Here is a 142,349-nt window from a genome sequence, read left to right on the forward strand (position 1 = left end):
TGGCTATTTCAAAGCAAAGTCTGAACTTACAAGCAAGTTCTTTCTCCTGGTTGCTGCAGATGGTTTGATCAAATGGAAGCACACACCACAGTGCATACATTAGAGCCGAAAGAGTCATAACTTTGATGCTTGCCTCAATATTTTAGTTCTGCCAGAGTGCTCTTTTAGATTATTAGGTGCTGCAGATAAAGGTACAGTAAAATACAGGGTATTTATTTCCTGAGGTTTTGTGTATGTCTGAAGCTCAAAGCCAATATCACAAGGGATTGAGACAATGTCACAGAGATGTTACCTGTGAAGAAGTTACCTGCTTGTCAGATGTGTGTGGTTTGAAGCCATAGACCATGAATTGTCCAACTGAAACTCTGCCAGAGATGACCACACAAAATTTCTTGATTTGCTTTTTGTTTAGTCATCCCCTTACAGACACACCACTAGTCTCAATCTCTTACCTGAAATTCCATCTTTTCCCTGGGAACACACTTTTTCTCTGGGTGTATCACTTTCTGTCAGAAGCTGCCTGGTGCATATTGTAACTTGGGAATGAGTAGACTCTGCCAAGATTTTGTAAACTACTTAGCTTCAGCTTCACATTGGTCCCACTGTGTAAGCAGTTCACTCTAATATTAGTCTCTTCTGAAAATTTCACCTCTGGAGCCAGGGACCCCTAGATGGATAAATGAAAGGGCAGTGTGACAGTGATCAAAATCTGTCTGGTCCAGACAGAAAAATATCAGGCTAGCTTGAAGGTTTTCACCTCCTTGCTGCTGCTGGGAGTTATATTTTTTTTCATGGCAGAGCACTGTGGGCTAATTTCATAGCTGGTGTAAATCAATGTTGCACAATCTACTGTGGTGGAACGATGCTGATTTATGCCAGCTAGGAATCTGTCTGCTCATACTCCTACTAGTACAGCACTGACTTATAAATCTTTTTTCTAAAAACCTGTGGATGAGCCAGAGGAACTGTTGCTAAGTGTGGCATGTTTCAAAATTTGCCTCGAGAAAATAGAAGAGCCCCAGTTTCAAACCAGGATTAAAATCTTCAATGCTGAAGTGGGCTTTTTCCTAGAGGCACTAGTTTTACCTCTGTGGAGACCAGAATCCCCTGGCACCTGTGGAAACTCAGTTTGGAATCAGGAATTCAGCTGTCCAGATGCACTTGTATTCCCTTTGAGTTTCTGAGATCATGTATTCCTTTTGAGATTTTTAATGATCCACCTTCTTCCCCGTTAAAAAGATATTTTTTTTAAAATGTCCTTATCCTGAACTACTGCTCCTTCTTTCTTTACTTTCTTTCTTCTCTTTTATTTTTTTTTTTCTAAATGCATGTAGGTATACCCGACTCCTTGGAGATCACTTTGTCTCTGTGATTGCAGGAGTCAGCCAGCAACACGACAGGACTTGCTTGTTTACATAGCTCTGAGGGTTATGACAACACATCAGAATGTACAGGTGCCGTGTAGAGATGCAGCTTGCAATTAAGGTCAGCAAGGCTGACTATTTAATAAAGAATTCCTTCATTTTATAACAGCCCGATCTCATTATGATACACGCAACAAATCAGCTCCATAAAGCTCTGCAAAAATTTGTTCTGCCTTGGTATTAAATATTTGTGCTGAAGATTAACAGTTGCAAAACAATTGCATTAATTTAACAGAAATTATGCTCATAAATGCTTAAATGCAATTTCCTTGTAATTGCAGTGAATGTGCTGCCAAAATAATTACAAAACAATTGTTAATATTTTTTTTTAGTCCGGTTGGTGGCATTTCACCCCTGCGATAGAGCAGTCAGAGGTAAGAAAATCAGGGGAGCACTCTCTAGATGACAGAATGGTTTGGCCTTCAGTTAAAGTGTGGCTTCAAGGTTGAACCAGTGCTGAGGTTGCTTACTCAGCACAGTAGAGGAGGCTTCTTGCAAAAAACTCTCCTCAGAGTTGAGCATTAAGGAGGGGAAATTTCTGGAATAACCTGCTCATTTCAGTCATAAAAAGCTTGTCAGAGCAGCTCTTCATAGGAAAATTCAGTCCTGTCAAGTTGCTTTTGAACAATAGCCTGAGAAGGTCTATTTTTCCTTTTCAATATAGCTCAGAATACCTGCTACTTCCTACTGGCCTGGGATCTGAGTGATCTGATGGCTGTCTATATTTTTCCTTTTTTTTCTTTTCTGGTGGGATTTCCTCCTCAGCTTATAATAGTCAACAAGTGGCTGCCATCTTTAAAAAAAGGCTCTAAAATCACTGTTTCTCTAAAATATGCAATCAGATACTCTGTTTTTAGCTACAATCAGGTGCAATGTGTGGTCCCTGCAGGTATCAGTCCTTTGCTAGGGGACGGAGATTCCTGACATGTGGTGTGCCCTTTATCCCAGAGGAAGGCAACAACACGTTAACATGACACATCCCTCCATTTCAGAGAATTGCAAAGTACACTGATGACACATCAGATACACGCTTCTCTTTTGGGCTTATTCTTTTGGAATCAGCTTTTCCTTTTCCCTTGAGTTTTTTACTTTCTACTGTTTGCCTGCGCTGCCTCTTCTACAGAACAATTAAAATTATTTTCTCTGGAGCTGTTCCTTTCATATATCAGCGAATTCATTCACGCTGGATGAATTTCCTATTCCCTGGAAGAAGACTGAGCTTACTGACATAAAATAATCCTTGGCTCAAGTGACTGAGCGTGGACAGGCAGGCTGGGAATCTGGACAGAGATCCTGCTCTGAGAAGGTCTTGGATCACACTGTGATTCTGAGCCCAGTATTTTCTCATGTCGTCTCTGCCAAACTATCCTTCTTTTTGCTGTAAAAATCCCCTGCTATCAGCAAAGGTTCACATCTTCCTTACTTGGAGCAGGCCTCACTGACATCTCATCTTATTTATGCTTATAACATAAACTCTGTAGAGAGTTCTGTACAAAGGTGATAGGAGACTTTTAGAATTATGGACACATTTTTTTCTCCTCTGCCAGCAGTGTTTTTACTGATGTCCTGTTCTCAGCCAGTTTATTTCCATGATTTTTAAATTTTTCTGTCATTTTGACTAGTATTCGTCCATGTTGATTTTTATTCGATATGTTTTTTGGTAATTTATTATTGGTTTTTCTCACACTGCTGATCAACCGCTGTGAACATAGTCACAGACACAATTTACTAGACATCTTCTTGTTTCAAATGTTTATTCCATTTACACTGGCCAAATTAAGTTGTGACTCTGCAAGGTTTGTGACTCTGTTTAAATTTGAATCTGAAAGTGTTGGAGTTTGAAGCCCCACACAGATTGAAAGCTTTATTTAAATGCCTTTAAGAGCACTGAGTCTTACATGAAGTAGATTTACATCAATGCAGTGATGCCATTACCTTGAATATGCGTGACAGTGGGCTGTATGCCTGAATTCCCATTTTACTTGTCCAATCTCTTCCTAGCTACAGGCTGCTCCTTGTGCTACACTGGAACACAGTTCTCACCTACATCCCTTGGATTATCACAGACAGCTTGGATCCAAGGAGCCACCACATTGCTTTCTAGCCATCTAGTATCTACAAGCTTGCAGGATCTAGAGCTTTTCAGAAATAAAAGTGGTATTTTTGATCTCCTTCTCCTATGGCCCTATGGCTTATCTGTCCCACAGAGGGAGACTGATCAGTAAGACATTTAAAAACACACCCGGAATGGAGAGGAACTGGGAATGGGAAAGGAGGGCAAAAGGATGGCAGGGAGGTAAAAGTCAAGAAGAATTTGGGTTTGATGTGGAGAGATCCAGTATGCTGTGGCCTGCCTGGTGAGGAAAGGAAAGGAGTGTGCCTGGAAGGCTGCTGAGTGACAGGCTAACAGGAAACCACTGCAATAACCCTGCCTCTCCCCTGCCCACCATCTACCTGTAGGCACCACATTCCTCTCCCTGGAGAAGTGCTCAGTGATCCATTTCCTTCAGTGACTGCCAGGGAGAGCAAGGAGCTTCTGGGACAGGAGGAGCTGGGTTGCTGAAGGGCTCTCCTACACACACAGCTCCTGACTGCACATGAAGGAGGAAGGGAGAGAGACAGGTGTGTGTTTGCTTGCGTGGGGATCAGTCACACAAACAAACAAATAAACAGAACTACATCCAGAAGGGATTTTTCTTTCTGGCTTAAGTGCCTCTGCCATTGGTTTTGCAAGGAATTGTGCTGGATTGTACAGCTCCTGGTGTGCGGCAGCTGCTGATGAAAACAATTCACTCGTGCACTTCTGTCCTTTGAGCCTGTGTTTTCAAAGCTTCCTCTGTTTTCCTGTCTATTACTCATATCACCAAGGGCTGGGACTGGAAAAATGCATGCAGGTCAGTGCCTGCTTCTGAGTCTTCCAGGTAGTGCCGAGCTTGAGCAATAAGGTGTAGCATAAATTTGGCTTCTTCCATTTCCCCCCCACCTCTCAATGATAGTGAGGAGTTGATCTTGTTTTTAAGTACCTTCAATTTCCTGTCCAAATTAGTAATTTTCTTTAAACTCCATCCACACCACCTCCTGTTTGCAGTGGGAGTCTCTAACCATTTCAAAAGCAGGCAGCTAGGAAAACAGATATCCATGTGCTATCCCAGAATGATGGGTTTGGCATCTCTTGACTATTCTGATATCAAAAGAGTTCCTTTGTCTGTTTCTGTGTTTTCTGGCAGCTTTGAGAGGTTCTTCACTTAAAGATTCATCAAATCTTAAGGATTTTGCTTTGCAAAAGCTTCCACTGCTTCCAGTGTGTCCTTTTGCCCTTGTTTTATAGTCATGGATCTGAGCACAGAATGCCCTTGTGGTGTGGCTGTGGTCTCTGCTGAGCCTGCATTGAGAGCTGGGCTCGGCTGCTGCAGGGTGGGTGAGCAGCGTGGAGACACACAGCCCCAAACTCTGGGCCCTTTCTTTGTCATGCCAGGGGGGTGACAGTGTCCTGTGGGACACAAGGAGCCCTTTGCTCAGCACAGGAGCTGTGCAGAGCAGAGCCACTGGCAGGGCCCTGCTGCAGGTGCTCCCGGGTCACAGCTGTGCCACAGGCAGGGTCTGGCTGTGCCTTCCCGGGGCAGGGGGCCTTTCTGACCACCAGAAGGTGAGAGGGACCCCGGAGCAAACCTTGGCGTGCTGTGAGGTGGCAATATGGATGCACACTGAGAACAATGGGGCACATCTATCCCAAAAGCAGAAGGACTTGGACACCTAACATCAATGGGAATCCAAGGAAACCAAACACTCAGAGTTTTCAAGTGGCAGCTGAAGTGAGGTTGACATTTTTCCTTCAACCCATGAGCAGAGTCAGACAGATGTGAGTCAGCCTCAAATATTGTCTTTTCTCTGGTTTACAGCAGACACATACTTTAAAGTTCTGCCATATCATCCTCGTCATGAAATCTCCTGATTCAGAGACTTCTCTAAACCACCTAAGATTTTTGTGTGTGCTCTCCCTCCCCAATTGCTTGGAGTCCTGAAAACCACAGCATTTGCTGGCAGACAATAAGTATTCAACAAGAAAAAAAAAAAAAAAGAAAAAAAAAAGAACGGCTGTTGAGGAGGCTTAGAACATGTCCCAACATTTTCTGCAGGTTTTTTCCTTTCTTGAGGCGATCAGAGCAATGCCTGAGTTTTGCACCTGCCATGGGCAAGTGCCTCTGTCTTTTAGTGAAATAACTTTATGCATTTTTAGTGCAAGCCCTGGCCTGCTTTGTATCCTGCTTTACCTGAATGATTATATCTTTTTTACTTCGTTAACTTTTCAATAGGCTATGAAAACAAAAGCTGTCACTCTGATACCTGCCATTTGATATTCAGCAATGCCTTCAGTACAACAAAAGACCCCCTCCATCTCTCAGTCCCCGCCTCCAAGCATCACTTGGCATGATCCTGCTTGTAGCTGTTCACTATATCAATATGTAAAACCTTCCCCTGTCAATGTTTCTTTCAGCAGCAACCCTAACATCTGCAAGTATAAGCTTTGCTACAGTAATATGACTGAGTTTGATAGAGAAATCAAAATTACTGTCCAGTGAAATATCTACAAGGCCCAAGACAGCTTCTCTGTGTATGTACACAAATGAAAATGTTATAAGTTGGTATGGCTGGACTTAAGAACTCTGGGAATTCCCAGAACTATGTTTCAGATTCACAGAAATCATAAAAATTAGTTCTGCGGTTAGCTCATGTTCTGTGGCAAGAAAAGAAGTCTTCTAAAGTCTGTTTTTCTAAGATATCTTGGTTTTATTTGACTGTATATCTAAATTATTACTTCGAAAGCCTCTACATCTATTCATGCTAATAAAGGAATCCCTCTAGACTTCTGCAGTCCAAAGACAGACTCTTGGCTCTTTGTAAGGGCCAGATCTCAGAAGACAGATAGGGGGCTTAGAGTGGGTGGGCTATAACATCCTCATTTATTCAAATAACCTTCACTTGAGAGATTCCTCAGATGAGGAAAATCTGCCTGGGAAACACAGAGACCACATAATAGAGCAGTGTACAGCTCAACAGGCAGGAGGGTAGGTAAAAGTAAACAAAAGGATGTGTGTTTTGGGGGAGGAATATTTTTTTGGATGGATTCAAGCTGGAGGTGTAAAGGTACACAGAAAGCCACAAATTGCTGAGGACAGAGCAGTTTGCAGATCAAATGAATCTAACATTGCTTTGGGATGTAATGGCCTGATGAACTGATTTGCCAGCACTTTCTCCTGAGAAGAGATGGGAGAAAAACTCTGAATGTGTTTCTGGTGGCCTCAGGTCTGGTGATTCAGGGAGCAGATTTTTCAGTCACTGACTTTTTTTCTATGTTCACAGATGGGTCCAGAGACTAGGGAACTGAAAGTCTGGGTTTCAAATGAAATGAATGCTTCTGGGTATCCCTGTTTAGAGTGAGCAGCTCTAACCCTGGACATTAAGAGAACTGTGGTTTGGGGGAGTGTTGAGCCTGTGTCCTCTGAACACGAGTTTTTTTATGTCCTCTCAGGTTGGGCAATACAACAGAAGGTTTTGATAACCTATCTTCTGATGCCAAGGTAAGACAGCTATGAAAATGTAAATCAAATGTTTTTAGCATATCAAATCTCCAGTGATGTGAATGGGAACTAACAGGACCTTGAGTTCTCAACAATTACCAAAATCAGGCCATTTCTACTTACGGGTTTAACCATGTGTCTACCTTGCTATATTCTTGCTTCTCTGTTTCTCATCCTTCTTTCTAAAATCCATTTTTTTTGCATCTGTCAAAGATGGTTGCAGACTGTACAATGAAACAGAAGATGAACAAACTCACTGTTTTAATAAAAAAAATTCTCATAGTTTGCTCACTTTTTGGAAGAATTAAAGCGTCTCTCTGGAAAAATTTGTCATTTCCCATGGGATTCTGAAGTATCTAGAACACTGTAAGGATCTTATGGATAAATGTCAGTGCACCTCTCTACAAATCAAACACTATTTTGAGACTGTGAATTGTGATTTCATTGGATTTTAGGAAGAAGCCTGTACAGCTAAATGCTCCAGGAAAGACAGAGAACTCTGAGAATGGACTTTTCAAAGCTTTTATTTGTTCCTTGCAAAAGTATCTCTTAAAATGTTCAAATTCTTTTCCATCTTATATCACTGGGGTTTAGCACGTTGTAAATGGTTTAGACATGAATCAAACATCTCCCTTTCCCCTTGGCTTTGAAACTCTTTTCCTGAGATTTGACTGGGTCTGTATAACCAGTGTCATTAATTCCCAGTGTAATTTTATGTAGTGAATTTGTGCAAAGAACCTGGCAGTTTGCCAGTAAATAATGATTCCAGGTCAAGAAATATGCTCTTAATTATTTCATGATCTCAGTGTCTTAAGGGAAGGCATTGAACAGGCCCCGGAGCAAGGAAATCAAATGTTTCTTAATTCCAAAAAACCTCCCCCTGAATTAATTTCTGGGCTTTAGATAGATAGCAGCTATTCTGTTATTTAAGGTGTCAAACCTGTATTTCTTTGGCTGATTCCGAACTCAAGCACACAAAGTAATCCAAAGAAATGTTTAATTTTCTAGAAATATGTGGCCATATAAGGAATCTTCTTGTTAAAATGGGGAAAATAGGGCATATTTTGGGTGCTTGCACTTGAGTTTGGAATACCAGATTGCAGCACGTTTTTGAAAATATGACTAACATTTCAGGGGAATGTGATTCCAGTTTTCAAGTTCCATTGTTAGAACCTGTTGCAAGCTGGTGGTAAAACTCCTCTTTTGGCCTCCCAAATAGTGGCCCTACCTACAGTACAAAACATTCCTAGTTCTATCATCTTGGCATTAATTATCCTAATCTCTTTTCTAATGTTCAAGCTGTTAATTTAACCACGTTGTCTAAACTTGCATTGGAAATGGGGCTGGATTTGTTGCCTTGCATGTGCAGACAGAAAAGCTGAAGGTAGCTTATCAAAATAAGTATAAGATAACAGAACTCTGGGTTGGTAGAAAAAAAAAAAAAGAAAAAAAGAAGAAATAAGATAATTGCGAGCTTTTTTAAAAAAAAAATTGCAGAATTCTGAGTTTATCTGAAGCTGGCTTTAAAAACAGGTGGAGCTTGAAAAAAATCCACCTTCCTGAATACTTTCTCAAATAAAGAAAAAGGTAATTTCTTAGCTCTGTCTGTGGGGATTTAAACACAGACCACAGAGCTATGAGCAGGAGTTATGAATGTCAGATTCACAAATATCTTACTCTTCCTTTTATGGACCATGAAAATTGTTCCTGTCCATACCGAATTTTCATACAAATGCCAGTTTGCACACAGAAGTTCTGTAGGCATCGGTGAGTTAAATTAATCTGTTAATTGGCTAGCTAATTTCTCCAATGCAATGCAGACAGAGTGCCTTAATCCACACAAAAATGGTAAAGCTCCACAAAAATCCTGGCGAACAGGTGTTTGTCACTAGATTCATTATAAGAAATCTTGTGGGCCAGGCCAGCTCAGCAGATGTGGCAGTGGCTGTGTGAGGTGTTGAGTGACCTGTCCCCTCCTTTCAGAAAGTAATGTGTTACCTCTGACACAACTGTCTTCAAACCACATAAGTGACTTCAGATTTTATGTTGACAATTCAACACTTTGCCCAAGCTTTAATCTAGAAAACTGTAGGGTTTTTGGTGGGGGGACTTGTGAGTTGTAACTGCACAACTGAGGAAATTAGTGTGTGAGAGTGCAAGGGGTCAGACTGGATGGGTGCAATGGTCTGTTCTGGCCCCAGATGGTGTAAACTGGGAGGAGAATGTGGCATCCCCTCTGCTTGTTTGACAATAAAAGAGTAGCACCATATAAATAATAGTTGGTTCTAGTAATTGCACATAAAATATATGAAATGTGCACCTACAGCGCAGTGTAAATAGTGGCTTGTATCAGCAATTTTACATAAAATATGAATTCACATGGAACGGCCTTTTGTTGTTTGTTATACAAAACTTATGCTTTCTGCCAAAAACATTGAGCAAAAATACATGAGGATAGGAAGGAGCTTTAAATGTTGAAAACTCTTGTGTCATCCCTTTCTCCTGGCTGCATTTTCTCTGTTTGGGAGCAAGGGCTCAGGACCTGCTGTAACGGTCCACGTCCTAGCAGGTAGGACTTTTCAAACATGGGTTTTTGCTCCTTCTGTGCACTCCTCGCTTGGCTGCCATTCCATCTGACTCCAAAAGGAGCGAGTACAAATTAAAGAAAGAATGCAGCCCTAACGCCTACACCCAGAAGCTTTCAAAACAGAAGGCTGCTACACCTGTGGGGATAGAACAAGTGTATCAGTGTCCTGGGCTCTGCCCCGGCTCGTCTGCCTTTGTTAGCTGGAATGTGCCGATGAAACAATCAGGTGCAGTAGGCGCGTGGCAGCCTGCTTAAAAAACGATTCTTTGGAGACAGGGAGTGGGCTGTGAATCATGCATGCACATAATCTGATGATAACAATTTTAAATGTGGTGATTAGTGTATAATGGAAAGTATTGTGCTATTTGGTATGATTTGTCTGCCACTGCACTACCCAGTGTTTAAAACGTCCCATCTTCTATGTAAAACCAGATTAATTCTGTAGCAAAAGAATAAGGCAACTTTAGGAGTGTTTAGGTACTTGCATCTTCCTCACACACCATGTGCATGTGTGTATATATACAGACCTTTAGGCTCACTGTCCCAGCCTAAAAGCATGGATGTACTCCTGGGCAGCTCACAAATCAGGACACCTCACTGTGGAGCTTAAAGGCTCAGTTGTGAACCCCTAGTACAGGCAAAATCAGCCTTCAGGTGCTATGCAGGCATCTAGAAGTGCAGAAATGCCATTGAGAATACCAGCCCAGAAATCAAGATGCATCAAGCTGTTCAGCTTGACAAACGTGGCCAGCAGGATGCAGCTTTATGACTGGTCCTTTGTTTCAGGTACCTTTTGTGAGACTACAGCTCCCAATATACCCCTTTGAATGCTGGGGGAACACGAGTAATCATCCATGCAATTGAGGGGTATTGGTGTTAAAAACATTAAAAATAGAGTGGAAATCTTTGGGGTTTGGCAGGAAAATTGTGAGGGTGAGGCAGAAATGCTGTGTTTCAATTGTGCCAGTGATTGAAATGCACAATTAAATTTTTTCACTTTGGGACTAGACATATGTCATGTTTACTTTTGGTGAGATTCATTTTGGTGGTATCTTGTAGCATCAACTTTCCATTTCAGGTTTTAGCTCACTGGGCATTTATAATCCAAATAGATTCAGGGCAAATACCTGTTGACAGGGAAAAAAAAAACAAAGGAAGCAAACAAAAATAGAGAAGAAAAGCCATGGCGAGGCCAGGTGCCTTCATGAAGTCCTCTGACAAGATGAATCATGATTTGGGAGAATTAATAACTGTAGACAGCATTGTAAGTTTTTCCTTTTCTAAATCACTGAACCTGTGTGTGTCCTTCCCATGAATACATAACAAATGTGATCAGGAAGTGAATTAATAGATCATTTGGCTTCTATGTACTCATATACAGGAGTTCATAAAGAATACCTATTTTTCACATAGCTTTAGGGCCAGATGTAGTTCTTGCTTTGGCCAGCTAAGGCGTCAATCATGTGTGAATGACATGCATAGGAAACCCAAAAGTGCAATTATTTTGGATATAATGAAAAGTTACATAAAATATGTGAGTGCAATTTGTGCTTATAACTTTCATCTCAGTTTTAATCTTGAACAATGCAAGCTAAGGTGGAGGCTTTCCATCCAGCATTGGCACCCTGCTTCTGTTTGACTGAAGGACGTAGCCAGAAAGATATTGCCATAATGAGGCTTTGGATACCCCACTGAAGTGAATACTCATGTGAATCTGATTTGAAACACCAATGGCCAACTCTTATACAAGTCAATTGGATTGTAGACAGAAGTATTCAGAAGTATTACTTTCCTGGAAGCATTTGCAATGAACCAAATCTTCAGTGTATGCACACACACCACACAAACACACAAAAAAACATAAAAAGGAAAAAAAAGGGGGAAAAAGGTGGAGACTGTGTAGAAAGGGCAGCTATTGTTGGCAATGGAAAAGCTTCTAGACTCCACCTGCCTTGCTCGTGCCAGTATCTTTAAGTACCACCTTCCCTGACATGTTGAATTCACATTGCTGTCAAACCTGAGTATTAAGTGGATAGATATGCAAGCCCACACTAGCAGCCAGAACATTTAGGGGAAGTGTCAACAATTTTCTGCAAACACTGTATGTGGTATCTTGCTGGGAGTTTGCTCAGGAGCACATGCACAGTGTGAAGCAATGTGCTTGTATTTTACAAGCTGCACGTTGTGTGCCAGTCAACTGCACTGCCCAGCAATGGAAAAAATTACATTGATGGGGGATCTCTGACAGCTGAGGATCAGACAGCCGAGCCTGATGCCAAACAATAATAAATGTACATGTTGGGAAATCTCCCTGGATAACCGAGGTTACACTCTGACCTAATGATAGAAAAGTAAGAGAATAAATTCTCCTGCACACTAGTCTCTAAATCCCCAGACCTCACTGCACTGTGATAAACCTGACCTGATATTACCCACAGTGCTGGAGATCCTGTTACCTACTCAATGCAAGGCTGCAGATGCACAGGCATTTCAAGCAAGTGCAAGTCTGCTGCTGCAAGGAGCAAAGTTGCAACACCTGAGCAGCATCCTAGAGCAGGATCTAGGGCATGGTTGCTCGGTTTTGGAGGAGCCATGAAACTGGTAGACAAGGCTCTTTAATAAAACTCAATCCTGCTTTGTTCATTGGGCTGCGGGCCTGGGAGGGGGAAGGTTATGTGTCAGGAGGTGCATTTGATGAAAAACTTTGCTGGTGAGGGCTTGTGAGTGGGACAGAGCACAAAGAGGTGTGTTGTGAAGTGAGGTGGGAGTTAACCTCTATTTGGGACTTAGCAGGAAAGGTAAGGTGGGGCAAAATTGTGATGGGCTTTGAAGATAAGGCCAAGAAATTTGTGCTGCATATGACGAAAAAGGGGAAGGGCTTACACCAAAGGTAGCACATAGCCATCAGGAGGAAAGAAAAGGTTAGCAGCAGCATTTTGATAATCTCAAGGGGGACCCTTTTATGGCTGTTAGAGCAGAGCAGAGAGGATTACAAAATCTGACGTAAATTGTCCAGGACTTGGACGAGAGCTCTGCCCTTAGAGTTGGGTCTGGAAATCCTTGTCAGTTATGCTTAGCAGGCATTGTAAACATGCAAGGATAGACTTGTTTCTTAGCCTGGGGAACTTAAACAGATACACAAAAACCCTGACAGCTTTTAAGTGTGGCTCTCCTGTTTGTACTAATCACTGCAGCCCACTCTTACTGTTTCAAGCCCAATAAAATGAGGAAATGAAAATGAAAACTAGCTCTGCTCTATGACTATCTTATCTCATTGTCAACTACAAGGGTAATCTAGCATTTTAAACCAATAGCTACTTGCTAACAAAGCCCCTTTTAATTAATGGAACTGGAGAATCTGTCTCAGAGCACAGATGTTAACCCCTTCGAAGTAATGTGAGTGAAGTCAGCTGCTTGTGATGATGCACAGCTCTCCCAGTTGGACAAAACCATACATCCTAATTCCAGGGTTCAGTTAAGCCCAAAGAATGGAAATAAATGTACACATGTTTCAAAAATCTTCTCTGACCACTCTGCTTCTTTGTTGTTCTCCAGGGCAAAAAACCATCCATAGAACAGGGGCATTTTTTTCCATTCAATAACAGTGATACTAGTAATAATACTTCTCTTCTATTATATAAAATAGCCATCACAAGGGAAATTAAGACAATATTGTTTTTCCATTTTGAAACAATGGATTTTAATACCATTAAAAGAACTGAGACAATCACAGTCTTCTCCCTACAGATATTCATGTTGAAAATGAGGTGGAATACATTATGTTGCAGTCTTAATGCATTCTTTTGATGAAGCCACAGAAATGCCACTAGCAACCTATGTAAAAAATCTTACATACAGATTTTTCAGTAAAATTTTCTCAGAGAAATGAGTTATCTAATATTTGTAGCAGTATACAGGGTATGTAATGAATTAATAATGTCTAGTATGCTATGAAGAAACATATTTATATTGATCCAACTTATTTTTTATGGTAAAACCTCCATTGAATTTTGTACTACCACCATACCATGCCAACTAGCACCAACAGGTATGTAAGCTAAGGTAGGAAAATGAATTCTTTTTTTGTGGGCCATCACAGCTTGCACTGAGGTAACTGGAATGCAAAGATCATACTGAGAAATCCTGTCATAAACAAGCTTGAAAAGAGGCATGGTACTTAAGTATAGCAAGAAAATTCTCAATAAATTCAGACCTTAGGGAAATTTTTGAATAATAAGCCCAACTTTACTGAGTCTGTGGTGATGGGATGAGGAATACAAAAATGTCTACACATGATAGAGTACAGTGTCTAATTTGTGCAGGCCTGGCCTACTCCCAGGTAAAACCTGCCTCCGTAAGTTGCTGAGGCTCGAGAAATAAAAAAGATACTTGGTGGGCAGATCAGTATTGGCCATGACAGAGTCAAAGAAACAGTCTGGGTGAACAGGGGTTCTGATTAGACCCCCTGTTTTCCAGATTTACCTGTGGTGTCATGTAAGACACCCACCAGTCTGGAGATGACTGCAGCTCTGAGATGATCCCCTTCCCTGACCTCCCTCTTAGCCACTGCAGCAGGTCCCTGGTGAGGTGGTGGCTGAGGTGGCTGAGCTGGCTCTCATCCAGAGCCAGCTGCAGACCCACAGCTCTGCCCCCTTTCCCTCTCAGCTGGAGGCAGAGCTGCTCCTATGGAGGAAAGTGGCAGCTCAAGTGTGAGGCACCAAGGGCTGGGGGACTTGAAGGCACCTCCTGAACTACCTGCTGGCAAACACCCCTTCCTCACATCAGAAATAAAGTAGATTGAATTACTTTCCTGTCTTTTGAGTTCAAGAATGTTGTTTTGAACAATATAATGTCAGAAAACTACTTTATCTGCCTCAACAGAAATATTATTTACAGGTGTCTGTATAAACCAAGACACCATGGAAGAACTTCAGCATTGTAGCTGAAGACAGACTTGTGGCCCACTAAAAAAAAATAGAAAACTGAAATACATTCTCCTCTTCCCTCATGCCAGCCTATTGTTAGAGCAGTGTGACAGTAAGTCAGGAAAGGCACTCTTGAATCACTTAATGCTGGTATATGACTACACTGTATGGTATTTCTTTTGTTTGCCATGCTGTGTTTGAATGCCGTATTTTCCTCTTGAAATGCTTTTATGATTTTTTTTTCTCTTTTTGTTTTGGTTATTTTCCTCTGGGCTTTTATATCCACCCTCCCACCTCCTCCCAAAAATGCAAGAATTAAAGAAAAGCCCAAAACCCAGCAAGCTGCAAATGCTAAATGTAATATTTTGTTACATAGGTTCACAAGCAAAGCCCTTTCTTTGGCTTATCTGTGTATTCATTCCACATATGTGGTGTCCAAAATTTTGATTTCCCTCACATTTGCTCAAAAAAAAAGATGTTCAATGTGTTGTGTTCAAGCAAGAGCTGTTTAATTTTGGGTTTGGCGTTTTGCTGATTTAGTGCCCTTAGGAAGTATGATACATATCCATTCATGCATCATCTGTAAAAACTTGTGGATGTACATCCTAGCCCTTCATTAACGTTAATGGTGCCCAACCCCTGAATGTACAGTGTGTCTTAGCGCTCGACAAGTTAACTGAGTTCATGCCATAAACATCTTGTTCCCATTTTTGTAGCACAGGGTGACTTTTTTGGTGAGGAGAACTGGAGGAGTTAAGATCTGCAATCTGACTGTGCACCTGAGAAGTTATTTCCTGCTCTTAAGCTGAAGAGTTTTCAGTGGATGCAGGCATCTGAAGAAAAATGCAACACTGTTTGCTTCCATTCCAACTATCTCCTTGCAATCTTGTTAATTAAGCTGGTAGCAGTTGTATTCGGTGTGTTATTTTATATACAATGTTGTAGTAATGAGATGAATGTTTAGCACCTTCTGCAGAGTGATGCTTGTACAAGGGCAGGGTTATATTTCCAATTGAAATAGTATATTTAAATAATATGTGGAGAATGCACTGCTAAATAGTTAGAGCTGATGAAACCTTGAGAAGTTTTGAGTCATGTGAAGCATTTAGAAAGTGAAATATGAAGATATATTGGGCTTTTTTTTTTCCTTAGAAGAAACCCCAACTACCAAACTGTTATCAAGCTTATAGAATCTCCCCTGGGATTCACCCAAAAATCAACTATAGAGTCAGTTCAGTGCAGGTGTAACCAGCTGCAGGATCCCCTAATATAGTGGGAAAGAATCTGGTGTGAACGTGCCACTGAAATCTTTTTTGGCACAGTGCATGTTTGTGTAATTCAGAACTTCAGCACAGGGTTTCTTTAATAAAATACTGATTCTACAGAGACAACTTCCTTGGTTAGCACTGGCCTGATGAGAAATTGAAATACATTTTTCCTAATCCTCCTTCATCTCTGCAGAAATCACTTTTTGATTAAGGTCGAACTTTAGCTTTGGCAAGTCATGCAGGCTCTCGTTAGGCTCTGATTGCATGCATATGATTGTCCAAAATGCACAGTAGGCAAAGGGTCAAGGATACAAAGGCTGCTGTTGTTTTTTTTTTCTTTTCCCCAATGCACCCAACATTGTGGAAAATATTTATCTGCCTTTGGTCTGCGTCCCTGAAGCTTCCCCCTTGATGCGCATTTTCAGTGCTCCCCAAGGAATCCTGTTAAATTTGGATCCACTCATCCATGAAGTGGTGCGTGACTCTTATTATTTGTAAAATGAAATGAGTGGCAAGATGACAGTGGCTCAGAAAAGTTAAATCTCTTCATAGTCCAGTACGTTTTTGTTATGGGGTAACCACAGCACATGTGCATATCTGAAATACATTTAATTGCTGCAAACAGAGATGCTCTTTAGACACAGGCTCTTGTTACTGAGAAGCAGTGTTGACAGTCCCAGAGGGTGTTTTGGGACTAAAGCCTCTTCAGATGAGGGTAAGGAAAGAAATTAAGACTCTGTTAGTATGTGGATCCATGGCATCCACATTGTTACAAGCACATCAAGGGTTGTGACTCACTAAATATGTGATGAAGCCACAAGATGAGGCAGTAAAAGCCAGCAAGGTGTGTTTGGCTTGGCTTGGCCTGGTCCCACGAGCTACTGGGAGGAGAAGGAGCTTCCATATGGGAAGAAACAATGGAGATATTTCTTGGTCTGAGAAATTTAAAACTCTACATCTACAGATGCATGCTATACAAATTGTTAACATCAAATACATGAAATGCAATCCTCCTCTAACTCAGGCTGAGCAAAGAGCTACATTTTGACTTATTCAAATAAGTGCAATTGTTACCAGATCATTTTTATCTGTTAAATGAAGTCTATTAATTATCTAAATGGCAACTGATCTCTTTTTTACTAAATTAGCTTTTTTTTACCTTTTTTTTTTGGTTTTTTTTTTTTTTTTTTTTTTTTTGGTTTTTGTTTTGGCAAGGAAATAATGCACTGAAGAGCAATGCTCTTGAGAACTGATGAACTCAATACAGGGCATGGCTGGTGGGGAAAAAAGCTCTGATGTGTCAGTGAAAAAAACGAAGTTATAGCAGTATTGCTTCCTTTTGGGAGCTCTTTTTGGGAACTGTATCAAAAACAGAGGGAAACTATTAAATAGCAAAAATATGAGTATTTCACACTGAACAGAAATACTTTCAAAGCACTTTTTTGAGGGTCTGTGTTCTCCTTATAGTTCCTGAAAATTGTATTTTACTAAGATGGCTCCAAAGGGAAATCTAAACCTCCATTCTTCCATAAAGAAAATACTTAATCCCAGTTGGCTATTCTTCCACTGATGCCATTTTTCTTTGTCTTTCTCCTTTATTTTCATTCTTTCTGCTTTCTTTTGCTTCTTTAATTTTTTTAATGGAATTTTTTGTTTTATCTTAAAAACTCAAGATATTGGCAACAAAAATAATAATACTTCCCTCATTTAGAAGGACATTTTAAATATTTTGTTTTGGTTGAATTCCTGTCCCACCCTTATAATTCTGTGTAGCATGGATGTGCTCAAACTTCTGAAAGTAATGCAGCTTCTCTGTTCCTTTTGCAAGTTGAAGACTCCAGCAGCAGCTCAATGATAGTGTAATCCAAGAGGTGTTGTACTTGTAGCCAAGACATTCTATAATTTCAAGTGAAAATACAACCCTGCAGATTTTCTTCACCATTTCTTCCCACAAAATGATTTTGAGGGAAATTAGAGTGGTAAAAAAATACACAGTGTCAGTGAGTTAGTCCTGACATAGCACATGGAATGCCAGCTATCATACATATGTGGTATAAAGTAACCTTGGTAGCAGGAGACCAACGGGAGGACAGTTCTGCAGTTTGCAATTATTCACTCAGCATTGCTTTCATATGGAGGCCTGCATCAAATAAATAAATAGGTTCTGGGGGTTTTTTTAATTGATTTAGGCTATTTTTAAAAATAAGATGATCTGAAGCCCAAATTTTACTCCCAGAAGGAAAACATTTGCTGCTTCAACACAGTTCTTTGTTAAAGCATCACTTTGACTTACAGCTAGGAATCCTCAAGTGCCCTTAACTTTGACAGCTATTGACAGGAATGGAGAGCACTCAAGGTGTCAGCCTCCCTTAGACTGACAGAAAGGCTTTGAATGGAGCTATAAAGCATAAGCTGCCATAAAGCTGAAGCCAAAGCCTTTAGCTGGCTGTTTTAAAACCTCATAACCTTGGTGGATCAGGCTCTTGAGACTGGGAAGGTTTGTAACACACACGTAACTAGAGGGTTACATACTGCAGGGCAACGTATCCAAATATGTGGGACCACAGCAGCATTCCCTGAGTCTGGGAATGGTCCCAGTTTATGTGTCAGCTGCCCTCTCATTTGACATACCAGGTCAGGGACCCAAAGTGCACAGCTCAAGTTTTAGTGCCTGAGTTAAGAGCCAGGGCTCTGCAGCTGGGTGCTTTAGCAACATATATCCAAGTTGGAATGACAAAAGCATAGCATTTGTAATATATGCTTACTGGTGGCTACCTGAGAACCCTGAAGAAGTCCACAATTAGAAAACAAGACTGTAAATATGTAGAGGAATTTTAAGTTATTAGTATTTTCAAATAAACCAATTTGTTAATAACAGAAAACCTTTTTCTTCATGGTTCAGATTCAGAAAAACAGTTATGCTCACACTTAGTGCTAAGTATAGTGCCACTTGATGGAGAAAGTGAATGGCGCTTGAATATGGCATTTGGTGGCCATTAAAGAATTTCTTTTAATCAAAGCCTTTAACTGAATGAGATTATCAAGATGTATTATGTTAGATCTTTTTTCTCTTGAACAATCTGCAAGGGTTTTCATGCGGTAATATAGCTGGATGGTGACTATGTTTTCCTCTATGTTAGAAAAAAAGCGTCTAAAAAGAATCACAAGTATCTGACACAAACAGCTAAATCCATGCTCATGTATGCTTGATTCTTCCCTCCCCTTCTAAATATCATGAGCAAGAGCCTTTAATACTGAAATTGATAAACTATGTGCCATGTTTTCATTTTGTTAAACTTGAAAATAAAATAAGTGCCATTGTGTGTGTTTAACTCGTGTGGGCAATAATGTGGTTTTTATCCACAGAATACTCGTTTTTAAAATTATTTTCTCAATCTACATATATGCAAACTCAAATTGTCAGGTATACTAGCTGTGATTCATTTTTACAGGCCTGCCCTTTGAAATAAATCTGAATATTTGGTCCTTGAAGTAATTTGTTTATTTCCATTGGATGTTATATTATGATTTATGAGATTAGTTCTACTCAAATGGGATTTTGCGCCTTCTTTTGGGAGAGTGAAGCACTCCATTTCAGAGAAATCTTAGTAATTCAAACCAAATATCCATTACTTAGTGTACATTACTTTTATTCTCTCTTGGGTCACCTGAAGCAATCCTGGACTAAAGGAGGCAAATTCCTAAAAACACAGGCCATCAGATAGCTTCTCCTGGGGAAACAGTTGTGGAATTGTCTGAATTGTATCAATGTCACATCTTGGTTTTGTAAAAACATTACTAAAGTAGGAGGGCACAGAGATGTTTTCCACCTGCACATTTTGGAATACAGGCCCACAAACAGGAAGGCAGCCTCAGCTTTTCTGTATATGACCGGATTGCTGGACTTCATTTGGCTATCTGCTTTAATTTATCTGTAACAAGGTAGAACCAGAGTAAATATATTCCTGAGCATTTCTGTTGTTCAGCTGCTTCTGAGAGTGTTCTCTCATGTTTCATATCTAGATGTTGTGGTGACAAGTTTGAGAAAAGTACCTTTCCACATGGATATTTCTCCTTGGTTGATCTTCCTTTCTTTGTGATCCTTGAATACAAACTTTTTTAGACGTGAATTTCAGTGCTAGGGACCTTCTCCTTAATATAAGGATTAAACTGTTCAGCTGAAATCAGACTTATGGCACTATTCAGAGTCAATTCACCTTCCTTGGGGTTAATACAAGATGTATTTACTTTCTGTGTTGGAAATCTTTCTCTCTGTGTGCATCTCTTAATTTCTGTGTTATATATAAGAGTGCGACTTTGTTGAAACGTTGACACAATTCTATTGCTCTGGATTACTCCACGTTCAACTAGATACAACATTCCTGTGTTTCAAGCTTAATATATATTCTAAATACAGTCTGTAATGATATGCATATCTGCATATCATAATGCAGATCTTGAACAACTGATCTATTCTCATATGGACAGCACCTTTAAAAGCTGACAAGAACGATTGGAGAGAGCAGAGGAAATAGAGGAATATTGAACTTCTTCTTTTTATAGTTGTTTAACTTGAAAAAGTGTTCAATAACTGTCCTAAGAAACAATCATAGTCAAATGCAAGAAGTTAGTTTTATTGAATTGAGATAACTTCTACTGTTCATTTGCTCTAAGTCAACAATTAATTTATTCTCTGTGCCAACCAGCAGCATGACTGCTTCTTCTTCAGACTGCATTTAGGATATGCTATTATTCTCTTGCTGGTTGGCATTTCCCCCCCCCCATTTTTTCTTTCTATTTTTTTTAAAGGGGTATCTGTCTCCCAGAAGAGACACTCTTTAAACATGAATTGCTGCTTTTTGGGTGAAATATAAAGGTTTGTTTCCAAGATGCCACATATAGTTTTTGTGTGCAGTATGCATATTTGCCTGTGTGCATGCATACTTGTCAGTCTGTACAGACACACATGCAGTCACACACGTGTCCTCTGCAACCTGAGTATCCTGGTATGAGATTCAGGCCCATTTAATGGTTTGGGGATTTTTTTTTCTGTTCTACTTTCTTGGGAGAGACACATCATTTAGCTCTGCAATGACTGAAGCAGAGTTCAGACTGGAGGAACAGAGACTTTCTGCCAGAATATACAGGGAATGTGTCACCTATGGTCACCTAGAAATCAGGTAGCTGCCATATCTATACACAGAATAACCCTCCTCTTTGGGGATCCTCTCACCCTTTCTGTGGCAGTGCTAAAAATAGTTCCTCAGGACTTTTTCAAACTATGTGTTGGAGAAACCTCAGGCTTGATTTAAAGTGTGAGTTTGAAAATTCTGAGCAGCGAGCATAGTGTGACAAAAAAATTATGTCCCAAATATAAAGGTATCCAGACTTCAGCAGGCAGCAGACCACCTATGTGGCAGACTTGAGGTTCCTCCACAGCCACTAGTTGAATTTTCTGTGTTTGTGCCAAGGGGAAAACACTGAAAGGGCATTTTCTCTAACTGCACATTAAGGTCTTCTGGTCACTGCCCAAAGTGGAGGAATGATGCCTAGCAAACAACATTAATTACATATGCTGGTGATGCTCGGGAAAATGCTATTTAGCAACAGTTTGCCACCAGGAATGCTCCTCTGAATGGTTATGAATTCATGCATGATTAACACTTCATGATATTCTTCCAGCACTTGTAATGTACTTCAACCAGATCTCTAAAATGACAAGTGATGTTTTTCCACTTCTCTGTGTTTCTCTATTTGTGATCCAAGTGCATTATTGGCAAATGCAAAAGGCATCTAAAAGGGCAAACCAAAACAGTAGGCTGTCACCTCCAAGTACCTGGTATCCTTGTGGAATTTGAAACACATTTTGAGCTTTGGCATTAGCAGAAATGAAAGCATAACTTTTTACACATGCTAAATATTTCCCCAGACTCTAAAATATATTTTACAATCCATGCCAGCTTACCTCTAGGCGAAGGGTTCCACAGGCCTTTGGAACTTTCCTAATTTTGATAAAAACTTGTGTGTACTCCTTTCACTTTTCAGCATGTGGATATTACAATAATATCTTGACCATCACAGTATAAATTATGTTAGGATGAAACATCTGTAATAATTTGTAATGATACTAATCTACAAAAGGAAGACAATTTTATGTATACATCTGAATTGCAGACTATATGAAAAAGCCAATAAACTTGGCTTATATTATAAAAAAGAAAAATGTATGCAGTATGCTAGATTTCTTCTTATTTGATATTTACAAATCACATACCTTAAGATTATTGTAATTATAAACATGTGAATTGATCCAATTAAAATAGGAACTAACTTGGAAAATAAGTATTTTTCTTGAACCAAAATTAATATTTGTTAGGTTAAAAAATGCTTTGAACCACACAATCTGTTTCCTCAAGTCTTTGACTTGGCTTTCCTGACCCCAGGCATTCACTCTTCCACTGCCTTTCAGAAGTGCACTGACTTCCCCCTCCTTTGTATGATATCTAATGCATTTTCCTCAGTTTCCTACACACTGAAAACTTCTGCAGTTTTTTCCAGATGACTGGAAAATTTCTGCAGTTCTCCTCTCCCACTTCAGTGACTCTGTTGCCTCTGGAGGACCTCATGGCTGATGGATCCATCGGGATAACTACTGAAAGCATGCCACTCTCTCCCCCGTCTACAGCTAATGGGCCCTTTGCATTCCCTGACCAGCCACATACGACAATGCCCCGTTGGTTTTGGATGGGGTAGAGTGGCTGGTATGGGGACACATTTTGGATTGGTGCTGAACACAGAGCTGATACAGAGATGCTTTTGTTATTGTTGAGCAGGCCCTGAACAGAGCCAACGCTTTTTCTGCTTTAGGACATAAAGCTGTGGAGAAGAAGGAGGAGGAAGAGATGCTTCAGGTTCCAGAGCAGAGATTCCCCTGCAGCCCATGGTGAAGAAGACTCTCACTCTGCAGCACATGGAGGTCCACAACGGAGCAAATATCCACCTGCGGCTCATGGAGGAGCCCACACTGAAGGAAGAGGATGCCCAAAGGAGGCTGTGGCCTTGTGGGAAGTCTGTGAAAGAGCAGGTTCTGGCAGAACCCGAGGCCCTGTGAAGAGCCCACACTGGAGCAGGTTTGCTGGCAGGACTTGTGACGCCATGGGAGCCCCATGCTGAAGCAGTCTGCTCCTGAAGGGCTGCACCCTATGGAAGGGACCTGTGCTGGAACATGGGAAGAGTACAGGATGTCCTCCCCCTGAGGAGGAAGAATAAGCAGACACAATGTGTGATGAATAGACTGTACAGGATTTTAGATGAGTTTCTTTAATTTTTGAGTAAATCTGTCATTGATAGTGTTAAATCAGGACAGACTGAAGATGAACCATGATCAGTATACAAAGTCTCTCTGTCTGTGCATATATATGCACCACAGTGTTGCAGTGGTTCTCAAAAATGAAATTTTACTGGTAAACCCTGAGTAATGTATCCATGTGTCCTACGGACCACAGCTGAGGTTCTCACCCAAAAGCTCCTGCCTCAGTGTGGGAGGTGATATAAAGCTGACTCTGTTTCCTGTGGTGACTATTTTCTAGGCCAGTTCCCCAATTTAAGTTAGAAGACCATGAGTAAACAGAGGCACAGTGTATTTGGCAGAGACCTGGTGGTAGGGGTGAAATAGGAATACCTGCCTGGTGCCCCCATCAAATCCTGCTCCAACCATCTTCCATTTCCACAGCCTTGAGTGCTGGGCTGCGCCAGCGCATGGGCCTTGGGGCATTTGCATGGTTCCATGTCCAGAGGCACATCCACATAGGCTGGGTTGTGTGTTGCTGCTGGCTAGAGTTGCAGCCTTGACTGCAGAGAAAAGAACAGGGTGTACATGGTTACAAATGCGCCACTAAGCTCTATTTATGTGTCTTCTGATTAGGACGGCAGCAACTCATAATCTTTAATTAATGTTTTATCATATGACCCCAGAGAGATAGGGAAGTATGAACTAGGAAGAGAGAGATGAGTTAACATTAGCCATCTAGAAGTTAGCTATCAAGTCCAAACCATCCATCTGGGCTCACTATTTAGGCAGGACAAAGAAAGAAATATATGGAGTAACTCTTAAGACAAATGGAATAAATGAAGATAAGGTGAATCAGCATTTGGTTAAATCTATAGGAAGCCTGGTTGTCAATTGTGGCATCTACTTTTTAGATGGCTGGAACAAGAGGAATTCCTTTACAAATGGTTTAATAAGATATCTCAGGAGGCATTGAAATTAGGCTAGGCTTCCCAATGCTAAGACTAGTCCTAACTCTCTGTCTTATCCATGCTCGCATGGCCTTGCTTTGGCCATTTTAAGGGCTACCCTGTGCTGGTGATGCAGCACAAAGCAGCTGCACGAGAGCACTCTCTGGTATCAATATCAACCTCAGATTTCGAGTGTAGAAATTGTGTACTCACACAAACGCTGATGCACATATGCTTTGGAGGCACAAAAGGAAAAGGATTTTAACTCTTTGCAGTTTTCAAGAAATGATGAATTGACAGAAAAGATACTAAGGGAGCAGACTGAAAAACCCTAACCGTCTGTGCTAAATGTGGTTGGTGGATGTTTCATTTATTGGTAACTCATTCTGAGTTGTTAATCTATTCATATCTTGCTCTGGTGCCCTGCTCTCTGTAACTGCAGCATGCAGGACTAATATCCTCACTAACTCCTATGCATTTGGCAATATGCTCTTGCCCAATTTTTACTGCCCCCCTAAGGAAATAAGAGCACTGTGTATTCTAGGAAAAAACACACTTTTAAAATATTCATATTTCCATGGTGGTGTGTGTGTCTGTTGTGTAAGTTTTCCTTGGTGGCAGTGAACAAAGTGCTCTTCTGTGGAGCAGGCTCTCCTGTCTCCTCTAGCAGACTCAGTGTCTGTACAGGGAATTCCTGTTCCTGGCCCAAACCCACAGGCCCTCGGCACTGGAGGACAAGGTCGGCCATCTCACACTCTCTCTTTCTCCTGGCCTGATAGCTGATCTCCGTGCTGGAGAAATGTGCTCTGAAGGAGAAAAAGAGGGAGGCTGAGGTGAAGGAGAGAGAGAGCACGAGTATGCACTTCTAACTTGTCCTAGGAACTTTGGCAAACATTTCCTCCCTAAAGAAAGTTTGTTCAACTTTTGCAGAAGCCTGGATAGTCTCTGATTTACTTGACTCTTCATTTAGATGAATTAGTGGTACCTGGCTGCGTCATTTTACCAGCACTGTGACAGGCATCATCCAAGCCTTATTTCACACCTCACATCTTCCATTCTGCCTGTGAAGGGTTTTCTTTCCCTTGTTGTAGCAGTGACTGAGCAACAGCATCCATAGCTAGGCAAAAATCTGCCTACAGAGAACTTCCTCTGTTTAGACTTCAGTCAGAGGACCAATGAAGCATTCTTTGTGGCTACTTATGGTCAGGGCGGTATGCATAGTTTTTTATAAGCTGCACACTGTCAAGACAGGTAATTGTGTAACCTTAGCTGCACTCTTTTTTCTCCCCCCCTTCCCCTGAGGCTGGAGTGGCATCTTGCATTCCAGCTGGTGCCGAGAGCAGGGCTAGCTGTGCTGTTCTACAATCTGGCTCGTGTTCTGTCCTTTACTGAGGAGGATGGTATCAACCCTTTAAGGCTCTTCCCTGGTGCATGTTCCTGGCTGATTGCTCTCCCTTTCATGTACAGTACAGGAAACTACGGGGCACAGTGTATGAGGCACCTTTTTTATCCTCTGCAGCTATGCTTTCCATTGAGAGAAAGGGTAATTATCCAATTTCTGTTTCAGTGTCAGGTACCACATGGTTTATGCATTTGTCTCTTCGAAAACATGTTTTGCTTTGATGTTTGCTTTTCTAATGGGGCTAGTTTGCATAATACCTTCTGCTGCAAAAGAATGCTGAATTTACAGATGAGCTATCACTTCTCAAAATACTGATTGCTATCAGCTGGCTTGCCGAAGGCCTTGGCTGTGGTTCTGCATGCGTGTGTCTGTGCGTGTGTGCACAGTAGGGGGAGGGAGAGAGGGAGGGAGGGAGAGACGGAGGGAGAAGGTTAATTTCCTTTCTTTGACCAGTTTTGACATAATGCCTGAAATGAAGGAAGTAGATCCATCAGAACATTAACATTTACCTGCTTTCCCAGAGCTCCATAGCAAGCTCTCTACCTGTAAGGGTGAGGTTATACATGGGTAAGGAGTGAGATGACAGGAAAAGGGAAATGCTGTATTTTTGATACTGGTTTCTACAGTATTTCTGTCACAGTCTTTTTAGCTGAATTTACACCTGTGAATTTTCCCCAGTGTTGACCTTTAGCAGCGAGGATGTCTAAAGTCACATAGATAAAGCATACAGATGCAAAAGTCAGGTCAGGGGACATGAAGCAGAATAGTTTTAGGGAGTGTTAGGGGATATACATACATATATAAATAATATTTATATGTACACAGATACATGCATACATGTGAGTGAATATGTGTGTGATATTTGCAGTGTGCTCCTTCCTTTTCTCAAATGATAGATCATTACTCACCCATGCAGACATCTCTCCAGTGAAATTCCCTATCTGCTGCCGACTGGCCTGACCTCATTGCTTTTCTGTGCCTGGCCCTGATGCCTGATTAACTCATAGCAGGCAATAGGGATGTGGGGAAGGAAAGAACTCATTTCCTTCTCTGGAAAAAGAACCTGAACCAGAGACTGCCCTTCCTGAGAAAATGCTCTGACAAAGCAGAGAGCAGAGCTTAAAGAATTCCCACCAGCAGCAAGCCTTGAGAGTCAAATTTGAACATTTTGAACTCAGCTTGTTGCTTGCTGGACTAAAGCTCTAGGATGTTTTTTTCCCATGAAATTCAGGAACTCTCCTTCCTAGAGCATTTCCCATTCCTCTGCCTTCAGGATTCATGCAAAACCCTCAAGGATTCAGAGCCCTATTTCAATAAATATTCCTGCATTCCAATACCATCTGAATATATCTGTTTCTATCCCTCAGAAATGGGGTCCAATTTTTAGAGAAGAAACTTTCTCACAAGATTTTTGGAACTCCTTGGCTTTAGTGAGACAATTGGAAATACCCTGAGAATGATAATTAATAAAAATTTGTGCTGACATAATGCCTTCCATCTGTAGATCTGAAAAAGCTTTATGAACATTAATAAATTCATCCCCTTACTACCCTGTGAGACCAGGACATTATTGTCCCTGCTTTGCAGGGGGGTAATGAGGGGACTGTTAGGAGTCTAAGGGCCTGGTCTAGCACTCACTGGAGCTTATGGGAAAATTCCCAGTCACTTTACTGGGAGCTGGATTGGCCTCTTGGCGGCTTCCTCAAGGCCACACAGTGAGTGAGCGATAGCTTTGGGAACGGGACCCAGAGCCACAGGACTGCTTTGTTCCTTTCCAACCCTCGACTTTCTTCAGGTCTTTCATTACTTTTCTGTCTGGATGAGGTGCCTGAAGTCGAAAGCATAAGGCAACAATATAGAAGGTTCATTTATAGCATTTCAAACCTCAAGAGAAAGCTTGGCTCTGATCTAGTCTGAGGGAGGAGTTTTAGCAAGACCCAATTTTTAAAGAAGTATCTAAGTACTCAGTTCCCACTTTATGGGCAGGAGAGGCCTGAAGACCTTTAAAAATCAATCTGTAAATAACAACCTTGCTCTGACCAGGTAAACTATCCCTTGTGTGAGCTCCTGGAGAAACTTAAGAGAGCTGAAACCTAGCTGAACCAGACCTTACAAACAGGTCAGCTCCCCAGAGTGTGTTCCCACCCTGTGGAAACCTCTCCCCACCCAGGTATGCCCACAGATCTAAGGCACATCTGCTGCTACCAGAGACACCTGCCTTACCTCAATGCAGCAGCCCACTGGCTCCCCCACCCCGGGGTGGCCCTGGCAGCTTCCCCCAGGCTCATACACTCCTTTCCTGGTCTGCCTGCCGGCCTTATTACCTTTCAGACTGGGTTCTCCTACCCACTTTTTGATCTTCTTTGCAGCTGGGCTGCTTTCCACCTGCTCCCCTGGTTAACCCTTTCCTTGCCATCACAAACATTGCAGATGCATGTAGAAATATGCACATGAAATGCAGAGGTGTGGGAGCTGAAGTCAGCACCGAGCAATGCGATGCGTCCTTCCTAAGCACCCTGGTGACAGTGAGAATAGCAAGTGAGATTTCTGATTTGTGAGAAACAACTTGTTTTTTTTTTACTAATCGGGGACAGTTTGATGTTCTGAGCTCACCAGGAGGGATCCTGCACAGCAGGGGAAGGGCTGGTCCTCCTGGGGCCAGTGCTTGCTCAGCAACTCAAGGCTGGCCATCTGGCATCGGCCCAGACCCACTCCAGAGCAGGGCCTGTGAGGAACTGACCTTGTGCTCTGCACTTTCCCAGACCTTGAGCAGCCAGCACAAACCCAGGTAGGGCTGTGGGAAATCTATCCTGCCATTAGCAAAATCTTGTAGAGCTAGAGACTTTCCTACAATGCTCTTCAGTTGAGACTGCAAAAGAGCTTTTGAGCCATTTCCATGTTGAAAGTTTATATAAATTATTATTTTTTAATGAAAGAAATCAAAAGAGAATAGCTTAAGTTTTGATTTGAGACCATAAACTAAAGACAGAGGTAATGGAATAACCCTGGAGACTCCTTATAATTGAATTCAGTAACAGTCTGTGTAGCTGTTTTTTGAAGGATTGTAACAAAATCGCACTACCCAAAGGGCAAGTACTTACACAGACTCCACAGTAGTCCCTTTCTGAAGCACTTCATACAAGGGCAAGTTGTTTAAGAGAGAGCTATGTTGCTCAGCAACACTATGTATTTAATTTTTTTTCCTTTTTTTTAACATTTCATACCTCATGGGATTTTAGGCACTACTGCTAATTTATATGAAGGCTCCACTGTAGTTTTCTAAAGTTTATTTAACTGTAGGAAAACATTTCCAAATAAATTATGTAATCTACAAGATATGTATGTTATTTTTGTGCTGCTTTGCTGGTATTTCTGCTAAAGTACAATTTGATAGGTCTTGAAGCTGAACTGGGATATCATCTGTTCATTCACTGATTGAAATTTTAATTTGGGTAGTTTTGCTGCTGCCCACTAAGAGGTAGGGAGAACTCTTTTACAATTCAGACTATTCTTTACCTTTATATGTTTTATGCAACTAAAAAACTGGTTGAAAAGCATGCAGGGAAATAAGATCTTTGAGGCTCTGTGAGAAGATTACAGTTGCAAGTATTCAACCTGATTCCAAACACACAGATCCCCTCCACCCCACATTTAAATAAATAAGATAGAGCAATCCCTAATAATTTCCCACTCTTACATACCCTGCTTATGGAATGACAAGAGTTATATGGATGTTTGTGTGCCTATGTTCACTCTGCTAAATGCTGTTTCTTGAGAGTGACCATTAAGGAGTACAAATAAAGCCTGAGAAAGGTTTGTGGCTATAAATTGGTAAGGGAAGGTTTTCTTCACCCAGCTCCCCCTGCTCCTGGAAAGCTTCCACACTTTCTGGCCTCATTACCCATGTTCCTAGTTTCCTCATTACTTGGTCTCATCTACTGCTGGGCAAATCCTGCAAAACAGTATTCATAATATATGTTCAAAGACAGCCCACACTAACTGACATGCCTCTTTAATGCACTTTCTGTGAACAGGGGGACAAGCAAATATTTGTTCACATAAATACTGCTGAAAGAGAATCTTCCATGGGTAATCACTGATGTCTGTAATTGCAGAAGGCTTGGGGCTTGGGGGGGAAAGGTGTGGAAGATGGGTTGGTATCGTCATTTTGAAAGCACTTTGTGTGTTTGACAGTTAGGAAATAGGTTATATGATAACTTATTGTTTTGTGATAGCTTCTGCTCATCATGCTGCTCAGTCAAATTCCCAAATCCTGCCTTCAAGAAGAAAATCTCATTCCAGAGAGAAGAGTGAGCACAACCTGTTGGGTCAACTTGACAGCAATAAACTATCTGATACATAATCAGGAGTAACTAATGGCTCTGTACGAGCCCAGGTCTTTCCAAGAGTAAGGCACAAGTGGAGTTGGAGGCTTGATGAGAAGTTGCAGAAGACAGAAAATATATCCATTTTTGTTCCCATCACTTAGAGGAGTCCCAGAATTAGGTCACCTCTAAGCTGGCAGGTACTTCAGCCAAGGGATCTCACTGCCTTCATCAGGGGCTTTGGCTGGTAATAAACTAAAAGAAGCTCTGACAGTGGCAGAGAGGATAGTTTGGTTCAGAAGAAAGCCTTTGCAATGTGAGGAGAGCTTAAAATGTGCTGTTTTCCACAGAGCTTAGGATATAGTTATCATTTATAAAAAAGGGGTGTTAGCTGCTTGAAAAATGAGAAAGGTTAACCTTAGTAACTGTGTATTTGCATTTCAAAGTGGTAATTATAGGTATGTGTACACACAATTAAATAGGCTGCACAGAGTGAAAATAAACAAATAATCAGTGCTATTAGGCAAGGCTTAATGAACATTTTTGTTATAACATAAATTAATATGTGTTCTTTGAAAGAATAACAAAATGAAGTACTTCTGTTTGAGATTCTCAAGGATTATACAAACAACAAATGAGCTAAAAAAACTAAAGGTGTAAAACCCTTTGACACCAACATGTACTTTTAAGCATCCAGAAATTAGACCTGGCCAGCTACCCCCGTGCAGCTTTTTCATTCCCTTTGGTAATACATTCAGCAAGTTCCTCTGAACTCTAGGCAATCAGACACATAGATGGCATACCTAAGGCTTGCTCCAGCAGGCTCCATTGACGTTTGCACTGTTGGAAGCCATTCTAAGACAGCTTTTTATGAATATGTAACATGCAAACTGGATCTTACCCAAGACCTGCTTCAGTTTTAATGACTCTGCTCCTGATTGCACACCCTGACTGAAAACTGTTTATCTGTAGGTGAGCTAACCAGATCCAGGAAATGTTAGCCATTTTGACTTTGGGGTTTGGTGACAGGAATTGCATGCCAGCTGCTCTTTCTTGCAAACATTCCACACATTTCTGACACACAGTAGGGTGGATGCATGTTGTGTAACAGCGTTTTAACCTTCTCATTTAGCTGGTCAAGTGACAAAATGCTGAAAGAAAACTAGTGTGTTCAAATGACATTGGCCAATACTTATCTCACATACCAAATAACCACTCTATTTACTGTGGCTAGTCCTGAAAAAAAAATCTCTTCTTGGAAAAAAAAAGGGCTTTGTAAAATCCTGTCTTCACTGTGTTATACTGCCTGAGGACAGCAGCAACAGCAGAGTGACCTGTTCCAGCCACATGCCTTAAAGGATTGTCTCAAGAAAATTAGAGTGTAGCTGAGTCTCTGTGTCCATTCAGCCTAAGTAAAGGCTTCTGTGCAGAATGTGCTCTCTCACTTAGCTCTGTCTTGGTTTTAGTTAGAACCTACTAACTGGACAATTTCACCCTTTCTCATAAAATAATTCTTCAAATGTTTCAATTTTCTCTTTCATTTTTCTTCTGATTTCTGCATGTCTTGGACTGGGGTTCGATGTTGAGTTCAAATATGTTCCAAGCTTGTTTGCTAAACCTCATCATCCTCTTGCATTCTCAGCATGCTATTGTACTGCCTAATCCTTGGTGGTAATCTGCCTTTTCAGATCAGTGCTTTCCTGGTATTATCAGAGAGATCAAAAAGAGTTTTCAGCTGGCTGAAGGCATCACTTAACGCAGTAGGGATATCTGGACCTGCATCTACCTATGCGTCTGCAGTTTGAAAATCTGAAAATGCTTTTGAAACAAACCGATAAAAATAAATCAGAATTGTAGCTGAGTTCTCAGTTAATGCAAACCAAAATAGAAGATGTAGAAAGTAATTACACTGTCATTATATCACCTTCTAGGCAGCACTGTATTCAAGTCTAACAATTAGTATATTTCCATTTCCACTTCTAGATCCATATAGAATCTCAGTTCACCAGACAGCTTAATAAGAAAGGTATGATTTTTCTGTAGCCTTAAAATATAAATGAGAAGATAAGGGGAGAAAAGAAAAGAAAAGAAAAGAAAAGAAAAGAAAAGAAAAGAAAAGAAAAGAAAAGAAAAGAAAAGAAAAGAAAAGAAAAGAAAAGAAAAGAAAAGAAAAGAAAAGAAAAGAAAAAAGAAAAGAAAAGAAAAGGTATTGACAGTCCTGATCAAAATATTACTTTCTTCCGTAGGATTTAATGTATATGTACATCTAAAATATCTTCCTATAAAGTGTTTAGGTACTTTTCTCCTTTGTGGAAAAACCCAACCAAACACCATACAGTTTTTTATAATGCTTATGGCTTTTTCTTCTGTGAAGAGGCAGTTTCTTAAAAAAAAAAAAAAAAATCAACAACTTTTCTGACCAATGGTTACTGTTGTGAAGGTTTTTCTTTGTTTTTATGTTCTTATAATCTCTAGTCCTAACATAGAGATAAACTATTAAAAACTGATAGAAGGTGCTCACTAGGATAGAAATCAAGTGGTTTAACCACTTGTGGGAATTTAGAAATGTTGCAGGGGTTTTGTCAGACAGGATGCCTCCCAAAATGATGTCTCATATCCCTGAACTTAAGGATGGCTGTGCAGGTGCTCTGATTTTGCATACAATTACATTAGGTGGTATCAACCCCTGTACCAGATAAAGGCTGCAGCTCCATTGTGCAGGGAATGAAAAGCAGTTTATGAGCATGTGAGGGCATAACTGACTTGAACCACAAGAATGTTCTGAAGGAGTCAGCTGCAGGCAAGGCAGAGACAAAGCAGTGGATGCATCTGAGACCAGCCATGCGGATGTCCCTGATGGCCATTAGCGTACTTGACCTGACTGGAGCAATAGTGAGCAGGGAAATGCCTGTGAAAGCACTGCCAGGTCACCCCTGCTGCTGTTCCTAGAGCTGCCCTTCCCTTTGGCACTCTGAGCGAGCTGTGTCGTCTCTGCTTTGCACTCACAGGCTGCGTAATGGGCTTGGCAGGTTGCTCATGCTGTTGAGAAGTGTTGCCATGACTAATGTAGGAGGACAGCCTTCCCTTAAAGCTTTTGTACTCCAAAATTCCTAATAAAGTGGTGCTGCATAAAAATGGGACAAAATAGGAGATAAAAACTGTTCACTAAATCTTCCCAGACTGAAGCAAATTTGGCACCATCAGCTTATGCTGTGGCCCAAGTCCTACAGCTGGATGAAGGAATAGAAGTTCAGCATGGTCTAACGGAAACAAGATTTATGCTTATATTGCTCAGAAAATCTAGATAAGGAAGGGTAAGCAAAATATAGCCTAAGCCTGATATTAGACCCTGATTATCACTAAGACCACGACACTACCCCCATCCCTGACGGCTGCTCTGGAAGGTCCTAGTGAACAAAAGCCAACAAAACCAGCATAAAATTGGAGGACATATGCAAGATGTGGCCTGTCCCTCAGTGAGGTCCCATTGTTTTCAGGTATCCGACAGGATGATATACTCTGCAGTCAGCACTTGCTGCTCCTTGTGGTGTGGTACAACCTGTTTGTGAGTTACATGTATATTCTTGTACAAAGTCTGTGAACGTGCATTGAACTCCTCTGCCTTTTCATCTCCTGTGCAGGGTACTTGCAATGTTGTTCTCATTTTCTAATCAATTGCACTTGTTGCTTGGGGGCCTTTGCCTTCATGTTGCTACACTATACGAGCTGTCACGTCTTTTCTAGACACTTGTCATTATTGCACTTGGTAGAAGACACATTTCAGAGGTCTTTTTCCTTTCCTTCTAAAAGGCTGTTTTGTTGAGTGAGAATGAACTTTTCTAGCATTTCTTCTTCCTCTTATAATGATCAATTTCTAGAATGCTGCTATATATACACACACATGACTATTCAATAAGTTTTTACATACAGTAAAATTTCCTTTCTATGAGTATGATGTGGATTCAAATATTAGTGTGTTTTGAAATTCTTTCCAATGTCTCCTTCTAATCTAACATATTCAATTTAAAAACATGACAAACCAAAAAGAAATTATCCCATAATGGTAATATCACAGCAACTCAAAAAAAAAACAGCAAACAAAAACCCCAAAACCAAATAAGCAAAAAAATCAGTCACTATTGTTGCAATTGTTAGAAGAAGAGAAAGAGGTTTTCTTTCCTGAATAAGCTAATTATGAGATCTGTTTCAAAGTAAAGTATCTCTAGCAAAAAATACCCCGTGTCTCTGTAGACAGATACATAAGACTCCATTTCTTCCTCATCAAAGCCAACTTTAATTTTTTTGTATCATATGTGGGGTTAGACATAACTGTTCTGGACAAAGACATGAAAATGATAGTTAAGTCAGATGTTTCTTTCAAGCATTGTATTTGCTGTGTTAAGTGAATTTTTTATATTAATAAGTTGTTTTTTGTTGCAAGAGAATTACATCACAATTAGAGGATACAGCTACCAAAGTATTTACTCAGTACCTCTGAGATGAGCAAAACTATTATTTGTTTTGGCCACTGGCAGGTTGTAAACTTTATTCTTTGTCCTTTGATAGGCCTGCCCATCCATGGTTCTAAGATCCTTACAAAGGGATTGACAAGGAACGCTTTGTAGTTTGTAGAACAAAAGGGCACAGAAATACAGAGTGAGAGGAGAAACGTGACCAAGCAGTGAGCCCTTGTGTGAAAGTGGGGCATAATTTGGGTGAGAACTCTTCTGAGTTGGTTCTACTGCCTGAGTAGTTATCAAGGTATAAGTTGGACTGAACTCCTCTTACATGTCATATTTCAGCAATAATTTATATATAATAAAGGTAAACCAAAATTGATACTGAATGCAACCAGGCAGCAAAGGGTTGTGTCCAAAATTCTTCTACAACCAAGTTAGACTCTTCCTTGAATTACCTTGCATCTTTCCATTAGATTTTACATTCCTGAAGTAAAACTATATGGTTGGTGGTTCTATTATTCCTTTAAAACATTTGCAACACATCCATTTTGGCATTCTGTAACATGAACCCGAAACATCCATGGACATGAAATCGAGTCCTTGAAAGTTTGTTTTCTACAGAATCTTTCTCCAGGATATGACAAGTTACTGGAAAAGACACTAATGTAGAGGTCTCAGTTTAAATCCTATATTCCAATGAAAACTGATTTTGTACAAAGAACAAATTAGCTATTAGCAGTCCAGAGAGTGCTTCTGTGGCACAGTTCACCTAACAGTTACCTGAGAGTTAAGAAACAGAAGTCCAAGAACTTATTCTGAAGCAGATAGAACAGAAATATGAACTCAAGTTTTCCCACACTCTGGTAGGTGACCTAACCAAAAGGGCGACTTGGGACAGAGTTTCCACAGTTGTTCCCAGTTATTTGTTTGTCTCTTCCCACTCTCTGCCAACCCCACCCTTATATTTTGACCAAAAAATGATCATCACCATGAGGAACTTTTCCTAAAACAAATCTAGTGAAAACTCACACAAATAGTTTTGGTTTCAAGGAATTTTTTTAATTTTATTTTTTATTTTTTTTAAGAAAAAAAAAAACAAACCAAACAAATCCCCAAACACTGAATTGAAAGCTTTTCAACAGGCTCTGCTTTGGTATTGTGTGACTGGACTATTTCCTGTGACATTAGAAAAGTAGTCTGTGTACTTGTCATACACTCATGACTTCCATTTATCTAAGTATCAGTGTTTTGTATGCCTGGAGATACACTAGGACTCACCAAACTACCACAAATTCTATTGTATAATGAAGCAGAATTCTGCCCTCGTTTGCTTCTGTAGCAGTGCACTAAATAATATTTTTGTCCTTTATTTTAGAAACCTGAGGGAGAAAGAGAAACTGAAAAAATCACCATGAAGTTTTCAAAGACTGATTACTTTCAAGCAGATTACATAGGCATAAAAACCAAATCAGTAATGTGTGAAAAACAAGTAATGTGTTTGTAAACTATTTCAGTATTCTCCTTGTGCTCCTAGAATGAGATATTTTAATATTTATGGAAATGGTGGCCTTTGAGGCATGACATTTTCTAAGAAATACTGATGAGTTTCTAAGCTACAAACTCAAATAGATAAGGAGGCTGCGGCAAATGAAGTGAACAAAAGGAGATCTGATCTCTTTTAATGATGTTGTGTATGATCACTATTAAATTATACCTTTGACGTTATTAAGGCGTGTTAACAGACTGACAGAATCGTGAAACAGGCCATTTTCCACCTTTTGTGGTGCCAAGGATTAGAAGCCTGGTTCCCTAAAAACCTGAGGAAAATGTCAGATGAATGCTTATGAGGAGGAGGTGCTGGGAGCCATCATATTTTGGGAGCCATGCAAGGTCCCGCATGACGTTCCCACAACTCAGCAGAATGGGCTTGGCCAACCACCTCCTCTGGAAAAGCTGTTGAACTGAAATTTCAAGACACACTCTCCTTGCCTGTATAATACTGGTATTACTAACAGTCCTGGGAATCAGAATTGAGTTATAGGATTTTTGGTAGGCTTAGAGGAGAGAGGAAGAGAAGGTATCCCAGCGTCTCCCATGCATCGCTGCCAGATGCGTGCTGCTCCCAGTTAGAAGTGATTTCAGTGCATGACTCATGAGGTGTTGTTTCATTCTGCACTTGGTGCAAGGTTCCCTGAGCCTGCCAGATTTCCCTGTGACCAAAGTGCACGTGTGATTCCCACCTAAATTTTCCCCCAATTAGCAGTTTTACTAGAGTGTCGGCATTTCCACCCATTTGTGAATGTCAAAGCAAATATCTTGACCTTCAGTAATTGTTAACTTTTAAACTGAATATAGAAAATTTCATTTTGCTCACTTCTTGTAGGAGAGATTCGACTTTACATCCAGTCTATGCAAGAAAAATAAATGAAACTTGTTAATAGAATCTGGCAGTACTTCTAAGCTTGTTATATGACTCCAGTAAGGGTGATAATATGTGGAGACAGAATGAATATTGTGCTGTTAAAGGAGTGTTTGCATAAAATTTTTAAAAGCCTACATAAGTTTGTTATTTAACTATTTCAACTAATTTCAAGCATATATATTTATTAAAAATGAGTGACCAGTGTTCAGACATGTATATCTAACTTTGAAGCTAGCAGTTGGTTTCTAGGTAGGTGCAAGAACTACAGCTAATTGTGTTTCCTTTTATTGATTATTCCCCAGAGGATGTTTCAACATTTAATGGCGATCTAAACAGCTGAAAATTTTAGACTGAGAAATAGAGGTTTAATTTTAAGTGATGCATTACAACATGTGCGATTAAAGTGTTTTATACATGAGCTTTTTGCTGTATGCCAGGTTTCTTCACTAGAATGCATCTGAGGAGTAGGATCATCATATCTCTTCCTTCTTGCCACAAGTAGTGTGTTGTCTGAGTCCTTTTAGCCCAAGGCTAGAAGGCCTTGCAGCTGAAAATTGAAAATTATTTCAGGTTCATTTTATTGCTGAATGGTTTTTCTGGAAGCTGAGGTTTTCTTAAGACAGGAGAAACTTCAGATGTAAAAATTGTATTAATTCAAGAGCTCTAGTTATATGTCAGAATGTATTTTGTATGGAAAATTTTCAATTAGCTTTAGCTAATTTTTTTTTGTGCTTGCAAAACTCTTAGTAAGAATGAAGATAGTGTACATAAAGTAGTAGGCTCAACCGTTAGATAAAGGGTCTTGTAATGGGTTAAGTTAACTTTAAAATTTGCTTGCAAGTTGGAAGGTATAATAAAACATATCCCAAAACCAAGAGACAGCCAGCAGGTCTAATTTTAGGGTTACCAGCTGTTTATATTTGGTGATGCCTGTCATTACAGAACAATTTCTGTGTCTGTGGCTAGAGATTTTAGTGCCAAACTGAAGAGTAATAGAGAGAGAGGAGCAGTGTAAATTGGTTAGCCTTTTCTTTGTGGCAAGCAGATTATCTGCTCATCAGTCTTACACTGTTAGTGGGTACTGGCCATCGTCATAGCTAGTTGGCTAAAAATGATCCCCAAATTAAGTTTTCTGCCTGTGTGAGCAAGACTGGCCCTTCTTGAACTCTGTGCTATGAGATCAAAACAGGAGACAGACAGAAAGGGAAGAGGGGAAAAAATGAAATTTGGCTGAACCACTTATATAATTGAGTAACTCTGTATGTTAGTTATTTTATGATTTTTATTGGCCTTTTTAATGCCTAAATGAACGATATATATCGCCAGATTATCATGTCATCTGGTACTTTTGTGGTATCCCCACAAGTCAGGAAAGTCTCATGAGAAAGCCAAATGTCATAGTTTGTTAGTGCTATAAAACACCAGAATGCTACAAAACTATGAGGAAAACATAAAATCATAAGCTCTTCTGTATTTTCATGGTTATTGTCCTCTTTGAAAGGGCACATTTCTGAGAGGCCTTTGGTATAAGCCTTTCATGAGACATTTACAAGAACCCTCATATCAGTTCCCTCTGCCACAGTTTATACTAGCACTTTCCTAAGAAAGCATGTTGCTTCAGCCTCCTAATGACTTTTCAGAGATACTAAGATATCACAAAGTCCTTATTCCCCAGAAAATTTCTGGTGAGATGCCTTTTGCTTGTGTAAACACCCAGTCCATCCTAAACCTAGCTGAATGAGAAGATTCACTTGGAATTAGTAGGGCAGTTCTAGGGACATTTTTCTGGGCTTTTTTCTAGAACAAAAGATAGGAGATTTTCCCCTAGCTGAAAGTTTATCTTTAATTCTTTTTAAGAATACCTGAGTACTCATTATTGTTGTTGTTATAGAAATATATGGATCTGTGACCTGATGTGAATCTTAACATACTACTGAGTAAGGAAAAGATGCACCTTTGAGAGAAACTGGAGTTTAAAGAAAACAAACCATGTACAAAATGGAGGAGCAAATCCATATTTCACAGCCAGAGATCTGGTGTAGAAAGACACTGTAAGTTTCTCAAACCTTTCACAATAAATCCTCACTGTTCCAAGAAAAATCTTGATGTGGATCATAAGAAGTATCAAAAATAAAAAAATTGTGTGGCCAGCAGGACCAGGGCAGGGATTGTCCCACTGTACTCAGCACAGCTGAGTCCAAACCTCAAGCATGTCCAGAGAAGCTGGTGAAGGTTTGTACAATTAAGTTGTATGAGGACCTGGGGTTGTTTATCCTGGAGAAGAGGAGGCTCCAGGCTGATCAGGATGATCACTCTACAACCACCTGAGGAGGCTGTAGACAAGTAGGTGTTGGTCGCTTCTCTCAGGCAACAAGTGAGAGGATAAGAGGAAATGGCCTCAATTTGTACCAAGGGAGGTTCAGGTAGGACACCAGGAAGAATTTCTGTATGGAAAGAGTTGTTAAGCATTGGAATGGACTTTCCAGGGAGGTGGTGAGGTCAACACCCCTGAAGCTGTTCAAGAAATGACTGGACATGGCACTTTGTGCTGGGGTCTAGTTGACAAACAGGTCAAAGGTTGGACTCAATGATTGGGGAATGTAATCCTGCAAGGATTCTGTGAAGTAGCTTTGTGGAGATTCGTGAGAATTTGTAAATGAGCATTTATCCTTAATTAATATTTTTATTATTTTTTTACCTGTCCCAGAATCAGTATTATTTTAATAAGTATTGAGTACTTATGGAAAGCCTTGGTGAAACCAGACAGGTTCACCCAAGTCAATGAGGCAAAACTCACTGTCCATGCAAAAAATCTGGTTATAATGTGCTTTCTTTTGCAGTGAGCAGCAGGAGAATAGGAAACTTCCAAGTGTGGTTTGTGCCACTAGTTTTTAAAGATATTTGAGTAGGGAAATCTCATACTTCTTGCGATGCAACAGAATGTCTATTTTCCATTGTTGTCCCCACCCTACAAGCATGCAAAGATAAATGTATTGCAACCTATTCTCAGAAAACATGGCTGAAGTCCATATTTTGTATGCTGTGCAGAGCATTAGATAACCAAAGAGTCCTGCTCATAAACCAGCTACTTTTCCTGAACTGCAGTAGTGCATTAGTACAAAGTTAACTTATCCCTTTCAGGACTCTCTCTTGCCTGGGTGGATTAACACAGAAGCTCATTTGTTCTGTGCTAACTAATGTTGATTTTTACTCATTGTCACAATGAGCAAGGTAGAAGGATGCTTTTAAAAATCAAGGAAGGGAAGCAATTTATGCAAGTTGTAGTGGAAAGTAGCAGATGACAAGGAATAGACCTGCCTTAATTACAAAATCATTTTATTGTTTTGTAGGATTAGAATATAACAGGTGTCCATACTCTGATGTGAAAACCTCCTTTCTCTGACAGCAGTTTTTTTTTTGTTGTTTGTTTCTAGCAAAGTTTTCATAACTATTCTATTTGGTGACAATTATGAATGAAGAAAAGTAAATAATTCACACTAGGCACACTTCTTTCCTTTTCACAGTCCCTTTTTGTTTTCTGCTAACTATTATGTGCATTTTGTGTTCGTTTCATACACTCTTACTCATATAAACATCCCCTGGGTGTGACAGTGACACCAAGTTGGATCATAGTGGCAGCGAGATTTTGGGAGCTGTCAGCTACTTAAAATATGGCAGACAAATGGGAAGCTCTCTGCCTTTGTGTTGCTTTATACCTGAACTGTGCTTGGCACATCTGTCTTACTTCCAAAAGAAACACAGAGTATAGTATGGCAGGCAGACATGGTCACAACAGGTTACAGCGAGGTATGTCATTTCAGAACATGCAGTTTCCTCTTTGAGTCATTTTGCAAGAAAGGTTGAATCACTGCATCCTCTTTTTTAACTGTGGTTCTGCCTCTGCATATCAATGCCATGACTAGATCCGAGGTGGAGGCACCTTTTCAATGTTAACAGGAGGTAAATGACACACACTGCAGCAGAATGGCTGTTCCCTTTGCAAAGGTTTGGAAGAAGTCAAAAAACATGCAAAGTACATTTGCAACTTTCACAACTGATCAGACATGGAAACTGCTAGGGAAATAATATAGGATCTAAGTAATGAAAAAAAAGGAAAATAAAATTGCTAACTTGTTTTATTTTCCTTTAAATTTGGCATATGCAGAGCTGAAGAATTCTGTCTCAAAATTGTTCAGACAACCAGGTTCAAACCATGCTAACCTGCTTTATCAAAGGAAATATTAGCAGCATGATTTGCTCTTTTCAAATGTCTGTATTCTTCAGTCAAAGCCCAAACATCTCTTTCATTTGGCAGGGTCCTATTTGTTTAGAGTTTTTAGAACTTTCTGTGTCACTAAAACTGCAGCTTTGACATCTGACATCCGTTTTTTTTTTCAGCCTTTCCACAGAAAGGTAGCAGCAATTCCCAATGGCAGCTTCCCAGAGCAGAGGGACTACCTCAGTGGATAGTTCATTTGTTATGCAGCATCTGGGATTCTTTTCAGCGTCTCCAGTTACTGGCCTGATCCAATTTCCATTAACATCAAGTATAAGATTCCCATGACTTCAGTGGGGACCAGAGCTAGATCCTAAACTTCTGTTGACGCTAAACATTGGAACAGAAAATGGACTATGTTGCTGAGTTTCAAGTAGAACAAAACAGATCTGAAGCTCTATGTTCATAAGCTGTAAAGGACAGACAGAATACAAATACATGATGTTGCTAAGGGTTGTTTAATTTTTTTAATTTTTGTTGTTTATTTTTTACAGTGTTTGATATCTAATATAGTAAAGAAAATCACTTAATAGTCTCAAGATCATGAACTCCCCATTGTCACACTGTCTTCCTACACATCTGAAGGGATGACATCTGTTAATATTCTGATGTCTGTAAGATAAATCAGTGCCAACAGGAAAAGACAGCTCCATTAGAAACAAATGGTTCTAACACAATATCTAGTGACAGGTATTTGCAGTGCTTTGGAGGCACCATTACAATACAAACTGTCATTATATATGGTGCTTAGGAACAGTCACTTGTCACTTGTAAATGGAGATACTGTTATGGAGCAAGACTTGTCATAAAGACATTTAATTTAAGGGCAACCTCAAAGCTGAGGCTTTTGCTGTTTTTTATTAAGTACTCTCCTCTTAGTGTATGAAGCTACAGCCCAGCTGCTTATTGGCAACACATAGAATTATAAGCAGTGGCAGAATTACCCCCTTTATAATGTCCTTGGGACTCAAGCAATGTGATCATTATAAAATGGTGCACTTACAAGCTTAACACATGCAGTATAATTTTGGTTTGATGTACACTGTGTAGGAAAAGATTATGTGCATAATGAGAGTGAAGTCATCTACTACTTGAACAGAGAGTGCCTTGCCAAGTGAGCTTCCCTCCCACAGGGATCCTCCAGAGTACAGCTGGGTGAAATAGTTTGCCCAGAGCCTGTTCTTGAGAAAGGCAGAGGATGTTCACTCACATAGTTATTCAGGTTGATTCAGTGCAGAATTTTTCCCTGAGGAAAAAAAAAAAAACAAAACCAAACTCGAATCAAAAAACCTTTCTCATCTTTTTTTTAGAAATATCAGTGTTTTAGAGCCTTAAGAAATGTAATGAACATAATAAAAATGTGGACTTCAAAGTACTGGTTCCCACCCTGTAAACAGAAGAGTTCAAGTGGGAGTTGATCATGGTTGCTCTAAATGAAATCCTGGTCTTGCCTGCTTATAAGATAAATAATGATTGGGGTTGTCTCAAAACATAGTGGGCTTCTCTTTACCCATTAGGTTTCACTCACTGACTGTGAAAGCAACTTTGTGGCCCAGCTCAGACCAGGGCCCTTTTATTCCATCTAGCCTCTAAAAACCTCCTGCTTTACACTACTCTCTGAACTCTGGCTTTGCTCCACAAGCCAGGACAGAGAATAAGTATCTTTTTGTGCCTGCTAGGACACTTGAGGAGCATCATGATCACAAGAATCCCTTCCTCTCCTGAGAATGCAATGTGTGCAGTGTGGGCTGCCCTGTCCTTTTGCAGGCTATGTAGTGGGAGACTAGGTTACTGTTGTGCTTTTGCTTCCACATTATGTACTCAAGGCTTACATTACTGTTTGGAATTCTGTTGGGAAGGTTATAAAGATAGAGACTATCGGAAAATCCAGGTCCAGGCCTGGCTTCATATTTTAAAGTTGCTAAGTCCAAGGCTGTTCAGAGCAAAAATGTTTGCTCTGGCCACTCATGGCTTTTTGCTTCTCTATATGTGTATATGTATGTGTCCTGGTTTAGGCTGGGATAGAGTTAATTTTCCTCTTAATAGATGGTACAATGCTGTGTTTTGGATTTAGTATGAGAATAATGTTGATAACACACTGATGTTTTGGTTGTTGCTAAGTAGTGCTTACTCTAAATCAAGGACTTTTCAGGTCTCATGACCTGCCAGTGAGCAGGTGCACAAGAAGCCAGAAGGAAGCACAGCCAGAACATCTGACCTGAACTGGCCAAAGGGATATTCCATACCACAGAACATAATAACCAGTGTATTGACTGGGAGCCACTCATTGAGGGACAAGATGGGCACCAGTGAGTGCGGGGGTGAGTGATTTTATTGTGCATCACTTCTTTCTCTTGTGTTTTACTCCTCCCTCTCTCTACTTGCATTATTATTATTATAATATTCTAATTATTAAGCTGTTCTTAACTCGTGAGTTTTACCTTTTTTATCTTTATTTTCCTCACCATCCCATGGAGGGTGGGAGGAGTGAGCAAGTGGCTGTATGGGGCTTAGCTGCTGATTGGAGTTAGCCCATATCAGTGTGAATACACCAGGCAGTCTGTGGACTGTGTGACTAGGTGTGTGCTTGTTTATGTGCCAGCATAAGCCCCTGCATGTGGGTATAGCAGAAACCATAAATCCAGACATACAGCAGCATTTATTCTTCCTTTAAAAGAGGCAATTGAGTCATCTTTGGTCTATATGCAGCTTGGTAGAAGACAGGAGAAATATAGGTTGTCACATGACAGCAAGACCTGATTCTCATGCCTACATTTAAACAAATTGCTCTTGCAACAAAGCCAACAGGTAGAAAGTTTGTTCAGAATGAAAAAGAGGGATCTTCAGAGGCAGCCTCAGGAGTGTATGTGAAGCAGAGGAGGCAGCAATGTGGTGAGGGGGCCAAAGAGGCCCCTTCATGTGCTCTTTCTCCACAGAGGAGCACACCAGGCAGCACATCACAGCCAGGCAGTGTTTGTGGAAAGAGCAGGGTGGCTGCTGTTCGCCCCTTTGCTGTCTCTGGCTTGCCTCAGTGGTCGAGGTGAAAGCAGGAGGGGATGTGGCACAGCTGCCTCACCAAGTATCACCACTTTCAAATTCCACTTCTTATCTCAGCCCTTCTTCCTTGTTGCTAATTACCACCTACTCCAAGATGTCAAGAACATACTCCCAGGAATAAACTGCTAGATAAACAAACCCCAGACAAACATCAAAGCTTAAAACAAACTGATAAGTCCCTTTGATTGATTTTAAGGGTCGGTGGGGAGAGGTGTGTTTGGATTGGAAGGTGCAAATGTTGAGCGGAGCAGCACCTGCTGCCTTGTGATCTCACCAAACCATTTGGCTTGAAAAGGCCAGGAGATAGGGAATCAGAAATCCATTTGGAGTTACAAAAGCAGCAGGGGAGGCTTAGATGAACAAAGGGGCTCTCCAGGCAGGCCCGTGTGCTGCTTTTTGTCAGCTTGGTATCACATTCCCTGCCCCAGCGTGACAGACAAATGCCAGGCCAGATGATGTGATACAATCAGCCTTGCTGGATGAGGTCTGTACCTGTATTATATGGTGGCAGCAGATGCTGATTCAATACTGGGGCAAGTACAGAGTAAACCAAGGTTTAAACGTCTCAGCAAAAATTATTTCCAGGTACCTGTGTCAGAAGGTGGGAAGGGAGTTCAGAGACAAGGACAGGCTTGGGATGTGCCTGTGTATGGACAGAGCATTAGTGAAAAATGCTCAGTTGGAGAATAATACATGTATGTGACTGCAGAGCTCCCCCACCCTTTCCTGGGGTCTCACAGGCTCTCAGGCCTGCTCTGCACAGACTGTGCTTACCTCAGCTGATGGAGGAATAGGAATCCAGCTCATGCCTACTAAACCAGAGATTAGTAGAGAAAGCTTACAAAGGCCTAAATATGCCTAAGATCAAAGTGATACAATTTGCTGTGATAAAGCAGGATATCTTCCCCTCCCTTAAGTTCCAGTGCTGCAAAAATACTTCCATGCTCTTGACTACACACATACAATAATGCCACAGTCACTGATGGGCTCTCCATATGCTCAGTTAAGCAAGCACAATTCAAGGACCCAGACTCCTATCAGCTAATATTATATACTTGTGTTTGTGCCTGAGGGCATCTAGGGGTGCTTCAAATGCTGCAGTGATGTGCTGAGGTGGATCTACACCATCCATGCTTTAACATTCCCTCTAAAGGTGACTGTCTGCATAGGAGAGCAATCGCAGTGGGAAGAAAGAGAGCATGACTGGGAATTCTGCTTTGATTGTACCATGCACAGTTAAAGGTGAAAAAGGTGCAGCCTACACAGTTATTTTACTTACTTGTTTCCCTCAGTAAATGAGCTTTCTGATCTCTTACTAGAAAATGTTAGTTTTGTCCTAGGATTTTTGGTAGGTTGTTTGTTTTTCCTCTGGCAATGAGGTGGGGGGAGGGGGGGAAAAGGGAGGGCAAAAGACTGTCTCTTTTTGGTTATGAATTTGCTGTAACTGATGAAAATTCTAATGTAAAGCTCATGTTAACCAAGCTTAGAAGCTCTACAAAATCTTTCCATTTTCTCTACTTCTTCAAGTGAACGCAAAGGAAATGAGACTAAAGAAATGATGGGTGGGTGAAAAAAAGACAGTTCGTGTTACTGAAAAATGGAAGTGGGTGGATGTTTCAGAAATGCTTGATCAACATTTGCAAAAAGCCAGGACCAATGTCTAGGAAAGTAGTTTACCCTCAGGAATAATAAGAGAAAAGTAATTTTAGGTAAACTACTGAAATTCTCAACTTGAATTTTCATCATACAAATCCAGTTCTTGGATCATTACTTATCCAGTTATAGACTGGGAGACTGTGCTTGGTGAAAAACAAGCAATGGAGGTTGAATTTCTGCAAAATGAGTTTTCAAAACCATATTTATTTCAGGACAGAATGAATGACTCAGTCCCACTACTGGCATTGCCTACAGTGTTTAAATGGTGTTTCAAGATGCACCTTTCTACACAAGAAAATTATAGTAAAAATTCCTAGGCATGCTCCATTTCCCAGTGATTTTGACTGAAACTACTTGGAGCGTGTGCAATGACTCTAATATGACTGAAGAAATATTGATGTACATTGAAGAGATCAAGGGGGGACATGTTTTTCTGACCCTCTACTTACAAAAAAAAAAAAAAAAAAAAGAAAGCAACATCACCTCGCTGTGCATTAGACTTTCTGTCTACTGAAATGGCACAAAAAGAACATCTCTGAGGGCTTTCCAGTGCCAATAGGGATGATTTATAGCTTCAGCACTATTTATTTTAATCTCTGAGGGAGGGGAGGAGGAAGGGAATGGATTCGATGATACATAGAGAAACATTATTTCCCAAAGGCAGATTTTATTTCTTTAACAATTTATAAAGCTCCAAAAGTGAAATATCACTATTTTGGGACTGGTGTTATATATCAATGAGTTTAGCAGCTGCCAGGCTTATGCATGTATTTTGTACTGTACATACAGTGCAAAGGCCATTGATTCAACAGTGGTAACAGGGTCTTTATTGCCATTATTGCAGTAGATCACAAAAATTTTGATCTTAAGAGACAGACTGTGCACTGACAAATGTCAAAGGCAAAATTGTTTAATAAGCAAACCCTGTTCTACCTCTGCTAATCACCCTACTAACTACCTTAGCTGCTGCATCTCACTTATTCAGCTCTTGGCCAGTAGCAGATCTGACCACAGCTCTGTTCAATCTGCTGTCATTAACTGTGTAGGCATATAAATGTGATCAAATATTAAATATATTGATAAAACTTTTTTTGAAGTCCAGTGGGGGGAAGTGGACGTGTACTTTGGGGGAGGTAGAAAAAACAAATCTTGTGACTCTTACTGTAGTCATACTAGCTTGGTAGACCCTATAGAATACGACAGGGAGTACCTGGATTTGCAGGAAAAATACAGTAAGTCTGCTTTAAGGTGGAAAATCTAGTGATCAGTAGAGACAAGTATTTTAGTAGAAGATGGGTTCTTGAAGTCATAATCCAATTATTGAGTGGTCTCAAAATGGTACAGATAATTGTATACAATTCACAGGTCACTCCATGACCATTTTCTGTTTGAATGCTGCTAATTATGAAACCAAAAAGCCTTTTCCTCTTGAGTCTTGAGGGAACTTGAGGTAATAAAACAGATAAGATAGTTCTCTTTCGGAAGGTAAAGATATATATTTCATTGTGGGGTTCTACACATAAAGCAGGAAAGAAATTTTCAGAGGGTCTCTGCAGGCCTCCCTTTTAAAAAGGGCTCTATAGCCATTGCCTGTTACCTGGGTTTTCATCTCAAAACACAGTTGAGGTGAGAAAGGATATAGCTCTACTGAGATGCAGACACTGTTCCCCTGTGTGTTTTTTCTCCCTTTTAACTTTGTTTTGTTTGTGTTGAAGAAAAATCTAGTTTTCAGCTCTGTGGCCACAGAGCCTTTACTGTCAGCAGAATCAGTGTATTTTCCCTAGGCAAAGGCAAAAGAGACAATGGCAGGGCAGTATATACAGTGTGCATTGTTACAGCCTCAGCAGGGACTTTTGGTATGGGAATGATTATGGGAATACAGAGTGAACCAGGGCCATATCCTTCCCTGAGAATGTTGGGACCCCAGAAAGCTCTTGCAGACACTGATGCCCTTTACATTGCTTTTATTGGGTGCTTGCTCTCAGGATTTAGCTTATTATTATAAGATGTTTGAGTATTTAGTTGCTTAGAAATAACTTAGGCCAGACTTTGCTGAAGACGCCACTTCACTTGAGATGCATCAAGATTCAAAAGTAGAGAATCAAAAGTTTGCTTGGTAGTAATATCACTGTTGATCCAAGGCTTTGGAAATTGCTGGTTATGGCACTGAAATGGGGAGCAGCTTTACTCATTTCTGATGGAGCTTGCAAAGCAGAAGTCTGCTGATTTTTCAGCTCCTAAGAATGTCTGCATAGTTTGTTAATCCCTGGAAGTGGGAAGCCAGCTTTTAGCAACAGCATGAGGGACTGGACCTTTGTGTTTGCTAGCTCTGAAACTGGGATTTAGCCAGATTATTCTTCATTTCTCACAAAAGGGGAGTCATAGTGCTTGCTGAAGCCAAATGACAGTTGTGGGAGCTGAGACTTCCATTTACTACATACAACAGCAAAGCTAAGAGGAAGCCATGGCTGCCAGATGTTTGTTTTACATAATCCAGAGGATGCAGATGTCTTTCTTCAGCAATGGACGTTTTGTGATATTGTTTAAAGGCTGGTACCTAAGGAACTGTTTCTAGATTGTGACTTGAACTATGTCTGAGTGGAGTGGAGCAAGGATCCCTTTCCTCTTTGCAGGTTATCTGAGGCAGCTTGGAACCTGGGCGAAAGAATAGCTAGGGCTTTTTTGGCTTACTCTTACCAGAGTAAGTGGATGGCTTACCAGAGGAAAGTGGGTGAGAGAATAGGTAAAGTGGTGGCTTCCCTCCTGCAGCAGCCTGTGCTGAACCTGCAGAAAGGGAATGGAATGGAATAGAATAGAGTAGAATAGAATAGAATAGAATAGAATAGAATAGAATAGAATAGAATAGAATAGAATAGAATAGAATAGAATAGAATAGAATAGAATATTGCGGTTGGAATTGACCTACAATGGTCATCTGGTCCAGCTGCCTGAGCACTTCAGGGCTGACCAGAAGTTGAAGCATGTAATTAAGAGCATTGTCCAAATGCCTCTTAAACACTGATAGATTCAGGGCATCAACCTCCCTAGAAAGCCTGTTCCAGTGTTTGATCACTATTGCTGTAAATAATTTCTCCCTAATATCCAGGCTAAAGACTACAGGCTGTAAGGAAGAAGAGCTTGAGAGGAGCATCAGGGAATCAGCCTTTGCCCAGCTGTTGGCTTGCAAGTGCAGCATCTTTGAAACCAGCTCTGTTAAAAAAGGACCACTTAAAGAACATGGTCTTTTTTGTATTATTGCCTACTGGGGTGCCCTAAGGTTGCTAAAAATGTAGACACTAGGTCTTGAAATCAAGCAAAGGTTTTTTGACTTGCAGTAAAAATACAAGAGGGAGGGATGTTTGGACTGATGAGTTTCCAAATAAACTATCATTTGCATCACAGAAGAGTTTGTATTCTCCGTAAAAAGTCAAGGAGAGGAGCTGGAAATGAAACAGTGGAATAAAACAAGTCACAGATGCCATAAAGAATATACAGAATTCAAATCATTAAGGTGGTGGCTGTAAAACACTGGGTCCACAAACAACAAAGAGAGAAACCTAGATGCAACCTGAACAGAAATGAAGGAATATGAGTGCCTAAAAAGACAAACGTTTATTCTGCTGGCAACAAGGCTACATGGATGAACACATTTCTCTGAGTGCTGTAGGTTACATCTGTACCAGTCACACACACACATGCAAGGTCAAGCCTTCAACAGTGGCTGATGATTGTTCTAGCAGTTCAGTTGTTTGCACAATATCAACAAACATTTTCTATATTATCTCTGCATGTGAGTTAGGTGATGGCACAAAGCAGGGATCTCTCTGAATTAGTAGTCCATACACAGCCACCTTGCTTTTTTGGGAAAATTAATCTCTCTGAGTTACCTTGCAGTAACTCAGACCACAGCCTGGGATCCCCTGATATTTTGCATGGTCTAGCTTATAATTTCATTGGTGCTTGCTGTAAAACTCTTTAGGTTCTCCCCTATTTCCTTTGATGGATAGAAATCTTTCTAAGTTCAGCTATATTATATATCCAGGCCCAATAAAATCCCAGTGTTCACAGTAAATTAGACTGCAAAAATGTGGCCAGGTGCAAGTGGCTTACAATGAAAATTGCCTGAGTGCATAGGTAGGCATAGGTCATCAAAAAATTAATGAAACAAGACATTGGAGAGATTAGTAGCCCTGAGCTAGAGCAGGGACCCTGTTCTAGGAGAAAGTATGTCACTATATATGCGTGAATGCTCATGACTTGATCTTAGGCAGTAATCATAATTAGAAAAATTAAGGTTTCAATTGGCTTCAATCACACAAGAATGTGTGGGGCTTCCCATGTAGAAAGACAGGGAATTACAAATCTTTGTAGACTTTGTTGCGCTGTGCTACAGTTTAACACCAAAATATTCTCAATGTGAAAAAGGAAGAACAATCACTCTGGCTTTCACCCAGCATGCAAAGCCAAAGAAAGCATATATTGGAGGAGGTGGAGGCTGCTTCATGGTGAAGATAGAAGCACATTGGATATGTAGACAGTGAGGATACAGAGCATTTCTTTAGTTTCAGGGAACACTGGGCAGAGAAAACCGTCAGTTCTGCAGTGAAGAGGTAACAATACACCTGTTGAAACAAGCACAGAACCAGTCAGAAAACTCATGCTTCTGATCCTAGACATCTGTTGACTTTTGAGAGACTCCAGCTGCACTCTGAAAAATGTAGAGTGTTTAGGAACTAAAGGGTGGGAAGAAGTTCAGTGATTTATAGGGATGCCTAACTTATCTTTCTAGATTCTGCACATGCTTATCAGAAGCCTGTGAACTCTTGAGACAGTTAGCACATAGTGGGCGTATGGTGAGATACCAACAAACAGGCATTTGAAGGAGTAAAGAAAAATGTAAGCGATATATCAGGCTTGAAGCACTATCAAGCAAAGCAGCCCTGGAACTATGGTGACTATGTCTACATAGACACACCTCTAAGCAAATGTGATTGTTCCTTTGGACCATGCACCACAAAATTATGTCCAAAGTAAAAACCATCCAAGGGATACCCCAGTGTCAACAGTTTTCTTCCCTCTCCCTTAAATGTCTTCAGTAAATTACTACAAGGTTTTTTTTTTTTTTTTTTGAAACTTAGGGGACATCAAATATGTATCATGTCTACAAAAGTAAGAAGTCTTCAGGAGAAAAAAGAAAGAGTCAACAAGATTGTTTCTGATAATGTAAAGCTGTTTGGTTTTTCTTCTGAGCCAACCCAGACTGGGGATGTGGCGGACTGGGCAGGTGTAAGTGAAAAGCAGATGTGTCTGTCTGACTGGCTCACACACGAACAAAGCATGGTGATTATGCCCTTGTTCAAGTTTGTATATTGATTAATTTTTGAGTACACCTGGCACTAGATGGAGGGGTGGCTTGGACTCTGGTATTGAAGGCTGGCCAGCGCTCCTGGAGGACTAGACTGTCAAATGCTTATCTCTGGCACTGGAGGAAAAAAGATATTTGTGCACGTGGCCACAAGATGAATTTAGGCACCTCAGAACTGGAGAGCAAGGTAAGATGTTGCATGGATACACCTGGCAGAGTTTTAGAAGATGGGCTGTAAGAAGTAAAGGAAGAAGACTACAGCAATTGTCACCATCAGAGCCCTGATACATGGGGAAGGAGGTACCTTAGTATGGAAAGGATGAAATTACTGAGATTTTGGAATACAGAAATCCAATTAATTTACCTTTAGGTGGAACATAAACATATGATTTCACCAGATCCATTAGAAAGCAATGTGTGAATAAGCTGATACTGAATACATCAAAACTCCTATCCAGTGTAGAGGTTGAAACCACTTTGATCATGAAGGAAAGAGTGAGGTTCATGAGCATTTTGAGGGCTGACAGACACATATGCAGTATATCCTATTGTGAATATAAAGCATCTGGGACCCTGGAACAGAAGACAAAATCCCCAAGTATGCTTACAGGACCTTTCCATCCCTCATGAGACACTTCAGGCAGCTGAAACAAATGTGCTAGGAACAGCAAAATGACTCATGCTCCAGCATTAATCGCTTCATAATAAAAGACCACAGGATGTTACTTTTTGTTTGGTGAGTAGTGACTATGGTGTGCAACACATGATCCTGAGTGCAGAGGGCCAAGCAATCATACTGTTGGATTTAGGGTAGGCATGAAAGCTTCTAGAGATGAGCCAGGAAACATACTCAGTGGCCAGAATGAAAGGCATACATAGAACAGTGTGCATAGTGCAAAGTGCTGGCTGCAGCAGGAGACTATCTCTGATGACAGCCCAGGGAAACATTGTGAAGTGATCTGTTCATACTGCAGAGCAGAAATTACATTGTTAAAATAAATTATAATCCAATTTCTAAAAGCTGGATTCTCTTTTTAGATGAAATCTTTGTCTTACAGGGCTATTTTTTCCACTAGTTATAATGTGGTACTTTAAACAGCCAGGAGCCAATGACTGCTGGAAGAGCATGAGACGGATGACTACCAACTTTCGGCACAGGGAAAGCCGGGCAGAGCTGTTGACTCACAGGTGTGTCACTAAATCACTCTGCCAGCTTGAATTGTTCCTCGGGTGATGCAGTCTGAGCACCACACCTGTCTAAGGGCTGTGCCTGCACAGATGAAGAAATATGAATCCAATTAGTTCATAAAGGAAAAAAGATTGAGAGGGGAGAGAAATGAATTTTTTCTCAGTATGTATGCACATGAAAGCAGGAAGCCCGAGGAAATCAGAAGAGCTGATTAGGTAAAGGACTGTTCAAAAGTAACTATTCAAAATTTGAACATGAATACATTCAGACCAGGAAATTAGAATGAATTTCTCACAAGGAATAGGAGGAGTACGAAAGAGTTGTATATAGTTCAGTAAGAAGCTCAATCAACTCAGGATGGGACAACATTTTCTAAGCTTGCAGGAGATGGATTCAGAGCTCCAAGATTTCCCTTTTCATCTGACATTCCTATGACTTACAAAAGGGAATACCAAGATTTGCATTCAAATATGCTAACTTTAACTGTTTACAGCTTTAGGTATTCCAAGGCTGGTCTGTAATTGGGATATTTATGTACAAATGACCACCTGGGCATCAATCTTCTGGTTTGTGCAATTGTGTGGCTTGCATGTACAAAAGAGGTTGTGCACCCAAATAGACTTGCTGTGTGTATGGAGCCTGTGCAAATTGTGAGCTATTTAAAAATATCTTGAAGTGAAGAGATGTAAAAGCTTTGTCTGCTATAGCTGTTTGTTTCACTGCTGATTCCACCATTCTCTAAACCTCAGCATATGAGATATGGACACTAATGAACCTTTCTGTAACATATTGGCAACACAGAAATAGAAATGATAGTGTTTGGGTTGTTTTCCTAATTTTTTTAAAAGACTGTTAGTGGGAAAGTTCCCTCCTAAGACTGGTTGGATGATTTTCTAAAGGAAAACATTTTCTAAGATATCCTTATTTTTTACTAAAACAGCAGGAGAAAATCTTGATGCTATCCTTTGGGGAAATACAGACTTAACAGGATACTTCAGCTAACCTCAAAGTCATTGGGAGGGAAGATCTCTGAAATCTCACGAGCTGGAGCTCCAGTTTAGCAAAAGACTTTAGCACATCCTTAACATTAAACATGTGGGCTGTGCCTTTGAAGTCAGTAAGTGCACTCACATGCTTTCGTCTGCTGCTGGATTGGGCTTTGACCACCTGTTTTTTATCTCAGCAGGACAGAGCACCCAGTCATTCCCTGTATCCCCTTCCTCATGCTAGTGGCTCCTGAGCAGTCAATAGCCCCACTGTGCATGCAAAGCTGCCTCACTTCAGGCAACGTTAAGCCCACCAGTAGCACTGGAAGTTTTGTACTGTTTGGCATTCTGCTTGGGCTTCTTTTTAAAATTTTTGACTGATAATTCTGTTTGAGCTGCATTGCTCCAGGGATTCCTGCACTCTTCCCCTCCAAAAGCCAGACAGACTAGTTAATAAACATTCATAATTGCAGGCAGTCCAAGACAGAAATTAGCTTATCCCTTGTAAATTCATTTATTCACTTACTTGAGTCAAGCTTCCATTATTTTGTTTTTCTTATACCTGCTGGAGGGAACAGAAATCAACCCCCTGAGCTCCTTCAGGCAGCATATTCACTACTTTTTCTTTTAAAGTGCCAAAATACTCAATTTGTACTTTCTTCCTCAGTCTGCAAGGAAAATAAAGTAATGGAAATTTAACTCCAGTGAAAAATCAAGTGCATATAAAGTGCAATCTAATGAAGAAGATTTATTTTGAGTGTCCAGAGATATGGCCACTAATTTCCTTTTCTGGGGCCCAGACTCTGAAAGTACCTTTCTTTTGGGGAATGGCTGTGTGCCACAGGCTGGTATCACTGGCTGGTTGTGCCCCTTTGCTGCTTACGGACTGCCAGCTCCAACATTTTCCTGTATTGACAAACAGTCCTTGACCTACTTTTGGAGACTAAGGTCTGATTCTCTTCTCAGACTGATTTTGAGACCAATATTGTTTTACTGCATTTGTTGGAGTAACTACCACATGTAAAGTAGAGAGGGGAGAAGACAAGACTTCTGGAGGCAATAACTGGGATTTCACTAACAGTGGTTTTGGGTCTGTAGGCAGTTCCTTGTTCTCTGCTGTGCCACTGCTATCAAGTTGCACATGGTTTTCTGCTGACTGCTCTGGATATTCACATTGCCTTCTAATGCCATTGACAGATGCAATGATACATCCTGACATTGGCAGACTGAGGTCTAATTTTACTACCTAGAAAACATCAGTGAAAAGGAGTGAATTTTCACAGAACAGATTCAGGATATTGCCATTTCTTCTATGTTTATGAGAGGAAATAACCATTCTGCCCCGCATCAAATTTGCAGATGCTCCCTGGAACATTGTTCTTGATGAATTTGTAATGACAATGTCTCATTTTTCAAACCTACATTTTTTTGGAATAAGTAATGTCATACTGGGCTATGGAAAGTAATCTGCCTGGGTGGGAAAAACAAAAATTATACTAAGAGAAAAAAGAGAATAAGGATGTTTACAGAGAATCCAGTATGTAAAAGGAGTGGGGCCTGTGAGTTTTTTAATTTCAAAGTTCTATTAAATGAGACTTTATTTCTTGTGGCTCAAATGACAATCAGACATCATCTTCTCATAAACAAATTGTAATATAAAGATTAAACCTTAACCTACTTTTAGAATTACTGGGTTAAGAAAAACAACCATAGTGGAAAAACAGCAGTGAAAAAATTCAGACTTTTGGAGCTTGTCTGACGCTTCTTTCATTTTAGAGCATTTAAAAATTCTTGTTAGGCAAAGGCACCTCAGAAGAAGCTCAGAAGTCAATAGGCTGAGGATTTTATGAATTAACTCTGAGCCACACTTTTTAGTTTTAAAAATTAAATGCCTAGTTTTTAAACCCTAAATGCCAGCACATTGTGTTGATTTAAACAACATACTCACCTACAATCCCCTGTGCCAACAGTGTAAGATGAATTAGAATCATATCTCAAATCTAGCTCTCAACTAGCAACCATTTCATCTCTACATGCCTCTGTTGATTGCCATCCCCCTGATTTATATCACCAATACATGAAATGCTCCCATCTCATGGTAAACATCTTAATTGAGAAAGCAGAAATACAGGGATGATATTGACTCAGGAAGATGGAGACAGACAAGAATGAACTTTCCATTATTCTGGATGCTGGTTATGAATGTTTTTCCTCTGCTGAACTTTGACTTGTTATGGTTGGAAAATCATTACAGCAAGTAGCTGTAGATGCCATTCAGTGAATATTACATATCTGTTTGGCTCCTCTTCAAAATCCTTCATTAGAGCTTCAGCCAATCTGTGTAATCATTTCTGGTCAGTCTCATAACTTTTGTCTGCAAAAGATAGACTTCAGTGTCCATCCACTACAGCTTCCCTACAGTGTAATGGTCATGTGCCAAATCAAAACACAGTGCAAGATTCCTTCCAATTTTCCTGAAACTTTATAAAAGGTATATTTATTTTCAAAGTAGGTTACTATTTCTGAAAACTGCTGTAGTGACAGTGACAACTCCTGATTCAAACGTTCAACCACATAACAGAAAGAGCATGGTTAGCAGCAATAGAGCCTCATCTAGCCTGCCTGTAGCAAACTTCTAGGGATGAAATTCAGTTTCCATGCCCATTTAATTTTCACCTTCTCTGTTAGAACAGACAAGCTAGTTTTGGACTTTCCAGCCTCAGGATGCTAGTTTTGGACTTTCCAGCCTCACTTTAAGTCTGATCTGTGAAGTCTCATGACCTTAGGCTTATTGAATGAGCCTGACAATGAATGACACAGAAAGGCTTAGGGCAGAACTACTGTACATTTAGAACAACAGAGACTGAAGACTTGTTATAAGAAAAAATAGATTACTTTTTATTTGCACTCTAATATCCTTCATTCAACCAGCCCATTCACACATTTGTAGATGGTTAGGTGGGGCTGGAAGAGGTCTATAAAACCTGGATATTTGCACTGACCCTTCTTTTTCTTAGCTCCTCTGACAAATTCTTCCAATTGCTTTATTCCTTTTACATAATCCTTTTTCATGGCTGCTCATTTGACTAGAGTCACAAATATTGAAAAAAAAGGTCTCCAAAGAAGACCACTTCTTTTGCTGTGTGTTGTAAGTTATTTCAATATCCTTGGATTGCATGGGCAAGGCAGAGAGAGAAGGGAAAGAAACACTTCCCTGATGAGAGATACCCTTCCAGCCATATAGCTTCAGTGAGGAGAGAGGACAGGAGAGGCTGACAAAGGATTGTAGAAACAATAAAAGGCAACCGGTTTGTCATCATAAGAAGCTGCACAATGGAAGGAAGTTATATCCCTATTATGTATCAGATTGAGATCTGTGAAAAAGTGTGTCCACTTTGTCATGCTGCATGTATTTTATTTCCCTTTAGGAAACTGGCAGCAGTTACCAAGAACAAGACATACATGGCCTGAAGGACACAAAATAATGTGTGACTTCTCTATTAAATTCTCTTCTAGTCTGCTTTCACTGATTGACCAAATTAGATCACTTCTGCAATGAAGAGAAAGAGACTAATACGCAGGCTGTTCTTGCAAAACATGATAAAGCAGAAAGAACACCTGGAAGACCCCAGAGCTAACACAGACCACCCAAGTCTCCCACACAAAGAGAGGTAGAGGCAAACTGGAAGCTAACAGAGAAGGGCAACAGCTCAGACACTCAAGAAAATAGGAGTTAAAACACAACTAAATTGATATCATTATACTCATATGGAAATGGCTGAAACAGAATCAAAATAGATTTTTTAAAATTCCATAAGATTTAGTTTTGTAATATTTATTTTCTGAGTGTTATTTCAGTTACAAAAGTTCAGCAAGAAAAGGGGATTACTCCCCATGTGATCTAAGGACAAAAAAATGACATCTAAGACGTGTCAGCTGACGATTATAAAAGTTTGCACCAAAGAAGTATTCAATTTTAATATTTAAAATATTTTCTTACAACCATTCATTTTAATTTCTAAATTTTCAACTTTTAGTTAAAAAAAACCCTAAAATTCTTTTTTTTTGCTAAAACCAGCTTTACTGTCAAGATATTTTAATTTTCCTTGTTACAATTCTTTCTGTAGTTGAACTACAGTGATACTTTAATATTCAGCATTACATTTTGCTGTATCATCAATGCTTTTCTATCACCAGTGTCCCCTAGAACTGACAGTAGAGGAAAGTGGTATATTTTTCTCTTGCAAGAAAAGTCTTGGTTTTGTAAGCTATCTTATACCATCTATTCTTACATTTCTAGATTTCTGGTTATTTTCTCTGCTTTATAAATAGATGAAAATGGTCAGGCCAAGTCTGCATAATACATTTGAAAAGGGTTGGCCAGTTTCTGTTAGAATAAACAAAAGTGAAATTGTATTTAAACTCCTCAAAGGAAAATATGTCCAATAAGCATGATATTTTTACTTGGGAAATAGAAATGGTGAAGATTTTGAAAATCAGTGAAGTTAGAGCCAAAACATACCCAGAAAGAGCATCCTGAAGAATCTGAAATATCTGTTTGGAAAATGACATGCAATCTTGTGTTAGAACTTTGTTGCCAAAGTTGTCTGGCTGCTTCCTGGGGATTATTGACTGCAAGTCTCCAGTGTCTCACAGTGACATGATTGCCACTTCTCTGTTTAGTTAATTGAAGATTTGAGTAACTCATGGTAAAGAGAGACAAACAGAAAGAGCAATTGTCTTGTGGTTGTTTTGCGGTGTGAACTTGAAGAGCCATACCCTTCCAATGAGTTAACACCTTGTCCCCAGAGTAAAGAAGGATAAAAATAAAGATCTGAACAGTATTGTTCCAGTTGAGTAAAATTAGAAGCCGTTTTTAACAGCCCTGGCTCTGCCATGCTATTGTTAGAACTTGTTCACTCTCTGAAGTGTTCTGTGTGACGCTTGTGTGTGCGCTCCCTCCTCAGAGTAAGAGCTCTTCTCTGATCGCCTTCAGGAGCCAAGAATGTGCCATATAAAATGGAGCAGCTATTAAAATGTGCATGAAAAAACAATTTGCTTTGTGCCTAGTTATACCTTCAAGGGTGATTGTTATCAATGTATTTAATCTGAGTCTCTGTGTATAATCAAGCACTAGAACACAAAATGATTGTAAGCACAATAAAACCATGGCAGTAGGAAAGCCAGTGGAGACAATTTAGTGATTTGCTGCAAAGTGTGTGGAGATTGAAAGAGGGGAAAAGGAGGAGGAAGGAAAATAGGAACCCTATTAAACAGAGGGTTATCCTGTCATTCATTCTGTCTGAGTGTGGCTTTTTGCACGATTTATGCTAGCTGGTTGGGTGATCATCCTGAATGCTTTATAATGAGGAAGGATTTTTATACAAAATTTGCATGAACTGTAACATGGACACTATATGGATAGCCAAAAGGGCCCTAAAACAAGAGCACAACAAAACCCTGCCTCTAGGAAATTGTTGGAACAGATTCCTTCTTCCACTAATTTTTGTTGAAATCTTCATTTGCATGTCTTAATAAACTAGTCATGCCAGAATGACCCCAAAAGCATAAACTTCATAATAATATTCTTACTCTTCTGGGCCTCAGCTGAACAATTGCAAGCATATTTATGGCATTAGCAGACATAAATATTTTGTTAATAGAAGTGTATTATTACGAATAGATGCTTTTGTTACCCTCTTCCTTGCAAAAGGTTATACCATGCCACTTGTTAGCAAGCGATGAAGTGTAAGGGAAAGAGTTAGGAAGGTAAAAGGCAACATGCACTCTTGGAAGCACAGACAGACATTCTAGGTATGGAAAAAATGCACATCCTGCCAGGAATTTATTCTCATTTCAGCATAAATGGAATTTTCATGTCAGTGATTCTATATTGCTGCGTGTGCTGATAGAAACCTGTGGATTTAAATAGGCCTCTAGAATCTTGAGACAAGAGTAAGTATTTGCTGGGCCTCTATGGAGGTAAACTTCACAGTGACATCTGAAGTAGAAGGAAAACATCCATGAAACACCAACCCTTCCTTTCTCTGATCCTTTTCCTATCTGTGAACACTCCAAGTAATAGTTTGTGGCAGTATGAGGAAGTACCAGCATCACAAGCTACCTGCAAATTCCACAGAAACTCAAAACTTCAGACCTCTAAGATTCGTTTGGATCTAAAAACATGCCTAAATGGCTTTAAATGTCCATTCTAGAGTCTGGCTTCAAGGTCTTGTAGAAAACCCTCAACAAAAAAGTGGGATAAACGAGGCACTGATAAAATCATATTCCTCTGCAACATAGCCTGAATGTAATCTTGACTTCAAGGATTGTGCAAGATTGGGGATCTGGAAGGCCTCATAGGTGTCCTGAATCACTCTTTGCTGTCTGACATCCAGGCGCAGGAGTCTGCTGAAGGGTGCACTATGTCACGGTGCTGCCTCAGAACTGAAGCCAGGCCTTGATCCTCTGGACTGTTGAAAAGTTAGTGGAAAAGATGCAGGTAGACAGTCATTCCCACATAGCTCATTGCTTCACACATTTCCAACTGAACAACCAGAATCTAATCATATGTGTTTCTTACGTGAATAATAGATCTGTTTCCACCCCGTAAGAGCCTTTATTTTACTTTGAACTTTCATTATATCAGATTTTTTTGCAAGTGATAATTAAAACAGTAAGTACCTTTGTCTGGATTCAACTTTAGTAGAATTCTTTTCAGAGAGATACAAATTACATTCCCCTTTTCTAAAAATAGCATTGGTGGAGGGAGACCTGGTAAAGTCTCTGTCAAGTATTAGAAGGTCTATACAACAAGCTTTGATTTCCTCTACATAGAAGAATAACCTGGCAAAATTCAAGAGAACTGCAGACGTTGACTGGAGGAATTTCTAAGGCATTTGCCTCTCACTTACTGAAATGTGTTAGTCCTTGGACATGGTTCCTTCTTTGAATGAATGTGGTAATACTTAGAGCCTTGTGTTGCCTTTGATCACATACTTTAATCATAGAAATTAGAGATGGAACAGACATATTCATTGATCTAGTCCATTTCCTGCTGCAGGATTGGTCTGCAGTTTATTTTTGAGGGCTTTCTAGTTCTTGCATTTCTCCCTGAGATAGATCAATGGGTGTTCCTCACCCAGATCAAGGGCCGTGAATGGCTCATAACCTGTGAAACTCATACTGAATTGTATTTTTTACCATTTTTGGGTGACAGAAATGGTGGAAATAATGTGGTATTCTTCTCATACATGTTGAAGCGAAGCATCTGATGGAGAAATGGTTCATTTGTGAAGGTATTAGCTGAGTAAAAGGAAAGGATATCTCAATTAGTTTTCTGTATATTCTGCTTTCTAAACAAGAGTACCTTCCTGTGCATGCCATCTATCTTGTCTTTGCAATGTTTTCAGTCAGCTCTTCATTCTTCCTCATTGTTTTTTTCTACATGGAGATGGTCAAGATTTTCCTCACTGTGTTTTACAAATGCTAAATTATTATTTTGCTGAGTGAAAAAGATATCAATTTGTAACTGACCAGATGTGGTGTATTACACAAATATTCCACGATTTTCCTTGAAATGCAACATTTAGCATTTAAGAAAGAAGAGTCATAAAGTCTTTCATCTCTTATGGTGAATTTTTAAGTTTTGGTCTTTGAAGAAATTGCTAGCAATTTGCCTAATCATTTATGCTATGGAAATTACGATCGAAATTTTGCCTCAGGATTTCTGGTAAAACAATATTGTCTAATGTAATGATCATGCAGTAGGTGCTGTTTACACTTTTTTATTTTTATTACTGAATTTGTTATAATCCCTGAACCTTTCCTCCACCCAGCATTCCCCACATTAATTGTTGTTTCACCTCAGAAAGTTCTGATGCTTTGCAATATTCCCCTGGCTGCCATGATACAGTCTATCTGGCATTTCCTTTTCAGTACAGTACTCTTCAAAGTAATTAAAATATAAGCCACAACATGAAAAAGCCTGAATTCAGCTGTCAGGCATGTCTGCATATCATGGCACTGGTCCGACAGTAAGCTTCTTAAATGATGCTCTGCCACAGAGCTCCACACAATGGAAGATTGCCAAACAGTTTTTAATTCATATAATTTAAGCTTGGTGGCATGAATGACTAAGTGTGAAATACAGAAAACTGTCAAAAGAAGTCCAAATGCTTGCTGAGCTACAGAATCTGATGTGACTTTTCAGCTTTCTCTGTGGTTTGGAGTTAGTGTTCATTATCCTATAACAAAATATGGCATCTCTAGTACCTGCTGCTTATTTAATACAGATAGAAATTCAGCCCTTGCCCTGAACCACGGCAGTGGAAAAAAGCAGCAGAAGAAAAAGCATAGTACGTGGTAGCAAACATGGAACTGCCCTTGCCCTAAATATATTTTAAGTGGGCATCTAATGAGCAGGACCAAAGGAATTCTATGGAGGAGGAAGTCTTAAAATAGTATGGCTGTGAGCTGAGCTGTGCGAGGTTTTTGGCTGTCTCTCAACCCACAGAAGGCAAAGTGTCACACAACAGCCCAGTGTTGCTGGGCTCAGGTCATTGTTAGTCCCCGCAGGAAAGGGATTAACTAGACAATTGCCTTTCTGCAGAGCAGAAACAAACTTCCCCATTAATTGCTACCAGCCTCTTCCTGTTCCAGTAGGTTACTCTGGCTTCTTTCACTGCAAAGCCTTTGCTATCAGAGCAGACAGTACCTACAGGCACAGGAGGCACTTCCCAATTAACTCTTTCTGTATTTGCTCTTCTGCATTGCAACCTGATGTGACAAAGCTTGCCTTTTAGAGATTAAAAAAATCTTAAAATTTACCAAGGAAAATCGATCCTTACTATTACACACAGCACGTAACTACAGCATAAACTCCTGTTCACTTTCACTGTAATGAAAAACCCATGTTTTATAACTCCTTTTTCAGAAGAAAAATTAATTTGTATGCTACTTGGTTAATATTTTTTTACCTTAGCTTGAATTGCAGTTGCATGAATTGTCGTCCTGGAGCAGAGCAATAAACTAGCTGAAGTGTATTAATTTCCTTCCCTCCAGCTATAGTCCAGGCTAGATGCCTCTCAGAAAAGTGAGGCTGCATGGCTGCAGAAATGCATATTTTCTGCCTCTTAGCTCATTGACTACCTGCAAACAGAAGCCTTTGTTTATGCATATACCAAGGTACAAGAATCTTGTAGTTTAGGTAAATAATACATTGCTGCTGCTGAAGAACTGGCATCTTGTTCCTGTGTTAAAAAAAATAAATAATGCTTCACTTTATCTGAGGTTTGGAGAGGGGCATAATACAGTCTGATCTTGTTTCTTTTTTTATTGTTTTATTCTGTGTTCACTTTGGTGTGGCTGAATATTTCAGAAACCATTCATAGAATTGATATATTTTCTTTTGTTATCACCTCTAGAAAAACTTATAGTTACTCAGTGGTAAGTGGACTCTGAATATTTTTCTCTTCTGTCTACTCTCCTGCCTCCTTCATGTACACCTATAGCAATTTTTTTTTGCAAATATTAAGATTTCTTCTCATGTAGATGTATAAAAAGATCAAATTTCCCCACTGTCATGCTATTAAAATTTGCCCCTTTGTGGATCCAGGAATTTCCTGCATTTTCTGGATTCTTGCTGTCACTGAGCAGAGTTTTGCTGACAATGCCACGCTACTCTCTTGCAAGGCTTCACTTCCTGCCTTCACATATTCTAGTAGATTTTTCCTCTTCCAATCTTTTTCACTGGTGCTTATGCTCTTTTACTAATGTTTATGCCCCTTCCTCAGTCTGCATCAGACTTCACTCCTTACTTTTATACTGGTCTGTATGTCCTCTCTGCTCATTCACAGCCTGGGGGAATATTCTTCTTATTTCCAAGGGTTTAAATGTTATGATCACAATTACACATTAGGGGAAACACGCCTTGTTTTATATGTCAAGCACCTTTCCTCCTTTCTCAGAGAAACATGCAACCCTGCCGGGCTCCCAACTTGCACTTCTCTTCCTACTGGGAAGGACAACAAAACTCAGGAAAAACTAAAAACCCATAGAAAGTTCCTCACTGAAACTCATTGCATACCACACTCAGGCGCTGTAAAACATGAACTTTTTACCTGCAATACTATTATTAGGTTCAGTAAAGAGCACAAAACCTTGATTGTTTCCCAAAAGTGTTTTTCATGTGTTGCCTGAAATGTGTACGTTGAACCTGACACTTCAGAGGAGGAAAAATATCCCATTTTGGTCATATGATCAGCTGTATGGTGCTGAAAACATTAGGATACATTTCTTGTTACATTATTATCGATTATTACTTTTCAGATGTCACTGGTAGCTCTGTATATTCTAATTTTATACTAGATAGCTTGAAAGTATATGCTAACCACTGTTTAGGAAATTGAATTAATGACTGAAAATGTAAATTACTACATATCTGATAAAGTTCAACTCTGCTATGATTTTTTTTCTCAGAAATGTAAGCCTTTTCTTTATCCACATAAAAATATAGCATTTTTAGTTCTTTGACTACTTGTGATCACATGATCTTCTGAATGCCCTAAGTGCAAAATTGATTTTCTACATGTATGCTACCATGGAGCATGAGATCCTAGGCAGACAGGGTCTGAACCAGTGACTTATGAGACAATTAATGACTTCAGTTTCTGTATCATAATAGCTTGGTAAGTTTTGGAAACATTATTAATGGATGACAGACCCATGCATGATTAGAGAACTGTGTTTTTGAATATTATAACTGCTTTACAGAACCAAATATAAAATAATTATGAGCCCCAATATCCTTTTTTCCAGAGACATTTTTTCATAAAAGATGGAAGAGTTTCCAGGACTACCTCTAAGCAATGATGTTGTTGCTTAATTAAAGTATATCTTTGGTTTCTGCTTTGATTTCTCCCCCAGCCATGAATTCATTGATTCTACAATTCTAAACATTATAGAACATTATATTATGAATACAGTTTCTTATAAAGTCTTCAGTGCCAGACTCTACTGCAGCAGAAACACGATGGTAATGTAGATGTGTGAAGCAGCTGCCAATGGCCCCAAGCAGAGACTTTATTTCTTGCTTGTCCCGAGGAAACTTCCAATCTCATTCCTTTTGCCATGGGCAAAATTGTGTGATATCCTTTCATTTATTGAATAGGATAACCTGGTGTTGAAGTCTAATAGATAGACTTTTTTAATATCTATGTATATCTGTGTATGCATAGATGTACATACATATGTATATATATATATATATATATGTGTGTGTGTGTGTGTGTGTGTGTGTGTGTGTGTGTGTGTGTCTGTATATGGATATATTGCTCCTGCTGCTGGAGCAGTAGAACTGTGAAATAGCCTGTACTTCTGAAATAAATATCTTTGGATGAGCAATTGGGAAGAACCAAACACCTTGCACAGTTAAAGAAGGGCACAAAAAAGAGTACTTGGCAAAAGTGAATGCAGTAGATCTTTTTCCCCAAAGTCCTGGCTGTCATCAGTGGGGCTTTGGGGACAGAAGGACTATTTAAGTGAGTGGTTTGCAGGGCAGAACCAGTCTTCAGACACACATGCAGCTGTGAAGAAGTCACTATCTGCTGCTCACCTTCCCATTCCAGATGCTATACAGTATAAGAATTTTTTTTTTCCCTTTGGATCTCAAGAAATCCCTGTTGTCAAGTCTCTGTAACCTCCAGCTTGACCATGGCCACCAAATGAATACTTTGCACTGGAGGGAAGTCTGCAGCAGAAACCAGTTGCCTGGACCTTTCTTCTGAGACTTTAGAAGACAGAACTGGTTTGTCTTAAGCAAGGGAGAGATCCTAGGAGTTACAAGTGAACTTTTGCTAAGGCATTTGCTTCACCAGGTCATGAGCTTTTTCTGTAAAGATCGATTCATATCAGCTTGTATAAGAAAATTATTGCACGGGTAACAAACCAACAGAAAGCAAAATATGGAAAAATTTCTAATTCTGGTACAGAACAGTTGAAAGTCTGGTTTTCATTTGCAGCTTCATTAACAGATCAGTAAAGAGGCCAAAGAGAAACCCAATAAATGAATATATTAGAGAGAACTTTGTGAATGCTACTGAGGACAAAGATGGAAAAACCTCATAAACAACCAATGTTAAAAAGTTTCCTTGAAATGCAACTGATTGTTGGGCTACTTAAATTGACTGCTAAAATGAGGTTAGGAAGGGTTTTGCTTTTTTTTATTGTTATGTATCAGAGTAAGGAAAAGCTGTGGGTGAGAGCTCCTAGTTTGCTTTCTCTGTACTCTGGGTATGGTCTGTTAGCCCCTAAGAGCTTTCTCTGTCAAATTCACTGCTTTTGAAGGGGCCCTGGGCAGTACAAAACATTATTTTTCAACTTAACGACTGTTTTGAAGTTGTTAAAGGGCAATGGAGTAATTTTACGGCCTGAAGAATAAGGGGAATTGGCTGAAGGATCAACGCTCTGTGGAGCTTTCTAAAGGAAACACCTCAAACTACAAGGGCAGAATTCATTGTGCCTCGTGACCCTAATGAGTCTTGAATTCTCATTGCCAGCCAAGGGTTATCAGAAAGAAGGTCTATTTGCTGTGTGTTAAAATGAAAGGGAGAGATTTTTGCTGAAGGGATCCCCTCTGTTTTTCTAACAAATTGATTCTTTGTTTTGTCAAACCTTGAAGCATGTCACAATCTCCTGATGATCTAAGGCACAAGACTCAAAATGAAATAACAGACTTTTGTTCTAACCCAGTCTCATGGAGAACAGTACATGAGCATCAGGCAGACGTGATGTTTCATGTTGCAGATCTCAGAGAGCTCAAAAAACCCAGGACTAAAACCTGCCACATTTTACCTCTGATGCTGGAGGGCTGAGTGGGGGAGGAGGAGGAGGCAAGGAGCCAGCAGAAGAAGCATGTGGGCACCAGCCACGCACTGCCCGGCTGTCTTGTTGCCTTGAGAGCTGGAAGGGAGAAATTATCATTTGAATCTGCCTTTTGTCCCAGACATATGGCACCAGGAAATCACTAACTTGAGAGAAGGTGCTCTCAGCTTCTACTTACATCTCTTACTTGGCCCAGAAGACTGGTAAGAAAAGCACACTGAGCTCAGCTGGATGGAATGAGACTCAGTAGACACCTGGTACTTATTGCTGACCATCATTTGTACAACCATAGTGACCTGCTCCCTCCCAGTATCACATGCTTTTTGGTGTTATAATTTCTGAGGGCTTGTCTCAGCAGTAACCATTGGAATCAAAAATTCCACTTAGGACAAACTTCAGGTAAATCAAATGAGGTTGCAGTCTGTTAGATCTGGGTAAATATTACAAATCTTAAATAGAAGCAAACTTTTGCCCCCCCCCCCCCCCTTTCTTTTTTTTTGCTATGATATTTGAATTCAAAGTAACCAACTCTAGATTATTTCTCTAGAAATTTCTCCATGTACATTGTACATGGAAGCTGGAAAAAGATGACTACTTTTTCTGTGGTCTTGACTGTTACAAAGCCTGTAATGGGCTCAGTCTTAGCCCATTTTGTGCTGAGGTACTAAATTTAAGCACTTGACATCAAAATTTTATCTTTAAGTACACTTCAACATTATGCTCAAGGCTGCCTTTTATTTAGCCTAAGTCATTTATACATGCCTGTGTAAGGAGAAAAACTTCGAAATCTTTAAAAATAAAATTTAAAATACCTAGAGGAATTTTAAATTATAACCCTCCTTCCCCTTTATTATATATATATATATATATACACACATTATTACATATACATATACATGTATATAATGTAAATAACATATATGTATATACATGTATCGTATATAAACATATATATATTATTTTGTATTACATACATAATACAATACATATAGTATTTTGGACATGACTGATCTTGTAAAGAAAGACTAGAAATTTTGTAGAGTAATTTTAAATTATTGTTCCTGTGTGCTGAAATAAACTGCCTATGCTAAGATGCAAAGATAATTTTGTGTTCTTTTTTTCTAGATAAGAGTAAAAGTCTAGAGTTTTCTCCCAGTAAAATTTCCTACAATTCACCCTTCAGTATTTTCCTCTCAGAAGCCACAACAGATATTTTAAAGCCTATGTGAAAGGTTAGATTATGACTCATAAAGACTGACTGACAAGTTTTTATTTCCAGATTCTAGTCTGAATCTATGTCCTGTATGTGTGTGAAGAAGGGAGTTATTAAGGACAAATTAGGATTTTCCTAAGTGAATTGGGCTTTGTAGTAAATATGCCAATTCAGGTAATTTAATTGAAATTCTTTAGCTTGGAACACTTGCAGTTCCCATTGTAGTAAAAAATACAATAAATAGAAAGACACAGCAGCATGCAAGTAGCTGTTCCATACTTGAAAGGCACCATGCCAAAAGATCAAGGATGAGTGGGTTTTCTGAGTGTGAATTATTGTTCTGTAATTCATGCTCTGCTATAGAACACAGAACTGGTAAGATCATTAGGTGAATGAGCCTTATATATTGCCAAATCAAATATTAGATTGGTAACCCAGAAAGGTATATTGGGGTTTCTACTCCCTTTGAATTTACAGAAATAACAGAGGACAAATTAGCTTTATCAACAGTGAAGATGTTGTGTGACCTTTTTGTGTCTACATTTGCATATTTTCGCAGGAGATGAGTTTAGGTTAAACCTTCAGGCTGTAGACATTTCTGTAGGACAGAAACTTCAGAAGTTGAATATATATTCAATAGTTTTCCATTGTTAAGACACAAATACTATAGTCATTCAGCATTGCTTGTAAAGAAAAAGCATTGACAGTATACAGCTGTCACAGAAGCTTTTAAATTTAGTCAAAAATAATGATATCTGACCTACCTTAAATATTCCATTTGGGTTTCAGCTCAAGAGTTTGGAAGCTGTCTTGATGCCTGAGTTTTGTGACTTTTAAGAATGGAAATGTTACCAAATGGTACCAAGCCCATAATTGCAGTTACATTTTGTGTTTAGTTTGATGAAGAAGATTCACACTGTCTTCCTGCACGCTTTCAACTGGAAAGGAGAAAGTCAGCAATGGTGTCCCATATAAACAGAGAAAACTTCCACTTAGTGCATATTGTCTGTTTAGATGGCATATTTTATCTGTGTTTGGACATAAAGGCCTAGTTCCTTAAAGGTGTTTATGAAACTCATTTCTGGACAGATACCTAATTTCTTATGAAATTAAGAGAAATGGTATTTAAGATTTTATGATGTTCATCTCCTAAGTGATAAAAAATGCTGAAACAGTAGTGAAATAAAGCTATCTTAACATTTTTCTCCTCTATAACAGCTCTGAAACTTTTTAAATGCCACTTTTCTATTGTGGAGATAATTTCTGAGGTATATTATAGAAGAACTTTAAAATCATGGCTCTTAGAGAGGTGGATAAAAGTAATTTTTTGACTGAAAAGGTCCCTTGTCCTCTAGCTGATCATGCTGGTAAGATTTTGGCCACATTTTTTAATATTAATATTTTTCATGGAAGCATCCTGCTGGGCATCTCTCTCTTCCCAATAGAACTGGCAGCAAATAGGCCACTGTGAAAGGCAATGTGTAGGATCACTGATGAAGACACGTTTCTCAGGTCTCATATGTCCCTGCCCAACTGAATGGCTTTGACCAGAGTTTTGCATGCTCACAGGGCAAAGGGACACCTCTCAGAGCTGAGGCACCTCTGTTTATTTAAATTTAAACTTTTGCATGTGGAGAATAAATGGATAAATGAATGAACATCCTTCATTGTCTCATTCACCTTCCAATTATCTTTTTGCAGAGTTTAAGAGACTAGCAGTAGTATTCATCTGCTCTGCCTTTTCAGAGCATTTGTGTTTGCCAGAAAAAACAGAATTTGACATTTTACCACTGTAATTGAGGGAGAAAATGGCAAAATTAAAACAAGACTAGGTTCACTCAGGGGCTACACTAATACTTGAGGGCAAAGAAAAGAGATATTCAACAAAAACTTGAAGTACATAAAATAATAAGCCTGAGGTCCTTAAAAAGGCTTCTGGCACTTACAGAGGGCAAGCAGTGAGGATTAATAAATGTGATTAAATTGAATAAATGTGACGATTAATAAATATTATTAAATTGAACCAGATTTTGCTATAGGATGCTGAGGAGTTCAGAAACTTTCCACTTGTCCCCTACAAAATTTAATTGTCGGAACTAAAACAGCTGTATTGCTTTATTAACTAGAATGCTAATACAGTTAATATACCACTGATTAAGTCACTTCTAGGGAAGCCTAGAGACTGGATGTTTAGACCTCATAGTCCAATTGTTAGTCTGGAGAATGTGATAAAATTTTAGGAGTGATTTAGATCAATAAATCATAGTTTTCTAATGAAAAAGGCTGCCTATGGAGACTTTTGCTCACAGTTCTGAGAAAGAACTGTTGTATCTTAAAGAAAAATTTTTTTCCTTGTTTCACTTGGTATTATTGTTCATAAAAGGGATAAAATACCTGTATTTTATTGGTTGAAAGCATAATTCAAAACACCTTCATGTAATATCTGTTCCTTTTTTTCTCACTAAGAAGCAACAAGTAACAGAACAAGTAAAGCAGCCACTGTAACATTACAGAGTACCTTTTGGGGATACTAATAAAAAAGTGATGCTCTGAAGAAGCAGAGGAGAAAGAAATATAGTGTCTCCCTTTTAAACAGAGAGAGGAAGAAGACTTGAAAAATTAAGTCCAGCTGGCCTCATATCAATACTGGGAAAGACACAGAAACAATTTACTAAGCAGTCAATTTATAATTACTTAGGGATGATAAGAAAAAACCAATAAGAATTTATCAGGAAAAAGAATGTCAAGGCATTCTAATTATTTTCTTTGACAAGGTAGCTCTCCTTGTAAATATAGGGATGGGGTACATACGATATATAGGTTAATCTTGCATTTTGACTCATCCTCATACAGTTTTCTGACAAGCAAATAAAGGGAAAATGGCCTAAATGAAAGTATTACAAAGAGGCTGAAAGTCAGTGTTTGGAAACTGGTGTGAGTAGTTACTATTAAAATGGGTAGCTGGTAAATCCATTCTGGTCAGTATTTTGGATGAGTGTACAGACTGTCATAACAAAATCTACAATATTCTGAGAACGAGGGAGATTGTCGGTGCTGCTTTCTAAGGCATAAGAGATATTGAAAGTTATTGTGAAAATTTGGAAGAATGATCTGAAGGGAGTGTCAATAAATATTACAGTGCAGCGCTGTTTCCAGGGAGGGAGGATCACACGCAAACACAGGGCAGGGAGTGACTGGCTACAGAGCAGAGCTGCAGAGAAGGGGCTCGGTGTGATTATGGACTGCAGAGCAAGGATGACTCAAGAGCACAACACCTCTTTTTGAACAGTCACTTCATTCTGTGGTGAATTAAAAGAAAATCTGTGTGTCAGGCAGACGTAGGGGTTCCATCCTACTTGCTGCTTTGGGTTCTGAGCTAGGAACTCGACCCCGCTTTGGGCACCGCTTTTTCAGGGAGTTGCAGACAAATTGGCGAGTGTCCAGAGGAGAGGAACGGGAATGATAAGCGGCTTAGAAAACATGACCTGTGAGGAAAGATTGAAAGAATTGGATTTGTTTAGTCTGCAACAGAAGAGCCTGAGAGGGACATGATAACAGTCTTCAAGTATGTAGAAGGTTGTTGTAAAGTAGACAGTGATCAATTATACTCCAAGTCCACTGACAGAAAAAAATGATTGCTTTAATTTGAAATGAAGGAGGTTTAGGTTAGATATTGGAAAAATCCCTCAAAAGTAAAAATCCTTTTACCGCACTGATTATGCATAAGCATTTGAACAAGGTACCAAGGAAGTTTCAAGAGTTTTTAATGAATTCATTGATAAAATAAGTAAGGGTCAGAGAAAATGCATGTATTTTCAGTGCAGGGATTCACTAGGTAAAGTACTAGGGTTCCTTTTGTGTCCTATATTCTCTGATTTCTAAACAATAATCTGCTCTGTAAAAGTTACCTAAGCTTCAGCAATGCAAGAACTAATGAGTTTCCTAATTTGTGCTAGGGTAATTTACTTTATTTGCATGTCTGAATTTGTCTTCTGGTTTTGTTTCTGAACAAAAAGGGTACAGTTGTTCAAAAGAATTTCAAGTAGTTACTTTAAAAAAATCCAACAAAACACAAAAAAATCAACTCTGTGTGTAGCAAGTCATTAGTGCCATTTTTATCTGAAGTTTTTGTAAAGCTAAGCAAATGAGGCATTTAAAGTTTTAAGTTTATCTCTTACAGCACAAAGGCCATCAGTGACCTAGTGGGTGTATTTATTTCCCAGACAGCATTAACTTATTTTTGAGTTTCTGATATACTTGTAACTATGGAATTTTCCCTATAGAACTGCAAATATGAAAACATCATTATCACCATCTGACCTTCCCAGCACATTAGCAATGAAGATATCAGGGAAGGTGAGGTAAACCTAGACTGTGTATTGCAGAGACTGATAGGCAGACATTCCCTTCTGCTGAATCTGCTTTGTGAGTGCTAAGTTCCAACAAAGGAATAACGAGACCGGTGAGAAAAGACAGCATCTGAAACCACCAGAGGAAGATCTGCCAGAGCCAAGTGCCAAATGTCTATGGCCAAGCTCTTGCCCTGTGTTCAGGAGGCATAAAAACAAGGTGTCTAACTCTCTTCTGTTGCTGTTTTCTTTTGCCATCCAGTGCAGTTATTTGTGATTTATTTTCAACACAGGTTAGGGAAAGGAGATATTTACTTGTTTCAGGTTAATATCTACAGATGGAACCCAAAGGGACTTCCTGTGTCACAGAACCTAGCCCTGTTTAACAAATTTGCAGTCCATCTGTCCTAAAACTAAGCATGAACAGCAGTAAGAAGCTCAGCCAAGTGCATGTCTAGCATTTCCCAGCTGGGACTGCAGGTCAAAAGCAGGGAAGGAATTGGTACATGAATTTTTCTCGTTTTTAGGTTGTTGCATTAAACTGATTAATCTATTGGAAGGAGGCAAGTTAAAGGGATTAGGAATGCATTTCAATAAACAACAAATAGAGGTATGAGGAGAAAAGTTTTGTTTAAACCTAAGAATTGGCTTTCATCATTTGATATCAATCCATTTATATGTTTAATTACATGTTTGTGGACGAAATTGCAGTTAAGACCAGGTAAAATTTTGTTAAAAATCCTTTTCAAATATGTTTGTATTAACTTTTCACCTGATCTGGATAGGCTCCTCAATTATTTACCTTCTTTCACATTTTACCTACTTAAAATGTTGTATGACCACTTCCTTTCCCTCTGAGCATTATAGAACCCCCAGGAAATATAGCCCCTATATAGCATATCAATGACAAAAGAGTCAGTAATCAAAAGAGGTTTCCAAGTTTGAACTAAGGCCTCCCTCCTTTCCATGTTCTCCTAATGGTCTATTTTTGACCTGTCTATGAGAAATCAGCCATTTATAAATGATAAGCTGGACAGAGTTACAGTTTATCCAGAGCAAAGGAGCACAAAAATATTGCATCCTCAATTCAGCCCTAAACTTTGCCTTTTTAAACCTACAATCTCCACAAAAGCTGCTCTTTTACCTAGTTTATTAGCAAGTATTTAAAAAATGCTAGACACAACACTGCTGGAGACTTGCCTTTTCAGTGATACCTAAATCATTGTGCATACCCACCATGATCCCTAAGATACCTCACTGGAGTCCATGCCCAGATGGACTTTCAGCTCTCACCTTTCTGACCCTGCTTGAAACTCATCATTGACTCACATATTTCAACTCCTTTCATTGCCTTTTTTTCTGTCATTCTCTTAGGGCCACCTTTCTCTAAATGTCTTTATCCATATTTTTTCATTTTTGATGTTCCTAGAGTGTACTTCACTCCCAGTTTAGCTGGCTATTCCTTCCCTCCACATGGAGTACAACCTACTTTCTTTTGTAAAGAGACAGCACTCCGTTCCACCGCAGGATCTGCTAGAGCTCATTAAACGACATAGTATTTATGTTTAGGCATCAGGGTTATCCATCACATTTTCCTTTCACATACTGTTTGACATAATACCCTTCTCTCCAAGTAGGCATGCCCAAAAGGTCCTCAAGAATGCAAGATATTATATCTGTGTTTATGCTGATAAGCCCTCATGGACGGGGACTGTTCTCTTGTCCCTGTCACAGAGCATGGGGTGCTGTGTCTCTTCTGAGCATATGGTTCTGGCTGGATCTAAGGTATGAATTTAAGTCATTTTCTTCAGGTATGCTCAGTAAGGTGAGGACTCTCTTTCTACCAGTAAGAGCCAAGGTTTCATATGGTGAAAACTGTGGGGTCATGTTGCATGCCTTGGTGCAAAGCTGTGGAGAGATCTTTGAATGCAGGAGGCCTGTGCAGGTAGTATCAGAGGACAGCACAGGCTCCAAATTGTTGCAGTCTCACCCACATTACTTGATGGGAAGTGCTCCCTACCAAGTGCGCTGTCCCATCAGTCTTGTCTGGACATTATTACTGTAAAGTGGTAGTTGGCACAGGCAGCTCAGTGATCAAGTTCATTCTCTGGCCTTGATTTTTTTAGTGATATAGATATAGTCTATGTTTTGAACACGCTGTACAGACCATTATCTGTTTTATTTTTTGCTCTTATGTACTAAGCCAATATGTAACATATCAGGCACTAACCACTAACATTTTTTAGGATATTTGCAACCACAGGATTTTTTTTTATGACAATAATAGCAATAATTAAGAAATGAGTGCCAAAATGTAGCTCATGTTTTGCATGTTACAGCTATTCTCCAAATCAGAGAAATGTCCTGTGCTAGGAAATAAGAAGCAAAGGGTGGCAAAGTTCATGGACAGGAACTTTTTTTGAGCTGGAGACCTTTCTAGACATGTTTATTATCATTTTGTTCTGATTCAAATGCAGGTTTAACAGCAAAATAAAAAGCTGTCTTGTTTAAAGGAAGATGTAACTCATTTTATGAACAAGAACAGCAAACAGCTGCTTCCATATGTTGCTAGTATCAGGAAAAATTCTTTTTTAAATGGCATCTTTAAGATTAAACTCTGTGCTGAAAATAAACACAACAAAAGCGTGAGATGATTGAGGAGAACAGTGACCCACTCCAGGAGAAAATACACTTTGTTTCAGCTGGTGATGAATCTGCATGACCCAGACAGAGAGTTCCAACATGGACTATCACTGTATTCTGCAGTATTTTGACATGTAATATAAATGTCTGTGATAAGGGATAAAAGGCACGTTGGGCCATCTGTGCTAGTTTTAAACCTGTTTGTCCAACTTTGGGATGTTGTAACCTTTTTTTTATTTGTTGAAAGTGAATTTTTAACATAGTTTGGACCTAATTCTGCTTTCTGTAGTATCTCTATTAGAAAACGTTTTAAGTGCAGCCCTCTGTTAGCCAGATTGAAACACAGTTCACAAAGGTGTCATCATGCTCTCTTTGAAGTTGAAGGGAGACACATCTGCCTTGAATGAGAGCAGGATCAAATCACCTAAGCAAATGGTTGATTAATCAGATAGTGCCAAGGAAGCCAAGTATGGTTTGAGACCTTCTCTAAAGGAGACAAAGCTCTGGCTTCAGTTTAATGATGAAGGCTTTTCCTTCATAATGGCTGGAGTGTGAATCTCCTGCTGTCATTCTCATGCCTCCAGAATTGCTTTTAGTCTTATGGATCTTTCTTCTCTAATAAATCCAAGGAGAGCAGTGAGATTTGCAAGCACAATTAGGGCTGTCTAGTTCTCGCAGCCTGCTCCTGTAACCTCTGATCACCTGCTCCTTGCTGTATTTTCATGCAATCACCTCTTTATGAGTTTTTTTGCATTACTTCAAAGGGTTTTGTAACACAATCTAAGGAACCATATATATTTGGTAACGTGCTATCACTTTTTGATTGCAAAATAACTTCTAAGAGCTCATCTTTTACATGGGGGAAACTTTGCTTCAAAACTGCTGCTTGAAGATTAGTTGAAGAATGTGTGGAAGGCTTGTGTGGGTATGCTTGTCCAGAAACATACACACGCCAGTTAGATAAGCTTCATGATTTTTTTCCAGACGTCTTGAAAAGGGAATTAAATCTGCTTTTGCATTACTGGTTTGAAATATTTTCATTATATAAAGAATTATTTTGGGTGGGTTTTTTTTTTTTTTTTTTTTTTTTTTTACTTTGGTAGCCATATATTTACTTTTTATGAGGGATGGATGGATGGATGGATGGATGGATGGATGGATGGATGGATGGAAAATCTTGAAAAGATGAGCCACCTACTGACAGCGTAGAGAGCCTGAAATAGTAGCTCCAAGGCATTTGAGTTCTCATTTCGGCATCTCACTGGCTCTGACTACAGCACCCATCTCAGTACAACAAGCTGGATGGTTTACCCAGGTCCCTCCCACCCCTGTATTTCTATTGATCTGTGATTTCGGAAATGACTACAGTCCCAGGATTATGGGAAACCTTTTCTGGGTGTGTTAAAGGCACCACTCTGCAGCCATTTAGCCTTCACTACAGTATTCCATAGTTTTTAAGAGGATCACAGCCAATGTATATTGCTGTGGGTTATTTCATCTGCCTTCTCTGTTTTGCCAGAGTTTTGTTCTTAATCATGTCACTCTTGCTGTGTTTCATATCTCTGCAATCAGATGCATGCCCTTTACATGCTGTGGTCTGAACCGAGAACATGCGTTTCAGGCTTGTACGTATCCAGGCAAAGTGAATGAAGGAAAACCCAAATGTTAGCAACTATTGCTTTCTGTGTCTGCTGTGGAAGATTTATCTGGATATACAGTTGTTCACTGGTTTAAACAGGGAAGTGACATTTAGAAAAAATCCACTTTGGGGGATGTTATTGAAAGAACTTAAATGCATGTTATGATTAACTTGCCAAAGCTACTAGGAGTAAACACATCCTTAACGTAGACTTAGACGTCTTCACATAAAACTCTTTCCCACATCCCACTCCCTCCCCTTCGCCTCCCAAGTTTCATCCTAGCCTAAGGCAGTAAAATCCGTAGGGTGGGGGTTTCCTTAAGCACATTGTATATGAGAGTATGTGACTTATCATCTCGGTGCCTCATTTACAGTGAGACTTAGCAGCTGCTTCGCAACCATGTGATACATTGAGCTTTGTATAATAGTTCACTTGAAGGTCTTTGCACAGTTCAGGCATGTCAGCTGAGTACCTTCAAGCAGTTCAGGGACTTGTAATTAGAGTGGCCCGAGGCTGCTTTCCTTTCTGAGGGGCTTTGTCTTGCCCGTGGATGCCAGTGGCATTCTGTATCCAGAGCTCTCCATCGGAGCGCACCAGCGTGGGCTCAGCGGGCGGCAGGGGGATCCGAGGTATGTCAGGAACTGAAAACAGGTATGAGAGTTCAAGCCTAGACAAAGGTCTTGTTAGTCATCTGAGCACAAAGCATGCAGCACCTTGCCTCTCTGCTGGATCCCGCAGCAGGTAAAGAAAGAACCGCCCTGTGCTTCACTTCAGAGGAGTTATGCCCCAGTCCCTTTCCAAAATAAACAATCCACTGTGTTTATCTGTAATGACTTTTGCCACTTTAAGCAAGCTGGCTGATGCAGACATTCTTGGGAGGATGTCAAAGGAAGAAACACAGTTTTCTAAGCTGGCCTTTTAAATGACTGCATTGCTTCTGCAACACTCTGAAAGCTTTATATCCTGCCTGCAAGTTCCCATTCATTTTCCCTGAGCATTTTTGGAAGCACAGTCTGAGCAATTTGGAAGGGATAGACCTGAACTTCCTATTTCTGTCATTCCATTTCTGTTATCTACTAAGTCAGAAGAGGGGAAAAATGAAGGAAAAGAATGAAACATTTTTACATGGAAGACAAACTTTTGGCCTCTCAAATTTGCAAAGACATGTTAAATACCTTAACAACGGAGAATATCAAACAGCAAATCGGCAAATTGCTAAACCAGTTGCTCTAGGAAATGGAAGATATTTTTTTACCTCATGAAAGGGTTACTTTTGAGTATTAGGTTAGGAGGAATGGTTCCTCACAACTATCAGCTGGCACACTCTTTTCAGCTGTTGCTCTCCTGCATTGGTTTTGTAGAAAGTATAAATCAGTATAAGAAATGTCAGGTCTGATTGAGTGTAAGAAAGCATGTTTACCTGCTCTTGTACCTCTGTCTCATGGCTCACTGAGCAAGAAATATTTCTAGTGCCCACACTCACTGCTATATGAGAATTTTTTTTCCCTGCAGAGCTGCAGAGAATCACCATTAATCTGGGCACAGCAGTTCTCCCTCCCTACCACCTTTTATGTCCACTTCTGCACCTGGCTGTGACATTCCATCACCTTTAGAAGGGCAAAATGTGGTGCATGCTCACCACAGTGGTTGAGGTGGCACACAGGTGACCCCCTGTTAAAATAAATATGAACTGTTACTTTTTATGAATGAAGAAATGGATTCCCTGTCAGTACTGCTGGGAGGCACATGTCTCTGCTTCCTTGGAAAAGCAGGGCTTAAGGCAGCACATGCCCAAACCCACACAGCATATAGCCCTTGTGGCTATATTTATCCCTCTAAAAACAAAAGATGGCCATGGATTGTGCTCTGGGCCCTAGCCTGCTCAGGGTCAGCTGCCTCAGGGCAGGAGGGTCTGGTGAACTATAACTTTACTAGAAAATGAGATGTTTGGATTAAAAATAGTGGATTGGCGGCGCTGCTGCATTATGAGGCTGGTCCCTGACTCTGAGCAATGCCCACCAGAACTGTCAGACATTTGCCAGAGATGGTCCAGAGGTCATCATGGTCCTGACTCCATTCCCAGTTGGCCAGCTGGGCACAGCCCCCCTCTCCTAGTGGGACAGGGGTGCTGTTCCCTGCCAGCTGGCCCCAGAGCCAGAGGCCAGCCCCAGGCATGCTTAATTACCAGTATGAGTAGCTGGGCTTTGCACCCCTGCAACTCAGAGAGAAGCCTTGGGTTTCCTCTGGGCCGTGGGGTATCTCTGTGACCCCAAGACATAATTACCATGCCAGCCTTGGTTATTCAGTTCAAAGTATTGGAAATAGCTGAGGGCTATGTTGCAAGAAATGTTTTTATAGCACAGATTGAATGTGTGTGCTGAATACACAGAGGTGTGCCAGGAGGACATGGGAAGTGTTTGAAGAGCAGTGTCTTCTAGGATAGTAGAAGATGGAGGGAGAATAATGTGATACTGTCTTAACCACAATGCCCTTTGGAAGCGGTCCCTGGGGGAACTAACCCATTACTTCCTCCAGCACATTCACTACCATGTGCTGACACCTTTGCTGCACCAGTCTGCTGCTCTCCCTGCTTTTCTGATGATGTTTCTGACCCCCCTGCCCTGCCTCTGCCACCCCTCCAGTGAGCCAGGCTGCAGCAGACACACAGACACACTCCAGACACTCAGGGCTCCCCTCAGCTCTCTGTTCTGCAAGCTCAGGCCAGGCCAGGCTTGCTGGGCAACACAAACCTGACACCAGGGTTATGTTCTCAGCACTCTGAGTAACAGCTGGGTTTGCTTCCAGCCCTGAGCTCCTTGCAGATGTGGGTGAATTGTGTGCTAGAATAAAGCTGGATAATTTAGCACTGATTTTTGAGTGTCTATGCTGTGTTTTTGTCATGGCAGTCTAAACAGACATGAGAAAAAATCACCAAGATTGCTTGGGCTTTTCTTCTGTCTCTAGAAAGCGCAGACTTGAAACAGCTCAAACCACTGGGACTGTTTATCTAGATTTGAGGTTTGGATACTGTAGGTCACTCATTTATACCCCCCCAAACTCCAAGAATACTCAATAATGTTGAATAGATTTTGGCCTGGTAGATTCCTTGTATATCCAAAAACAGGGAAGCCTGATGAAATGATTTCTGTGCCTGTCCTGGGTTTGTAACAAAAAGTTTTGACTTCAGGCCTTGGATTCTCTCTAGTATTTTGAAATCAGTATCTCCTTTTATTAACTTGAATGTTCTGAAGCTTACCTAATTAGCTATGACATAAGAATATTGTCACTTGGCCAGTTTTTCTCTAAGAGATAATATTTTATGAAGTTCTTCATATGCATTGCTGAATTGCTTCTTGTTTTTAACTGCTCTTGGAAATAATCATTTTATCAAACTCATCACAGAATTAAACTTGCAGATTCCCAGGCATGGGGCTCATCCAGCAAGCTTGTATCAAGATCATGTTCTTTTAACACCGAACATGTCTGTGATGGTGTCAGTGACAAAATTCCATTGATTTAAAGGAAAGTAGGATAGAGCCCAAAATGCTAATTCTGTTGACTTTCTTGTTGGACTTCAGTTTAACCCTACAGCACTGAAGACTGTTTCATTTCCTATGGCTCAACTTTATCTGTTCATCTCAATACCCCAAGTTTACATGACTCCCTTTTTCATCCCATCAACAAAGAATTATGCTGAATTACGTCTTTGTTACTAAAGGGGAATTGTGTGTTTGAGGTATATTTTTCACGAGGCATTTTGGCCAAGTGGATGAGGTATTAATATGAGAAACTATAAACAAATCTTGGTTTTCTAAACTGCAGATAGAGTGATTGGCTTAATTTGTTTCTATACACTGCCATCTTGAAAACTAAACTGAAGCATCCAAATTAAACAGGAGATGTAAATATTAGCCAGATGTTCCCTGGTGTCAGAACTCTTTTTTGTTTCTTTTTTTTTTTTTTCTGTTAAATGGGTATGCTTTTTTACATCTAACATAATGACCTATGTTTTAGATTTTGGTCCTGGCCTAATGGCTTTTTATCATATGATTATGATATCATCTAATCATGTAAGCGTCATGAGATGCTGTTCAGCTTTGCTGAAGCACATGAGTGTCAAACTGCTTAGTTTAGGCTGAACATTTGACTGTCTTAATGTGGGGAGTGAATGTGCTGTTAATTTAGGAAATGCCAGCTGAGGCTGAGAGTTTAGTGAGCCAAGCAAAACAGAGCAGTGACCACAGATTGAAACATTACAGAGTTCCTTAATGGTTCTGTCAAAAAGAAATATAACCTTTTTTTTTCCCTACAGAAGTTGCAATAGTCTTCTGGTGCAAGTAGCAACCAGTAGGGTTTTAGCATTGATAAACACGGATGGAAAAGACAGGCACTTGACTTAGCTTTTGGTTAATGCTTTTTCCTGAAGACATTTGTTTGAATTTGGTGGTAGTGAAGCTTTTGGTTCCGTTCCTCACATTTAATATTACAAGGCAAATGACTGTAGCTACTAGTAAATCAGGATTTAGCAGATACAAAAAGGAAAATTTTCAGTATAATTGAAATTGTAATGCTGACTTTATGAATTTAATGCAAATGAGGAAAGTAAAATGACAAGTCTTTACTGTTTTTCTTTTTCCTTGATAGTCTTGCTCAGAAATATGGTCTTTTTAAATTTCCTTTAGTGCAGGTCTAGATTTGTGAGTTACTGAGAAGCCTCAAGAGTCTTGAATCTTCTCCTAAGCACTGACAAAGCTCCATGAATTTGGCCATAGATCTTGGACAGTTTGGTGTTCTGCTGAGAGGGTTTTCTGCAACAATCCTTACTCTAAGACCCTTTTAGTGGTAGGTCTGAAAGAGCTCTTTTGCTTTAATGTTGTTGTTTTTTTTTTTACTGATCTCTTCAAAATTTGGTTGGGACAATAAATAGTTTTGAGGTGTCTTCTTTGCACCCCAAGGACTTTGCTGGGTGAAAGAGAGAAAGCTTAATAAATAGAACTACTATCATCATTCTTTATCTATCCACAGCTTTGTTAGAGAAAAGAGGCTTGCCTGTGAACTCTCCTCTGCAGAAATTCTCATCACTTAGGCCATTTAAAAATAGACTGGACAAAGCACTAGGGAGCACGCTGCAGAGGGCAAGCCTGCACTGTCAGCGAGAGGGACTAGATGACTTTCCCATATCTGTGCTATTTTATTGTAGTGAGGTAATATGTTACCACTGTGTCCTCTAAGGCAACAAAAAGGAATAAATTAATCTCAAATGCACATCTGCCCTGAGAATTCCACCACAGTCAAGCATCTGGAAATGACCAACTAAGAATATTGCTATTAGTGAATTGCGAGATATCCTTCACAGTAAGGAACATCGGTGCCTGAAAGCAAGGCTTTGAAGGTCCTTCCAGCTTATGGGAAAGCATTTTCCAAACCATCCTTGTGAAAATGATGTAAATGGTCTCTTTTCGCCTTCTCTGACAAAAGGTGTGAATTGCCTCCAGTGACACTGCCTCCATCCATCTTGCCGATATATGAAGTACGCAGCTGTGTGAAACAAAGGAGGTGGATGCCACATCCACTCCCGAAAGGTTCTCATTGCATTGCAGTATCAGGCTTTATTTTGGTTTATTCCTTTATTGCCTGGAGCATGTGAAAGAAATTAGGCTGCATTTCTTGTAGAGGAAAGTGGAAATGTATCTGTGGAAACAAGTGCACCAGAAGGAATGGATCAAAATCTAAAGAAACCTTTAATTTCAGTTACTAAAGGCACTTTATATTCTGTAAAGCATGTTTTATAGCACTTAAAATAAGCAGAGGGAGCCTTTAAAATCATTGTGTTTGTTTGGCCTCATACATTAGGCAAAAGGTCATCACTGGGTTTGAATTTTGAGAGGCTCCCCTATACAGCTGACTGAAAAGATGGGAATTCATAGTGGTAGATTAAACATTCTGAACAATCCCAAACATGCACACCACCACAGATTAATTAGCAAGATGTGCAGGTGCCACAGATGAGTAACTTGTTACACTTCTCACCACCTCCCTCTCTCCTTTCTCAGAATCTCTGTGTTTCATGTATAAAATGATGTTTTAAAAATCCCAGTAACTGAGCCCATCTCTATATGCCCAGCAAGATTTGTACTCCATTATCAGGTATTATTAATTTGTAGCTCCCAGTTCCTCAGTAGTCTTAAGGAAAAGCACTGCCACTCATTAGCAGATCAGAAATGTGTTCAATTAATATTTAATATCTTTTTATGCTGCCTACCTAATGTTTTCTGAGATAATATATTCCAAGTTCTACACCTGGAGTCCCCAAAACCCCAAAATATAGCCTCAAGTCAAACTGTTTTTGCCCTGATCTTGTTAAAAAATTACACTATGAAGAAAATACATAATTTCACCCTGCATATAGAGACAGAATATTTGTTTTCCATTTAATATTTCACAATGTCTGTTCAACATAATTATTGTCATTAAATACTTTGGTTTTTTAGTAATTTGAACTGTAGTGATAAGACAAGGAGTAATGGGTTCAAAGTGAAAGAGGGGCAATTTTTAGATTAGATACACAGAAGAAATTCTGTATTGTGAGAGTGGTGAGGCACTGGGACAGGTTGTCCAGAGAGGTTGTAGGCACCCCATTTCTGGCAGTGTTCAAGGACAAGTTGGATGGAGCTTTGAGCAACCTGGTGTAGTGGGAGAAGTCCCTGCCAGTGACAGAAGGGTTCAAAATAGATGATCTTTAGGACCCCTTCCAACACAAACCATTCTATGATTCTATAATTCTATAAAAATACTTCAATAAGCTCCTTGTGGTTAAAGGTGATGAGACTGTCTCTTTAACTGCCTCTCAAATCTACCATTATTTCTGCAATATTAATTTTTTAAATGATAGCACTTCTATTGTCCCAGGTTTGCAGTCACAGCAGCTGTATTATCAGTTTATTAGTCACAAAATACTGATATCTGCAAAGCCTGTGATAAATGAAACTCTCTTACAGTATCACTAGTTTTACATTGAAGCATTTACATATGAAAGATAAAAAACTGGGTAAAAAAACCCCCAAACAAACAAAAACCAACAACGAACCAACCAAACTCTCCTCCTCCCTCCAAAATACAAAAATCTACCCCCAAAATCCCAACAAACACCCAAATATATGAGGAATGAAGATCCTGCAAGAAGAATTGCATAGCTGCAAGATGGAGCTAAGACTGACCTTCATCACAATGACATAACACTTGTGCCTATCACCTTGTGTGACTTCACAACTGCCCAGAGTGGAAGATGTAAAACATTCTCCCCTGCATATCTCCCCAGAGTGCACTGCAGCTGAACTAAGTAATGTCTCAACTATTTTCTGAACCTACCCAAGATAGGAGTTGAAATCCATCCAGGTCCAAAAGGCTGCAACCACTTCAATCAACATTTTTGTGTTCCCCTGGCAGCACCTTTCCCATGGACTCAGGGCAGTTCTGGACATGAGTGCTGCAAAGCAGAAAAAGGCCATGGGAAGGTCTGCAAACTCTTGACTTACCTACATCTTCTATTTTTAACATACTGAACAAAGTGTGAATTACCTACAGGCCTTATTCTAGCTATAAATCTGCATTGCTGCCCAATGCTGCAGCCAGGGCTTGGGGATTTTATTTCAGAGGTTCCTAAGTATTTTGGGGGAAATATCCTGGAAAGACCTTTCAAAGAGGTACTCAACAGAAAAGACTGAAACATTGCTAAAAGAAGAGTTTTTCATGTTTACAAAAAAGACAGTTCAGGATTTAAAAGTGGAAGTTTGTAAGTGGTATTCCCAAGGGGATGAGTGATTTCTGTTTGTTGTATGATTGTTTTATACCATATTTACATTGGCTGGGAAGGAATTCCCATTTCCTTTTCTCCCTTGATGTATATCTTGGCCTCTACATTGTTTATTTATTTTCATTCCTTTGAAGCATTTAGTCACTGGCCATGGCTAGAGACAGGTGAATGGATGCACTAATAGCAGGGTCCAGATGCTTGCATGGCTTGTGGTCCTCACATAGTATCAAACCCATGTGCCATTTTGGCATCAAAATCCATTGTCCTCTTTCCCGAGGTTGCACTGGCAGAGATTTTTCAATGTTTATATTTTGCCCCCCTCTGCAGTGTATTTAACCCCACAAATCACCTGTTGTGACAAAGACTATGGATGGTGGCAATGCCTTTAGTTGACCTCTTCATTTTCTTGTCACATTAATCATCATGACTCTTAGTCTTTCTCTGTTGGCCCTAAGTTTACTGCAGAGTTATAAGGACTATTCAGAGTGGATCAAAATACAGAATGGCCCTTTGTTTGCCTGCAATTCCTGAAACCACATCATGTTTTGACACCACAAAATCTGTACAAGAAACCCCTATAATTACACAACATTACTCCTAGAATCTAATTCATGGTATCCTCATGGAAAGTATAAAACTGTTCTATTTTTAATAAAGGTGACTTAACTGTGTTTGAAAAACAAAAAAATCTCGGAAAATCTGGAACTAGTCAAGTAAGGCAGAATTAATGTATTTGTTATTAATACTGCTTTGGCTGTCTTACAAATATATAACACCACTTAACAAAGACAAGAGGACTTCAGTGTGACATGCAGAAAATGATGAAAACCAGAAAATATTTTGTCACATTTTGCAAGGTAAAATGTCATTTGACTCTTGTCTCTGCTGTACAATATTGACTGTGGGCTCCTAATGTGCTCTGGCTGGAGCTGCAATAAACTCTGCTCGTCTTTGTGACTGGAGGCTGCACAGTCCCCTTTAGAAACTGAGGGTAGAGTATTTGTAATTGTCTCACAGAAGGGGATACATGGGCTCAGAAAACTTACATTTACATTTGCCAAAGTCACAATGACTCCTGTAGCAAGGCTTCAAAGATGTTCTCGGAGCTTCCAGATGCTGTTTGACTACTGCAGACACAAAGCTACACTTCCTATGATTTAAGTCAATAATTACGTCAAGGATATGTTTATCAGCAAGAATTAGTCAAGGTTTTTGTGAATTTATGTCTCAGTAGATGCTAACTGACATTTAGAGACTTACTAGGGTAATTTGCCATTAGGATTTTACTGAAAAATACAACAAAGACTCTAAAAAGCATGTAAAAATAGGCACAAGTATGTACACTACAGTAAAAATTTCATGTTACAAGACAGAAGTGGACAGTTTTAATTTATGATAACTGAAGGAATCTGAGATTACTACTCACAGGATTTCCTTCTTTCATAAGATCACAGTAGTATAAATAGAGGTGACATTGCTTCACTGAAAACTATAAAGTGCAGGTCTGTCTTATTCAGTAGTTTGCAGATGGGAAAATGTAGGAGTTAAGGCAAGGAGCTGCAGACAAATCTTAATGTCTGCAAAAGGTTCCAGGCCTTAAAGTTTCGGAAGTCTATTTTTAAACTTGGTTTCTTTGAAAAACCGAGACCTGCGACTAATGCTTGTCGTTATGGTATAATGATCTATCTTCTTGCCAGATTATTTGGGGATTACATTTCACAGAGAAGCAGAGCTTTCTGCCAGAGATTGCTCTTCATGTTTGTATCTGTTTTCTCTCTTTCCTAGTAAAGTCTGTAGCCTTCCATAGTTCCTAGGGCATTAAAACCAACTGTGCAAATGTCTCCTCTTCCAGATTTCAGAATATCTGTCTCTGCCCAGGCTGACTGTTCTGCCAGACTGCTCAGGGAGCTTGGAGTGTCAGGAGCCAACATCCTTCTGATGCTGGCATTCAAGCAGCTCCTTGCTGGGCAGCTTGCTTAAGTCTGCCCAAATGGTCTGGGTATCAGCAAAGATCACTGAAAGACTGAGCTAATACAACCAACTTCAAGAGAAAACTATAGGAAAAAAAAGGAAAAATGCCCCCTGTTCAAGGGTACTTGACCAGATACCATTCCACGAACAATGCCACCACTAAAGACCTCTGAACCTTCACTGCCCTGATTTAATGATAAACTTCCAATTTCACCTAGTTCTAGATAGGGAGGAGGTATTAGTGCATTAGTATTCAATATGTTCTTATGCACAATTTTATGCTAAGCAATCAGAAGATTATGTGGCTTCTGAGACAGATGACAGCCCTCCAAACCCTCTGGAGTAGAGAGCCAAAGAGCTCTGTGAATGACAAAAGACCTCTGTGGGTAGCATATGATCCACATATTGTGTGTGTGATATGGCAAATGCATGAGCTGCCTACTGGCTATGAAAATACTTGGAAAATTTTTCACATATGGGGGCTTAAGCATATGATTGCACCATAACATGATAAGTTACACATGTCTGGGCTCCGAACAATTTTGATTGTGATACTCAGGTGCATATTAGCCCTGAGGTCTCAAATCCTTTCCATGAGGTGATGCATTCCTCCAATCCCAAAGAGCTCTCCACTGTGAATCAAATACCTCACAGTGATGAGGACTATTTTTCCATGGGTTTATTTATAGAAAGGAATTCTTGTATCACATGTTTTATCTATCTGTTATACAGTCTGACTGAGAATGATGCTTCATGTATAAGACAAGTAGATCCACCAGTAAATGCTTGTTATTCCCTTTCAGAAGAGATGTAGATAAATGTGCTTCATAACTGTGACTATAAACCACTTGAAAGTAGGATTTGAAACAGCCAAGAGGAGTAATGTAACAGAATATAAATGAGAGAAGAAGAGATTGGTGAAAAGCACAACCAATATGTCCATCCCATCTTGGCAGTTTTAGGGTCCCAAATACAAGTTTCTCTGGGTTTATTCTCTTCCTTGCTTGACACACAAAGGTTTGCAGCAGTAAAAGTAGAGCTAGGGAGAAAGAAACTGTATGTAGATAAGGAGAAGACTTCTGTATGATAGAAGCATTGCAGACTTGATCTACAGCTTATCTGCTGGGAAATAAAATGAACAGGAGGATGTATGCTAAATTTGAAACAGGGTTCAGACTCCTTCGAATTTAAAATAACTTTCCATATTAAATGTTCTGTTCAGACTTGGAGATTTCTTGGGATGGAAAGAACTAGATAAGCACTCTTGCTATTTTTTAAAATATTCTTACTGCACTGGTTTCTAAAACTCAAAAGGAAAACTGAAACTGTGTAAAATACCCATCAAAATACCTCAACAAGCTAAGTGAGGTGGATTTAGCAGTGGTATAAAGTGATCAAAAATAGCAATAAAAAAACTGCAGGGAAGAGAAAGTATTAGTTTTTCTTCGTTTTTCAAGACCTTGTTTTAACAATGTGCTTAATAGTCTGCCTACATTTAGGCACATAATTTAAGTAAATTGGGTCTAAATGAAATAGCTGGCAACAAGCAGCAAACTGTGTTTTCAGAAATACATCAACAGTTTTTTAAGATGGTTATTGTTAGTCACGGCAGAGTAGCTTACTGTACTTCTCAGTCTCCTCAGTTTATTCTGTATCATGATTTGATTCTGCAAAAGTCATTGGGCTCCTCTACCTGCTTGCCTAAAGAAGCAGTTCACATATATCTTCATGCTCCAAGTTTTGCTTTTGTTCAATGGAAGGCTGAAAACTCAAAATAACTACAATTTCACACAGTGTTAGTACAAAACTTTATGGCACTGGGACTAAATCTGCACTTCTGCAGTCAATTGTGGCCACATTAGGGCCATTATCAGCTCAGGCAGTTACTGAAAACACTAAAATAAAGTTTCACACTGCTTGCTCTGGTGATGTGTTTACCAGGCCATATTATCTCCTCCACATAAATCCAGATATTGGGGATGCTGTTACATGGTCGTAAAGAAGGAAAACCAGGAGAACAAGAACTACCTCCTTCCCCACTGTCCCGCCCTCCCCCTAGCTCTCCCCCTCTGATCTTTAGTGAGCTGCTTTTAGACAGGGGTGTAAAACCAAATTTAGTTCTTGGTTACGCTGGTGTGTATCTGATTAAACCCACTGCCATCATGAGAGATATTCTGGTTTTACACTGTTATAGGAGATAGTAAGTTTTGGCAACAACCTTTATGTAGCACAGTGTAAACAGCTTGCTTTCGTGCAAACAAATTACAAAATTGTGTACAGAGTAAGAGAATCCCTGCTTTTAAGCTGTCGTTCTCAGGAAGAAGAATTAAGTCATCCAGCTTGGATGTGTGTAATCCTCTTGAATTCTTCAAATTTACAACTTTCTATTGCTGTGTAAACTTGCCTTGTAGAGATGTATTTGTTTGCTTTTTGAGGATATAATTTTAAAAGATCATACCATATCTAGTCATCCTCACCATCTGATGCAATTTAAGGAAAAGAAAAAAGACCATTAAATATAGTTAACACAGCTTGGCTCTGTCTTCTTGTTGCTCCCCTACAGGCAATGGAAAAGGAGCCCAGAAAACAATTTGTTTATTATAAGCAGGTCAGTCCTCGGGGGGATTCATGGAATCACGCAGTGGGAGAGGACAATCATGGCACTGAAATGGTGGGTAATTTTATTTGTTCCACTTGATGGTCACAGTGGCATCATGCTGGCCAATTACTCTTGAGTCAGCAGGTTTCAGAGGTTAAGACCCCCTTGTGGGTTGCAGCACTGCAGGCAAAGTATTCAGGCCAGATTGAAACCGTTTCAACAGCAGAGACGCCAGCCGCCTTCTCCCTTGGAGTTCTCCTTTTTCAACTGTGTGCGAGACATACATGTGATAAAATAGGCATGTCTCTAGCATCGAGACAGCTTAATTATTGAGAGTGGAAAAAATGCCAACTTCAGATAAAGAAAGGAAGAAAATCAGCCAGGGAGACAGGCTATGCCGAGGAGGCATGAAGCGAACAAATATTGCAAACTTCGACACCAGGTTCCAAAGGAAAGATCATGTCTGGGAATAATCCTCATGCCAATAGTCTACTAGTGTTTCAAGGCTGCTGAACCTTTAACAATTTCATCACATTTTTCTCCAGTGGAAATGTTTCAAGCTACTTCTTCAGTAATCTGTAATTCTGAGGGGAAAAACAGCAGCAAAGCATTTGCTTTACCAGTAGAACCTGCCACAAGTGATTGGGCAGAGGCGGATATGAAAACCAAGAGAGCAGAAATAATGTGTGCGAGGGGATTGGGCAGGAGAGTTGTCCAGGACAGGCTGAAATTGTTCCATTAGGCTTAGATGAAATTCATTAAGTGACTCACATTTCATTTGGATTGGGGTATGGGAAGCAAGGATGTGGCATTTTATCCTCTTAATGATAATACTACTGTTATGATCTCAGAAACAGGGGAGGCTTCTCAGGCTTAAGCTCTGTTGTGTATGTGACATTTCAGGCTTAAAACATCTCAAGTGTATATTTCCTGTCAGAAATATTACACTGTGAGAGCTATTCAATTTCTGAAGGATTCACTGGAGAATTAAGACCCATGATTTAATGTTTTTTTGGCTAACATCATGCCAGTTTGCAGTTTCTGGAAAACATCTCAAGAATCTCAGAACCAAGACATAGATGTATTATTATGATTAATAGTGGTGCTAATTTATCCAGAGCCTACTCTTGAGAGACAGAAATGATCAGTGGGACTCTGATGTCTTGCTCCACAGAACTGGATCGATGACTTTTAAAGCCTAATATAAATGTCAGGCTATTTGAATTTGCAGAAAACATTGGCACGTAGTGGAATGAGACCGATTGTATATAATCAGGGTTTTATTTTTTAATAATTTTCTTATTAGGAGTAATTTTTCCTTCTTCAGCAATAGAAAGTTATGAGAAAACTTTGATTATGACAAATCTTGCAAATAACTTTTTCAGATTAAAGTATATTTTGATCTGTGAAATGCTGGTGCATTGCTTTTTTTCGGAAGTGGAAGATATTTCCCAGTGAAAGGAGGAATCCAAAGAAGTTTTTCTAATCCTCTTTATTCCTCTAGCACCACTTTATATGACACAAACACAGGAAAAGTCTCACAATGGAAAGTCCTCACACTATGACTGTAGAAAGCCATGTGTCTGGGCATCAAAAGTGAAGCAAATCTCAAACTCTTGTAAATCAGGTACTTTTTACACTGCAGTGATTTCAACAGTGGCAGAAAGTTAAACACATACTTGCTTAAGCTGCTTTCTAAGCTCTAGTGGCTCTGAGTGTTCAGTCATTGTTACAGATGTCTAATGAACAAAGGGCATGTGAGACTTCAGTAAAAAAAATTAAGATAATAACTTTAACATCTTAATAATGATCTATTTAGCAGCCCGGGAATCTTTCTATTTGAAAGTTCAGAATGTGAAACAGAACCCATGAAAAAGATCAGAACCAGTCTTTTCCAGTTGTGTTCTGCTGCTTGAGCTACACATCCACTTCTCCTGCCCAAACAGTTGTCAATTAACCCCTGCACAACACACGCAGAGTCCTTACAGTTCGGAGTTACAGTTCCTGATCTGAGCTGCATCTAAAGCACTACTCCATCTTCCAGATTTTGCTCCTGCCTATTTTACAACCTTGGATTCCAAAACAGGGAAGATGTTAGACAAAGAACAAATTGGCCTGAAGAAAGAGCTCTGGGACGAGGGAAACTAGATAGTTTCTCTTTCCACTGCCATTAATAAAATACTAAATAGGATATATACTTTTTATTCTTTACGCTAGTGGAACAAGTGATGTTCCTAAGAACAGTATAATTTCTTTGGTTTAATTGAATACACTGTTTTTTTAAATGTGCATGGTTAGAATATCATGTTTTAGAGGTGATTGTCAGTGATTGTATAGAGCTTGTTGTGCTTTGGATACCTGGGAAAAAATAAGGTATAATTAACTGTAAATACTCAAGTTCATTTTAATGGCCAACATTTTCCACTTTGGTTGAGGAAGCTCTGTTTATGAGACAAAAGACCTGAAGGAATAACTGATACATGCAGCAAATTTGTAAATCAATAAAAGAAGGAATGGGGATGTCTTGCTGCTCTACTGAAACAGGCTTAAATAGATTGTGTACCAAATTATAATAAAAGATGAGCAGTGAATTTGCCTAATTTACCCAAATCAGGATTAGAAACTTAATTAATCTCTTTTAATGGTTTTTACGATAAATAAATCTTAATCAGAAATAAAACATGAGAATATTTTTTTAATGACAGGAACCCATATTTCAACATCCATCTGGCTGTCTATTTCCAAAGCTTGTTTAGTAATCTTGCCTAATATTATGATTTTTTCTGGGACTTGAAGGATGGGATGACCAGAAATATGTCAATGAGCCATAGAAAGAAAAGTGCACTTGTTTGTGGGATTTCCAATCTTCTCATACATTTCTCCTGAAAGATTCTGTAAGATTTTATCATTTACATCACCAAAATAAAATAGCATCTGTTGTAATTAAATACAGTAAGAACATTCCAGGCAACCATGAAATAAATGTCTGTACAAAAGTAATTTTTAAAAAATTATATACTGTACAAATTATTGGGGTAAAATATGTCACACAGAAAAGATATTTCAGCCCTTAGGTGTATTCATGAATATGCAGAAACAACCTCAGATGTGGAGAGTCTCAGCAATTTGTTGTAAACATGTGTCCTTGTGTATGGATTTTCATGTATGTACAGGTATAGATTGATAAAGATCTACTGAACTAAATGCTTCAGGGGAAAACAATTCAGGACTTTAATACATTTCCCTTGGAAGACTTATTTCTGAGACTTGTTGAAGTCAGGTTGATAACATATGGAATAGCCCATCTCCTACACATCTCAGACAAACCTGCACCTAGACCCCTTTGTAAATGTCACTTACAAGGGACTTCACCACTATGACAACAAAAAGAATAAGAAATCTTGCCTTGCAAATTAAAACCTCCGTGAATAGCTGGCAAAGGAGAAAATACATGATTAGTCATTGCTGAAATGCCTCTTCATGTGAGGGGAAAGCACATGATTTCACATCTAGTCACACTGCTGCCGCACACACCCATCAACTCTGTTGTACCTCAATAGAGTGAAAACAAGGCTAGAATTTAGAAGGGTTCAGTAACTTGAATTAAGACCATAACTGAATTTGAACTTCCATGGCTAGAACAATAAACACATTTCATAAATCTGATCCAAAGGAATTTAATTTTTCTCTAGGGCTTTTTTGTTCGCATGAAAGTATAATGCCCCCCCCCAACTTTCCTTTTTATTACTTTTTTTTAACCATAGAATTGCAGACTTGGTGATGGAAGGCATATCATATCTGGAGATTGTTTCATTGAGGCCCTTGTTCAAGCATGGTCTCCTAGAGGTTTCCCAAGACTCTATCCAGGCAGAATTTTAATGTCTCCAAGGATGAACACTCCACAGCCTCTCTGAGCAACCTGTTCCAGTGCCAGTGTTGGATTCAAATTATATCTTTACAGCTGCCTGCAATAAAAGGTAAGGAGGTATAAGACAATATTTACAGGTGTCTAGAAAGAACTCATCCTCTTGCACCAATTCATGCCCTGCTGTGAGCATTTGTATCTGGTTAGTCCTGGGAACTTCCTGGATTAGACATCACCCATCTGGTCAAATCTGAATCAGTTTTTCCCCTTCAAGTGGTCCAACCACTTCTGCAAGTTTTCCAGGTGAAGAAAGAAAAAAAAAAGGAGGTTGGACTCTGACTCGTATGCTTCAAACCGGGCACAGTCCAGGGAGATGCATTTAAGCATGATAGGAGGGCTTGAATTTGAATTTACAGATTGACTTCCTTGATGGCAACTTCCAAATTTGCTTTCCAAGCTGGCATGCACAAGGCTAGGTTTTAGGCAGACCAGCATTTAAGTGTGGTTTTCTTCCTGAAAGCTTCTGAAAGCCTTTTAAAAATAGCAATAGAGAGGTGGAAAGGTTTTACTGTTAAGTCACTGCCTGCAATTCTCTTCAGGGTCTGCTCTCCTGTGAGTTTTCCACATAAAATTTGCAGAATGACAGCTACCTGTGGAATGGAGCAGCCTGAAGGACAGGCCACAGGGACAGATGTAGATCTCCTACTGTCCTTTCTCTGAAACATGGAACATGTTGCAAACCACACTGTTTCCACACTGCCTTTGGAAAACGCTTTCTTGACAGAAACATTTTTGACCTTTGGCCTATAGGAAGTTGATATAAAATAAAATTTGGAATACAACGGCTCCAACTAGACTCTGGAGCAAATTCCCATGTTACCGTGGTTGTTGTCCCCTACTGCAGGAGAGGAAATGCACCTTGTTTTATATGCCCAAGATTTCCTCTGTAGGAAAGTGAGATGGCTCACTAACATTTTGCCCTGACGCGCAGTGCGAGTGTAACCAGATGTGCACCTAGAGACTGGGACACTGGGGTACACAGGGAATGCATCCACCCTGTCCTGTGGCTAGAGCCTTGAGAATTGCCTTTCCTGTTAGCCATTACCCTCTGACCTTTCCAGCATTTTTCTGGCATGTTCTGCAGGCACTGCTTAGTGGGGAGCCAGAAAAGAGAAGACTGTGGCTATTCACTGGAACCTGGTGCTTTGAAAACTCCAGCATAAAACTAGCTCTGCACTTGGCAGCTGAATACTGATTGTGTGCCTTATGGGGTGAGAGGTTATAATTCACAGCTCCTGGGCTGAGGTGTGGGTGAAGGAGGACTGAATTTGTGATGATTATCCTTTGAATGTGTAAGAACAGTTTTATCTCAGAGTTATCTCTCTTAAAAGGTGGACAGGAGAGCTTCATGACTCAGATTCCCCTTTTTCAGAGCATCTATATAGAGGTAGGATTTTTATATTGATCTTGGTTTTCCAGAGGGTTTAAGAGTGTTTAGAAAATGTAAAACTTCATAGTTTCATGTGAATTCTTGCTTCAGTGCAGATTGGGAATAGGTCTGATGTGATGCTGTGAGTGCTCTGCACAGCTGTATTGCTCACACCTGGTAAGACCAGTGTTTCCTGAATGCATCAGATTTCCTGAGCACACATGATATATTAATGTACACAGGAAGATACCTGGCTCTTTACTTTGCTCTGCTGAGGCTTGCTGAACATATAAGAGAAATCCAACCCCAAAACCTCAGCTGTGTCCCAACTTAATTTCATCTAGAGAAAGAGGATAATGCAGGTGCATGGTAAACCTACACAGGGACATTGCAGTCATGTTCTGCCATTAAAGAGTCAGGGAAAAGTCTGAGTAAAAACAAAAACTGCCTGTATTCCATAAGCATCAGGAAGATTTCTTGACTAATATGGCAACTATGTACCAGCTACTGGCTTTGGAAGCCAATCCACGGGCTGGTTCATTGAGCCATGCATTTTATGTGGCTCAGAAGCAGGAACTGAATGGAGCGCGGAAGTGAAAACAACATTTTTTCAGTGCTGAGAATCTCAGAAACCTTCCAAGGAGATGCTACTCCCAGTGAAAGTTTTCAGTTTTTATAAATGTAATCCAGTAGGCTGTTGCCTGCAACACTAAGAAAAAAGATCACATTAAATGGTGAAGGTCTTCACTATGGTATTCTCCCATGCTTTCATTCCTTGCTTTGGTCAGCCAGAGAACAGGTTTCTCTGGTAATATTTGTCATGTCCTTGGGGACTGTCCCCATTGAAGCCTTTCTGAAGGAAGCAGTGCCAATATTTCTCTTTGAGAATTGTCTGCCATTGCAGTCTATTTTTCAGCGGCTTGAAGGTGACTACAAATCTACTGGTTACACTTGATTACTGTCAAAAGTATTCTTTTTTGGGGACCTATGGGAACAAGAGATGCTGTGTAGGTTTATTTTCAATGAAAAGTAATATTTTGGAATAGAGACAATGGAAACGTGCCTCATATTAGTTATACTGCTCAAAAAATAAAGTATCATTTGCATTGTCATTTTAATTCTATCTCTGCTTATGTACAGAAAATGTTTCCATGTATATGTCTGTATATATGTACTCACATTTGTATGTATGCATGCACATGTATGTCTAAAAGGACTTGTTTAACTTGAAAGAAATGGGAAATGTAGCATAGCTGGAAAAGATTAAAACAGATGAGTCTAGGTGGACCAGAAAACATATTGCACTGATAAGGATTTTTTGTTTTTAATTCAATCCTACCATAAAGTAATTTATTACCCATCGCTTGTTTTTCTAGAAAGGCCAGTGCAGCACCATTTGCTGTCTGATTGACAATGTAACTCTCTTTTTACAACTTGTAATTTAAAACAGGAAGGCTGCCATTCACATCAGTTAAGAAGTCTACATTTTAGATTACCTTGAAAGGTTCATCTTTGGCATAATTTACTGGGAGGTTCAAATAGCTAAAACCAAAATGCAGCATTCCTAGCTCAGCATAGTCCATGCAAATGTAGTGACATGCAAAATCTAAATCAGGAGAAATTAAAGAAAAGCATTTCACTTCAACTCTACATTTCCAAAAACTTATTAGTTTTCCCTTCAAAGAGCAGAAGAAATTGTCATTTTATATTCCTCAACTGCAACAGTTCAGACTCTGCAAGCCTGCTTTGTCACCTGATCACACATCGAAATCTGCAGCTAATCAGTACTGGTTGAACCAGGAAAGGTCACAGCAATCCTGCTGAACTATTACTGAGGTGTTACAAGACATGGACATTATTCATCCTCACTAAAACCAGGCAAGGAATAAATAAAATGAAAGCAAAAGGATTAACTCTTGTATATTTGCTGTACTATTACCATGAGTTGATCTGTTTCCAGCCCTTCTTCTGCCATTAAATGAACATTTTCTGACCCTAATTCCTATCACAGGCCACATCAAAATCCTACCACTTTAGCATTAATGTCTGGGCTATACTTTAGGCCAAATCCTGGGAGCAAGGTGTGTAAGCTGTCCTTAGGCTCATATCAGATCTGAGTCAGGAACTTTTTCCAAGGCAGCACTGATGTTTTCATGCTTTCCTCTCTCTCTTTTTCCTTTTTTCCTCCAACACTTCTGTACTGACAAAAGCTGAAGTCTAGTGGCATGACATTAGCTTGCAAGTTGCTCTTGTGCTTGGGCAACCAGGAGAAGCACTGCTGAGCACTTTGTCATTATGAGTTGTGTATATGCTGGTGGAGTTTGCTGCACAGTTACATCAGCAAAATCTCCTGGAGGGAAGGATTGTTTTTGGATACTTCACTGAAATACTGGCCTGCTTTTTTTTCCCAGCTGCACCAGTTCAGACCGTGATGGCTCCTGGCAATGTGTTAGGCACCACTACCACAGATTTAAAGAGCATGAGAATAAGGCTAAAGGACAAGAGTGGCTCTGTTTCAAGGGAGGAGAGAGTCCTGCTCCTAGAGAGTTTGACTTGGTCATAACTTGCCAGTGAAGGAGCAATACAAATGCATGGTTTGACTTTACATGGCACTCCTTCAAACTATGTCTTCCTTCTTTCAAAATGAGGGACTGCATGGATAATGTACTTAAGTGTTCATCTGTGTAGGTAACATACACTGTAATTTTGGTTATGTGCTCCTAAGAAAAGTACAATGCCAGATTCTAAGATCTTTCTCAGACAACAAAATCTCTTATGTTTAGGAACAAAGCAATGTGAGTAAGAGAAGACTATCTGGACTGGAAGTCCTTAAAACTGTTTCCTGTTTAAAGGGGGGGACAAAAATGACTCATATGATGGCAATATATTTGTGTTTTTACAAATGCTGCAGAACAGATTCTTCCTCTCCATTAGTGACCTAAGAAGCAAGCAGGCACTTACTTTAAGAACTATAACACTCCTTCTCACAGCGTCAAAGCAGCAAACATTGTACATGCTGCAGTTCCCTTCTTAAACATATCAGCCTAAAGTGCAAAGAGATGAGCCATTATTTCAGGCTGTCTTCCAGAGGTCTCTTGTGAAATTTTTACCTTTTATTTTAAACAGGGAGATGGAAACAGGATGAAAAGGCATTTACCAACGTGTCATGATCTAACCCCAGGCAGCAACTAAGTACCACACCAAATGTTTTCTCATTTCCCTGCAAGCCTGGTGGGATGGGGAAGAGAATCAGGAAAAGGTAGTACTCTTGGTGGGCAAGAACAGTTTGATAATTCAAACAGAGTTTAAAACATGGTGAAAAGTAAAGAGAGAAAGATAGAGAGAGGAATAAAACCCAAGAGAAATAGGTGACACATGATAAAATTGTTCACCACCTGCTGACCAATGTCCAGCCAGTTCCTGAGCTATGACTGGCATTTCCCAGCCAATGCCCCCATTTATATACTGGGAATGCTGTACTGTGGTAAGGAATATTCCTTTGGCCAGTTCAGGTAAGTTGTCCTGGATGTGCTCCCTCCTGTCTTTTTGTGCAGCTGCTTGCTGGCAGAGCATGGGAAGCTGAAAAATCCTTGATATAAAGTAAGCACTACTTAGCAACAACAACAGTGTGTTATCAACATCATTCTCATAATAGATCCAAAACAGAGCACTTTAACAACTACTAAGAAGGAAATTAATTATCTCCCAGCTGAAACCAGGACACAAAGATGAACAGAAAAAGTTTCTTAAACATACAGGGACTCTGATTTAATATAATTTCTGCAAGTTATCTGAAAAATGGTGAGGAATTGTACTTTCAAAAATCACTGGTACTTGGCCTAAATAATAAGACCATAGTGTGCATTCCTTCTATTAGTATGTAACATAAAGACCAAGGAGAAAGATGTTAAAAAGGCTGTAAATTTACCACAGAAGCTCAGAATTGCAACCTCATCATTGTTAGCACAGTGACATAAAAACTGTAGCATTGCAGGAAAAGGCAAGAATGCATTACAGAAAATTCTAATTCTTCTTTAGCCTGGGCAACTATAAAGGAAGAAAAAAGGGATTTACTAGAAGAAAGAATCCATAGAGCTCTAAATAGGTCAGTTTTTTAGAAAGAGCAAGATACCTAGGCTTGCAACCTTCTGGCTATGCTCCCTTCTTAGCACTATATAGCGAAACAAATACATGTGATGCAGTACAAGGGATTGGACTGCAGCAAGGGATTATTCCATTTATGTCAGCAAATGTCCATGGAGATTCAAAACCTTTTGACAGGGGCAAAAGCAAAGGTCAAGGTGAGAAAATCACTGTATGGGACAATGCCGGATGCCTTGTGCATAGATTTGCTTCAACCAGAATGGCACACATAGACATGAAAATTGTAGGAGCTTTCTATCATGATTGTCAAAATAACTTAGTTTCCTTCAGGAATCTATGCCATTTTGGTAAAAAGGAAGTATACTCTTTTTTTTTTTAAACTGGAAAAAACCATATATTTGAGACACCTGCTTTTAAAAGCTGAAAAACAATGGAATTTTTGTTTTTGGTTAAAAGTTTTAGGCTAACTTAAAAACTAACCAGCATTGTAGCAGGACTGTTTCATAAAATATTTCCCCAGCTTTAATTTTGCATATTCAATTTTACTTGCTTTTATATAGACACAAAAATATATATAGTTTATCATGATTTTGGTTGTTCCTGTTGTCAGTAATTTCCACATGTTCAATTAAAAAAAAATCTACCACAGCCTTAGTTCTGACTATATTTTGTGGCAATAAGAGCAATGATGAGGCATACCTGATTTATCAGATGATTCTTGAGTCAAAATTTCTTCTCAAAGCTAAGCCATGCTGAATTTTTGAGTTTTTCCTGCTACAGAAGACTGACCTGGAAGATTATTTGTAATTGATATTTACTGCTTGTAAATATCTACTAACTACCATGTTCTCCTATTAATTGAAGGCTATCTCAACAGCCCCTGGGACCTTTTTTGTCCTATCTTTGTTCCCAGAACCCCTGTTGTCCTGCCAGTGTGACAAGCTGACATATTTGTCTGTGGAATGACAAAGCATTTGTGTTCAAATACTCAGGAGCAGCTCTCAGTCATCTGCCGTGACCACCAGACTACAGCCATGACTTTCAAACCTCTGAAAAAGGTCCCTGGGAAATGAAATTATTGGCAATTGCAACTATTTTTTTTTCTGCCAATAGCTGGAAAAGTGGGGACAAAGAGAGGTGGACCAATTTCTTGAAACTGTGTAGGAGCAGAAAGCCATTTTCCAAATAAAAAATTATTTTTCTGTCATTAAGTGAGAGCTGTCAAAAAATCCTGACAGTTTTTGAGTGTTGGCCTTGTCCAGTCAGAACTAGTTAGGATCTGGGCTGAGTTTCCAAGCTGTTTTAAAAACACCACGAAATGTCCATCACGAGTCACAAGATTATTTTTTCAATTTCCTTAGGACATAGCAACCTGGCCTGGTTTCATGTATTACAGATGAATAGTGAATACTTTGCTATAAATCTTGGTGAACTGTCTTGCAAAATATCTTTTTATAATGCTTAAAAATGTAAAAAATAAATGACTGAATGCCAAATACAATGAAGCTTTAAATTAGATGGGGGGATTTTTATTAGTCTTTTATGCATAATATTATTACTTTGAGTTGCTGATTGTTTTTCATTCAATTTTTACTGAAGTTACTTAATAACTGTCACTTTTCATTCTTCTAACTCTTTATTCATTGTCAGCTCTGGATGATCTGCCAGCCCACATGAGAGGGCAGGTTACATTCAAAAGAATTTTCTTTGGTTTAGGGACATGTGCAAAATTGGCACTAATTGCAGTGCAACTTTATACTTTAACTGCTTCTTATTAGCAACTTAGCAGATGTCTGATGGTACTCAGATGTTCAGAGCTCGTTCTGGGAGCCCACTGGACTCAGTGAGGTGTAGGCACTTCTGTGAGACCAAGCTCCTGCATTCCCAGGTCCTGCCTTTGGAAAGGTGTGGAGAGGTGATGGTCAGGGGCTGCTGCCATTTGATGGCCCAGCACGGAACATTTGTTGCTCATACCCATGCCTAGGGCTGTGCAGGAGCCACAGCAATGCCCACACCTCCCTAGCATTAAAAGATCATGAAAAAATCCCCTGACTCTGACTCCCTGTTTGACACATCCGGGAAGGAGATGATTCCTATGCAAGGCAGAGGAAGCAGTGATGGAACAGGCTAAACATGAGAGGTAAGGAGAATGCAGGGGCTTTGCAAAGTGAAGATTGGCTTTCTGTAGCCTCCCCTTGGTTTGGCAAAAGGCTCTGTTTTATAGGATAAGTGAAATAAAGATAAACTTCCAGGAAGCTATTCTGATCCAGATCATGTGGCATTATCAGTCATTCCTAAGCCAGGTGGAGGGACAAACGGCTTGAAGAACACCCTCCTTTGACCTTGTCCTGCTAGACAGCACCCTTGTGTTTGCATTTATTGAGGGATGCTCTAGAAACAAAATAAGGCACCTCTCTGAGGTATTTTCTGAAGTAGATTCTCCAAGCCAGGGCTGAAGTCAAAGGATTTGTGTGTTTGAATGTGCAGCTCTATGTCTATTTGTGTGAAAAAAGGTGTGAATATCAGCATGTACCTCCATTGCTTTTTCAAGTTTACAGAGTGAAGGTTACTAAAAATATTGGAAACATGTGAATTTGAGCTGGTATTCACGTGATTCCTGTTTTCTGTGTCTTCTTTTGAAAAAAAAAATAATTTGATTGTATAACTAAAAGATATAAAAGGTCTTTTATTCCTTCTGAGGAAGGGCTGCCTGTGACCTTTATCCTTGCAGCTACTTAGTGCATGCACTGGACAGTAGAAGAAAAAGGTACACAGACAAGAGATGGGAATATTTGATACCCAGGTAAAAGATAGAGGTGACAGATATAACAGAAGCCAACTGTTGCATAACTTTTGTCTTGCAGCGATGTGGGGACAACAAAAGAAGGAGGCCCATGAATGAGCACTTATTTATGTTTTTGTACCCAAAATGATGAGCGCATCAGAAGAAGAAAAAAAATGTTACTTTGAATGGCATTCTTGAAGTATTGGAAAGGTAATGAAGAGGAACAAGGTGACCAAACTGCCAGACATGTTAAAGCAGCACCATTGTTAATTATTATTTTTTTAAAAATCTCTAGTCTGGTTAGGCTGAGGCACCCTTATGCTGCAGTCTGCAATTCTTGCTGTCTCTGGAAAACAGAGTCCCACACTCCACAACCTGCAAGGTTTCTGAGGACTTTGGATGTATTTAAAATGAATGAAAGCTTTTGGGAAAAAGCAACAGAGAATGCAAGCATCATATTTGTTTCTTTTCTACTGCTTTGGCTGTTCCCACAAATTTTATGCATCCTGTCAGCCTCCCATGAGAAACTGAATGGTATTTCCACCTCCCCTCAGTACTGATGCAGCCCATCTGCAGCACCATTTCCAGTTTTGTGCTCACCAGTACAAGGCTGACACCAGAATACCAGAGTCCAGGGAAGGATGACAGAGGGGATTAAGGATTGGAGCACCTCTCATATTGGAATCACTGAGGCAGCTTGAAAAGAAAAAAGCTCAAGTAGGATCTTATTAATGTGTATAAATTCCTCATGTGAGGGAGTGAAGAATACAGTCAGACTCTTAATGCTGCCCAGTGACAGGACAAGAGGCAGTGCACACCATCTGTAGTGCAGAAAATTCCATTTAAATGAAAGAAAAACCCCTTTGGTACTGTAAGTGTGACTGAACACTGGCACAGGTTGCCCGGAGAGGTCATGGAGTCTCCATTCTTTGAGATATCAAAGCCCCGTCTGAACACAGTCCTGGGTAATCTGCTCTCCTGACCCTGCTTTGAACAGGGGCCTGGGGCTAGTCAATATGCAAAGGTGATTTCCCACCTCAATCATTCCATGATCCGTGATTCAATTGAAAAATCCGTTTTTATTTCTTGCAGTTATTTTATTTCTTGCAATTATACAATATATTCAGGTTGGAGTACACTTCTCACCTTCTACTCCTCACATTTCTGTGAACCAGAGTTATAATTCTCATAATCAAACTTTTAGAACACCTACTTTAAAGAGACAAAACTCAGCACTTGGGATTGCTAGTAAAACCCATTATTTCCAAAGCAGCAATACTCATAACTGAAAATGTCTTATTCAAAAATAAAAATAAGTTTTCAAATTAAATATTGATTTATTTTGTGACAAGGGAAATCAGCTGTAGCAGAAGACATCAGAATTAAATTACCAGGTTTCCCATTGTTTTCTTTTTAATTGAAATTATGGAATCTTTACGGTGTTTCATTTTTATATGACTTTATGGGGCTAACAGTAATAGGCCCTGAGTTTGCTCAATGACAGCAGGAACCATAATAATCCAAATAATAGAGAGAAATACAGGAGAAAGATTTCATGGTGCCTTAATCTGAGAGGCACTTCTTTTAACCCTTTGGTGAGTATATAACATGCTTTTCCTAACTCTGCATTACATGGTAAGAAAATTGCTGTGCTTTGAGCCTAAAAGTGTACTTTGTTCTTCTTCACTTCATGCACATCTCCCTTCATTCTGCAGACTCTGAAGTGAAAAGCATGCCCAAACAGAAGCAAGGGAAGAAAGACATGGAAAGCAAAGTGAATCAATTATTGCCTTCAGCCTTGAGAAATTAAATATATTTAACTTATAACTTCACAAATGCTGAGGTGGTTTCACTTTTCTCTGAACACTGAAAGAACATTGAAAGCAGGTTGATAGAACATCATAAAGGAAGGACCTGGAGCACATATTGTTCAAAAAGTAAAAAAAATGTGAAAAATTTCAGAAAAGAGGCAGTCTAGATATTCTGAGTACAGAGACCTTGTTTTCCTAAGAAAGATTTTTAAAATTTAAAAGATTATTTTAGAAAAGAAAATTTAAAAGATATAGAATAAGAGATGTGCTGTGAAAAATGTTGCAATGGCCAAAGAGATTCAATTTGCAAATTGACCTTGCAGGGAACTTCTGCATTGTGTGTTGAGAAAGTCATAGGATCATCAACCAGTAGCTCAGAACAGAATTCAATTTACATTGATAAATAGCTTGTGCAGGTGCAGAAGGGCATTTCTAAGGTAATGAGGTAAAACTATTAATGGAATATGTTTTAGAGAAAGTCTTGACAGGCAATAGAAAGCAGTCACACAGGAAAAGCAGAGAAATTTAGCTGCTTGGGAAGTTTATGCTGCAACTGGACAGAGAGCTGGGATCTGTGATAGAATGTTCTGTTTCAATTACAAAGATGAGCCAAAAGAGCTTCTAGCCTTTCCCATCTTTGTGTTTTATGAGTACAGGTGTTACAGGCATGCAAAGTAGCATATCTTAATTGTCATCTCCAAATCAGACCAGTTCCACTTGTGTTTGGTTTAGCATACTGTATTTTGATGAAGTTTTCATCTGATTTCCCTTGAGGACTGCAGTAGCATTTCCACTCACTCAAGAAGTCAGGCTCTTGTACTGTTTAATTTACTTTGGGTGTAGAGAATTTAAAGTGTGAATTAAAACAATGGAAACATCTTTGTGGCACAGCACAGGAGAGCAAACCTAGAACAGTACAAATAGGTGTTGACTGCCAGGGCTTTACTCATACTCCAGTAAACTTTGCTCTGGGAAGAAGGAGATGCACAAAGAACTGCTGGAGCCCACAAACTTCAAAGCAAATGACATGGAAGTGCAAATCAATAGAGAAACCACATGAAACTTTTCAAGGGCATTTGATGCCTTCATGTGTTCATTTTGAAATGTTACCTCACAAATTCCCACTAACCCTATCTTTCTTGAACTTACCAGCTATTTCCTGAAAAAAAACCCTAGCAGCTCCTAGGGAATCATTATTTTAATGCTTGGAGAATATGAAAGCTTCACTTGAGCTTCATTTTTCAGTATCATGCTTTCTGTGGAGAAAAGGTGCAAAACTTCCCCCTATTGCCTGCATTATTCCAGTGCAGTCCTGCTGAATCCCTCCTCCAGAACTGGGCTGGAGGAGACAAAAAGCATATATGATCTATTGCATTATTTTGCTGAAGCATACATTTTTTTCAAGAAATGTTCACCTTGCCTTTTCACATCAGTAACATTCTTGGTAAATTGTTGGAATTTAATTTTTGCTATTACTTGTTCTGGTTGGTACCCTAGTGTAGACATGGGGGGGTCTTCAGACTGGATGTCAGCTGGTGCTTGTCTGTTCTCTAGCTTTGTACTTTGCTAAAAGTTGAAAATGGGGTTGTTTCACACCAGTCAGTAATGATGAGATGTGATTTGTTGAAGGTGTAATACTTTCATGCAGTTCAGATCTTGGAGTACTTAGTCAAATCACCTGAAGGAAAAAGATTTCTACTTCTTATTATGGAATAATTTCTTTCCTGTGATATATTAGCTGATATACACTTGTGATGCATTCTCTTGAAAGTTCTGATATGTAATATATTTTAATAAAATCTCTTTAATCATCTTGAAATTGCTAAATAAAGTATATTATACTGTGACTTGACTTCTACTTTAAAAGAGCATCATGCAAAGAGTGTTGATCTCCTGTAAGGCTCCACTGACTTAAAAGAATTTTGGATCAGGCCTGTATTCCCTGATGTGAAAGTCTCAGGGAAAGTACTACAAGGCCTGTCTAATAGCACCCTTTCCTCTGTTAAAATGCAAGAAAAATGCATTGCTCTTAAATGTTTTTGATAAAATATATTTCACAATGTTGTCAAGTGTTGTAAGTAGGAGAAAAGTAAGTGTTTTAGAGCATTGATTAGAGAAATGCACTGTAAGGTTTAAAGTATTTTAAAATGCAATGTATATATTCCTTTCTAATGTTTAGAACTTGTGGAGTCAGTCTTCACATCTGCAATTCACTTTAATCTTCATTTGGTCATGTAGAGACATTCACATTTTTCTGTGTTCCAAAGTGTGTACGCAGTTGTTTAATCAGAACAAACAACAGAAATCTTACTTAAAAATGTTTATTGTAAAAAAGTGGCTAGAAAACAACATCAATTTCACTTCACACTTTCTTCAAGTTATCTATAGATGCTGCTATGGGCAACAATTTGCTTTCATTCATAACACATTCAATCATATAAAAATAAAAATATTTACATTATGTCGACATATTTTACAAAATCATCAATAAAAAAAGGCACTTGGAGGGGTAATGCTGAAAATATTGCATTTCCTTTGTGCATTATAAAAAATAATTGTAAAACTCCCATGGATCCCCTCTCTTGCACTTATTCCCGTTTTTTAAAACAAAAATGAAGTTTAGAGGAACTATCCCATATTAAAGTATGGTCAAGCATGCACCAGGAATGTTTGAAGCTACAGTATTACCTTTTTTTAATTTATTTATTTTTAAGGCACATGCAGTTAATTTGTGACTTTAAATTTTTTCGTACATTCTCTTATACTTTCTTCCCTCTTTTAGTTATGCAGTTTTAAAGCATTTCAGGTCATTAATGAAGGCCTTGGCTCCTAATAAAATAAAAAAACACAGCAATGAATAATATTAAACATTTACTAAGTAAACTTGGAATACTTTTTAAGGCACCTGAGATAAATGGTGTCTAGCAAAATTCACTTGGGTAGTATTTTCATTAAAATTTCCACTTAAAATACTGTTTCTTTGGTTGAAATGGCTTGGCAGGAATGTAATGTTAACTTTGAAGCCTTTTCTAAGCAAGAAAAGACAACCTACATTTGGCTTCATCTATAAAGAAAGCTGATAATGCTTCTTCCTTTAGATCTACTTGAAATGTCATGCGTGGCGTCTTTCCCCCTGTTTCAGAATTCACACTTAAGAATGCAAATATATGGCAGAACAGAAACTACTGAAAGCTCATTTCTACTGACATTCTAAGTTCTTCCACTTGTTTATTTGTTTGCTTGTTTGGTGGTGTGGTGGTTTGTTGGTTTGGTTTCTTTGTTTTTTGGTTTGCTTTTTTATTTTTGGCTGAAAGGTAGATGAGAAAACGCCTTTGGATTTCCACTTATCATTTAGAGCAGAAGTTGAGAAAGGCATCAAGTCCAGGTAAACATTGACTGCATGACTCAGTGTGCTACACAGCAGCCAGATTCCTCATGTTTGTGCAGAAGAGACATTCTGGAGAAAGTTTTGGAGCAATTTTTGCACTGGTATTTCTTCACATCTGAGTGGGTCTGCAGATGAGCCCTCAGATTGGATCTGTCTGCAAAAGCCCTGTTGCAGTGAGGACAGGAAAATGGCTTCTCTCCTACAAAGGAAACATTAAGAGAAAATAGGATAAATCTTAAAAAAAAAGAAAAACAAAAAGGTACATGTTTGGGACAGGTAAAACCTGCTTTTATCCTAAGAAAAAAAGAAAAACAGAAATGACTTGTTATAAGGAAAAAAAAAAAAGTCTAGTAATAAGTTAATCAGGCCACAGATACAGCAGCTTTCAGCACTGCTGGCTCTTTTGCAGAATCCCAGTCTATTGAGACTATGTTGTAAAGTGCAGTCTGAAAACAAGCTGGTGAATCTGCATCTACAGGTGCATGCAATACCTTTAGACTGGGCTCAATCCAAAATTTTCAAACATTTTCATAGAACATTTTCTGCTTAGACTCTGTAAATTACTGGGGGGAAAGGGCTTTGTCTGAAAAGCAGCAAACAGCTGTAGAGACATTACATTGTACCCAGTGTTGTACTCAAAACCCATTTTTGCCTCAATAGAAAAAACCCAACCACGTTACTGATGATGGGTTTCTAACTCTTAAGGACTTGAGTTAGCGCATGCAAAACCTGCCAGCTGCTTAAGGAGTCAGAAGGCAGCCCCTCATGCATTGCCTGGTTTTTGCTGCCTGATTTCAGAGTCAGCTGGAGCCTTCTCAAAGTTAGCAATTTCCTGAAAGTTAACATAAAATCCTTAAAGCAAAAGCTTCAGCTAGTGGAATTTGTCTAAAACTTCCTAAAATTATCAAGGAAGCAACGCTGATTTATGCCAGTATCTGGCCTGCAGTTATGGCACCATGCTAAACCCCCCCTCCCCACTCCCACCTTCCCCCTCTCCCTGCAAGAGGGAGAATTTAGCCTTTCAATGATTAATTTCAAATTCTGTGGTTTCATTTCAAGATTAGTTGAGAAACTATGCTGGTTTTTCCACCTGTGGAGAAAAATAGCAAAAAAGGCATCCCGATGTTACAGCAACAAGAAACTGCAAATGTAACACTTGCTCTTACCAGTGTGAGTTCTAATGTGTCCTTGAAGTAGCCAGGGTCTAGAGAAAGCCTTGCCGCAGATCTTGCAGACGCAAGGTAGCGTGTGGGTCCTGATGTGCATCTTAAGTGCTCCCAGGCTGACATACTCCTTGTCACAGTACTTGCAGCTGAAGGATTTCCTAGACTGGGCATCACAGTGCAGCTGCTTGTGTTTGGCCAACCCAGAGAAAGTCGAATAGGTCTTGTTGCACAAACTGCACTGGAACTTTTCGGCTTCGATTGCATGAGGGTCTGAAAGCTTTGACTGGATTCTCTCCTCTTCATCGCTGATGGGGCTTTCTGAGCCGCTGTGATCTTTGGAGGAGGTGTCAGAAGGTGGAGGTGGGCTGACTCTTCCCAAAGATGAGGGGTATCCAGAGAGCGGAGAGAGGTCATTGGGTAGTGGAGACGGTAGCAGCCCAGTTGTAGTCCACACAGTGATGGGGTTGTAAGCTACTGAGCTCAGGATCTCTGGCTGTGGGATGATAGGGACTGGGTAGCTTTCGTACAGGTATGGGGATATAATCACTGGAGAGAGAACAACATTTTAAGGTAAGAGAACCAAAGTGTATTTCAAAAAGCAGGAAAATTAAGACTCTGACGATTAAAAGCTGCACAAACGAAACACTCAGTAGGGTAATCTGAATATAAGGGGGATTCAGGAAATACTGTTTCATACATATGTTCTGATGGGTAGAGAGACAGAGCCCTTGAACAGGAAAGCTGCAGCTGGAGAGTCCCTCCAAGGCAGCATGCTGCTTCTAAATCTGTGCAGCCTGACACAATGAAGCAGTGAAACTTCCTGAAGGATTTGAATAAAAGTTTCAATTCCACTACCAACAGATAAAGAACAGGAAAACTCCAAATGCTTTCTAAGTAACTTGAGTTCAAGTGGACGAGCAAACTTTCACGATTCATTCTGGTCAGCACTGACATATTTCTCAAAACTCCCTCCTTGTAAGCGGGAGAAAATAGAGCCAGCAATGAACTAACCCGTGCCCTGCAGCCTGCAGAGCAATCCCACCCTCCTCAGCACCGCCACGCCACGACCGCAGCCTCAGAAGCGACGCGGTGGCACCCGATTTCCTCCTGTTACCTGTGTGAGTGTCCAGCTCGCTGTAGTTCGGCTTCTTGGATGAATTGAAATGCTTCTTGACCAGGAAGGAGCGTGGCATTTTGGATGCGGCTTTGTGCTTCTCGCAGACTCGGTGTGCTGCCGGGGGCTGTGGCGGTCCGGGGGCGCAGCGCAGGCACTCGCGGGGTCACTGCGGGCGCATCGGTCCCGATCCCGATCCCGTTCCCGCTCCCGGTCCGGTCCCTACGGCGCTGCCGGCCCCACGCAGCCCATCCACTCCCGCCCGTGCAGCGGCACTGCCGAGGCGCCTTGAAAAGTGCTGTAAATACCCACGAGTCAGGTGCAGGGGGGAAGGGTTTCCCGCTCCTCCAATCGCTTCGGGATGTTCTCAAGCACTTTTCCAAAGAGGCTGTTTTTCTGGGAGGGCTCTGGCGCTGCTGGCTCAGGGATCCAATCCCACTCGGAGGGCTTGGTTCAGGTTTCAGCTCCTCCCGCTGGAGGCAGCTGTGAGCGGGGGAGAGAGCTCTAGCAGAGCGCGTTGTCCTGCTCCGAAGTGGGGGGATGTGGCTCTGTACAACTGCAGTCTACAAAATGTATTGCTCAAAATTCTTGAAAATAAAGGTCAGTTTACTGATTCAGCTGAAAGATATATATGTATATTTTTTTTTCCTTTCTGACAGAGACCTGGATAAGTAATAGGCACTGAAACTTCTTTTCCTTCTTTCTCCCACCTTTTTTTGCCCCTTCTCCCCTTTCCCCCCTCTTTTCTTTTTCCTCTCCCTCTCCCCTCCCCCACTTTGCTTATTTTTTATTCTTCTTTCTCTTTTTGTTTTTCTTTTAACGAATCTGGTTTCCAGATGTTTGATATGAGAATTACAGTGGGACAAACTGTTCACTAAGAGAAGAAGGAGTAAATACACACACACACACACACACACACACCCATACACACACGACACTACAAGATACCAAGCTGGCCGGCAGACCTAATGGGAGGCTTTGAACTGAGTGTGTGCCTGCCCCATTCGGGAGCTGCCTTTGAATTGTGCTTAGGAGAGGCTGGAGACGAGCAGCCTGCCTCCCTGACCTGCACCCTTTCAGGAACAGGGACCAGACAGATACTGCAAGAGAGTTCAAGGAGATGGAGAAGCCTTGGGAGCATTATATTTCAGAGGAGGGTGATAGTCTTTATACAATATGCATACTGCTTCAGACTGCTCATATGAAGAATATTTTCTCTTTTGCTTTAAAATTCTGCAGAATGCAAAACCTCGACCTTTCCTTCCTTGGGAGTAGTTATGTCACTCTTTTGCCTATGCTTAGGACACAGCCAAGGAAATTTTCCTAATTATCCAAAGTGGTTAAAAGATGCATAGATAAGCAAACCCCCCAAAATTATAGACTGGGTAATCTAAATGTCTCTTAAATGCCCTTCTCCATTAGTATATTTTAGGAACTCTTGATTTCCTGTGAAGGTATAATCTATGTTATGTATTTCATTTAAGATGAAAGTCTCTTAAATGTGCCACAGTGTGTTCTGGTTATCTAGATTGATTTAGAGGAGATATTTAGTCACAGATAGGTTTTTTAATTTTAAAATATTTGCATTTTGGAAATATGGACAGCTGAGCGCTGTTAAATTTCTAACACAAATTACACTCTGATTGACTCTTGGTCTGCCCTGCCCACCCCTTCCCCCCTGGTTGTGTGTTACCTCCACCTGCCTGGGCACATACCGGCATGCCGTGCTGGTGTGACGCTGGAGCTCTTTCTGCTCTTGGCAGGAGGCATGCAGGGTGTTTTACAGAGACCACCCCAGCCCGTTTCTGCAGCAGGTGTTGGAATAGATGTGAAGGAAAAGAAAAAAAAAAAAAAAAAAAAAAGCCCAATGGGTGTGTTAAGACATGCAAGAGCAAAGTGCTTTGTCAAGCTGCATGACTTCTTAATCTTGGGGAATACCAAAACAAGTGCAGGGAAAAGTTAGCCATTTTCAAGAACTGATTAAAAAAAAATCATCTGTTCATCATCTGACTCTTGTGTCTGTTAATGAAAGGTGCCATATGAATTTCCAAGTGGCAGGGAACATACCTAGGCTGTGGGAGGAAAGGGAAAGTGGCAAAGAAAGGGACTTTGCAGGTTACTTGCTTTGCAGCTGGGGCAAAAGGAACAGAGGTGGTTTTTCCAGAAGAGAGAGAAGTGCTTGCAGAGACACAATTTGTTACTTTCCTCATCTCCACAGAAATGAAGAAATCCACAAAGCATTTTTTAAAGGTTTCATTTGTGGTCCTGCTTCCCTCTCTCAGCTTTGTTCCATTTGACAAGTCCCTGTCCCCTGCCAGCTCTGGGAAAGCATTGCATTTCAGGATGTGAGGCATTACTCTGTATCTAAATAGTCTGTTACATGAGCTGTGATTCAGACCTTGAGATGGTTTAAGTTTGTGTGTTGAAATGAATGGAGCCATGCAGATTTTCACTGGCTCGGGATCTGTTCTTTTGTGTGTTTGTTAAAAGTAAAGGCTCTGATTCACCAGTGAGGTTCTCCCTCTCGGGGCATTTTCACCGGCATAGCACCGGGGTGATGCAGTTTAAATTAATTGCACTTATATAAATCACAGGAGTGTAAGCAGTTAGCCCACTGGCTGAGCTGATTGAAGGATGTTAGGAATTGGATAGAAGGCATGTTATTACATGGTCCTGAAAGGATATTAGCAGCACATACTACCTGAGTGAGGTCTGCTGTCAAAAAAAGGGAGAGTCTGCGTGAGGAGTGGGTGAGTCAGAGCAAACAGGTGTTCTGGGTGTTTACGGCAAATGTGGATGAGAGGGCACTTGGAGATGTGTGGCATCCATCCCCATGCAGGAAAGGCAACACAAAGGTCGAGTGCAGAATACAGGAGGTTTCCCCTCCTTGGAGGAGCCAGCGAGGTGTGGAGGGTGGCGGGTGACTCTGATTGATGGTCGCGCTGCCTGCGGGCAAAGCCTTGCACCCACCTCCCAAAAATCAGGCCTACAGCTTCCCTCTCACATTTTACAAGTAGCTGGTCTTTTAGGGATTCTTTATGTTTTCACTTTGAAAGCTCACGTAAAGCTGTCTTGTTAATGCCACTGTGCTGCTAATTGCCACTCTGCAAAGTGCGTAGGAAATGATCCAAGCAATTCTGCTGCCTGAAACCTTGGCATGTGCTTTGCAGCAACTAAATGATTAGGACCAGAGCTTCACCCCTACATCAGAAATGGCTTTTTTTTTTTTCTTTATTTTTTATTTTTTTTTAACATCAGGTCACTTGTTCTTGTGCGCAGATAACAAACTGTGAGCTTCACTTTAGTCTCCCCGTTTCAGGCAGCTCCATCAAATCCCTTTCCCTGTCAGGCTTTCAGAGAAGGCCTGTAACTTTGTTACTTGGAAATGGAAGGGTGCCAAAAATATGTTTATTATCAAAGAGGGAAGAAGAGCCCAAACTAAGCCATCAATAGCTTAGATCTTATGACAGCATTAGTGTCCCTACCAAGCATCAATACAAAAGTGTGGATCAGAAAATGTTAAATATCTGGATAAACCAGAGCAGAAATAAGAAAAACAGTTTCAGAATATTAAATGAGTTATGTTGGATCACTCTTCCCATATTTCTCAGTCAGTGTTTTTAATCATTTTGACTGCCACGGGGTCCATGGAAGGCAGCACAGTGAGGTTTGGAAGAACCCCCAGGAGGCACTGAGCCCAGCAGAGCTCACCAAAAATAGCTCTGGAAGGTTTATTGATGCAGGTGACGACTTCATCCTGCAAGAGGTAGAAGCTCGAGTAACTCACACCTACAGAATAGCTCTTGTAATTCATAAGCCTCCTACATTTCAAAGGAAAGTGTGAAATGGTTAATATGGGAAAAAGAAAGGTGGGTTTTCAGTAGCCAGTTGAATGCAGAGCATATCAACTCAGCTTCAGTGTTACCCTATGCTTTCATATTTCCCTCTCAGTGCCAGCTGATATATCCTGGAAAGTAAAGACATGGTGTGACTTTCAGAAGCAGGAAAACTTTAGTAGCACTAGAAACTGAGGAGTACTTCAAATGTGATTGGATTGGATGCCAGAGGGAAATAAACCCAAAATTAACAGAGTAGAGGGAAAATAATTAGGCAAGGGTGTTCTCTTCCATCACCCCACTGTGTATGCCTTAATAAATTTTGAATCAAATGCTAAGAATGCCTTTTCTTTCACATTTTGATCTTCTTTCCAAATACTGATGTGAACTATCAGCAGAAATGGCAGCAAATTTAATGAAGGATTGTTATGAAGTCATGTCAAATTCCAGTCTTTTAGGCCCTATGTTCAATAAGGTCACAATAAATCCGTGCATTTTGGAAGATTTTCCACAGTCAAGTAAAAAATCTCCACATTGTGAATATTTTGCACCACTAAATACATTTCTTTTCTAAAATCAGTAACTTTGCTTGAGTTTAGGCATTTTTAAGAGATGGTGATTGAACAGAAAAAGTCTGATTCAGTCTGAACTTTCTAACAAGTCAAGGCCCTTCAAAGTGTCTCTTAAAGATCCATGCCTGTCTATATTTTATGTATATCTATATGAAAATAACTTTCCTTAAATATAAACTTGAATTTTGTAATGGATGCAGATTGGTTCCTTTTGGATCAAGCAGTTCAAACAGTCCTGGCTTCTGTGTGCCACTCTCCTTCACACCTGTGTAACTTCACCGACTTAAGAGGGGTCATTTTGGAGTCAAATTAGCCAGCAATGAAGGAACCTGGTCACAGTTCAATTTTCCTACATTGTTTCTACATGAAGATATTTTAACAATGGGCCAAATTCCCCTGTCACTCCCATCTGTAATATCTCCACTGGCTGCAGCTGACCTATTTCAGATTTACTCAAGCAGAGCTGAGATGTGATTCTGGTCTAATGAACACAACCCTGTTTTTGTGTGTGGTGCTATAACAAGCATTGGTTACCCAAAAGCGTGTTACATCCCAGGCCATCGCACTCTGGAAAGCAACTCCGACCTTCCCGCACGCCTCTGCGTTGTCCATGCGAGGAACAAAAGGATTGGGAGCGCTGCCCTGGGGATGCAGGGAGCGAAGCGAGGCTCGCACGGCGTTGTGTGGTCGGAAGGAGCCACCTGCTGGGCACCGGAGCGGCTGACTGGGATGGATGCTCCCGGTGCGGAGCCAGCGCCGGGCCGGCCGCCCCACCGTGCGGCCAGCCCGGGAAATGGGGATGCTGCCGCACCGGCATGGAGATGGATGGATGGATGGATGGATGGATGGATGGATGGATGGATGGATGGATGGATGGATGGATGGATGGATGGATGGATGGATGGATGGATGGATGGATGGATGGATGGATGACCGCCCTCCTCGCTGCCGGTAGGGGCTCTGGGAAGACAAGGACAGAGTGCCGGCAGGGGCAACCAGATGGCTAAATCCTATCCCCTCTTTTATTATACGACCATCTACGACTTGCGTAGCTTTGCATGGTTATTGTTCACTGCCTACAGCAAAGTGAGACACGAAGGCATCATATGAGACTGCCTGCTCTGGAAAATGCACGTGTCTGTGTGTGTGTGAGCACCCAACAGAGATCATAGAGTGGTTAGTGTTGGAAGGGATCTTAAAAATCATCTAGTTCCAGCCCTTCTGTCATGAACACAATTACCTAGACGAGGTTGCTCAGATCCCCATCCAGCCTGCTCTTGAATACTCCCAGGGAGGGGGTATCCACAACCTCTTTAGGCAACCTCTTCTGGTTATATTAAAAATTTCTTCCTAATAGCAAATCTGAACCTATCTTCTTTTAGTTTGAGGCCATTTTGTCCCTTGTCCTATCGCTATAAAACCCTCTAAAAATCCCACTCTTTCTTGCAGTCTCCCTTTAGGCACTGCAAGGCTCCTTCAAGGTCTGCACAGGGCCCTCTGTAAACACTTATTTATCATGTGTTGTACACACTGCATTACAGTCTACAGCATCCTCACCAGGGGAAGCAGAGTGGCAGACACTGATCTCTTTTCTGTGGTGACCTGTGACAGGACCTGAGGGTCTGAATGGCCTGAAGTCATGTCAGGAGATGTTTAGGTTAGGTATTATTAAAATGTTCTTCACTTGGAAGGTGGTTGGGCACTGGAACACATTCCCCAGGGAAGTGCTCTCTGCACTAAACCTGACAGAACTCAAGAAGTGTTTGGACAATGCCCTCAAGCCCATTATATGATTTTTGGGGCTGTCCTCTGCAGTATAGTTAGTATTTCTGTTTCAGTAGAAAGTCATCCTTTTGCTGTGTAAACAAAGGATGAGACCTGCTAGATTTGCTGCAGTGTCACTCTTCTGCTTCATCCTGAGGCCTAAGCACCTTCTGCAATCCCTGCTGCTTAAAACAGCAGTAATGCTGCAAGGCTGGTTCACCTGTATTGCCTGGTCTTCATTCCCTCTCTAACTTCATCTATTGCTTATACACTGTATTGCAGGCAGATGCTGCACTTGGCTATTCTTATAACTTCTAACATTGACTTAATGAACTTCATCTTTCTCAGGGACCATTTGGAAGTTGCCAGGGCCCCAGAGATTTCTGGCAGTGCAGCTCTCTCTTCTCCTGAGAAGCAGCTTCTTTGCGTTTAGACTAGTACTCTGCTCCTGGCTCTGTGGAGCTCGATAAAGACATCCTCTGCTATCTTCTTAGACAATAATTGTTGCCAGCTGCAGGCCTGGTGTCTGAAAGTCCTGTTTTGTCTTTATCTGTTATCGCTGCACTAGCTTTGAGGGCAGGCTGATGTCTGGAGCCTTTTTTTTTTGCTTTCCTTCAGCAGTACCTGGCAAAAGACGCAGCGCAGATTGCAAGGGACTGGGTGGTTCAGCATGCCAGAACCTATTTTAGACATTGCAACCAGAGACTTTTTTAGTTCCAGACAAATCAAGCAGTATATCTTAAGGATTAACACACAGCGACTTCTTTGCAGGACTGTGTTCCCTGATAGGAGGTTTCCCAAATATCCAAGGCATTTTTGAGGGCTTTCTGCCATCATAAAAAAATGCTAAAGACTGCAAAAATGAAAAAAAATACAGCTGCCAACTCTGTTTTCCATGAGTTTGAGGGTGTCTGGGCTTTCTGTTCTTCCCACATCCTTCCTCAGCAGCTCCACCAGACCTGAGGGATGTCTGTAGTTTGAGTTTCTCACAGGTCTTGTGAAAGCCTTCATCTGATTACAGTATGGGCTGGAAGAATTGATCTCCTTACAGCACATCTCTGTTAGGCTGATAGAGAGGGCACCAAAGGACTTTCATCTTTTCCTTTCATGGTGTGGACAGTCAGACACAGCATTTCAGCTGAACTGCTGGTTGGCTTTACTAATGTTTTGTGGCAATGGTACTGCCTTTGCATCAACTATTGTACATTTCAAGTAATAGTAGCTTAGTTTGTTAGTTTGTTCAATTTCTGTGTAAACAACTGGCTTCAAAAGTGTTTTATAGCACATTATCACCTTGGCCACACTTCTTTCCCCTCATGTTTCGCTACCTCTTGGTTGTGGTGGGAGTAAGCTGCAGCTCTCTGCACATTGCCTAGAACTGGATATATCATTGATCTCAAAGTTCAATTAAAACTGTGTTGGCATGGCTGAATACTCAGCTGAATTTCTGATGATATGTCTCTCTAGCATACTTTTCCATGGTCCTGAATATTTCTTCTGCAATAGGTCAATGCTCATGTACTTTTCCTGTTCTTCCTGTTTAGAAATATGCTGGATTAGTGTTTCACCAATATTCAGCTCTGCAAGGTGGTCTGAAGTGCACAATGAATGACTGTCTCTAGGGAGATCATTTTTATGTCTCTAATACTGCATGAAAATTCAAAATCAAATTTGTGATGAAAGTACTTATTTTTTTTTCATTTTGGGGGATATGAAACCAGTGTTTCTCTGCAGTCCTGTTCTGTTTAATACTGCTCATTCTTCCCCAGAGTTGTGACTCGATGATGAGGTCTCACCAGCATCTCAGAAGCCTTCCCCACAGAGGCTGCTGAGGATTTGCATTTTGACTTGTGGAGTGTCTGTGTTATAGGTAGTGCCTTTTCCTCCAATTCTTCATATTTTAGTTCTTAGTAAATTGTATCTTTTAGCTTCACTGCTATAAAAGACAGAGTGGCAGATCTTTCCTGAACTCACCAGTGCCAGTAGGATTTGTGAATAAGATAGATCAGAGCACTGAGAAACCGCATTGCCATGGATGAATTGTGTATGTACAGATACTGATATATGTGTTTCTACATGGAAGAGATTGGAGACTGCCTTGAGGCTTAGGCTCACAGCTGACTCATGCCTTCATGTGTAAACTGGCCTAAAGTAGGGTGGCTACAGCTTAACTGTCTATTAGAAACAGTCTTATGAAATGCTGAAGGATGTCTAGACCATAGCTGAGAGGATGCTAATGCCTACTCTCCAAAGCCATGATAGGAAAATGCTAAAAATGAAGCTGTTCAGACATTTGCAATCCTGCACTTTGCCTCTGTTTCATCTACTAATCCAGACATAGTTCATATTCCTGAAATCAGGCTGATTCTACATTGAAGGAAATATTTGCCAAGATGTTGAATACAGGTATATTAAACAGGACAAATTTCTCTCTAGTGTCTCATACACACATTTCTTTATAAATTCTTTTCTTCCTAACAAGTTATATGCATTGTACTGTCTATTGTGTACTGACACATATCTATTCAGAAGAAAAAAATAAGAAAAAATATTGATTTATGTGTTTTAGTCAAATTATGCTGTAATTTTCTTAGATGCAATTTCAAAACTTCAAAATCAGCCAGTAAATTTCTAAAATTCAGGTTATAGATTTTTCCACTGCTATCCCTTTACTTTAAAACCTCGTTGCAGCTTCGTCCACTATTATGAACCATCTGTTTCAGTTTATTTTGTATCAGTTAAGTCCTAGCCTCTTACCCATTGCTATCTTCCTAGCCTCTTACCCTCACAGCTACAGGGAAAGTCTAGGTGCTTGGTAAATGACTTAAAGAAGATATAGATATTCATGACATCTGGGGAGCAGCTACTATTGATCCCAGATGTCTCACTGCTCTTCATGGCAGATGTGATAAGAGGAAAAATGATGAGTCCCATGTTATAAGCAACACCAGGAAGCAGAATGAGTAACCAGTATGACCAGCTTACATCTTTTGAAGTGGAAGTAATAAAGACTTGCAAGAGGAGGTGGCCTGTTGCAAAATCACAACTAGCAATCATTCTCTGGCTGGTATACTTCACTAAAGAAAGCAAACATTTTGCAGGAACACTCTATATGTGATAGCCTGCATTTCAAGTGGAGAGGTGTTTGAACCTTGGAAGAGTCACATCCTTCAAACTTTAAAATTACCTTACATCTTTTTCACTCATGATAGAACAGGAATCCAAACAACAGGTTTTCAAGATGAAAGGTAACTCTATTGTTAAGGCTTCATTCACTTCATCCTGAGAAAAGTTTCATGTTTGATCAACCTGAGAAACAGGTTCCTGCTCTGCAGCAGATTCCTGCTGTTTGTGTATCAGCTGATGTTTCTCATTTCTAAAATGGGGCTTATGACATTCCTCTATTTTCTACAAAGTTCTTAGGACTACTGCTTTAAAGCACAGACAGCATTAATAAGGATATTAGTAGTGCCTTGGAGCAAAAGGAATTCTGGAAGAAAATTCAGATGTGGATGAGGAGGGAACAGAGGGAGGAGGAGAGAGATGTAGCTTGAATGTGCAGCCTGAAATTCCTTCAAGGCTGTGTCAATTCCCTCCTGCCCCCAGAAGCAAGAGGTGGTGCTGTGTTATTTTGTGCTCCTCCCTTCTGCCATTCTGCCCCTGTATCTCTTGTACTTCTTGTGCACATGTTCTTACACAGTGGCAGAGTTAGTGTGAAGTGCACAATGAATTATTGCTCCTCCTCTGGACTTGTTCCAACAGGTCAACCTCTTTCTTGTGTCTCTGAGGTACCTTTTTAAGAGATTGTACCCAGGACAAAAAAACCCCAAAACCACACACACAAAAAAAACAACCCAAAAAACCCCTCTCTCAAACTAAAGCTGAGGTTTTAGTTCCTCTGCCTCCTGAGATATGAATGAATAGCTCCTGTCATGTGCTATTGCATAATTCATGACTTGAAATAACTACAAAATGCTTTGTTGAAATTTTACAGATCAACAAAGAAAATTTTCATTGCAGAATTCAGTTTAGAGCATTGATAAACACAAAATATAGAAAAGAGAGGGCCTTCAGGGCCTCTAAGAGAATTGCTTTTCACTTTTTCTTTCCATTCTTGCAGTTTTGTTTTCTCATTAATTACTCTTAATATGTGAGTCAATATTTATGTGGGTAATAACACTGGCTGTACCAGCTGCTAGAAATTGCTCATTTCAGGCAATTATCCCCATGCAGAACAGATTAATTTGAAGGGAGGTTTATGCTTTTTTAGTGACTTGAACAGGTTGTAGAGGCTGATCCTTGAGGATGTGAAAAACAACTTTGCCTTAAATTTTACTTGATCTGTGTCTCCACCAGCAGTTACTGTCAAATTACCTACATTCCATAGGGTGGTTTTACTTACTCAATCATCTTTTATTATGGAATGAAATGATGTACCCAAAAATAACTTTATGTTCAAAGGCAACTTAAAAAACAACAACCAAAAAAATCAAAACAGAAACAAAACCCTAATAAAATGAACTAATACTGAAACAGCTTTAAAGTCCACTGAAAGTCAGACTGAGTGGTATAGCATGTAAAAGCAAATATCTGCTGTTCTAGGCATCTCCCACCTACCATATGAGTTTGATGTGCAGATCAGATATTGCTGTACAGTTTATTGTTTGTGGACTGCTCTTGCAGAATTTTTGTTGGGATTCTTTGTGAAATGTACAATGATAAGAAAGTTTCATGCAGTAGAATCAGATAAATAAGGAGAAGCATACCCATGAGAAAAAAGAATGAGCAAACCAAATAAATGTCAGGCTATTGATCTCTCAGATCATACAATGCCTTTGAAAAAGACGATGTCTCTTTCAGGTGGCAGAGAAGTCCTTTCAATTCTACTTTACTGACCTCTAAGTGTCAGCATAATACTGTGGACAGGAATTTTGCCACCTGAATTGCTTTAGGAGCAGTATTTCAGTTCCTCCAGATTCCTCAGATGTCCCTCAGATGTTCCTGAGTGAACATCTCACTTTTAAAAAAATTCCTTTTTCTTTCAGCATCACTGTTTGGAATTTCCATAGCTTCTCTATCCTAAATGGTCGTACATCTTTTTTATACATTTCCTTGGTTCTTTACATTTTGTTCTTCTGTGAATGGTTAGAAATTTTCTCATATGAAAAGATGAAAAATGAATGTGCAGTTCTGTGTAACTGTAAAACCTGCCTTAACACTTGAGGTGACCTTCCTTTGCCAGAGTAGCCAGGTATATCTGCAATGTGATGGGAGAGGGATGCAGCAGGACACCTTAGGGATATTTTGCATAAGCCTGACAATGATATCAAACATGTGCAGCAAATCACTAAATCTGGCCTTTCTGAGGAGTGTGGTGTATTATCATGCCAGCAGAGCCAAGCTGATCTGCACGTGCACTGCAGAAATCCCAGGAATGGCAGCTGCATTGAGCAACTTGTCCTTCACCAGCCTAGAGGTCACTAAAAAAGGTGTATAGTCCTCACATTTCATGCAGACACACCTTCCTTTTGAGAAAAGGGGTTGCATCTGAGAAAAGCCTGTGACATCTGGTCGGCAGGGATGGAAAGTCAGGTAACTCCATTTTAGTGATGGAATACCGAGGCCATTAAAAAACCACAAAGCCAGCAAAAAAACCCAAAAACCCCCCGTATAGGAGTGGAGCAGGTCTATTAAAAACAAGAGTAACTATGGAATAATATTTCTTTTTCTCAGCATTATTTTAAAGCCATCCTTGAAAGAAGGTGGTTCCATCAGCAGGCCTTTGGTCTGCATGCACTTGGGAAAGTTCCCAAGTGCAAAGGCAGCTGTGATGGACAGCTACTGAATAGCACATTTTGCTATGATTCATGTAATCAAGTTACTTCTCCACTTATACGCAATGTCAACTCATGTGATACCTCATGTCTCAATAAAATATAGAGAATTAAGCTACCTGCAGAATTTGAGTAGCATTTGAGAAGACATAATAGCACAAAAGATCAAGGGGATTCACTCTCAAGTAGTGTCAGGGATGTTAACAAAATTACCAGTGAAGAAGAAAAAATGAGTCAATGATGAATAATCATGTACTATATCAGGTAAGTCAAGCCTTTGTCTCTGCAGTAATTAACTGTTCCAATGATATGGGCTGGCAATGTAATGAGGAAGCATCAGTGAACATGCACTAATTACATTTGCTTTCAAATTCAACAGAAGCTGAACAGCTGTTTGGTGCAGTAGGCAAATTAAGTGCACTAGTCAGATCCAATTTTGAAGTGAATCCTTGATGTCACTCAATGATTAATGTGTAGGCTGAATGTTTAATGGCATGATTCAGCTAAAAAATACTTTCACTCCATGTCTTATTATCTTTTGCTCTCTTGATCACACCTTCCCTGTACAAAAACCCACTTTTGGGTATGTGTGTGGAGGGGGTAGGAAAGAAGCAGCTGAAGAAAGTGACTTCTTGTGCTCTCCTTGCAGATGTTTCTTGTCAATCATTTGTGGAGAGCAGAAGAAGAACAGAATTTATCCTCTCCTGCTGAGAAAGCAGCTGTGGAGATAGCTTGCAAGACTTGTAGTTATAGCCTGTACCTGGAGCGTGCTGGACCAGAGGTAAGCTAGGGCATCCATCAGAGGAAAGAACTGTTCCAGTTCACTGGATCACATTAAAAGGCATTTTAAGTAGGGAAGGAAAATTTTAACAATGTTATGTTAACACATGAACTCCTCAGCAATTGACTGAGTGTCTCCATGGCCCTCACCACTGCATCTCCCTAGCTTTTCTACTACAGCCCCAACTCCTACACTAGGGACTAGGACTCTGGGCTGGAGTAATAAATTGTAATAACGTATTCTTGCTGTGTCCTGCTATTTCTGACGAACATATTCCGTATTCTCATTGTCCTGGTTTCAGCTGGGACAGAGTCGATTTCTTCTCAGCATCTGTTACAGTGCTGCAGTTTGGAATCAGGATGAGAATAATGTTGATAACACAGTGATGTTTTAGCTGTTGCTAAGTAGTGCTTACCCTGAGCCAAGGACTTTTCAGCGTTTCATTTTCTCATGCTCTGCCAGCGAGCAGGTGCACAAGAAGTCAGGAGGGAGCTCAGCCAGAACAGCTGACCTGAACCAAAGGGATATTCTGTGCTACAGAATGTTACACTCAGTGCACAAACTGCGAGGGAGGGGGCTGGTTGTGGGTGGCTCACCTCTCCTGGGACACGAGGGGCGTTGCTTAGTGAGTGGTGAGCAATTGTATCAAACTGTTCTTATCTCAACCCACAGGTTCTAAAATTTTCTGATTCTCCTCCCTGTCCCACGGGGGAGAGGGGCAGGGAGTGGTGGAAGAGGGGGCGTGAGGAGTGAGGCTGCCTTTTTGGACTGCTGTGGTTTAACCCCAGCCAGCAACTGAGTCCCACACAGCTGCTTACTCACTTTACTTGAAATGAAGTGAAATAGAAAAATAATACAAATAATGAAAAGGAGAAAGAGAGGAATAAAACACAAGAGAGACAAGTGATGCACCATAGAATTTCTTGGGAAGAACATGGGAAACTGAAAAGTCCTTGGCTTAGGGTAAGCACGCCTTAGCAACAGCTAAAGCAACATGATTCTCAAATTAAACCCAAAACACAGCGCTGTACCAGATAATAAGCATAATGTTAACTCTATCCCAGCCAGAATCAGGACACTGATATGGTGCACTATTTCTGCCTAGCTTGTAATGAATCTGGAGGGAAGGGATGCCATCCATTGACAGACTTGAGAGTTGGGCCTGTGCAAACCTCATGAAGTTCAAAAAAGCCGAGTGCAAAGTCCTGCACCTGGGTCAGGACAATCCCAAGCATAAATATGGGCTGGGTGAGAATGGATTTAGAGCAGCCCAGAGGAGGAGGACTGGGGGCTGTTGTTGGATGAGAGGCTGGACATGACCTGTTGACCTGTGCTTACTGCCCAGAAAGCCAACCACGCCCTGGGCTGCATCGAAAGAAATGGGCCCAGTGGGACGAGGGAGATGATCCTGCCCTTCTACTCTGCCATTTTGAGACCCCACCTGGAATTCTGTGTCCAGCTCTGAAGCCCCAAACACATGAAAGATGTTGACATTCTGGAGGAAGTCCAGAGGATAAAAGGCCTTTAAGAGGACAGAGGAAGAGGCCTGGAACAGCTCTCCTATGAAGACAAGCTGGGAGAGTTGGGGCTACTCAGCCTGGAGAGAAGACTTTGGGAAGACCTTACAGCAGCACCTAAAGGGGGCCTGGAATAGGGCTGGAGGGGAACTTTTCATAAGGCCATGTAGTGATAAAGGAAGGGGGAACAGCCTTAAGGTGAAGTAGGGTAGGTTTAGGATTAGTTATTTGGAAGAAATTCTTTATTGTAAGGGTATTGAGGCCCTGGAGCAGGTTGCTCAGAAAGGCTGTAGACTCCCTGTCTCTAGAGGTGCTCAAGACCAGATTGGATGGGGGTCTGAGTAATGGAGTAGTGGAATGTTCCTTACTCATGGCAGTGCTGTTGGAATTATATGATCTTTAAGGTCCCTTTCAACCCAAACCTTTCTACAATTCCATGGTTCTATAATTCTATGATTGATAATGTTTAATTTCTGGGGTTTTTTTCCATGCTTCACAAAAAATCCCCATCTTGCCATTTGATTTGGAATGGATGGGCACTGGTCAATTAGAGCTGAAGAATCACCACAGCTGTTTCTGATCTATGTGAAGGTTCATAAGACAGTCAGAAAGCAACAGGTGGACACTCAACCATGTGCATTGTTAGAGAGAAACACCTAGGATTTACTTAATTAAAGCCTTTTCTTATTTGCATTCAGCTTCTCATAATGTATGAGGGTAACTCCATAGAAAAACACTAGGTGTAATGAATGGGATAATTCATTATCCTTGTATTATCAAAGGGACTTTCTTGGAGAATGACATGTGACAAGTCATTGCCTTTTGTCATCTGAAACTAGAGTTTTGGTCTTTCTCCATGCCTTGATTGGCAAATACATTTCCTTTATGACTTCAGCCCTTTTGTGTTTGTCACAGTGATAGACTCTTTTTGATAACTTAAAATATTACTTTCAAAAGAAAAAAACAATCTGTCTGATAGGTGAATGCTGGCTTTGAAAATTAATTACTCATGGTCAGATATTCTTGTTTCAGGGCACTGCAGAAAATATAATATATGGCATTACATTCAACATTCTCATCTGGGTACTACTTCCCTCAGAGCTCATCAGCAGTCCTGCTCTAAAGCATGACTTTGATGTAGGTGCATTTTTTAGCTGCATATAGATGAGAATTAGTTTTAAGATTATTAATGAGTCTACAAAGACAGAATCATGGCAGGGAAAGACAGAAAGCAGCCTGTCATCCTCCTTTCAATTGTGTGGTTTCCAGAAATGAAGTAACTTGAGTGAATCATATAGTATTCACACTGTCAGAGGCAAATTTATGGTCCTACAGTTCTCTCTAAATGCAAATACTGGGGCTAGATCAGTACTTTGCTAAAGAATCAGATATTGGCAATGTCAGCACATACTGAAAAAGGCTTAGTTAAAACAGTTTTAGTGGAATCAAGCTACATCTTTAAAAGTGATGTCCTTTGTCATAGAACTTTGGTTTCTCTAGTTTCATGGCAGCACAGAAATCCAGGAATAAAGAAGTCACTGCACTTCCTAGATGTTCCCTTCTGCCCGCACAACATAGGTACAGAAGAAGAAAAGGTTATAGAGACTTGCTTAACAAACACAATGTTGTAGTCAAGGTATGAAAATATGGTCTGCTAGGCAGCACTGAACCTAACACTGAACCAAGTCACATCCACCTCTGAAAATAAATTACTAATGCTTTAAAGAGCTCCTTGAAAGTTAAGCTGAAGGTCTATGGAATTGATCACCAAACTTAATCACAGAAAAATCCAGCAGCCACTCTGCTGAAATACAAATATGTGGTGGCAAACTGCCTCTTAGAGGTGTTCATGTGTAGATATATGATTGGGTGATCAGAGAGAACTGGCCTTGAATTAAGGGGACTCTCTCAACCTTCAGTTTATGATACTGAGTTTGGGATTTCCTCCTGAAAGCCACTCCTTCAGTGAAGAAGATGAGAAGAGTACCTCCTGCCCTGCATGGCCTGGCCAAATTACATTATTTCTGTCTCTTATAGCCTGTGACATAGACACACAGGGGACAATACTGGCAAAACAGAGAGCCTAAAGTTAAAGAAGATTGTATAGGGAGGGTTTGTAGGGAGACCACGACGGAAAAACATCTTTTACTTCTTTTACAGTGAGATAATTCACTCCATAATTTTTTTATTGAATTATCTTTGGAACTGTTACCTTTTGAGTCTGCCTTAAAAATATTTGTGTTATGTGGCTTCTTATTTTTCATCCATTATTGTGTCTCAAGGTTTCATGAGGAAGGCTTTCGCGTAAATTAGTGTGCAGCATTTATATCTTATCATATGTTACTTATTATGCCATTAAAGAGTGAGAAAGAATAACTCCTCTATGCCAAAAGAAAATCCTTCCTATAGTCTTGCCAAGTCAACAATGTTTGAAAAGAGGAAACAATTTAATGGTAATTAGGATGTAACACCTACAGCTTTGCATTGATCTGCACAGAAATTATGTAGGCCAAGAGAAGACAAGCAGAATGCAAGGATAAGGATGTAGCATCTCTGAGCCAGCAGAAATCCCTGTGCTTAACTTCCTTCTCAAGGGCTGCTTTTTCCTTAAGGACGCCAACATACAGTTTGTGAAAAGAAAAGGGCTTTATCATAATGACAAATGAACAGCTATGTAATAAACTCTCTGTGCATATACAGACATATGCTACCCATCTCTCTTTTGTTAAAAAGTAGTGACTTGATTTTATCCAATCCCAGAAAGTGTACCTTTTGTTAAGACTACTACTAGCCCCAGAAATTTCAATGGTATGCTGTAGATTGTATTAGGTTTGAAATTTACATGAAAGTGTTGGTATTTTGTCTTAAAAACCAAGGAAAAGATTAGCTTAATGGCAAAAATGCACTTTGAAATAGGTATTCTCTCTCCTCACCAAAATGGTTATATAATGAAACTGAAATACATGAAAATCTGAAGGGAAGTGAAAACAGACTGAAAAAGATAGGGTGACACAGCAATACAAACTGAGGTGGGAAATATCACATCGGAGAGATTACAAATGAAATTAAAGGAAAAGATAGTACAAGATAGGGGATACAATGTCAAATGACAAAAGTAGACATAACCATTAAGAAGATGGGGGGATGCGGGGAGATAGTGATTGAAAAATGTAGCGATGTAGAAGGATGTAAAAGGGAACAAAGACAAATTGCAAATGAAAAGGAAGGAGTAGGTAAAGGAATTTAAAGATGCTTATGTCCAACGATATTAAAGGGAATATTTAAATACAATGTTAAAAAATCTATAGATATACACTACTTAAAAAAAGTAGGAAATTAATATTGCAATGAAATAACTGTGTTTAGAAAGATTGCCTTCTAATTTGTGTCTTCAGAAAGAGATAGAATGACAAAGCTAAAGAAATTAAGCACATCTGGAAGTTTTCCTTCCATGAGTATAGCTAAACTAAGATAACCTTATGTTGATTTTGGAAATAAGACTTTTCTTACCAGCCCTTATATGTGAAATTCTCTGAGGAAAAAAAAAAGGGATGCATATCACTTTGTTAATAGTTTGACTTCAGAGAAGCTGTGCTTCCCAGCTTTTGCATGACATGAAATGAATTTTGCAGTCCCAGAGTACTCAGGAATGGATGAATTCCAAATCATGTAATGTCTGTGAGACTGTGATAACTCATCACACTTGGGAAATCCACCCTTTTTTAAACCTATGAGTGTAATAAAAGAAGGGAAGGAGAATATATCTAAGCTGCTGTAGCAGAGGGGGGTATTGGATGAATTTTGTAAAATATAGCCACTCTGCCTGTGACTGGCAGTTCTTTTGGATTTATTTATTCTAAACTCAGAGAAAAACCAGAATTGCTCCCTAAATGTTCCAACACAGACTCATGTGTGTCTCTCCGTTATATATAAGAAGAAAAAAAAAAGATGAAGAAGAATATTTTTTCTGAAAATAGTATCTCATAAGCAGTAAGACCATGAAACAAAGAGCATGTTGTTGCAACTGATCTTTCCCCTGTGTGGAATCCTGCATTTAAAGTTATGAAAGCAAGATACGACTGTGTTTGCCAGCATATGACTGTCTTGTGATTCTTATATAGAGAAACTTCTGCCTAAACTTTGGAAAATCAGTTAATCTTTAGTATGGTTTGATATGTCTGAAAAGAATTATGACTCATAAAATACATAATCCATTAGCATTGATATACAAAAGTGATGCATTTTGCTTTTGCATTCACATTGTCAACATTTCCATGTGTTCACTACAGAAAAGTAACTTTCTGTTAGGAAGCCTCTAATTCTAGAGTGAAACCTCAAAGAGATCCAAAACAAATGTTCAAAGTTTTAAGAGTGTAGTATTTTCGTATCTGCCTGTCCCATTGGCCACCTTGAATTTTTGTTTATTGAGATCAGTTTTTTACATTTTAAACTTCCTTTCAATAAGAGAGACAGAGCAATCACATTTACCAGTCACATATTTATGTATACAATTTAGAACAAATATTCTGCTATAAAACCAGTAAAAGAATAATGAAAAATTAAAGCTTTTTAAGATACTCAACAATATCTATACAATTTAAATCCATAATTCACTCATAGAGTTCTGCCATTATTTACAATGCAGAGAGATTACTAAAACTTAGATTTACTCGCTATCTGCCTATGTGACTTTCTGCTTTGGGAAAAAAACAAGTGTAAATCCTACTAATATAAAAGATCAATACCTACAAAAATGGAAATGTTCATCAGTTTATATTATTGCTGCAACTTTAGCCAATATATAATAAAAAATATTATATATTTTTTCTATATAGGTATAGAAAAAAAGCTACACCTATAGCTGTTCATAGGTATGCTATAGCTGTAGTGCAGTGAAACTGTGGCTTCTCTACCTTAAGCTGCCAGAAATTGTAATTTAAGGCTCAATATATTTTCTTTCTATTATTTTGTACTCCTCCAAATTTTGTTCTAAACTTCCATTGTGATGCACAGAAATTTAGGTTTGTTGCCAGCCTTTAATGAGGTCTATCAATACACTTCTGGATAAGAGTGAGGAAATGCCATGTAACTCAAAAATTTTTTCTGTTTTGAGAGTGATCCTCTTCTTCCACAAGATAGATGTATGTACAATTCACAGGAAGAGGCCTTGCCCATTTGTGCTTTTTTAACATAGAAATGCAGTTTGTTTTTGAGGCTCCAATACTTTGGTGATAGTGTAAGTGAAGTAGCACTTGCTGTCTGTTCCCACTCATACTTTCTGCCAGGAGCTCTAGAGAAGGTCTTATCAAAGGGTGAATTAGGTTGGCCTAAAGCACATATTGTGATCACACGGTGTGGAGCTTAAGACTTTCCTTCCTTGTTCGCTAGAGTATTGTATGAATTTTGTACTATTTTATAGAGTTTTTCCAATGAAGTCTTCATGTTATGTGTGGTGGCATCACAGCTGTGCACTGTTCTATCAGCACAGCAGTGTACTCAACACAATGCATCAACCCTCAGGCTCTGATCCCTTAGGATTTTTTACCCTGCAATTTAATGTATTTCTTTCTGGATGCCTTGCTTTCAAAAAAACCCCAAAAATGAAACTAAAAACCAAACAAATAGACCCCTCCCCCCACACAAAGAAAACAAAACAAAAACAAACAAAAAGCCCCAAATAAACCCCCAAAAAACCCCAACCAACCAACCAACCAACCAACCAACCAACCAACCAACCAACCAACCAACCAACCAACACAAAAACCTCACCACAAAACTAAAGCTAAAACCCCCATTTATTTTATTGGTCTTCTAGGTCAGAGAGCCAAACTGCATATTTGACATGCTAGGGGGACACCTTACTGCTATCTCATACTAATACCAGTGTTGATATGTTCCTGCCTTTCATAAAGTGTTCTTTGAAAGCTATTCACCAATTTTGTTTTTAGCAATGAGCTAAATGAACACCAAAGAATAAAACCAAGAGGAACGAAAAGAAAGGTAGAAATATGGGTGCATCTCTAAAGTCAGCAACATCAAAAAAGAAACCTGAACAGGCCGTCTGCAAAGCCAGAGGCAAAAAGATGATCACTGTATTAAAGCTCACATCTGCTTCAGCACGTGACAGGATCAGCTGCCCAGCCACACCAAAACACTTCGTCGCACAGCACTGTATTGGAAGACCTGAGTGCAGAAGTTCACAGAAGAGCTTTTTCTGTGGCTCATCTGATGTAATATTGACATTTCAACATCCTTACACAGTAAAACAAGTTTTGGTAAGGCTTGTCTTAAAAATACCTCATAATCTTAATTGATTTGCTGCCGTTTTCCATGAATCAGTGTATGAATGGCACAGACGTGGCAATAGTTTACAGGTATGATGCCTCCAGGGAAAAACAACCAGCATCATGGAAAGCAGAAATGGTGAAGGCTGGTTTTTTAGAATTACTTCCTTTTCTCCTGCTTGTGACAAACAAGCAGTGATTTCCAAGTACAGCATTTCCATGGTTGCATTTCCATTCTTCTTGGTAGTAGATTTCTGGATGCGTTTTTGAGAGATCAAACTGCATGGTCTCAGTAAAGGTACTAAGAAAGCCATTCTCATCCAACTGGCTGACTTTTTTCTATTTAAATTTGAGAAACTGACCACATTATAACTTGTTCTAACTGTTAAATTTAGTTGTGTATACTATAAGCAAAAAATACACGATATGCAAACTCACATATGATATATATTTATTTATATATATACACACACATAAAAAGTGATTGCATAATTCTTGTGTCTTTGTGATAAAATGAATTATGGCTTGCCAGAAGCTTGAAAAATAAGGAGATTAAAAGGAAAAAAACCCCAACTGCTTCATCCATCCACTTTCTGGTGTTTATGTGCATAATTCTCTGTACTGAACTAAGAATTATATCTTCAGATTTCAAGATGTTTGAAGTTATCTGTACATGTGAACATATTTAGCATGTAACATAGCAAGAAATATTTCAATGGTGCTATGACTTGCTGACCAATAAAATATTAAACAAAATAGTTTTATGTTCTTCATTTAACACTCTGTAGCATGTTTTTTAATTACACAAGCTGATAGAAGGTTAAAGTGTCTTTGAAACAAGTATATCTGCTTTTTAAAAGGGAGAGTACTCCAAAGGCATAATCATCTCAAGGAAGAATTTTATCTCTTATCCTCTGTTTTATATTCAGAAATTTGACTAGTGTCTTTAAAAATTAAAATCTTCTTATGGGTTAGTTTTCTGTTTCTTTATTTTCCAAGGTAATTATTCACCAACTATTCCACAGTCATGCTAAAAATTACCTATACAGTTAGAGAAAGAACGAATGTCAAGGTTATATACAAACTCTGAAATATTTGGAGGACAATCCAAATTTAGCATGAAGAGAACAACATGAGGAACAGAGAAAATTTGTCCTTGAATTTTCTCTTTGAAAGCTGGATATGAAACAGGCTTAAATATTGTACTTGATATATTGCATTTTATGTTTCCTTTGAGCAATTATCTTTACAGCAGTAATAAAACCAAGGAAATAAATTAGATATTTTTTAATGCAAAATTACCAAATCAGTGAGAGATGCTAATTAGTAATAACTAGGTATGCAGTTCAGTTTTTTCTCCTCTTGATTCTGGATTTCTTTCATTATTTCCCTGTGTATATTTTTCCCTAGCTTATGGATGATGGTTGAATTTGGAAAATACAAAATTGTTATAGCCTGATTGAGATCTCTTTCTTGAGTTATGACTCTATAAGTAAATTATTTCACTATTCAAACAAATAATTGAATATCACCAATAATATTTTTTCTCTCCCCTGTGAGTCAAGAAATTTGAAGTATTTTGAGAACTTGAAGCACCTTGCTAGTATATACATGTGGAAGATTTTATGTTGTATGTTTAATTGGGTAGAAGTGAAGACCAGGTGAGATACCACCCTTCTGCAGGCTGTAGCATTCTCTTCCTAAAGGTATTTCCCCATGGCTGAGGAACAGAGAAGGTATTTCGCACCAGTTCATTTAATTTGGGTGTGTTCTTAAGCACAATGGCAGTTTATTGCTCACCTTTCTCTGCATCTGAGATCAATGAGAGTGCTAATCAGACAGCTCCAAAGGGGAGCACTGGGAAGATGGTGCTGTGAAGGGGATGACAGCAGTCTCCACTGCAGGATGGAGCCCAGCCCTGCTCTGCCTCACCATGAGGGCATGAGTGTCCCCAGAGGGTGGTTCTGTGGTACCAACCTGCCTCCAGCCCTGCTGGGCCTGCCTCACATACACTCTTTTATCCCACCTGACTGCTCGAGGAAATGCAGGTCTGGAAACCTCCTTGAAATGGAGGAGCATGGAGGTAGGTCTGGGCTGAGCCCACATTGGCAGGATGAATGATTTTCCTCTGTTCTAGGTTTTGGGTATTTTTAATAGTAATAATTTTAATAATTCTCCAGGAGACAGTGATATATCTGAACAGTGATAGACCAGGTGATATCACCTGGACTTCAGGAAAGCATACCTTGGCCTCTTCAGGGATCTGCCTGGTAGAGTACCATAGGATTAAGCCCTGGACAGAAAAGGAGCTCAAGAAAGCTGGATGACATTCAAGAATCATCTCCAAGCTCAGAAATACACATCCCAACGAATAAGTAGTCAGGCAAAATGCCAGAAGTCCTGTGTAGATGAAAAAGGAGCTCCAGGACAAACTCAGACAAAAAAAGGAAGCCTCCAGGGGATAGCCTGGGAGAAATGCAAAGGAATTGTCCTAGCAGCCAGGGATGAGGTTAGGAAAGCTAAAGCCCTGATAGAGCTAAATCTGATGAGGGATATTGAGTACCACAAGAAAAACTACTATAGCTATGCTGGTGAAAAAAGGAAGACTAGGAAAAATGTAGTCCCTCTCCAAAAGGAAATATGAGATTTGGCTACCTGGCATACCTGGCTGAGGTATCCAAGACTTTTTGTTTCAGTCTTCACCAGCAAGTGCTCCAGCCACATTGCCCAAATCACAAAAGTTAAAGGCAGAGACTGGGAGAATGTACTGGGTTCCATTGCAGGGGATCAGGTTTGAGACCAGGAGCCTGAAGGTGCAGAAGTCCATGGGACCAGATGAGACACATCTGTGGATCCTGAGGGAACTCAGAGCCATGAAAATGATTGGAGGGCTGGAGGAGTGAAACCAGGCTGAGAGGCTTGGGAATATTCAGACTAAAGAAAAGAAATTTCCAGGAAGACCTTATAGCAGCCTTCCAGCACCTAAAGGTACTACAAGAATGATTGAGAAGGACTTTATACAAGGACATGTACTGACAGGATACAGGATAATGGCTTTAAACTAAAAGAAGGTAGGTTTAGAAGAAAGAAATACACGGAAGAAATTCTTTACTGTGAGGATGATGAGGCACTGAAACAGGTTTCTCAGAGACATTGTGGATGCCTCACCCCTGAAATTGTTCAAGGCCCAATTGGATTGGACTTTGATTGGACCAACTCAAACCACGCTGTAATACTGTGAAAACTTGTGAATGATAGACTTAAAAAATCCACGATAAAAATTAGTATAGGTTAAATACAAGGTCATATTAAATTATTCTTTCAGTGTCAAGAGTAATCTTTTTCTTTTCTCTACATGGTTTTCAGGTAGTTAAGTATTTGGAGGCTGTTTCTGATAAATTAACAATTTAGGTAATTTTCCCTGGGGTGGGGGGGAAGAAGAGAAAAAACACTTCTCTAAAACATCTGTTTTGGCAGATTTTGACATTTGTAATATTTTGTGACAGCTTGAGAATTACTGTCCAGGCCAAAAATCCTGCAGATCTTGTGTTAGAAAATTATTGTCTTGTAAAGGCTGGATCTGGCCACAGGAGAGCACTGTAAATCCAGAGAACACCAGCTTCAGCAAAGTTCACGAGACCCAATGCAATGTTTTCCCCCACTGCTGTCAGAAAGCTCGAGAAATTATAACTATGTTTATTGATGTTAACACCAGACAGATAATTAATTATTTAGGGTTTTTTTTCTGAGAAGTGAAAAGGTCACCTTCATTACACACAACTTTGAAAAATACCGTGCATGATACTGCAGATCATGAAACATTAAAATGCAAGCAGTGATTGAAAATTTCAGAGCTCATGTATCTGCTTTATGTGTCCTTTCAGGTTTGAAATGCTCACATTTCTACATAAATTAATGGTTTGAAAAATATTTTTCATAGAAAAAATATGATTTTCAAACCCTACATTGAAAAACAGAGGCTGAGGTCTTTTCTATTGTATCTGTAAAGAAGATGAGAATTGCTGAAAAGAAAGGCTGAGAGAGATTGCAGAGTATGATTTTTCAGTTTCAAGAAAGTGTAGAAACCTAGTAAACAAAGGGTCAAGACTAGAAAAGCAGGAAAAATGAGAATCGGGAAGGAAGAAGAAGAAGAAATTAGGCTCTAGGCAAGAAATGTTAAAAGGATAGGCTAGAAGGCAATGTGAGAAACCAGATTTCCAGCTGTACATCCTGACAGCCTCTGGGCATGCACATGACTGCTCACTGCATGTGTCTTTCTCTCCAAGCTTCTCCAGCAAGCAATGACCATATTCCACACCTGTGGATGGGAGTCTCCTTGGGTCTGATCACAGAAGCTTCTGCTAAGCCTTGACCAAACTGTCTGAGCAGTGAAGCATTCTTGGACCTTTCCAGTTGAGCTGTGAGGCACTCACTCCCTGATTGTAGCAGGAGATCTTGCATGGTAGAGGTGGGAATAATCAGAAACCTTCAATGTCCAACCAAGGTGTGGAACATCCATATCCTTTGCACCCTTACTCCATTTTACATTCCTGACATCTGTGCAAATCATCCTAAACTGCTTCTAAGTTAATTTTCCTTTGTATGCTTTACCCCGTGTAGTAAGTAATAAAACCTTGCCATTGAACTCTGTGAAGTTGTATTTTCACAAATTCATATTAAACCTTGATTTTGCCAAGATCCGTCACTGTGTTCCTTTAAGTGACCAAACCACTCCTTCACAACAGCTGCCCAGGTCAGCTCTAACAGCTCTTCCCGTCTTAGGCTTGGGAAGTCCCATCCTCTTCACACATTCCTGCTAATTCTGCATGATGAGGCTGCAAAGAAAGACTCACCTTATTTTCTCTGCTTCCTTGGATGTCAGTTCCAGATACAGGGTTATTTCTTGTTTAAGACTGATAAAAGAACAACACCCTATTTCCACATCTCCAAATTTCAATAAATACCTGCAAAACATGCCAGCTGCAGGGTCTTCCAGCAGTGATTCTTGCAAAATATGAGTGTACAAGCAGCTTGAGAGTTTTACCCAGTTACACAGAATACAAACCTCCTAAACTCACTGAAAATAAGCAGTGAAAAACAGTGTGAATAAAGGGATGGTTCCGTGACGTCAAAAAAATTATGTCACTTCTGTAGAGATCATATTTTAGTCATCAGAGAGACTAGATTAAAATAACCTATAATTTACTTCATGCTTTATGTCTCTTCTCTGCTATCTGGCTTTAGCCCTTAGAAAATATCTTGACAAGGAGAAATAGAATGTATAGAACTGTAGAACTCAAGGTGAAACAGAAAAAGAACTGTAATGATATGAAAAAGATGAGGTTGTGCATTAAATTTCTTGATAATTCTTTGTACCTGAACTTATAAGGAACATGAAATGAAACTAGTAATGAAATTAAACTCGCCTTTCAGAGTTGTTTACAGTGAAATTTGGTGGTGTGCAATGGGTAATAAAAAGTGAATTTCTGCTAATAAAGCTGCAACATTCCTGCTCAGGTGATTGCCTGCCCTGCTCTGCATGCAAAGCCACATTTTTATGACCATAATTTGGCCAGATTGGTGGTGCCTCAAATGTCTTTTCTTTTAGATGCTGTCAAAACCTTCCTTGATATCCTGTTTGGTTAAAAGCTGGGCAAAATACAGACAGCTATTCCAATCTCTTTGCTCTTGTTCTTAATATATCCTCTTTATGCAGGAATTATGTCTGGTTTGGTTTTTTCTCCCTGTATGATTTTTTTCAAATATTACTTTCTTGCTGTCTTGCGAGGGAGAATTAAAAAATTGGTAGCTCTAAAGGCAAAGCAAAAAAGAAAGTGGAGGAAAGAAGAGATCTTGAGGAGAATCTTTAGGACAGCTGTGAATCTTTGGAGTTTTTTGGGTTTTTTTTTCCCTACTGATGCTGAGTTGCTAGCAAGCTGAGCCCTAGGGGCAGGGTGTAAACCCAGTCTCCATGCTCTGCTGAGGGCAGGTTGGGGACTTACTGCTCCAATGTGAGGTTTGGTTGGACAGTGAGAACCTGGCATGGGCACTTTGATAGTGGAAGCCTTAGGACAATCTCATCCTGGAAGACTGGGCCAGGGGATATGTAAAAATCCAGTTTTTTAGCAAGGAACACCAAACTCCTTCCTACTTCCCAAGGAACTGGCTAGCTCCCTGGCTGCAACAGTGGTGAGTGAAGCTGTCAGTCCTAACCACAACATTTTTTTGGATGAAATCAGGGAGCACATTGGGCTTCTTGCAGTTAATCCAGGATGGAAGCTCAGGATTATTTGACTTCCATCATTTTGCTATTAGGCTCCAAATCTCAGGCAGTGATTCAGCTCCCAGAACACCACACTAATTTGATACTAATCCATGAAAGGTCATTGCTGGCATAACAGTATCCTGTAATAGCAGAACAAGAATATTCAGTGGCATTTTACATGTGTTTGCTGATGTTAAGCTAGCATTTTGTGACACTACAGGCCTTATGCAGTGGTGAATGTTAAAACTAAGCCTTTTTTCCCCCCTTAATTCTACCTCGTAATGCAAATATAAATACAGGCTAAGACAAATACACACTGGAAACACTGAGAGGGCAATCGATGCACTTTAAATGTAATGTTAGTCCAAATTTGATATTTGATGAGATGCTATCTGATGAGGCAAAACAGAAGCTCTGATAACAGAGCCAGAAGGGTCTGTCACAGAGGAAATACGATAAAAGTTGGGAAGTCCCCAGAGCCTTAAGAAGCTGGAGCAACTACTTAAAGTAGAACTGACAGGAATGTTGATTTCACTGAGGCTTTGGTTTTGCCACAGGCCCAAGAAGTTCCAGTTTTGTGAGAAATGTCAAAAAAATGTTGGTTTTAGCCTTATCCAGGCCTAGCACTTCTGCATTTTCATCTGCACCTTTTCACTAGATGACCATGTGCACCCTGACTATCACATCTTCCAACAGACAGCCAGAAGAAATTGTGAGTGGGACTAAAAACAATTGCTGTTCTCAAGTCCATTACATGCCCAGCATGAAATACTTTACATGTAACTTATTTTCATAATGCTTGGACCATTATTTGAATTAAAGAGTAAAGCCTTTCTTGTATTCATGTTGAGAAAGTGACAGTCATTAAAATGAACAAGTGCCTGTTACCTATGAAGTAAACCTTGGAGCAAGTCTCTCTCTGATCCAAGCATCCAAATTAAGGAAGAGATGAGAAGGGGAATGGTAATGAGAAACTGGATGGAAGTTAAAAAGCAGTTGCCTTTGGCAGGTTTTTATTAATTTTTGGTTGATATCCAAGAAAGGGTTGGTGTGTTTAGTGATGTTTTAGTGCTTCACAAAATTATGATGAAAAGAGAAGTAACAGTAAATAAGTGTTGAAGTAAAAATTTCTCAGAAAATATTCATATGAAGAGTAAAAAATCAGGCAATAAATAATTTTCCAAAACAGCTGCTTTATGTACTTGTCCCATCAAAGTAACAATTAACATCCACCGGTCACAAAGCAGCACTTTGAGCTGGTGAGTGAGAAAAATGTTTCCTGGCTGTTCATTAAAACCACTGAGAGAGAGGAAGAGCCAGTTACTTTGGTTGTTGTTCCTTTCCCAGTTTTGTGCCATTGAATGTGAGGGAAGTCCAGCCTTACACTCTGTGAGTCTCCTTGCCCCAGGCTGTGATCGTATTTGGTTGAGACTTTCTTCCAAGAAATATTCCAAGAATTAAGCTGAAAGACAACATTTTGATATTGCAGTTCGGGGGTGGGTTTAAAAGGTAAATTCTTCTTTTTTTTTTTTTTTTTTTTTAAAGTAAGTTAGTGTTTCAGAGCCTTCTTTCACTTTTGCCATTGTTCTATTCAGAGGATACAGGTCTCTGCAGGAGCTTCTGTTTTTGCATGGAAAGAAGCACATTAATTCTATTTATGCTAGGGACCTCCTTGGAAACATCCTTTGAAAGTTTGCTTTTGTGCTACCTGTTGCAATACCACAGGACTGGACCTTCTTCAATTCTTTCAGTTTCTAAAACTTCCAGTGAGAATTTGGTCAGCAGTAACCTGGTAGGCTGAGCACAAATGTACCTGGGCATCTGGCAGCAGAAAGCCTTTCCATTATTTGATTTATTGTCTTGTTCAGATAACAATTTCCTTTGAACTATAGCTCCCTTTTCTATCTCTTTGTGCAACTCCTATGTCTTGGAAACTCTTGTAAAGGAGTTTCCCATTGAAATTCTGGCAATTTTTTTTTTCCAAATATAAGACATCACCTTTGTCCATGTAGTTACATACTCTGTCAATGCCTTTGTAGTTAAGGTTGGTAACATTATAGATTCTGTGCTGGGTTAACAGGCAGACATACAGTGAGGGAGATGAATGGTATGGAAAAGGTGGAGAACAAATACATGGAAACACCTCTCCATACTCAATAAGCCCACAGTTCTTCTAATAAAGTAAGTCACTTCTTTCAGGAATGTGGGGTTTTCATAACATCCATAAACAGTTTTACATCTTTTTGTGCTTAACTGCATTTTGGATTTGTAACCTATATAAACCACATCTGTTGCTGAGATGAGATGGACTTGAATTACAGCAAAGAACTTCTGTCACGTTACAGTAGAGAAGGAGTACACAAACTCCTAATTTCAATATGCATTGAAACTGGATATTATGAAGATGTTTGGTTTTGAAGACTTTTACAAAGGTGAGTTTTACAAAAGAAAGGACTCCAGAAAAAAATGTAAGTGCTTCAAAATGAAGAAAAACCTTTTCAATTAGAAAATAATCAGTGGCATAAATAAATAGTGCATTACATATCATTTTCATGATGGAAACAGTCAGGTGATATTTTCCTTGCCCTCATTTTTTTCCTGCAGATCTGGGTGTCTGAAGCTCTGTCTTCTTCTGTGAACATTTGTGCAGTTAGTGATTAAGGCTGAATCTATTGCATACATTAGACTTCAGCTGAGCATCAGCTGTGTAACATGAGAGTTCAGTGGAGATGTTTTTGGCCAGTTGGATGCTTTGTGAAATGTCACAATTGCACAGCAAATATTAATTAACCAGTTTTCATATTTAATTTAACTTCATTTAATTTTAATATTGTTGGAAGAATTACTTAACATTAATATGTCAAAAGCACTATAGATATCATTACCAAATTATTATCAGATTTATTTTTGGATAATTTCTCTTTTGTCAGGACAGGTGCTATTACATTTCCATATCACAAAAATGTTGGATAATAAAAAAAATAATCAATGATATAAGTTAATAATTATAAAAAAATTATTACTTATTTTGTCTGAGATTACCAGGAACATTTGGCATGGTTTATGTTAATAAGGTGTTCAAAACCTTTCTGTCAAATGAACCTGTAAAAAGCTATAGAATCATTTATGTTTGAAAAGACCCTTCAGATCAGGTCCAACACCTCCAGGTCTGCCACTAAACCATGTCCCTAAGCTCCAAGTCCACATGTCTTTTAAATACCTTCAGGGCTGGTGACTCAATCACTTCCCTGGGCAATCTCTTCCAATGCTTGACAACGTGTTTAGTGAAGAAATTTTTCCTAATATCCAAACTAAACCTCCCCTGGCACAACTTGAGATTGTTTCCTCTTGTCTTATTGCTTGTTACTTCTGCAGAGACTGTTGACACCTGCTTGGCCACAGCCTCCTTTCAGAAAGTTGTAGAGAGTGATAAGGTCTCCTTTTCTCCACGTTAAACACACCTAGTTCTCTCAGCTGTCCTTCATAAGTACTGTTTCTATGTGTTATATTCATGAAGAATTATCTGATTTTCAAATAAATATATTCATACTGTTGGTGAGATAAATGTGGAGTCATAAGACATCAAGTATATTGGCTTAAGTGAAGGCACAACAAAGTCAACGAACAGCTTTGAGTGTGTTGAATTTTGTTCTAATTAAAAGTGTCTTTTAAAATATCACCAAGAAAGATACTATTTGCTGTTCTGAAACAGATCTTGCATCCATAATAATGATAGATATCAATAAAGATAGACTAGTATTTTACAAATTGGTCTGCTAAGGTTTAAGGTGAGAAAGGATGGACTTCAGGTTTTTCAATAATTTTCATCTTGGCATAAGTCCAGGAAAATTTGGATGTTAATTTCATAAAAAGTGTAATGTACTGCTGTTTCTAATTATTTCTTTGACATTCTTTTGTCTTGGCTTCTCAAATTCCTATCTTCCACCAGTCTTAACTTTTACTACACCCTAATAATTTTTTGTATCTAAAATTTTTACTATATTTATTGTGTGAGTTAGCACAGGCAAGCAGCTGGGGCAACCACAAACCCATGGCTGAAGCACAAGGAGTAAATTTATTTCCTTTACCTCACTGCTGGGGTATGCCCAAAGGAAACCAGGGCAGAGGCACACAGGCAGGGACACACATGCTGTCATACTCAGTCCGTGCCAGAGGATTACCAGCCTGCTGTTCACACTTGTTTATCAAGGGTTATTTCCAACTACAAAATCACTTGGGCATATTTACAGTCCTCCTTGCCAGTCACTCCTAATACAAAACTCCACCTCATAACCCTGTAACCAGGGTATTTACATCTGAGGGGCACTCTGGAGGTCACCTAGGTCAAAATCCTGCTCAAAGCAGGTCCATCTCAATTAGATTGCTAAGTATTTGTGCAGTTAAATATCTCTAAGGATATTTAGATTCCCTATCACCTCTCATAGTAAAATAAATACATAAGCCTAATGGGGTAGCAATACCATACCTTTTTAAAATTTTTTTTTCTTTTGTAGTTTTTCTAGTTTCACTCCACAGACTTAATAAGCAGCAGGAGATTTTATGTTTGCTTGCAGAGCATCTTTTCTAGCTCATCTTTAGTTAAAGAAATCATCTTCCCAATGTGCAGGTACAGTTCATCCTGTGAACCAAACAGAGACAATGACTTCAGAAGAGCTTTTCTGAGCTCAACTAAAGTGCTTATGCTGTCACACAAGGAAGACCTGTCAGGACCACCTGGTGATTCCTTTAAGTTTCTTCATCTTTTCTGTTGACTGCTTTAATGAAAGGCACATCTGATTTTCTGTGTTATAGCCTAGTAGCAGTGACAACTCCTCCAAGTTTGTGGTCATTTCTAGCAAACATACATAGACCTTCGAGCTTCGTTTATAGGAAATTTGACATCTGCTAGATTAAGGAGGTGATACAGATCTGCTTTGTAATGTTATCTGTTGGATTCTCTCTGAAACAGGGAGGAAATTCTGGGCTAGGGTAAGATACCAGGTAAATATTGGCTTACAGCAAAGAGATAAATGTTTTGAATTTAGACACAAATTAGAGTTGGGTTTTTTCTTTTAATTTTTTTTTTTATTCAACAAAGCAAATTTTGTTGAACAGCAGAATTTTGATTATATACTCTTATCCCAAAAAAATATCAGTGAGAGAGGCAGCTTTTGCTTTAGAAATGTGAACAATGCTAGGGGTCTGAAGAGTCAAGACACAGGTGTTTTTAAGGAAATAAGTTTTTCTCTACCTCACCTTGATTCTGAAGAAACTCCTTGCAATGTAATCCTTCAAAAAAGTGAGATTTTTGTGAGTTCCTAATAGAAGTTGAGCATTTTGACTGTTAATTGAAACTTGCAAATTAGAGCCATTGAACAAATTATGTTCTTGGTTATGTTGTATAGCCAAGCAGTCACTGAGGGCTGTTATATTTCTCACAGTTGGAGAACACAGTAGTTTTCAGTCTAAACTCAATTTAAGGGAAAATAGCAAGATTGAGAACAAACCTGAAACTTTTATGACAACAGAACATGAATTTTCTGTAACATAGTATAAAATTCTCCTTCAAAAATGACCTTTGCCCCTGCAGAAATGGATTTGTGAGGATTTATAGATATGGTACCAAAGCAATCTTTACAAATATGTAGCTACATACACTCTAGTTACACTGTGGTAATTTAAACCTCACAGGCATGTTTGTTCACTGTTCTTTTTTTTTGTGCAGTCTTGTAAGAAGGTTCAAAAGCTGTGTTTTCTTGGCAGTATGTTACTTTGATGCTCAGTTCCCTTTCTTCCCATTTAAGTACAAAGACACAGGTCTGACTAAGAGGTAAATCTTAATAGATAAAACTATAATACCCTGAAAATAATACAACCCCTCCTCAACTCTTTCCCGTTTTGTTGTGATTTTTTTTTTCTGAGTCTTCATTCCTGGTCTAACAGGCCCCAGGTGCTGTGATAATCAGAATACAAGATATAGTGAAAATAATGCTAGTGCAGGAGGTCCCTGATCCTTTCTTACCTGAAAACAAGCTCTATGCTGTGTTTATATGCTGAGGAAAATGCTATTGATGGTTCTTCCTAGGTTCTTCCTAGCATGTGTGACTGCTTGTGGCATCGCACCAGAAATGGCAAGAGTGAGATGAACAGAAACAAACACAACAGGATGGGTGCACACGAGCAGGAATGGGAAGGAACATTGGAATACTGAATTTCCCTCATTATCTGGTGCTCTCTGAGGCACTGTTGCTTTTCTCAAGCACTCCAAGCAGTCCACAGGACCTCCACAGAGGGGTGCTTTGTGATACCTTTTATATGAATACATATACCTATCACAGAAATATATAATTTAGGATGACAAGCAATATACAACATGTGAATGAGGAAAAAAATACAATTAATTAAGTTAATAGTGGTGCAATAGGACTGGTATTAGTTTCACTTTTTAAACATGAAGTAAGTTTTACAAAATATAGATGGTCTTAGTTTAATCTGTTTTTCTGCTGACTTCCCTACAATACCCTGAGGGATAAATCCAGTTGCAATCCTCAAGAAACAAGCAACCTCTTCATTAAAAATGAAACATTCCACTTAATATAAGACATTCATTATCCTATGCTTTGTGTCAGAGGTAAATCTGGAGTGACATAGTGGAATCAACAGAGTAGTACTGGGGTTAAACTGTTTGGAAATTACATTTTGCCAGATTAGATTCTTCCCAGAATTTCTCATTAATAGCACATTTTTATGATTCTTCAGTTGAAATTAAACTGGCACAGAAACTGGGTAGGATATATGATGTCCTTTAGTCTCTATGTAAACAAAGCAAAGCATTTTCTAGGCATCATCTGTCTTGCTTGTTGGACTGAGGAAATTATAATTTCCTTTCTACATTTTCTCTCTCAGTTTGAAATGATACTTTCAAACTTCATCTCTGGTCCCCTGATCATCCATTCTAAATTAATTCTATTTTTTCATCTGGGAAACTGTAGAAGAACTAAGTGTGTTTCAGGAGTATGAATACACAGTATGTGAAGATAAAATCTTTCAGCATTTCCTGAGAATGTCTTTTGTGCAGGGCAGCCCCAAATATGCCTTGAACCACCCATGAAAGGAAGCTCAAGTCTCACTTTTCCCAAAGAACCTGTTTTAGAACTTCTTGATTCTCTTTATTTTGTGTTTGTCTGGCTCTGTTCACTAACAGAGGAGGCTTTTACCTAAGACAGCCAAAAAAGCAATCAGAAAAGAACAGTAGAGGGTTCCCTATAAGCCTGGTGCTAAACATGGCTGAGCATCTCGCTGTTCCTCGACATGACAGATACACTGGATACTGTAAGTTCAGTGCCAAAAAAAAGCTGGTGATCTGCATGAAAATCCCTGACAAGAGAAAGTAGTTATTTCTTTAGCATGGCAAGTTTTGACCACAATGACACCTTGGTATCACTCACTGTCCTAAGATTTCTGGGCATGAGGCCAGGTGTGGCTGTGCGATGATGTCTTTATGCCCTACATCCGTCACACCCGTTTGTTTCAAAGTTGTTTAATAATGGTGTTATAAACTTTGT

At 39.7% G+C, this 142,349-nt stretch overlaps 1 protein-coding gene and 1 long non-coding RNA gene across 2 annotated transcripts; one reads left to right on the forward strand and one right to left on the reverse strand.

Moving 5' to 3' along the window:
- Nucleotides 1–43,118: 43,118 nt before the first annotated feature.
- LOC132078042 (uncharacterized) lies at nt 43,119–104,110 on the forward strand. Its single transcript, XR_009419224.1, has 4 exons — nt 43,119–43,227; nt 88,234–88,341; nt 92,034–92,246; nt 100,532–104,110. It is a non-coding gene; the product is annotated as an uncharacterized LOC132078042 (long non-coding RNA).
- A 458-nt stretch (nt 104,111–104,568) lies between these two features.
- On the reverse strand, nt 104,569–108,193 carry SNAI2 (snail family transcriptional repressor 2). The gene is made up of 3 exons (XM_059487113.1): nt 107,932–108,193; nt 106,818–107,363; nt 104,569–105,850 (listed from the first exon to the last, which is right to left on the reverse strand). The coding sequence occupies exons 1-3, from the start codon at nt 108,008–108,010 to the stop codon at nt 105,669–105,671; spliced, it is 807 nt and encodes a 268-aa protein (XP_059343096.1). The 5' UTR covers nt 108,011–108,193; the 3' UTR covers nt 104,569–105,668.
- Between the last annotated feature and the right edge of the window lie 34,156 nt (nt 108,194–142,349).

Source organism: Ammospiza nelsoni, chromosome 1 (genome assembly GCF_027579445.1).
Source record: "Ammospiza nelsoni isolate bAmmNel1 chromosome 1, bAmmNel1.pri, whole genome shotgun sequence".
Taxonomy (NCBI): Eukaryota; Metazoa; Chordata; class Aves; order Passeriformes; family Passerellidae; genus Ammospiza; species Ammospiza nelsoni.

Coding starts and splice junctions, on each gene's coding strand:
- SNAI2 (XM_059487113.1), bottom strand. CDS start 108,010: ATGCCACGCTCCTTCCTGGTCAAGAAGCATTTCAATTCATCCAAGAAG. Junction 107,364..107,931: donor CGAGCTGGACACTCACACAG/GTAACAGGAGGA, acceptor TTCTCTCTCCAG/TGATTATATCCCCATACCTG. Junction 105,851..106,817: donor ACACATTAGAACTCACACTG/GTAAGAGCAAGT, acceptor TTTCCTTTGTAG/GAGAGAAGCCATTTTCCTGT.